Below are 105,452 nucleotides of genomic sequence, written 5' to 3' on the forward strand. Positions count from 1 at the left end.
CGTTCTCCCAGCTGCTCGGGCTTATATGCTCCCAATAGGTCTTACGGTCTGAAATCGTTCAGTATGAACTAGCCCAGCAACACATACTACTGCTCCCAACAGCACTTTTTTTTTTTTTGCAAACACTGGCACGAAGCCGCAACCGTTCCAGTGTACAATACGACTGCCTGGTGCTGTTCGGTATACACAACATTTATACTCCAATGAGTGTTTCGTTGACGCAGCGACCAGTCTGCTTCATGTGCACTTTATTATGTTGTCAATATATGACAGTCAGATGAAATAAACGACATCGTCAACCCACTGCACGATCTTACGCCTCGTTTTTTCTTACAGTAATGCGCAGAAACGGCATCGGAGGTGACCCGCCTGCACTTGAACGGCTAGGCGCGGAAGCGATCTCTGCCATTCCGGCCTTTATTGCCTATAATGCGGTATTTTTTCCTCCGTGTGACTCCGTCTGTCCTGCTCTACAGCCCCAAGATGGTTCAACCGGCTGGCTCGCCAATTCGTGCAAAGGCGCTGAGTCATTTTCAAGTACGGGCAGCTGAATGTGCTCATATAGCCTGCGTACCTTTTGCGAACTTCCAACTGTCGTTCGCAGTATTTAATTCAAGGGAGTGAAAGAGCCAATGAAACTGAGGAGTTATGGTTTACACCGGTTTGCCTTTATTTTTTTCTTTTAACCGGCGGATGTCTTCGGTTCAAACCACGAGTGTCGGAGATCAATTCATTCCACGCTTCCTCCGTCCTGTCTTGTTGAGCGATTTCTTCGATCATTTACTTGTGCCAACAGGCTCAGCTGAGTAGAATGCTGCACTCTGTCTTCGGCGTGGAGGTGCTATGGCTTCGGAAACGCGACTTTAGAAGTACTGACGGAAGAGATCACAGTTGTCAGAGCCGAAGCCAAACACTTCGGTGACGTTGTCGTGCGCCAGACGAAGTGACACTGGTGAGTCAGCCGAGTATTTTGGCCAGGCAGGTACCGCTGGGTACTCGGGAACGCTGCGAGCAAATTTACGAGGCTTCATATATTGTTTGCAGAGTACACACGCACACACACACACACACACACACACACACACACACGCACACGCACACACACACAGCACACGCACCACGCACGCACGCACGCACGCACGCACGCACGCACGCACGCACACACACACACACACACACACACACACACACACACACACACACTAATAGTTCTGAGGAACACGTGAACTAAAATATGTGGTCTTACTTTGGTCAATATTAGGGTAGATTAAACCAGCACCAACTTTTTTCTGAAGATTTTAAGGATATTTAACATGCCTGAGGGAATCCGTTGATATGATATAAAATCAAGCAGTCGTCTACTTACCTGTGACGCCACTCCATTTATGTCCAAAATCAGGTACTTGTTTATCTTGATTAGGAGATAAACAATTAATACTTAATGAATCTCTTCATTTTTTCAATTATAGGGTTTAACGTGCCAAAACCACGATTTCATTATGAGGCACGCCATAGTGGGGGACTTCGGAAAATTTGGACCACCTGGGGTTCTTTAACGTGCACCGAAATCTAAGTACACGGGTGTTTTCGCATTTCGCCCCCATCGAAATGCGGCCGCCGGGGCTGGGATTTGATCCCGCGACCTCGTGCTTAGCAGTCCAACACCATAGCCACTAAGCAACCACGGCGGGTCAGGTTGTAATGATGGTGAATTTGTTGCAACAGCTGTTAGCCGTATTTTAAATGGCTAACGACTGTTACAATGTGTTACTCAATAGGGTTGCTTTGATTGCACCATGGTGCGACTTTGCACCGAAGTGAGATAGATCTCCTACAGCTAGTTCCGAGTTGTCTTCATCATTATAATTAGCCTAATATATGGCCACTGCCAGTGCGAAGCCCTCTCCCAGCAATTTCCAATTACCGCTGTCTGAGCCAATTTCATCGCGCCACCTGCTTCTCTGCCATTATCGACTGCACCTATTCTGCAACTCCAATAGGCCGCCGGTTATTTGCCCTGCGCCATTATATGACCTCCCCAACTCTTCCTCTCCATTTCAACTAGAATATCGGCTACCACCGTTTCCTGCCTAATCCACACCGTTGTCCTCCTTTCTTCTAACGTTACGTCTGTCATTTTTCGTTCCATCGCACCTTGCGCAGTCTTTAGCTTGACAAGCTCCTTGGCTATTCTCCAACTTTCCGATCAATAAATTAGCATCTCTAGAATTAAATTACTGCGTTTTTCAAGTATAACGGTATAACGGCAAGCAGCCAGCGGCACATAGAAAATACTGAAATACATTTAAGAGGGGTATTGATGTTGGGAGCTTGTCCATAAATCTTAAAGGGCCGTCGAGAATTCTATATGTCCAACAAGATCAATCTGAAGGATTTAGCTACGCATTGAACGTCAGTATCTTTTGATTACCACTACACGTACGAGATACCTTTTAAATCCTGCTTGTTGGCGACAAAATAAACAGTCGGAAGTTTTTTAACACACTGTGTCGCCGACGCCTTTTTCATAATCTATGTCGATCTGAAGCTAACATGTACTATCAGCATAAATTGAAGCGTAGACAGGAAAGGTGTAATAAGGACACCTGCTGTAATGCGTGATTCCATTAAATGCTATGGTCAATATCTCCGTGGCCCGTTTCTAATGTTTATGAGGCCCCAGAGGTACGCTTTGCAGCCTGAATCGGGTCACTGTTACAAACATGCGAGCATGGAAACTCAAAACGAATGATAGCTGTCAACTTGTTAGATTTCAACTTATGCTGGCAGTACATGTGGCACAAACTTTCCCAGGAACGCGTACTACTTTTCTGCTTCTTGTTCGCCACTACATGCTATATATACGCGGCTGTTCTGGGTTCTGCAATGTACAGTACAGTGCATGCTAGCGTTACTGTCGAAATTGCTTATGAGAATGCCACGCTCATCTTTCACTGCAAACATGTTCCTTCCATTTCCAAATTTTCCTGCTGTTTCTATGTTTCTCAAGTTTTTGTGTTGCTCAATTGTTACAGTGTTATAATTTCAAGTGCCACTTATTTTCCTCTTGTTGATCTTTCGTCAGTTCAATCAGTTCATCCCTGTCATTCGAGTTGGACACTTCTAACCCTAGAAGGCTAGGTTACCTCTGTCGTTTCTGTATTACGTTCTTTGTTACACGGGACAGCTTGCCTCATTGCTGCATTGATGTCTTACCTTCTAATTCAAATTCGGCCTCTCAAATACTTTTCGTTAAGGTATACGTACACTACCTCTGCGATATCCTAATGCTCCTGTTCTAAAGCGTCATAGTTGTTCGCGAATGCGAGCCCGGATTCCTCTGCCTTTCTCGTGACTGCTGCTGGCTCGGCGTTATCGACTGATTTCTAATTTCTTTCTTCTAATTCAGAGTAATGCTAGACTTTACTAACAGGCGATCTCTTCCCTTTACCCTGCCTAACACTTCTGCATTCTGCACAATGTCGTGGTAATCACGGTGTATGAAATCCATTTCGGTTTTTGCTATTCAATTAATCATAATGAAGTATACTGTCTCAAGGTTCACAAGAAGTGAACCTTGTGACAGTATACTTAATGATTAATGGACGTTGGTGCATAGATTATGGTATATATACCTTTAACATAAATGTCCTTTTTAGCTTCCGTTTCGTTATTGCAGTAGAATTCGTAGAATTTTCCAGCTATGTCGTTATGAATAAGAAATCCTATAGTAGTATTTCCTCTTATCTGGGAGGCCTTTGTAGGAGAGTACGCGCCCATCAGTCAGCACTGTAGATGCCTCACCAGCTCTCTTAACCTCGATAAGGCTGTCTTAGGTAATCTCTCAAAGACACGAAACGAAGTGTCTTATTCCGTCCTCCATTCGTCATTTTATCCCATGGCCTGTGTAGTGCAACTTATTCGGAATCTGCACCAACTCGCTCAAATCAAACCAAAGCTTGACTAAACTTAAGGCGGGTATGCGTCACACAGAGCCTACAATCACGCTTGAGTGGGTGCGACTCGAAGCTTTCGTCAAGCGGCGCGCACTTTCGTATACTGACCCTTTCTCGGCGAAAGTGGCGATCATGGCGATTAAGTTTTCGGACGCCCTCGCGTCCTGGTCGTCGAAGTGCTCCGGGTGAAGGAGTGGCAGGCCGAACGTGTAGAGCAGGTCCATGCCGTGGCCGACGCCAGCCCAGCTGAGCCGCGGACGCGAGCTCGACCACTGGTCGAACACGTACGAGTACACGGAGCCGTTACGGGACGCGTGAGCAGCGGCTGCCGCGTGCATGGGGCACACGAACAGCCGGTCGCCCAGGTAGTCCACCAGCTGGCGTCGCAGCCCGGCACCGTCCGTCGAACGGGCTGCGTACTGCTCCAGGAGCTCGGCCGCATCGTCGCCCATCCACGAAGACACCACCTGCAGGGCACACAGTTTTTTCATTTCTCACTCGTCAAGGCACGTCAGGCACGCTTCAATTGCGCACCAAGCGCAACTGTACGGCACTCGATCTGTCGTTTTACGCACTGAGTCAGTTCGGATAGAATTATTGCGCATCGAACAAGCAAGGATTCTCGACATTACGAAGAAATAAGCAGGTGCCCCTGTGGCTTACCTACGTCAACTCTTTCCCTACCATGGGGAAAATAGGTGTTTTTTGTATGTTACGGCAGATGTTTTTTTTTTTCTGAAGGAACAACAGCACCCAATATTTAATGGAATACATAAACAGAAAGCAAAATGAATGCACTCTTAACGCATGAAAGTTTTATTAACGAGATGTATGTCATAAAAATATATAAATTGTTAAAATCAAGATTGTGCGATAAAATTGAACAAATTTTGTAAAGACACGCTTGTATCTACTAGGAAAAAAAAGTTATGAAAATTATAAGACATACAAAATGTATCGCCGTCTATTAGACACTATCTCCGAAAAAATCAGAATTTGTCATTGAATAGGTATTCCGCTACAATAATTTAACTGCAAGCACTACAGTTGGGCGTGCAGGGCTGCGGCCGCCGATGTTCCGCGCTGGTTTGCGTCGTGACCATCGCTTTCAGACTCAAAGTCCGACGAAAATTCAGCGTCCTCTGACTCGCTGCTATATGATGTATCGATATGATCAGCCGCAGAGGCATCGGAATCGCGATATCTGCGATCTCCCGAAGCGCGCGCGTCGTTTCCGAAGCCGACATTTTTGCGTTCTGCTTTGACGATCGCGAAACTTCGGAGCGCGTTTAATAATCACCGATCGGTAACAAGGCGCGCGGGGGGGGGGGGGGGGGGGGGGCACTTTATTGTGATGAATGCGGCTGCAGATCCAGATTCAGAAAGTGCGTTATCACTGAAAAGTCGAATATAGAGATGACACGCCTCACTATTGAGGCCCGCTGCATCACAAGTTTAAAAGAAATGTGTATTAGCATCGCCACTATCACCTTATCAGTAAGGAGATAGCGTATCTGAATGGCACGACACGTGCGTGTTGATAATTTTTTGTCAGTGTGGTTCCGCCCTTGGTGTCATGCGCAGTATTGCCTGTGGCGAGGTATAAATGAGGTCACATTCTTCTTGCAATAAACTGCTGAGAGTTTTCGTGTGTGTAAACCGTGTTCCTTCTTTTGTCCATGTTTCTTACGCGCAATGCTAAACGTTCATGATGGAAAACCAACAATCTCAAGTGGAAACCCAACCGTAGTTTCCCCTTACCCAATGCCCTATAAGGTATTCATAAATAAATATGTTGTCTTAAAATAAATAAAATAAACGTGCCGTAAGCAGACACGCGGAAGAGAGACTAGTATTATTGCGATAGCAATTATATGGACACTCCAAAGCAGATTTCTGCCGTCGCCGTCGCCGTGAGGTTCCGTATGACGTCAATGGAGATGATGATAAGTGGTTCTTGAGGGAAAGGGAAAGGTTGGCGCTATCTTCTGCAGCCCTTGAGGGAGCACGGCTCATGAAATCGTCGCCGCGCGGAGGATAAGTGGTTCTTGAGGGAAAGGGAAAGGTTGGCGCTATCTTCTGCAGCCCTTGAGGGAGCACGGCTCATGAAATCGTCGCCGCGCGGAGGATAAGTGGTTCTTGAGGGAAAGGGAAAGGTTGGCGCTATCTTCTGCAGCCCTTGAGGGAGCACGGCTCATGAAATCGTCGCCGCGCGGAGGATAAGTGGTTCTTGAGGGAAAGGGAAAGGTTGGCGCTATCTTCTGCAGCCCTTGAGGGAGCACGGCTCATGAAATCGTCGCCGCGCGGAGGATAAGTGGTTCTTGAGGGAAAGGGAAAGGTTGGCGCTATCTTCTGCAGCCCTTGAGGGAGCACGGCTCATGAAATCGTCGCCGCGCGGAGGATAAGTGGTTCTTGAGGGAAAGGGAAAGGTTGGCGCTATCTTCTGCAGCCCTTGAGGGAGCACGGCTCATGAAATCGTCGCCGCGCGGAGGATAAGTGGTTCTTGAGGGAAAGGGAAAGGTTGGCGCTATCTTCTGCAGCCCTTGAGGGAGCACGGCTCATGAAATCGTCGCCGCGCGGAGGATAAGTGGTTCTTGAGGGAAAGGGAAAGGTTGGCGCTATCTTCTGCAGCCCTTGAGGGAGCACGGCTCATGAAATCGTCGCCGCGCGGAGGATAAGTGGTTCTTGAGGGAAAGGGAAAGGTTGGCGCTATCTTCTGCAGCCCTTGAGGGAGCACGGCTCATGAAATCGTCGCCGCGCGGAGGATAAGTGGTTCTTGAGGGAAAGGGAAAGGTTGGCGCTATCTTCTGCAGCCCTTGAGGGAGCACGGCTCATGAAATCGTCGCCGCGCGGAGGATAAGTGGTTCTTGAGGGAAAGGGAAAGGTTGGCGCTATCTTCTGCAGCCCTTGAGGGAGCACGGCTCAGCGCCAGCGCCGCGCGCCGCCGAACGCTGTATGTGCGAGTGAAAGGGCGCGAGGGACACGCGCTTTCACGGGGAGTGAACGCACGGCGGAGAACAAACGCGCGTTCTGTGCCGTGCTCCCTTAAGGGCTGCAGAAGTAGGCGTCTCTTTCCTCCTTTACAATCACCATATATGTAGAGCAAACGCCTCCTATAAAAACTTTATAGGAGGCGTTGGTAGAGCAAACGCGCCTTCTTCTGACGCACGAAAGGCCGTGGGGGGGAGGGGGAGGGATGATGATAAGTGGTTCTTGAGGGAAAGGGAAAGGTTGGCGCTATCTTCTGCAGACCTTGAGGGAGCACGGCTCAGCGCCAAGGAGGGGGAGCGGAAGGGAGGCGACGATTAGCTGCGGCACCAAGTGCCTATTTATATCAGAGGCTCCGGCAACACTCACCAACGCCGCACGCATTTTGTGCGAACGCGGGCAAAACGCCGACGGCGTCGACAACAGTTCTGCGTGCTGCCGGTGCTGTTGCATGTCCAAGTTTATACAGCTGATAAAGCTACTATCATTACTCCGTATAACTCTCTACAAATTTGCTATCGCAATTGATGCTTCGCCTTTCAGGTGAAACTGCGACAACTTTTTTTGTGTTCGGAGTAATTAACATTTCAATAATGTTGTTTATAATTATGATAATGCTTGCTTGGGCAGCAACTGTAATATACTAGTAAACGAGTAAATAAATTGCATAACATCATTTCACGCCTCGGGCACAATTTCTCCCTCCATCCAGCCTTGCAACTGCGGCACTCAGTAGACAATGGCACGCAAACACACGTAGCAGAACGCACGAATTTTCATTAATCCGCAATGAAACCTTTTTTTTTTAAAGCTTGCTGCGCCTTATCTGAAACATTCTTGGTGCGATCGCACCTTGAGTGGTATTTCACTTGGAATAGTTGCCTTGGGACGGGCACCCTTAATCCTGCGAGTTAAGTTTGTTCATTTGATAATAAAGCGAACGCTAGACACGTAGTTCAAAAGGGCGACGAAGGGGGCTAGTTGGTGGCTGTTTATACTTTCTACCAGTCTCATGACGAACTCTTGCAGAGATATACCACTTCTACTTGCCCACGTGAATGCAGTGAGAGTACGTGTGCAGAAAAAATTCGCCGACGATTACGATACTCCCTAATGCGAAATTTCAGTGCAGCTCAATACGTGTTTTCATTTCGCGATATATTGGCTGGCGCGGACAATCTGTCTCGTGCGGCACGTTGCAAATGAAGCGAAGTGCGGCGCGACTGCCTCGCTAATCGGCAGATCCCGAGAGGAAGCGCGTGGGCGCGATTCACAGTAGCCGCGCAGTAGACGGCGCGCGCTACTCTGGCGCCATCTCGTAGCAGTTGTCGCCGCCTTCCCCTCCGTGCGCGGAAATACGCTTTTCTTCTCACGCTTTCGCCATACCCTCCTCCGCTTTCCGCCTCATGGTTTCGCTGCACCCTGACAGCCGCCTCGCGCTCTCGCCGCTTTTTTTTTTCATCCCCGCTGCGCCCAGCGTTCGCCCTCATCTTTCGCTGCGCTCGTTCGCTCGGTTACGAGGTATGACGCCGCAGGAATGGGCGCCTAAGAGCTGCACTCTAAAAAATAAATGAATTTGAGAATAAGTAGCCGCCAGCACGCGCTTTGCCCCTCGCACACCTTCAACCGTCGTTTATTAATCAGTAAGGAATCATATAGCAGCGCAAAATCGTGTTTACCTCGCCCGATCCGAGCCGCAGCAGCACTACCAGAGCGCGCGAAAGCCTCTTCGACGCATGAAAAGCCATCGGGTGCGGCGAAGGAGCTGGCCACGCCGACCATTGACCTTAAGCTCACTTGCCAATTGGACGGGCGGTGCAAGACCTGTCAGGGCGCGCAAATCTTTGCGTAGCTTCCACAGCGTTGCACGGCAAGTATCAAAATGGAATGTAGTAATTCCGACGAAGGGCGTAAGAAATCGCTTATACTGCTGCGCTGCATTTGATGTGTCAGTTGCTCAGATAGAACGAGAAGAAAGGGAACCGAGGGGCCCGATATTTATTAATCATATCATAAGTAGCCAACAAACAATGACACCAAGGACACCATATAGGGGAAATTACTAGTACTTACTAATTCAATTGACATAGATCTGCGAAGGATTATTTTTGTTTTCATTAATGAGCTGGGAATAAGCAATGATACAAAACTGAAAGAGGTTTTCGGTGAAAACAGGTAGCTAAAGAAAAACTTTCCTGGGTGAGAATAGCGCGGATTATTTCACTCCTAGCAGGTTCTTTTCTCCTCACCTGAGTGAGCGAGCTCTTGAGTGTCTCGCGGTCCATGCTGTCGAGCTGATCGGACAGCAGTTCGGGCCAAGGCCGTGGCCAAACGAGTGCCGTGGCGCCCTCGTCAGATGTGACGCCCGTGAGGAGGTCGACGCTGGCATCGAAGAAACCCTTGCGCACGGCCACTGCGGGGACCTTGGGCAGGAACTGGTCGTGGTAAGTGGGCACGAAGGGGAAGAACTTTCCCGGAACCGCCTCGGACGCCGCCACCACGAGCTCGTCGGCAGATCTGTCCGGACACGTCGTGTCAATGAAACCTTGGTAACAGCTTAAGAGCGCAAGGAAATACGCATACATACACACACATACACGCACTCATAAGCACAAACACCCTCACTCTCCCCCCTCTTTTTATTTCGCACAAGCACTCGGAGCGCTCGTGAGAAAGAAAATGAAATGGCGCAGGGGCCGCTTTCTTGGATGTCTGAGTGTGGCGAGAGCGTGTATACAGGTGCGTTTACTTGCGCTCTGAAGACGTTACCAAAGTGGATTATCAAATAGCCAAGCTACAAGTTCATCTATGCCAACAACTTAACGGAAAAGCGTCTTCATGAACCCTTACACTGGCACTGGCCAAATACTAGTACAGAATAACCATTGCTCACTTCCTGGATTAGGCCAGAAGGAAAAAAAATGTCACAGGTTGGCCCTAAGGGCGAAGCAATGAATGCGATAGCAACAAAGCAATGTCATACGAAGTAAGGTGAGCGGCTTTGGTAGCAATATGAATTGTAGTAAACATGAGCTGATTAAGTAAGCAGGTGTGCTGCGGCGTAAGTAGACCGACATGAAGAGAGACTCGATGACCACGAGAAGGCGCGTGTGAAACGGTGGTGTTGATGAGAAGCGCTTCCCGTGGGCAGCGCGTGCGAAGGGACACACCTGTAGCTCTGCACTGCCGATCCGGGCAGCATTGCATGTGTAGCGTGCGTTGGAAAATGTGGCCCGACTATTACTAACTGAATGAACAAGCGTGGTGTGAGCGCGCACAAACAAACGTGAATAGATCACACTGAATGACTGCAGACAACGACTGTCAAACCGCTGGCAGCAAGCGCGTACGCCGCAGCGGCGAAGGTACGTGCGGTCTATCGCTTCAACGGAAACTGGGCGGCGAATGCACGGCGCATAAAGGTCAGAGCCGTGCGGAGATAAGAGGCGAGCGACGAGCGCGGTTGTTGGCAGCGTAGAAATGCGCCCCCCCCCCCCCCCCCCGCGCTCCCTCCGGCGCTGGCTTCCCGCTTCCTTGCTTGCGCGTGGGAGATTGAGTGCGTTCGCTCTCCGTGATAGCGCGCGTCTCCGCACGCTTCCTCTCGGGCATACGGCGCGCGGCGAAGATTTTATCTATAGGGAACCTCACGGCGACGGCGACGGCGACGACCACGACGACGGCGACGGCAGAAATCCGGTTAAGGGTCCATATAATTGCTATCGCAATAAAAAATAATTGGGAGGACGCCTAAGCTTCGCCTTTAAGAGTAGAACGGGATGGCGTTATCGGAACCCATTCGCATCACATCGTTCGCATACGGCAAGTAGGCTTCATTCACTGCAACACTACACGTGGAAAAGCCAGCTTACAAAGCCCGAGCTTGCACCAATCCCCTAAAAGTCGGCTTCACTTTTAAACTGAAATGCATTGCTGGAAAGACGTTTTTCCAGGGGCAATATAAGTGGTCTTATATTAAAATGTGAAGGCCCTAGCACCTTTTTTATAATTTTATTAATTGATTGCTATTGCCCCGACGCGCGCAGGTCTGATAGAAATGCTGGAAAGGGAGTTTGTGTTTGAGTTTCCTCGTAGCAGAATTAGGTTGTCTCGTACATTCAAATTACAATCCGACGGCGAATCCGACGCCGAATGGTAAAGTCGTACTTTACCATTTTTCTGACGGATTTCACTGTGAGAAATTCAGTTTTTGTTCACCAAAACCTTGCACCACGTGGAGGGCCTGCGCGGTCGATGTGGTTGGATGATTTTCTCCGCCACCCGCGTTCACACGCCGGTTGCCGACGCCAGATTTTCTGCGACACGGGTAGAGATGCAAAATTTCCGGAAATTTTGAGCAATCGAAAAAAAACCAGTTTTTTTCACGAAATTTTGGAAAAAATGGAAAAGAACAAATATTCTTGAGCATACGGTCAATAGTTTATTGCCAAATGTCAAAAGCCATAACTTTCATTATGTAAATAACAGAAGTGAAATGCTTTCTGCCTTTTCACAAACGAATGCAGGGTTTAACAAATAGAAGAGACGCCAGAAGCATCACCGCGAACGCGTTCCGTTTAATTCAGTTCTCTGGGGACGGGTGCGGCTTCTTAGAATTGTTACGGCAGTTAGAACAAAAAACACTGAAATGTCTCTTCTGTGGCAATTTCGTCATGGCTTCGACTATAGAAACATGGATCAAGATGTCTCCCCGACCGTGAAGGTCTCCCCGACCGTGAAGTGCATCCACACGTCGGAAATTGGCCGTACCATTGCAGAATCTGCTTCCACACGGCTTCATATGCGGACTTCCGCCACAGGTTGCAGAAGTGCACGAGGGAAAGTCAAAATTGAACAATAACGGGCACCAAAACATGATAAACCGCACCCGAATGACGAAGCCACGCTGACGCTGGAGCTGACATTATGTGATATCGATGGCGAGTGGTCAGCCGTCGTTTGGTGTTTCGGTATCATGTGCGACGTTTCGATTTCGCGTTCTGCGTTTCGCTTTCACGTTCCACGCTGAGTGTGGCCTAAGTTTTATTTCTGTATGTTTTCCCCCGCGGAAATTTTGGCCAATTTTTCCAACTGCGGCGAAAAAAACGAAAAAAAAAACAGTTTTTTTCCGGAATTTTCCGTTTTTTTCCGCACTTCGCATCTCTATAGACACGGGGCCTTAAACGCCATCGCGTTAAAAATGAACATGGGAGCGCCACTACAAAGCGCGTGGTTACACTGATATAACAGCTAGGCGCAATGGTCCGAAAAAGACGATGACATGAATATATATTGTGAGACGACGCCCGGGACGAAGGCAGAGCTCTTCTATTGTCACACAGCACGAGACAGCCCACGAACACCAACCCGACAAAATGATGATGATTATGAGGGTGGGTATATACACATGAAGACGATGATGAACTGCACAGTTAGCGCTCACACTAAATCCCCCCCCCCCCCTCCCCCTCACGAAAGCGGCCGGTAAGGCAGCGAGTCAGAAACGGTCGGAACGCCGAAGATACGGCTTCAGGCGAGAGACGTGAACAATTTCAGTGCTGCGGCAACGGCGGTCAGTAACCGAGGTAACAGGAGCTACGCGATAGTTCACGGCAGATGTTCTTTCAAGCACGGTATATGGGCCGCGATACCTGTGAAGAAATGTTTCACAGAGCCCTGGCACTCGAACAGGTGTCCACAGGAGCACTTCGTCGCCTGGTCGGAACGAAATGACACGACGGGTCGCATCACAACGGACTTTACTCTTGTCCTGAATGGTCGCGGTGTGGGCGCGCGCAATTTCGCGGCAGTGGGCGACGCGGGCGGCGAACACCTCTGGTAGAGATGTGGATGGAACAGAAGGCGTAGAGAGAAAGCTGGCGTCCAAAACAAAAGACGGTGCACGGCCGTACACGAGGAAAAAGGGGCTGTAGTTTGTTGTGCGTTGAACGGCAGTATTATATGCAAACGTGACGAAAGGAAGTATAGTGTCCCAGTTTGTGTGGTCGGGTTTCACATACATGGAGATCATGTCGGACAGAGTTCGATGGAAACGCTCGGTAAGACCGTTGGTCTAGGGATGGTATGCAGAGGTGGTCTTATGAATGGTGTTTGAGGCTTGCAGGACTTCAGCAAGAACATGAGAAAGAAATGTTTTGCCACGGTCACTTAGAAGAACAAGAGGCGCACCGTGGCGCAAGATAATGGCTTGCAGGACAAACTCGGCGACCTCAGAGGCCGCATCAGAAGGAAGAGCTGCCGTCTCAGCGTAGCGAGTTAGATGGTCCACGGCGGTGACAATCCATCGATGACCCGCGGGTGTAAGCGGAAGGGGTCCGTATAAGTCGATGCCCACGAATTCAAAGGGAACGGACGGGCACGGCAATGGTTGTAAAGAGCCGGCGGGAAGAGAGGTCGAACGTTTTCGATGTTGGCATGACGCACACGAACTGACGTACTTGGCAACACTAGTAGACAGGCCAGGCCAGAAACAGCGAGTCTTAATGCGGTCGTAGGTTTTATGAAATCCTAAGTGGCCAGCCGTTGCGTCGTCGTGAAAAGCTTGTAAAATTTGCAGTCGAAGTGAGCGAGGGACGACTGGGACCCATCGGTGACCGGTAGGGTGGTAAACTTGCCGCAATAATGAGCCATCATGAAGTTTAAACCGTGCCAGTTGTCGTCTTAAGCGACTGTTGGGAGGACGGAATAAGCCAGTGAGCCGGTCGATAATTGTGCGGCAGTACGTACGTATCAGCCCGTTGGAGGCAGAGGACCTCTGAGGACATTCTGTCCTCAGAGGTCCTCTGAGGACAGAATGTCGACCGAGGTCACGAACCGTACCGGGGCCATGGTGGTGGTCGGTTGGCTGGGCGGTGCCGAACGGAGGGAAGGTGAGACAGGGGCATTTGGCGACAGCGGGCAACGAGACAAAGCGTCAGCATGTTTATGTTGCCTGCCAGACCTATATGTGACAGTGTAGTCGTATTCCTGCAAACGCAGAACCCAACGGCCGAGTCGTCCGGACAGATTCTTCAGGGAGGACAACCAACACAGAGCATGGTGGTCAGTCACAATTGTGAATTGGCGGCCATATAAATAGGGGCGAAACTTTTGTATGGACCATACGATGGCGAGGCATTCTTGTTCGGTGATAGTATAGTTTCGCTCAGCAGGAGAAAGAGTACGACTCGTGTAGGCCACGACTTGCTCGTCAGACGCGTGGTTCCGCTGCAGCAGGACGGCGCCTATTCCATGCCCACTTGCGTCAGTGTGGAGGATAGTAGAGGCTGTGGGATCAAAGTGACGAAGCACTGGTCCTGATGTGAGGTATTGCTTGAGGGTCTGAAAGGCGGCTTCACATTCATCCGTCCAGGTAAAGGGTATGGTCGTGGTCAGGAGTTTATGAAGAGGAGCTGCGATAGTCGCGAAGCCACGGACAAAGCGGCGGAAGTACGACGCTAATCCGGGAAAGCTGCGACGGTCTTTAGGTGTGGTTGGTGTTGGGAAATGCTGTACAGCAGCGACATTGTCGGGATCTGGCTCAATGTCGGGATCCGGCTCAATGCCGTGCTTGCTGACCACGTGACCTAATACTTTGATAATGCGGCTCGCAAATCGACACTTCTTAGTATTGAGCTGGAGACCGGCCTTGGCTAGACACGTGAGAACGTCGTCTAAACGTTCTAGGTTCTCGGAGAAGCTGGACGAAAAGATGACAATGTCGTCCAGGTAACATAGGCAGGTTTTCCATTTGAGGCCGCGTAGTACGGTGTCGATCATTCGTTCAAATGTGGCTGGCGCATTGCACAGACAAAAAGGCATTACGTTAAATTCGAAAAGGCCATCAGGTGTTGCAAACGCAGTCTTCTCTTTGTCGGGTTCATGCATCGGGATCTGCCAATATCCAGAACGCAAGTCGAGGCTCGAAAAGTATTCGGCACCTTGTAAGGTATCCAAAGCATCGTCAATACGGGGCACAGGATATACGTCCTTACGGGTAATTTTGCTTAGTGCCCTATAATCGACGCAAACGCGTACCGAACCGTCCTTTTTTTTAACTAGGACAACAGGAGACGACCAAGGGCTTGCTGAAGGCCTTATAACGTTCCGTGCGAGCATGTCGTTGACTTGATCTTCTATAACTTTCCGTTCTGCAGACTAGACACGGTAAGGGCGGCGACGAATGACGCGGGATCCGTCGGTTTCGATGTCATGAGCGGCCACGGTTGTTTTACCCAAGCCATCAGAACACACGTCAAAGCAAGGTTGGTGTTTCCTTAAGATGGTCAGCAAGGCATCAGTCTGAGTTGGGCTCAGATCTGAACTCACACTGGCCCGGAGAGCATTGGGTGAACCGTCCGTGGGCGTACACTCGGCGAAGGAGGAAACAGGCGAAGCAGTGACGACACATACTGGGGCTGCGTCGATAAGCATGGCAACAGTGGACCCCTCCGGCAGCAGAAGTGGCTCCGACGTCGTGTTGTAGGCGGTCAGACTGGCGCAGCCGCGTGAGAAACGCACTAGACAAGAAGCGATGGCGATTCCCCGAAAAATGCAGCGCTGAGAAGGGGAAACCACTGCGTCGCCGTTGATATTTTCGCTAGATCTAATGGTGAGAATGCGGGCTTGGCCGGGTGGAAGAACAAAATCTGCCGCTGTGACAAGGTGGGGCGGCCAGGAATCGGCAGCGTCACAGAGCTGGGTGTCCGTAATATGTATAAGTGGTTGTCCGCACGAAAAGACAGCAGATGCAGCTGACAAGAAATCCCAGCCTAAGATGATCGAATGAGCGCACGACGGAAGCACAGTAAACTGTATATGATGGCGAATTCCGTCGATGAGGACACGAGTAGTACACTGTCCGGTAGGGTAAATCGGACTGTCATTGGCGCCACGTAAGACCGGACCAACATACGGAGTTTGCACTTTTCGCAGACGGAAAGCATAGTGCGCGATGAATAACAGAAATGGCGGCGCCAGGGTCAATAAGAGCGTCGACAGAAACACCTTCCACACAAACAGCGAGTAAATTAGTCGGGCGAGCAGGAGGAATTGGGACAGTTCACAAACAAGCAGTTTATCCTCCAAAAACTGCAGCGTCTAGTTTTCCGGATGGTTGTCGAAAGAAGTGGAGGCAGGATGCAGGGGCGATGAAGTACGGCGGAACGGAGACGGGTTGAGCGAGAAGACCGGGACATGTTTTGAGACAGTGGAGGTGAGGGCGAGCGACGTGACGAGGATATATAGGGTCCTGGAACGTAGGCGTCCGATCTGGGCACATAGTCTCTCTCATAGGCGGAATAGCCACGTCCTTCATCATGCTGGCGCCGGCGGCAGAAACAAGAGATGTGACCACGTATGCCATAGTAGAAACATACTGGGCGGGAAGGGCGCCAGTTAGTCGTATGGTTGCACGGAGGCCTTCGCTGCCATCGAGGCCAGGTGGTCGCAGACAACGGTGGCAGGTGCAGATGGAACTGGGACCGCAGGCCGCGAAGCAATCTCGGCGTAAGAAGGTGCAAGAACAGGCGCAGGGGACCGGGCATGTGTGACAGTTGGCATGGATGCCAGTTCTTCTTTGATGATCTCGCGCAAATTGGGAGGAGGAGCGCGCAGAGACGCAATGGCGGTGTTGGCTGGACGGACTTCATGGCCGTGAAGCTCCTCTCGCCCAATGATGCGGATGAGCGCTCGCAACTCGTCGTTGTCGGTAAGGTGAGCGTCGCAGGAGGCGCGTGGAAGACGAAAGGCACAGATCGTGGCAAGGCGTTGGCATGTCGTGACGATGTCAGTAACTGAAGTGGGGCTCTGGACTACAAGAGCGTTAAAGGCAATGGAGTTGATGCCCTTCAGGATATGGCGGATACGTTCCCCTTCGGGCATGTCACTCTGAGCGCGACGGCAGAGAGCCAGAACGTCTTCAATGTAAGAGGTATAGGATTCGTCGGCTCCCTGGATGCGGGTAGCGCGCTTCTGTTTCGCTACTTCGGAGCGCCCAGCAGATGTGCCAAATATCTGTCGCAGCTGCGCAGTAAATGCTGGCCAATCAGGGAAGTCGCGCTCATGGTTGAAAAACCAAGTTTGGGCGACCTGCCTCAGGTAGAAGGCAACGTTGCGGAGCTTGTTTGACTCGTCCCAATGGTTGCAAGCGCTCACCCTGTCGTACTGGTCAAGCCAGTCTTCCACGTCTTCGCCGCGAAGGCCAGAAAAAACCTGAGGGTCGCGTTGCGGTGCGGTGACGGACCAAATAGGCCCAGCTGGCGGAGCTGAGGTGGTAGCAGCAGTGGATGCGGTGGTTTGTGCAGGTGGCACACGCGCACTGGCAAACAAGAACACATCTCACTCGATGAGCGCGGAAAGCCGGTGTCAGAACGCTGGCATGACGAAGAGTGGCTGCAGCGGCGAGTGAGTTCCCATCCATCGTACTGCCTCTCGCTTCAACGTGAACCAGGCACGCGCGAGTTTGTCACGTGCCAGATAGGGATGTCTGTCACGTGCCAGACAGTACACAGCCGCCGCCGGAATAGAACCCGGTGCCTTACGCTCGATGAAAGACGGCGCGCTTCTTCCCCGCCTTCCTCCATTGAGCGCGCGAGATCGAGCCACCATCCTCGGATCACACAGCATACTGCGCGCAGCCACGATGTTGTCTCCCTTGTTTTATACGGAACATCACGGCGACGGCGGAAATGCACCTGGAGTGTCCATATAATTGTTATCGCAATAAAAACAACTAACCGCGGGTGTGAGCAGAACACAAAACCTTCGCATCGCGCGGAAAGTCAATGCATTTTGTTGCACATTTCGGGAACGCATATCTCAAAACATGCCATCCTCAGGATCTGTTCCACAGGAATGTGCCTCGCGATGGAACTCACTGGCTCTAATTCGCTAATTGCAACATGTGCTGTAAAATGATTATCTTAATGTTAATTAGCAAAATCTTGCTAATTATTGTTATTTGTTTGAATTCGTCTAAAGATACCGACCTCTTAGATTAATCCAACCCAAGGAGTAGAACTGCGCCATATATGTCACAGGCGACGTTGAAAAAATTAAAGCTCCAACCCGAGAAGCCGACCAGTGCGGACGTGGAAATTTCGGCTCCCGCTTCTGCACACGTTTTCGGACTGATTTTTGTGATTCCTAGCAGCGAAATGTGCACTGTTCGACGCAGTTTCTTCTAAGGAACACGCCGATGACTGATGTTTGCCGGTCAGTGTACTCTTTTTCAAGTTTCGAGACGTGTTAGTTCGGACTACGCCGCAGCTCGGCTAGCCCTACCCGACTAGGCCTATCGTCGGCGGTGAGGAGCGAGCAGGCCCAGGCCTCGCTCGTACGTGTGCGCGGCAGTATACCCGCTATGGAGACAGTCGTGGAGGGAGAGGACATCTCCCGAGAAGAAGCGAATCGCCCGGGCTGGACGACGGCCATGGGCAGAAACAAGAAGGCCAAACCGGGACCGACCGTTCCGGACCGAGGCAACGAGGAACGAGCAGAGACGAAGGGCGGCCGCCGCACGGCCGGCCCGCAGAGCGCGGTCAAGCGCCTCGTCGCCGCATCGAGACTCCCCCGGCTACCGAGGGATCACATTCGCATCATAGTGAGGCTGAGAGACGGCCTCAACGTGAAAAAAGTGATTCAAATCCGCCTAACGCAAGCGCTAGCAATGGCGGCCTCGCTCACGCCGAACGAGACCGAGGAAGACATCGTTTGCCCGAACGCAACCCAGAACATTCTCGTCGTGTCCACGCCGACCGAGAAGAACGCGAACGCATACGCCGGAGTTCACCAGCTTCACCTAAGAGAAGGCGCATTCAAAGTGGCCGCATACATTGCGGCGCCGGACAACACGTGCAAGGGGGTCGTCAGAGGAGTGGACCCCGAAATCAACGAGGCCCAGCTTCAGGCCATGATCGTGAATCAAAGAAATCCCAAGGTCTTGGAAGCCAAGCGGATCAAAAACACCCCGACGGTGGTAGTGCTCTTCGACGGCATGAAAGTGCCGGACTATGTCATGTGTGGCGTAAGCCTAATACGCTGCACGCTATACAGGCGGCAGAACGACGTGTGCTACGGGTGCGGTGACTTGGGCCACAGAGTCGACGTCTGCCCAAATCCTGACAAGAAGAGGTGCCGCGGCTGCGGAGGCAACGACCCGGCCGAAGACCACCAGTGCTCGCCCAAGTGCGCCCTCTGCGGGGGCCCACACCCGACGGCGGACGGCAAGTGCAAGCAACGATACCAAGTTCCTTACGTCGTGCGGCGCAGGAGGCGCCGACGCAGAAAGGCGAAGAAACGGCAGCTGCAAAGTCAGCCACAACGGCTGGAGAGCAGATCACGCGATTCCAGCGTGGCAAGCGCCCCCAGACGGGGACGTTCGACAACGCCGACACGACGACAGCGCAGCCGATCGAGAGGTCGCTCCCGCTCCAGGGGGCGCTCCCGCTCCCAAGTACGCATTCAAGAGGGTCCGACCTGGGCGGACCGGGTCAAGCTAAAGCCGCAGCCGAAACCACAACCAAAGGTAACGCAGGTAGCATTGCCAAAGCATAACAGGGAAGACCCTAGAATAGCTCAACTTGCGGAAGAAAACGCGGGCCTCAAGGCGGAGATTCAGCAAATGAGGGCGGATTTCGAATCGTTTCGGAAACAAGGTTCCACTCCCCAGCTAGTCGAACAACAGCAGCAGCAGGTGTCGCAAAATACACCGACCCCGCAAGGGGAGCAGTCGGTTCGCTCGGTCAAACGCAGGGCCCCTCCTCTGACGGAGGAGGGAAACCTGGCGGAACCAGAGTCCAGTAGCATCCTATTGGGAATTCAGCAGTCGATTAGCTCTTTGCAGCTAATGGTCCAGCAACTAGCGGAAAGCATGGTAGCGCTCGCGGCAAGAGTGACACGTATCGAAGCACACATGGCACCTGCAGGTGCTAAACAAATCCAAGGTGTCAATCATGGCGAACAACTCAACTAGAGAGCTGGTCGTGTGGCATTGGAATTGCGCTAGCTTCAAAAAGCGCAAGGCTCCGCTGCTGCAGTTCCTTGCCTCACAGGCGGACAAACTGCACGTCATAATCTTACAAGAAACTTTGGGTAGCGAGGTGACCCTGCCCGGATACCGGGTCGGCTCGTCGAAATTCGAACAGGGTAAACGCGGAGTGGCGACCCTCGTCGCGAACAAATGCTCTTTCCAGGAACGAGATTTGAAATTAGGCAACGTGAAAGCGGAGGCAACCGCGATCGAAATCATACCGAACGGTTGGCTGAAAAACAGCGTATTCGTAGTGAACGTCTACAGCTCGCCCTCTGACCACAGACAGTCGTTCGCATCGATAATAACGAAGGCGACCTCAATGGCCAGGGGGGCCCCACTAATAGTGGCTGGAGATTTTAACGCGCCCCACGAAGCCTGGGGTTACGCAAAGCCAATGCCCAAGGGAGAGCGGCTATTGGAGGCAGTCACTAAGTGCTCGCTAGAGCTGGTGACGGACCCCCGCTATCCGACTCGACTAGGCACGTCGGTGGCGCGGGATACGACGCCCGACCTGACCTTCGTCAAAAACGTGCGAGGGGCCGAATGGCGAAACCTGCATGAGAACCTCGGCAGCGACCACTACATTCTGGCGGTGACGATCCCCATCAGGGCGGCACCACCGAGAGAATTTAAGGTCACCGACTGGGACGCCTTCCGCAAAATAAGGAAGGAAGACACAAGCGAATACGCGGACCTAGACAGCCTCTTCCGAAGGCTCAAAGAGGACGTTAGCACCGCGACGAGGGTCGTCCAAACCGAACTGAACGTGGAAAGGGTGGACGCGAGATTGGCACACCTATTAGAGGCAAAGAATTCCATCACGGCCAGGTGGAAAACGCAAAGACTTAATTGCATACTGCGAAAGAAAATAGCTGCACTAAATAGGGAAATCGAAGCGCACTCGATCGAGCTTTCCAAGCAACAGTGGAACGAGGTGTGCGCGTCGGTAGACGGACAAATGCGAGCCGGAGGCAAATGAAACCTCCTAAAGAAACTGTTAGACGACAGGCAATCCAAATGTAATCAGAGATTGGCAATCGATAGGATTTTACACAAGGAAAAGGAGCAGGGCAAAACGGAGAGCGAGCTCCTAAAGGAGCTGGCGGAGACGTATTTGCCACTGAGCCCGTCGGGCGACGGCGACTATCCACAATACCCTGGCGCAGAGGTCGAAGAACTCGACGCACCCTTCACGGAATCAGAAATTTTGGATGCCTTACAAGGCCTCAACGGACGCTCGGCGACGGGCCCGGATGGGGTCTCGAACAAACTGTTGAGAAACCTAGACGGAAAGTCGGTCGAGAAGCTCACTGAAGAAATCAACAGAGCGTGGGAAACGGGACGAGTACCCGAGGTCTGGAAAGAGGCCTCGGTCATACTAATACCGAAACCCGGTAAACCACTTGCGCCGGAGAACATGCGGCCGATATCGCTAACCTTGTGCGTGGGCAAAACAGCGGAACATGCCATACATAACCGAGTATCGCGGTACATAGAGAGAGGGGGCCTCTTTCCACACAACATGGTGGGCTTCAGACCGGGCCTCTCCACACAGGACGTAATGCTACTACTCAAGAAGCATATAATCGACGGCATGACCAGAGACACCAGGGGCATACTGGCCCTGGACCTAACGAAAGCGTTCGACACGGTCAAACACAAATTTCTACTGGAAACGATCTCGGTGATGGGGCTCGGCCGGAAATTCCACTCTTACATAAGCTCCTTCCTCAGAGACAGGAAGGCCACGATCAAAATAGGACAGGCCACGTCCGATTGGTACACGCTGGGTGCGAAGGGCACCCCACAAGGGGCGGTGCTCTCCCCACTATTATTCAATCTAGCAATGAAAGGGCTCTCGGACCGGCTGAGAAGAGTGACCAATGTCAATCACGCCCTGTGCGCAGACGACATTACGGTGTGGTGCACGGGAGGGTCCGACGCAGATGTCGAGCGGGCTCTCCAAGAGGCGCTGGACACAACGGAAGAGTACCTAATGAAAACGGGACTCCGCCTGTCACCCAGCAAATCGGAACTGTTGTTGTACAGGCCCTCGAAACAGGGCATGAGGAATTTGACGCCGATCGATCAAATCCCAATCAAATTACATACGACCGACGGCCAGCCGATCCCCAGAGTGGACACTATAAGAATCCTGGGGCTGCTAATTGAGGCTAAAGGCGGTAACACGCAAACCGTAATGAAACTCACGTCCAAAACGGAGAACATGCTCCGGCTGATCCTCAGGGTGACCAACCGCAGGGGAGGGCTCAGCGAGAGCTGTCTCATCAGACTTTACCACGCCTTCCTCATGAGTCACGTAAATTACGTAGCCTCGGCGTTAAAATGGACCAAGAGAGACGCGGCCAAGATAGAGACACTGATGCGCAAGAGCATCAAAAGGGTGCTAGGTCTCCCGATTACTACAAGCACAGAGCGGCTCGATCGGTTAGGGGTCCACAACTCGCTAGCAGAAATCATCGAAGCACAGACCAAGGCACAGGTCGTGCGGCTGTCGACCACCAGGGCCGGCAGACGCATCCTAGAAGAAGCAGGTATAAATGCAGAGGCAGAGTGCAACGCACGCAAGGTCGCGCTCAGCGCGTCGGTCAGGGGCACTTTCAAGGTTGAACCGCTTCCGAGAAACGTCCACCCGCAATTCAACGAGGGGCGCCGAAAGGCGAGGGCCCGAGCACTACTGAAATCGACCGCCAACTGCCCGGGACTGGCGGCATTTGTAGACGCGGCCCAGTATGGGCGCAGCGACCGGTATGCGGCCGTCTCGATACGCTGGGATGGTACGATCATTAACGCGGCATCGGTCAAGGGGGTAACGTCCGAAATGGCCGAACAGGTGGCAATAGCCATGGCAATGAGGGACCCCGAACGTCCTTACGTGTACACAGATTCGCGATCGGCGGCCAGAGCATTCGCCTCGGGCTCCATATCGCGGGAAGCGGCGGCCGTCCTCGGCAACGAGGAAGCCGCGGGTCATCACATCGTCAAATGGTTTCCGGCCCACATGGGGGCCGACGTGCACCCCGACTTTCCCAACGCCAACGAGCTGGCGCACGACCGCGCGCGAGGACTCACGCACCGCGGCGATCGTGGCGAGCGAAGTGGCGGGGAGGGAGGGGAGCATCGAGACCCGCTGCTCGCCTTCAACGAAATAACAACGCACTATCAGCTGTCGAGGAGGGCCTTCCCGCTCCCCCACGCTAAACTCAATAGACCACATTCATCGATATTCAGAATGCTTCAGACAGGGTCGTTCCCCTCGAGAGGCAGACTGAGCCTTTATTCACCAGAGGCAGAGCCGCAATGTCCGGATTGTGGCGAATCTTACTGCTCGCTAGCGCACATGCTATGGCAATGCTCCGCGTTAAGCGGCACCATGTTCCGTAAAGAAGAAGACTGGGAGGACGCCCTGCGAAGCGACGACCACCAGACCCAGCTCCGGGCTATCCAGAGGGCTCACGAAAGGGCGGAGGCTCACGGGCTTCCCGTCCCAACGTGGGTGCGGCCCGCGACCCCTGCCGACCATTAAACAAAGAGTGGGTGGGGAGGGGTTCCTCAGGACTCATTAAAGTTATTTCCTCCTCCTCCTCCAACCCGAGATATACAGATGCGGCAAAATATCCAGGTAGAAGAGCATGCACAATTAGCGTGACCAACAACCAAGGGAATGAGCTAATCGCTGCCACCATACCGGCCAGAAATCCAGAAACGGTGGAGGAAGTGGCCATCGTCCTCGGCATTGCCACATGCAAGGACACTGCAATCATCCTGACCGACTGGCAAACAGCATGTAGAAACCTACAAAAAGGACGAATATCTGCCGCAGCAGTGAAGATTCTAAAAGAAATAACAAGTCGTCAAGAACTACCAAAAACATATATACGTCGCATGGATCCCCGGCCACGAACACCTGGAAGTAGACGCAGCAGCACATGCTGTGGCCCGAGAGCATACCAGCCCGGATTTCCTGCCGCACGGGCTCCGGAAAACGACGACGGTGGAGGATATTCCCAACAACTACGCCCCAATATTGCAGCATTACCGACTGGAAAGAAGACAATATCCTCTACCAAATCCAAAATTACGCAAGGCAGAAGCCACCGCGCTCCGCAGAATAGAAACGAATTCTCCATGGATGTCCATCCATGGACATGGATGTCCATGGAATTATCATGCACCGGATGCACCCCACCAAACCCTCATATATACCTATGCCGATAGTGTGATATACCAGACACCCGCCAACATATGGTGTTGGTGTGCCCACACCGCGAGAAAAACAATCAAGATGAAACTCCAGAACCGCTACAAGCCATCGAAGAAACGTGGGAGGCAATGGTAACGGCGCAGAGCTGGAAGGATCAGCGAAGTCTGGTGGACAAGGCCCGGGCCGCGGTATTAGCCAACGGCTTTCTGGACAGAGAGCCGCCCACCTAGGGCGAAGAAAGAACACTTTCTCGCTGTTTCGCCAGATAAACGTTCATTCCTCCTCAAAAAAAAGGCACCACATTTCCAGCGAGCTCAGACCCGATCAAGGCAAAGTAGCTTATTCTCTTCTATGCCACCTCATCATCACCATGATCAGCTGCAGCACATTTTATTGCGATAACAAATATATGGACACTGCAGGCGAATTTCTGTCGTCGCCGTGAGTCCAAGCGCGATAAAATCGTCGCCGCGCGCCGTATGCTGTATGTGCGAGTGAAAGCGTGCCGCGTGCGAGGGTGAGCCGGCGATCGCGGCTAAATCTCGCGCACTCAAGAGAGAGAAGCGGGAAGGAAGCGGGAAGGAAGCACGCCGTCTTCAGTCGCGCGCAATGCTCCGAAGGGAAGTTGGGGAGGGGGGTTCTATTCCGGGCGGCACGACCGGCCGCGCGCGCCCGCCTGGGCCGGAAGGCTCCGGGGGGAGGGTAGGGAGGAGGGGGCGTTCTACGCCGCGGTAATGCCCCGCCGCGCGCGCCCACCCGCCGGGCCGTTGTATCTTGAAAGCCATCTGCGGCGGGGGCAGATGGCTTTCGCGGCTTAGTTCGCGTTGATGCGAGCGGCGGCACGAAGGTCAATTCGCTCTCTGCTGGGGCCGCGCTTCCTCACTCCAGCATTTCTACAGCGAGTTTCCGCGGTCATCGAGTGAGTGAGATATGCGTTCGTTTGCTTGTGCGCGCGTGACATCGTGCTTGTTCATTTAGTTAGTATGCCTATGTTTACAAGTTTATACTGCCGATAAAACTACTATCCTTACTCGGTATAAATGTCCACTAATTTGTTATCGCAATCGATGCATCGCCTTCCAGGCGAAACTGCGCCTTTTATTATGTCCACTGCCGGGTCTAAGGCCTCTCCCAGCGATCTTCAATTACCCCTATCTTGATTTCAAGTCATGCCTGTAAAGTGCCTAATTTCATCACATCACCTACTTCTCTGCCGTCCTCGACTGCGCTTGCCTTCCCTTGGCGCCCGTTCTGTAACTCTAATAGACTGCTGGTTATCTGCCTTACGCATAGCCTGGCGCTATAGGCGGTTTCATCCAGCGCCCACCGCGCTCTGGCAACGCTGTGCGCCGGCATCCGGCGCCCTTAGGAAACTTCCAGTAGCGGTTCCTTTTGCTCGCTTGTGCTGATATTTGTTCGCTCGTGCGCTCGTCCTGTGCATATTCCGTGTTATTTTTCGGGTGTATCGATATAAGTGCGACTTGTGGCATTCAGTGTGTTGCGTGACGGCGAGTAGCTCCCTGAAGCATCGACTGTTTTCATTACGTTCACTCCTCAACGGTGTTTTCCTGGTTGTTGCTGTTGCTGGCTTGAAAATGCATTCCGCATCGTACATACCACCTGTGAAACGTTCAAGGATGGGTTCGTGTTGTGTCGTGCCAGGGTGCAGCCTTCGTTCAGGAACCAACTCCCTTCCGAAAGTGCGAACGTTTAGGTTGCCTATCGAGACTGACAGGAGAAACGCCTAGATACCAGCGGTGCGCCGGGACAAGTGGCAGCTTACCAAGAGCTCCCAGATTTGCTCTGCTCACTTCATCCAAGGTACGTTACTACGTGGAGTAGCCGGACTGCTATAATGCTGAGTAATAACAGTGATACTGCACGATTGTTCTGACCGTATGTCGTGTAACTCACGCGAGAGCAGCTCGACTCTCGCCCCGAGTTTGCCCGCTCGTCCAGTTTCTTTCCTCGGCGTGAAACGCCATGCTACGAACATGAGTTAGAATTATTGTTTAGCGGGTGCCATGCTGCCTCGATTTATTTTAATGTTTTTCGTATCTGGGGCACAAGTGCACTTCTGCATCTTTACTACCTAGGTACATGTGCGCATTGGTTTATCATGTTTAAAGTCCCAAAGCGACTCAGCTAGGCTATGACGGACGCCGCAGTGGAGGGCTCCGGATAATTTCGACCACCTGTGGTTCTTTAACGTGCACTGGCATCGCACAGTACGCGGACCTCTAGCATTTCGCCTCGATCGAAATTCGACGACCGAGGCCCAAACGGCGTCTTTCGGGTCAGCAACCGCTGAGCCACCGCGGCGGCATGTGAGCATTCGTATCGGTATCGCAGAGCAGAATCGCAGAAAGGCTAGGGATTTCCGTGCATGCATGTAGGAAGTTTCGGCCGCATTCTAAAAGCATTTACGAATTACCGGAGGCCAATTATGGATTGCAATCTCGCGCCCAAAACTACAGGTTTCATTTTGTTAGAAGTGTGGTAAATTCGTGAGCATTTAAGTTAGTCCCACTTCAGTCGACCTAGGTGTCTTGCACTAAATGACTTTTGAGAATGTACAGTTATTTGTGAATGCATATTGAAAAGCAGAAACAAGGCATATGACGCAGAAAACATGGGCATGCACAGATGCACAGCTTACCACTTCATCCTCCATCTTGCAGCAATAAAAGTGCCATTGCGAAATGCAAAAACGCCCGTGTGCTTGTGTTGTAGTGCACGTTAAAGAACCTCAGGTGGTCAAAATTAATCCGGAACCTTCCCCTACGGCGAGCCTCATAATCAGAACTGGTTTTGGCACGTAAAACCCCAGAAAGAAGAAGAAGAAAGTGCCATTAAAGTTTTTCTAGTTTTTGGCAGTCCCATTACGTGCCTTGAAGACAACAGTCTGCGTTCATTGCATGTCATCACTAATATGCTCCGCTTGTTGCTCCGGTATTAACTGAGGGAAGGTGTTTGGAGCCCGGGGAAAACGAAAATCGCACGACATCATCGTCCAGCGGATCGGGCGCCTCTCTGCCTCTAAACATCATCTTTTGGCGATACCGATCTTTTGCTTCGGTGCTAAGCGCCTTAAAGTAGTCGCTCGTCATCTCGACAATATTCACGATGTAGAATCAGCTGTAGAATCACTGCTTGGTATTACTGCATCACGCGATGTAGAATCACTGCTTGGTAGAATCACAGATTCTACCAAGCAGTGCAAACATCGACACGCCGGCCTCACGTCGCGCATTTCTTCAAACAACATAGCCGGAAGTGCTTCTAGCTCTCCTGCCGGAAGTTCCGATTGGGCAACCAATCAGCGGCAATCGAGGTTTGTTTGTAAACACTAAAACCGTCTATGGCAACATTTTTTCCCCTTAATGTCAACAAGCCTATCGACAACGACCGTTTGCGCTGATCCACACCGCTGTCTTCCTGTCTCTTAACATTACGCCGACATTTTTTCGCTCATAGCTCGTTGCGTGGTTCTGATCTCAGGCTTCTTTGGTAACCTCTAAGTTTCTGCTCAATATGTTCCTACCGCTAGGATGCAATGAACAATTTTAACGCGATAGCGTTATAAGGGCCCCGGTGTCGCCGAAAATCGGGCTTCGGCGTGGGCGCGCCGGCATCGGTGGCTGAAAAAAATCATCCCGAACCACCGCGACCGCGCAGGCCCTTCGCGTGGCGCAAGGCGTTAGTGAACAAAAATTGAACTTCTCAAAGTAAAATCCGTTAGAAAAATCGTAAAGTACGATTTAACCACAACCTACAGAAATGATAGCGTCGGATTGCAATTTGAACGTACGAGAAAACATAATTCTGCTAAGAGAAAACTCAAACACAAACCCTTTTTCCAGCATTTCTACCATAGCAACAACGGCGCGCCCGGGTACGTTACTTGCAAAAACACCATCCAGATTGCGCTCGGCTCCCCGGCAGCGTAGAGAGCGTAAAACGGCAGCGGGGCGCAGATGGAGGTGGAGATAAAAAATGTCACAGTTTCGCCATAAGGGCGAAGCAATGAATGCGATAGCAACACAGCAATGTCATACGAAGTAAGGTGAGCGGCTTTGGTAGCAATATGAATTGTAGTAAACATGAACTGATTAAGTAAGCAGGTGTGCTGCGGCGTAAGTAGACCGGCATGAAGAGAGACTCGATGACCACGAGAAGGCGCGTGTGAAACGGTGGTGTTGATGAGAAGCGCTTCCCGTGGGCAGCGCGTGCGAAGGGACACACCTGTAGCGCTGCACTGCCGATCCGGGCAGCATTGCATGTGTAGCGTGCGTTGGAAAATGTGGCCCGACTATTACTAACTGAATGAACAAGCGTGGTGTGAGCACGCACAAACAAACATGAATAGATCACACTGAATGACTGCAGACAACGACTGTCAAAACGCTGGCAGCAAGCGCATACGCCGCAGCGGCGAAGGTACGTGCGGTCTATCGCTTCAACGGAAACTGAGCGGCGAATGCACGGCGCATAAAGGTCGGAGCCGTGCGGAGATAAGAGACGGTGGAGCGGCCGCGAGTGCGGAAACACGAATAGATCACACTGAATGACTGCAGACAACGACTGTCAAAACGCTGGCAGCAAGCGCAAACGCCGCAGCAGCGGGCGAAGGTACGTGCGGTCTATCGCTTCAACGGAAACTGAGCGGCGAATGCACGGCGCATAAAGGTCAGAGCCGTGTGGAGATAAGCGACGGTGCGAGCGAGCGACGAGTGCGGTTGTTGGCAGAGTAGAAGTGCGCCCCCCTTCAGGGATCTTTGAATGATATCGCGTTCCACTGTTAAAGGCGAAGCTTAAGCGTCCTCCATATTTTTGAATAGTATCGATATCGGTATAAGCTGCCGCTCATGATTTAGCAATGTCTGCCATGTGCGCTCCAACGTTGGTCCCCTGTGATTAGTATGCTTGTATTTCTTGCGTAACTATACTCGCGGACAACTTTCTGTGGCAATGAAGGGAAAGCTACAGAGGCAAAGCGCACACAAGTGAGAGCGCTTCTGAAAAGAGTACCGCGTTTTAATCCACGTTGGTTTAGGCTGTGGAAGAGAAAACAAGCAGCTCATTAGCAACAGTTAACTAAGACAGAACACACCACTAAGTGTAAAAGTTTACTTATTTTGCGGCTTCTGCCTTCCACGTCCCGGGCAAACGCAGAACCGTCGCACGTGGAAGCTGCGTCGATTCAGCGTCTGTTCCGAGCAACCAAAAAATCACTTGTGAAACGCTGTCGGACTACTTGGCGCGGTAACATATGTGCAGCATCCACGCGCCTGTAGCATTCCTTTCATTGTCACAGAAAGTTGTCTGCGAGACTGCCAATATAACGCCACCATCAGTCGACGCTAAACTCATCAGATTGTAAATTGATCACGGTAGCTTTCAGCCGAGCCAGCAGATCTTGAGCCAGTGTGCATGACGTGTATACCTTGTCCGCAAGCAGTCGATGACCGTGTCCGGCTGCGAGTCGAGAGTCATGTCGGCCGAGCGGCAACCGACGATGGCGGCCACGGCGTCCCCCTTGGCGACGCTTCGATGAACCGGATCGGAGAAGTCGGGCATCACCATGACACCGCTCATGGCGATCGCCCGGTGGAACAGGCCGCGGCTCATCGGGGACAGCAGGTGCGCGTGCACGCTCTTGGCACCTGCGCTCTCCCCAAACAGGGTGATGCGCGTAGGGTCGCCGCCGAAGTTCCGGATGTTCTTTTTGATCCACCTGCAACGTCACATCTGTGCTTACGGGACTGACACGTATCTCGAACTCGTCATACACCAGTGCTCATCGAGGTAATGAGTGGCTTAAAACTGCCACTGAGACCAAATCTGAGTGACGTGCAGATAACGCAAAAAAAATAATACAGCGACTGCGAACTATGCTATAAGAGCACCGCTTGTGTAAGCGCGTGCTTGTGTTGATGTGGTGTACTACCATCAACGTCGTTGAGGCGAAATTCATAATGTACGTTAATAACGCGTCACTGCAATTGCAGCCGTTCCATGAGCTCTAAAAATATTATTTACACGTCTACATCTGAAAGTAGGCATACGAGTAGTATTGTCAAGCATGTGAAATAAGCGTGCTTACGGTATAGTAATCGTAAACAGATTTCTGCGATATTCCTGCGATTTCTGCGTTCGTAATAGTCTTCACCGTCATTGGTTATTCTTAAAAGCTGCTTCGCAAAAATAAAGATCATGGCACAAAAAGACAAGGAAAAGACAATGCACATGACAGGCGCTAATCCCTTGCAACGTCCTTGTCTTTTTGTGCTGATTTCTACTTCTTCGTTATGAGCCAACTCGCCCAATAAAATGCTGTGCACCGGAAAACTGGTCATATTTAAGTGACAGACTAATGAAATGTGCTTCGCACTTGAAAGAATGTCACCAAGAAATCGCTCACCGTAGCGTGACTATAGCACACCGATGTAGAACAGGACACATGTTTGAAGTTAGCGCTCTGTGTATTCTGCTCCTATAATGATCGTACTTGACCCAAGGCTGACCTTGTTTGAACTCTGTAGTACAGTCATGCGATAAGAGCGTATGTGCGAAGTGCGCTCACTTGAGAGCAAGGTTCTGATCGAGCAGTCCCACGTTGCCGGGCGCCTCGGGCGTGTCGGCGTTGAGGAAGCCCAGCACCCCGAGACGGTAGTTCATCGAGGCCACCACTAGGCCCGTCTTGGCGGCGATCACGGCGCCGGTGTAGTTGTCGTACGAGGCCGAGCCGTAGTTGAATCCCCCGCCGTGAATCCACACAAGCACTGGCCGCTTCCGGTTCCCCTCCGCCGTCCACACATTCAGGTGGAGGCAGTCCTCGCCGTACTTGATGTCTCCGCTCAGCAGATCGCCGCCTCTCGCGTTCAGCTGCGGACACCCCGTACGATGGCTGCTCGCGTCCAGAGTGCCGTCCCAGGCCTGGAGAAGAATGCGCAAACGATCAGCTGCATTCCCGCTGCAGTAAGCGTTCTGTCTCGGCATCTCGTGATGGCATTCAGCACCGAGGATGTCTGATAGCTTTTGCATGTTATATGCAATGTATGAAGAAAGCGAGCGCCCGTGCAAAGGCTGCGACTTGTCAGGCAACTGGCAAAACAACTCCGTTCGAACCTTTGTTTGTTCTTGCCGTGAATGCCAGCGCCACAAATCTTGACCAAGAATCTCGGCAGGCGACCTCCAACCCCTGCTATGCCCATCCCGACCCTTTGATCGTGTCGGCCTCGATCACTTCCCACAACTCCAGCCAGCAACAGGTGGATTATAGTAGCCGTCGACCAACAATATAGTAGCCGTCGACCACTTAACACGTTATGCTACCCGAGTGAGCCAGGTGTTTTTATGGTAGAAATGCTAGCTAAACAGGTTTGAGTTTCCTCGTAACAGAATTATATTTTCTCGTGCATTGAAATAACAGTCCGACGCCACCATGTCTGTAGGTTGGGCTTAAGCTGTACTTTACCATTTTTCTGACGGATTTCACTGTGAGAAATTCAATTTTTGTTCACTAACACCGATCGCCATGACGAAGGGCCTGCGCGGTCGAAATCAATTTCTCCTGCACTAACACCTTGCGGATGCGGTGGTTGCGGATTTTTTTCCGTCACGGACGCCGACATCCAAGCCGACGCCAGATTTTCTGCGACACGGGGCCCTTAACGCTATCGCGTTAAAAACCAGCTGCTCTCAGAGCTGCACAGGGGGTCGGCACGCGCTCGTGCCATTGCTCCCGCGTTCGTCGTCGTCATCTGATTTCACAGCAGTGTTGCCAGGTTTGGCTATATATAGCCAAATTGGGCTGCAGAAAAAAATATTTGGCGTCGACTTGGACGAGTTGGCTATGTGGCTATATTTGCGCTACTGAAAATCTGCGACTTGGCTTTGTTTGGGCTATACGTGGTGCCCTAATCCACGCTCCAGAGGTGGCTCTGATAGAGTAGAAACAAATCTCGAATGCTATGTTTTAGCTGGCTGAGCCAGCAGCGCGGCTGTACGTGTGTGCGTGCGCGAAATGCCCGCCCGCCCGCCCTCCCCCCTCTTTCTCTCTCTCTCTCTCTCTGCGCCGTTGTCTGAGCCAGTGGCTTTGACCTGTGATGCACTGAAACTTGCACCCCGCTTCATCGTCAGACACCTGATCCCCGGGCATCGGGATGAGCCTGGGAGCAGAGGGTTTTTTTTACAGTACACTGTACTAAAATGGCTATGCTCGGAAAGGGAGAGCACTAAAATAGGGTCGTGCCATCGTGGCGCCGACATGAAAGAAGGGAAGCACGGGTAGAAGACACGCTCCAGTGTGTTCACGGCCATGGCTTCTGGGTGAAGTATCGCGCCGGGCACAGCTTTCGACCGGCACCACGTTGCTCACGCTAAGCTTTACTGCCGTTTTCCTTTTCCTGCGAGATGAATTTTTGTTCGTGCTTACATTCGAGATTCATTTCAATAGGTTGAACTTAAGATCGGATCCCCCTCGGAGAGAAGAATCGAACAATGGGGAAGTGGGCGAAGTATGCAAGAAAGTATAAAAAAGAATGGGAGCAAGACCACGAGCTCATAGGTGGGTCCTGATGCTTTTACTTATAGACGGTTTGCCCGTAACGTCACAGATGCAGATACGCATTGTGCGAATATCGAAACATGTTTGCCACGATGACATCAGTGCACCACGTCACATGAACATCACCCACCGTGTTAGCTAAGCAGGTGAGATGTCGCGCTGCTGGCTCGAGGACGCGGGTTTGATTCCCGGCCACGCGGCCGCATTTCGATCGAGGCACAATGCAGGAACACCCGTAAACTTATATTTAGGTGCGCGTTAAAGAACCCCAAGTGGTCAAAATTAATCCGGAGTCCCCCACTGCGTTATGCCTCCCATAAGTCATGGTTTTGGCACGTAAAACCCCAGCAATTATATTATTATTAGTAGTACATCAACATGGTTTGATTTTTGACAGTAACCGGTTTTCAAAGGATTACCACTGTAATTAATTTGTCGTTTTACCTTTGCTTTTTGTGCGCCGTCGCGGCTTTTACCATTTCCAGCGAGTTACGTTCGGGACGTGCTCGTCGCCGAAAACAACTGCGCGCTTCTTACACTGGGCCGGTATTTTGTAGCGACGCGTTATGCTTTATTCTATACTAGTCTTATCATCCACCGCTCACAGCCAGCTTATCCCGTTGATAACGTGAGCGGACCGTCGCTCACGTTATCGGACCGTCGCTCACGGCCAGGCCCATGGGCCGGGCCGGGCCGGGCAGTTTTTTCACGGGCTCGGGCCAGGCTCGGGCACGGCATGTGCTTTTTGACCCGGGCCCGGGCCGGGCTCGGGTTTTTTGACGCGGGCCCGGGCCGGGCTCGGACTTTCTGGTAGTGTGCATGTAACGTGCAGCGAGTTATCCTCGGGCTTCTCGACTCTGAAAAGCATGTCTTTTTCGGTCTCGGGCCGGGTTTGGGCCGGTTTCGAGCCGGGCTCGGGCCTAAGGCAAACGGGTGGCGGGCCGGGCGGGTAACGCAGATTATTTCCGGGCCGGGCCCGTGTCTCGCCATAACACTTTTGGTCGGGCTCGGGCGGGCAGCCCAACGTAACAACGGGCCCGGGCCAGGCTGAAAAAATCGGCCCGTGCAGTGCTCTAGTGTGAACGCGCGCGCAGGTTATGTCACGTTGGCGAGAACAACAGCGGCTATAGTTCGACCGATGGTTCGACGTACTGGCGCCGCCAGCGTAACCGGACGCGCGGTCAATGCGCTCCGACGCGCCTGGCGTCTGATGACGCTCGCCCGCGTGCCGATAACGCCGGACTATAAACGCGCCTTAATGCTCTCTTGTGGTTTGACCTCTAGCTCTCAAGGTGAAAAGTGTTGAGCTGCCCACGGCTGCTGAGGTAGCATAATGAAGCTTTCGCTTCAAAAAGCAGAGTTCATAGTTTATATTACTGTAAATAACTAAAAATAATAACTTAGCACTACCTGTAAAGCACTGTGATTTCGCCCTCGGCAGCGATTCGCTGGAAATTGAGATCTTCCGGGGCCAACCAAGAAGTGTTCTGTGTGAAAGCATGATGCTGTTGATGTCAAGGGTCTCACGGCGGCACGGACATATTGTTACGACGGGTTGTGCAAAAAAAAAAGATTGCCCTAGTCGAATGCGAAAATACATACACATATAAAACTGCAAATAAAAAGGGCTACATTTGGCAACGAAATTGTTTGCTCTTTTTTTTTTTGTTTTTGGCTACATTAGGCCTACTATTTCTCTAGCTTTGGGCTACGCCGCCTCGTACGACCTGGCAACACTGTAAATTCACAGCTGGCTGCGTCCGCCGCTAATCATTCCAGCGTAGAATTTCACTTCTCCTCTGTCGTCGTAATGGGGAGGCCGCGTTTACGGGGGTATGAGCCATTGCTTGAGGGGGTATGAGCCATTCATTGTCTTACGTAACGGACAGATTAAACTGTGAAGAAATTTAATGAAAATCCATCCAGAATGAACGCGCTCGGGAAAGGGCTCGTCGTCGACGTGCCGATTCTATAGCGTGAGGGCTTCCGAAGCCCAGGATAAACGTTTGCGAAGAACCGCGGACCCCGAGTTGCGGGAACGCGATGTTGAGGCCAAACGTCAGCGTCGTCTAGCCCTCCAGGAACCCGACAACGGTGGTGCACGCCTCGGCAACGCTAGCGCCAACTTGCCCGGTGCGACGGCCAGGTTTCAGCGCGAGTTTCTCAACCGGAACTTCGGATCCAGCTGCAGTGCATGTGTGATCGGTTGTGGTTCGAGCACAACGTGGAACTCGTCAGCGCAATTCGTTCGGATGAACACCGAAGAAACACACGACAAGCTTCGCTTACCCCCATATCCTCGATAGGCGAAGAGCTACTAATTTTTTTAGCTATATCGCGCGAGAGCGCTATAATATGGTCACACGTCGTCCTGAAGGGAATATCGCATAGACGACTCTTGCACATGGCAGTGCTTAGTGCACTTGAGAGTACTTCTGCCAGTCTCGCTGATTATCGCCGCTTAAAGGCGCTAAAATGACGTGTGATGGACGCTCGCGCGATATAGGTAAAAAAAAATCACAGCATATCCACGAAGTGAATGATGATCAGTGGGCGAAGCACCGGGGGATCATTCGGGTAAACCACAGCTATACGGACGAGAGATAAAGAGAGCGCGCGTCGGGAACGAACGCCCTTGTGCAATGCAGCGCCCCTAGCTACGGACGAGAAAGAGAGCGCGCGTCGAACGAGAGAAAGAGAACGCGCGTCGGGAACGAACGCCCTTGTGCACCGCAGCACACCTATAGCTACGGGAGGAACGCTGCGAGCGCTCGGAGTGGATGGTCGCACTCCACGTCGGCTCCTGCGATTTTCGGTGTTTTCGCCGCCCCAACTTCACCTACTTGTATGATTCTTGCACGAGTGGGTGCGGGAAGGTATCAGGACCACGTAGACATCATCCTCTACGCTGGACCTTCGGAGATTCTCCCAGGAGAGTTTTAGTTTCCCCGAACAACGCCGCTCGCCGCCCTAAGCCTAACGGGCTTAGCGCGAGCAAGGCCCCAGGTAGGCCTCGCGCCACAGCAACTGCTCCCTCGACGTGCCCCGGTCGCCCACCGACATGGAGTCCACGGTCGAAGGAGAACTGATCTCAGAGGAAGAATGGTCGGACGACTCCTGGAAGTCACCCGGCTACATCGCTCAAGAACGACGCCGCCGCGAGCTCAAGGCTCAAGGCAAGGAAGTTCCCAGCCTCATTGCGACGGGAGCGAGCTCCTACGGCAACGGACGGAGCACATCGAACCCCAAGCCGCGCCCGCCACCCCAACGCAGACGCGCACCGCTACCTAGAATGCCAGCAGACGCTATCCACATCGTGGGACGCCCGCAGTCACCCATTGACCTCACCAAGGTGCCACCGTGGCAGCTACACGAAGCCCTGCTCAAGGCAGCCTCGTTGCCTGATCAACCACCCGGGATCGCCTACGGACGCATCCCACCAACAACACTTTCACGCTGAGCGTCGTGGACTCTCGGCGTGCCCAAGTCTACCTCTGCATCAAATCCATCAACGTGGGCACCCGCACCGTCGACCTCCACGTGTATGCTCCCCCTCCGGACGACGCAGTGCGAGGCATCATGTTTCACGCGTTCGACGATTTCTCGGACGAAGAGATACTGGCAGACCTCCAAGCCAGCAAACCCGACATGCCTATTGTGAGCGGCAGACGCATGGGCCAGACTAGGCACCTGGTGGTCACACTCACAAGTAAGGACCTCCCGAAATGGATATTCTATCATGGCACCGACATCAGACTCTATCCGTTCTACAACCGGGTGGAGTCATGCTACAACTGCCGCAAGGTTGGCCATCGCACGGACGTCTGTCCCTTGCCACGCAAGCAGCGATGCCGCCGTTGCGGCGGGGAGCACCCCCCACCCAAGGAGGGCGAAGCTTCAACATGCGCGCCACGCTGCATTGTCTGCGGCGGGGCACACAATACCAGCAGTTCAAACTGCAAATACCGCTTCGTCAAGAAGACGCCGCACACCCCACAAACGAAGCAAGCACAAGGACCTGCCCGGGTCACCCGGCACAGTGCGTCTCACAGCGGCAGCTCCAGCAGCCGGTCCCCGTCCCTCCGAGCACGGTCGTCGTCGTTCCCGCCGCTCGACTCCAATGGCCAACCTCAACGTCGAGCCAGCAGGTCCCGGTCCCGCACCCGCCGCTCAAGATCTCGGTCAACCACACGAGCCCCCTCGGCAAGCCGGCTCCAGTCGTCTAGCCAAGGCCACGGAGAGCCACCCAAGATGGTGGCCTGGCAACATGGACCCCCGGCGTCGCTGGCATCCAACTCACAGGTGAGGGAGATGGCCAAGGAGAATTCCGCCTTGAGAACCCAGATTTCGACCCAGCAAGCCCAAATCTCCGCTCAGCAGTCCCAGATAGCTAAATTGACTACCTATATCCAATCCCTTGAAGCTAAGATAGACAGGGTTCTCGCCTCTCACACATCCACACCGACATCAACACCTGCATCGCATACACGGGTATTCTCATCCGCCTCCACTAGCACGGCACCACAGCCCCAAAGCTCAAACAAGCGCAAGGCAGCCACATCCACTGCCTCGCTCCATACCGAAGCGGACAATGCCACTGCCGTAACGGCGGCCATCTCCGCCCTAGAAACTAAGCTCGAGGCACGCTTTAACGTGATCAGTGAACTTATAGCCACACACCTTCAGGAATTTCACGCGTTCCGCATGGACACGATAAACACATACACTACACTCAAGAGCTCTGTGGAGGCTACACAAGCCAAACACAGCACACAGCTCGCCGCACTACAAGAAACGACAGACACCAGCCAAAACTACATATTAGAGGAAATCCGTAAGAAGCCAGCCACACACCAACGCCAGCCCACCAGGCAGGGCCTCACACCGCCACAAACGTAACATGGCCCCACGAACAACCCTGACAGTATGGAAGTGGAACTGCAAGAGCTACCGCACTAAGCGGGGACACTTGCAGCTTCACATCCAACACAACACGCAAGACACACCAGACATCATAGCACTACAAGAGACGAACACTCCCGTAAAACTACCAGGTTACACTCCATACAATCAGCTAGGACCGGCCAACGGGCCTCACCCCAACACGGCCATCCTTGTACACCGCAACCTTACAGCCACACAACACGAAATTGAAGGCACAGACATTCAACACACACTCCTTGAAATACTGCCGAGGAGAAGGGGAGACAGCCCGCTCTTCGTCCTCAGCATTTACAACTCACCACGAGACAAGGGTACTACATCCCACTAGTCCTCCGCAAAGCGTCTCGCTGGCCAAAGGAGCGCAATTACTGATTTTGGGCGACTTCAACGCCAAACATCTAGAGTGGGGTTACCCAAAACCCGACCGCAAGGGCACCCGATTATGGGAGACCGCTCAAGATCTAGGGCTTACTATACTCAACGACCCACAACAACCAACACGGGTTGGTAACAGTGTGTGCAGAGACACCACGCCAGACCTATCCCTTTGCAAGAATATACCGGGCGCCCGGTGGCAGAATACAGGCCACACGGTCGGCAGCGATAATTACATTTTGTCACTGTCTTTTGAAACGGCCGCCAGCAGGGCGAAGACGGCCAAGGCCCGCATTACGAAATGGGATAAATTCCGTCAGCTACGCGAAGAAACAGCACCCGACTCCATATTGGATCTCAACGAATGGATCAGGTCACTGAGCCGCGACGTGACTTCGACGACGTACGATGTGGTAGCGCCTCAAGAGCAGCCATCGACAGATTCCCGCCTCTTGCACATGTGGGAAGCACGTGAAAGCCTCACGCATAGGTGGCAGCGCCAACGTCACTGCGACGGCGCATAGCGAAGCTCGAACGGGAGATCGAAGCTCACACCTCTACACTGGAGCGTCAGCAGTGGGGCCAGATCTGCAACAGCCTCAACGGCCAGCTGAGCTGCAAGAAAACATGGCACCTGCTGCGACACCTGCTGGATCCCGGCAACACCAAGTCGGCGGCACGTAATCAACTGACGAAAATTATACACCAATACCCAGGCACCGACGCGGAGCTGCTTGCGGATCTCGCCAGCCGGTACATTAACACCTCGAGCCAGAGCGATACGCACTTGCCACACTACGTCGGAGCTCCCAACGAACAGCTGGACGCTGACATTTCGGAGGCAGAGGTCTGCGCTGCGCTACACAAGCTGCGCACGACGTCAGCGCCGGGCCCCGACGGGGTTACGAACAAGGCGCTGCGTAACCTCGACCCGAAGTCCGTGAGAGCAATAACCGAATACATGAACGAGTGCTGGCATACCGGCCGTTTACCTCCTGAGTGGAAACACGCACGGGTGGCGTTCATACCAAAACCGGGCAAGAAACTGAACCTAGAGAATCTTCGCCCCATTTCACTTACCTCCTGCATAGGCAAGCTCATGGAGCATGTAATATTCTGCCGCTTACAGAACTTTGCAGAGGAACAGGATCTTCTACCACCCACGATGCTCGGTTTTCGGGCACACTTGTCTACCCAGGACGTCCTCCTTCAATTACACCACGACCTCTTGCATCCAGACAGTGGTTCGAGCACGAAAGCTTTACTGAGTCTGGACGTCCATAAGGCTTTTGACAATGTGCTCCACGCGGCAGTGCTCGAGAGCTTAGCCGACTTGCAACCCGGCGAACGAACCTACAACTATATCAGGTCGTTCCTCACAGGCAGGACGGTCGAGCTCGCGGTGGGGGACCTGCGCTCCGCTCCCATCCGGCTCGGGAACAGAGGCACGCCGCAAGGCGCAGTCCTGTCGCCATTCCTATTCAACCTCGCAATGCGCACCCTCCCTCCGAAACTGAGTGAAGTCCCGGGACTCAGACACACGCTATACGCCGACGACATCACGCTCTGGACGTGTGAAGGGTCGGACGGCACAGTTGAAGAAACGCTCCAACATGCCACCGACATCATCGTGCAACACCTGAAGGCAGCGGGATTAGAGTGCTCCCAGCACAAGTCGGAGCTCCTCCTTATCCGACCACCCGACCGAAGCAAGCACAAGTCACCCCCACCTCACATCACGATACGCGTAAACCGGCAGCCAGTCACCCACGTCGAGAACATACGAGTACTGGGCATGATACTGCAGCAGAACCGGCGGAACGGCATCACCATTGACCGGCTCCAGATGACGGTGAACCAGACCATGAGACTGCTGCACAGAGTGAGCGCGCGTAAGCAGGGCATGAAAGAGAAGGACCTGCTCCAACTCGTCCAAGCCTTTGTCGTCAGCCGTCTCACCTATGCACTACCATACCTACACTTACAGAAGACAGAACGAGCTCGCCTCGACTGCATTATACGACACGCATACAAGGTAGCCATCGGCTTACCAAGACACACCTCCACCGAAAAACTTCTTCAACTGGGAGTTCACAACACCATCGAAGAACTCATTGAAGCACATCGCACATCACAGGTTCACCGTCTTCAAGGTAGCAAGACCGGCCGCTGGATCCTCGCTCGACTAGGCCTCAGAGCGTCCCCGATGGGCAGCGACCCCGCCACCATCCCACCACACATCAGGCGCATGTTCATCATCAAACCCCTGCCCAAAAACACACTCGCCGGCCACCACGACGGCAGAAGAAGAGCGAGGGCCCAGGCACTACACAAGACGTACGGGACCAACTCCGCTGTGGCGTACGTCGACGCAGCCCAGTACTTTGATCGACCCAACACCTACGCCGTTTGCGCCGTTCCAGGCCCAGGACTCAAGGCACAGACAACTTCAAGCTCGCTAAGCGCTGCCACACCCACCGAAGAAGAAGAAGCCGCCATTGCGTTGGCTGTGGCCTCAACTGACGCCTGTATGGTTATGAGCGACTCCAAAACCGCCATAACAAACTTTGCGCGAGGAATAGTGGCACACACTACACTAAAAGCTCCTACAGTCACTACAAAACAGTGGAGAACCACGCTCAGTAGAGTTGATATGGGTCCCGGCTCACGCGGGGAATCCAGGGAACGAAGCGGCCCACCAACATGCTCGAGGATTCGTCAGCCGAGCGGTGGGCCTCCCGTACCCGGAGACCTCAAACGAAGTCCTGCTCTCATATCACGACATAACCCAGTACTACCGTCTTATGCGACACACTAGGCCCGCACCACACAGTAAACTAAACAAGCGTCAGGAGGTCACCTGGCGCAGGTTACAGACATACTCATATCCGAACCCCTACGTATACTCTTACATTTACCCAGATAAAGTCCGTACTGTCACCTGTGCGGCGAGCTAGCTACGCTCAGTCACATCCTCTGGGACTGCGAAGAGGATCCCCCTCCACCCGCTCTCCTGGGCTCTCCCTCACCTTCATCGTGGAAGGAAGTGCTGTACGTCCAGTCCGGACGTACAACTCCGAGCCGTGGAGCGAGCCGAAGAGGTCGCCGTCACGCATCGCCTGGCGGCCATCTGGCCTTCCTGAGGAGCCCATGAACTAGCTTCCCACTCTGACGAATAAAGTTCTCTCTCTCTCTCTCTCTCTCTCTCTCTCTATAGCTACGGACGAGAGAGAAAAACGCCGGAAGCGTTCTCCGGAAGCTGGCTTCCGGAGAACGGAACAACCCCGTACGTTTGTACGGGGTTGTTTTCGTTTGATGTGTACGTCGATCGCCGCGTCGTCGGGAACGTTCCTGGGTAGGCATTGCATGAGTTCCTGCACTTCGATCGGGAACGTTCACGACTTGCCCCAACGCTGACGTTCGTTCTGGACGCTCCCGACCTTGCTCAGGTTGTTGTCGAACCAAAGCCGGTCGCACACGTTGCAGCTGTGCCCGAAGCTCGGAACGCAACAACCCCGGCTTCCCGAGCCTTCCTCTGCTCCGCGGCGGTGGCGCTGCCGCTGCAACTAGCGCCGACGTTGACGTTGTTCATGGCGTTTCGCACATCGTTGCACAGAGAGAGAATGACGGAAGCACAGCGAACGCGCGCTTTATACTGCGCCGCGACACTTGCGCCGCCTACCGGCGTACCCTTAGAGAGAGAGGGAGAGAGTGAGAGAGAGAGAGTTATATGCGATGATTTGCTGTGCCGCACCTGTGGCGGAGAGGGGAGAGGGAGGAGGAGAGCGCGCACCTGCGTAGGAGAGGAGAATGAGGGAGAGCTGCGCATGCGCAGTATGGGTGCGGACGCCGCAGAACGGACACTGCCCCGAGCATTAGCATATGATGCTCTCGCATCTAAAAAATCAGCGTAGCTTGCACTGGAGGCGCAATGCTAAAGAGACAGCGGAGCTGATAGTCACCTAGCTAGTCCTGGCTTTTGGGCTAGGCTAAGCACTACCAAGTCATCCCCAGCATTTCCCTGAATTTATTGATCGATTATCGATTAACTATTGATTGGCTATCGATTGGCTATCGAAAGGTAATGGCCACGTATTTGGACCAGGCTAAGCACTACCATGTCATCCCCAGCATTTCCCGGAATTTATTGATTATTGATCGATTAGCTATTGATTGGCTATCGATTGGATATCGCAACAAGACATGCCGAGCCAGCGACACAAGACGCCACAAACAAGGCCAGTGGGATTGCTGCAGCCAATCGAGCCACCTTGCCGACCATTCCGGCAGATAGAAATGAACTTGTTGGGACCATTTCGGACGTCAACATCCGCTAATAAGTGGATCGTCGTGGCTACGGACTACGTTACCGGCTAAATCGAAACAAAAGCCCTACCCAGACACGACAGCGGTTGCGGACTAACTGGATAAATTTAAGTTCAAGGTGCGGTACGGTATGAACGTTCCTGCTATTTCTCAAAAAAGTCGCAGTTTCGCCCGTAAGGCGAAGCATGGATTGGGGCTAGCAAATTATAGACAGCTATACAAAGTAAGGATAGTCGTTTTATCGGTCGTATAAACTTGCAAACATCGCTACTACGAACTAATTAACAAGCATGGTGTCAGCGCACACCGGTAAACATGAACGCATCACACTCAATGAGCGCGGACACCCGCTGTTAAAACGCTGGGGAGAGGAAGCGCAGCAGCAGCAGCTAGCGAAGAGACCTTTGTGCTGTCAATCCCTTCAACGCAAACAGAGCGGCGGGAACGCAGCACGCACAGAAGTATGAGCCATCGAAGCGCCTAGACTAGAGCACTGCACGGGCCGAATTTTTCAGTCCGAGCCCGGCCCGGGCCCGTTTTTACGTTGAGCTGCCCGCCCGAGCCCGACCAAAAGTTTTATGGCGAGACCCGGGCCCGGCCCGGGCCCGGCCCGGGCCCGGAAATAATCTACGTTACCCGCCCGGCCCGGCCCGCCACCCCTTTACCTTAGGACCGAGCCCGGCCCGAGCCTGGTTCGAAATTGGCCAGAACCCGGCCCGAGACCGAAAAAGACCACCGAGCGGCATTAAAAAAATAAAATAAAGAAGTGAATGAAAGGAATTTATTCTTAAGGTATAAATACATGTCATATGCAATTATGAACACCATTTGAGCGGTCTGAACTCAAATACCAGCGCGCGAAGTAGTACGAATGACCCTGCCGAGCATTATCGCCAGCAGTTTCCAAAGGCGCGACCTTGATGCGGCCCAATCCACTTCTATCGCAGCGCCGCCACAGTTTTTTTTCCACGTCGGGCGCCTCACCGCAAAGCATGCGCCGCCCCAGCCGCTCGTCCCACTCTACCGTATTCTAGTACACTATAACCGAAGCGCAGCCACGACCGGTCATGGATGGAGCGCATGGATGGAGTAATTGGAGAAAGAAAGCTTCTCGTTCCCCCATGGTGCACCGTAATGCACTGCTGCTAGGCGGCCGGTTGAGAACATGCGTGCAATCATGGATGGACGCAGTACCGTATTTCAGCCACGTGACGAATTATCTTATCTTACCAGTCATCATTTTATCAATTCGCCTTTGAAGAATCAGCAAGTCGCGAACGCGCTTACACCGCGCTGAAAGCATTAATTACATTGATTTAGGTAAGGAACACAATGACATCCTTTGTTTTCAGGCGACTTCGGTCTTTCTCGACTTTTACATTCTGTTCAAACAGCGAAAAATACGACGGAAGAAGAACAGGGAAGTACACAGGAGTAGCACTGCTAGCTTCCAGCTGCGCCGGGGCAACAGGTTTTTCAGAGTCGAGATCGACGCGCGAGGATAACTCGCTGCACGTTACATGCACACCACCAGAAAGTCCGAGCCCGGTCCCGCGTCGAAAAGCACATGCCGTGCCCGAGCCCGGCCCGAGCCCGTGAAAAAACTGACCTACCCGGCCCGGCCCGTGGCCCGTCCGGGCCACGGGCCACGGGAAATGACGGCCATGGGAGCGGCCCGACCGCCATGGGAGCCAATGACCGCCATGAGAGCCAATGACAGCCATGGGAGCGGCCATGGGAAATGACCGCCATGGGAGCGGCCCAGACATCACTTTTTTACATGTCAGACAGCCATGTTTTACCTGTCAGACGGCTAGCCGCAGCAGAGGAACTGCATTGGACTATGCAGGGACAGCAACGATAAGGTCAGGATTTCTTGAAATCCTGATACTCAAGGCGCTCGACGAGGCGAGGGCACGAACGTACAACCACCCGAAGGTGGGACCAACACAGAATAATCTGCGGGACCACAGAAGCAACCTGTGAAAAACCTGTGAACCACGTGACAGTATCACGACGTATCGAGGACCACCTTTTCAGGCTAGAGCAGTTCGAAACTATTGAGCTACGAATAACCCCAAGGGCGGGATTTGCGAGGCCTCCCCCAGACGCCTACCCCAGAAAGAAAGCCGGGCGCCAGGCCAGGGTCACGTCTGTACCCGTTTTATAACCGTTTGGGTCTCCGGCGGTGGGTTTCGAACGAACCACCTCCCGCAGCCGAGGTGGACGCCCTAACCACTAGACGTTTTCATGCGGGCGCTTCCGACGGTCTGGCGTGGAGAGTATGTGTCAGGGTTGCCTGTTCGGTCTGGACTGTGGGCTTGCCTTGCGCTTGCATTGCGGAGTGGTAGCTTTCTTTCCATGTTTCCGTTTATTTTTGTCACGAATGACTTACGCTCGTAAATAATGTCATATATACTCATCAAAAGGCTACAGGCCAGCACTGCAGTTTATGGGTGCACAAACAACCAGCGGAAAATAACGATTTTGGGGACTAAGTGTGTCCACAACACAGCACTCCGCGAGACTCCTGCCGATGTGGTATGTTCACGCTTCATCGGTTTCCTGCATCACCTGAGTACTTGGCATTTCAGTCTAATGTGAACCAATGCACACATCAGTAAAATAATGCATTTTGGTAAACCCTTTTCGGCATATTTCCCAATAGGTTGCGAGAATTGTCAGCTCTTCGATGCAATATTTTCTCGTATGTAGTGGCAGAGGCCACATTTGTTATTCTTTCAAACGCGACTTCATTCCAGTGCCTAATACGGGGGTCACACGGCGCACTTTTGATCGAGATCGAGCCCGATCTGGATCGAATTTCCGGGCGCGATTGGCTTCTTTGCTCAGTCTGCGGAAGGGAGCTAAATGTGGTCGAACATTCCGATCCAGATTGGGCTCGATCGCGATCAAAAATGGCCGGGTGACACCGGTATGAGACAAATTGAAGCATTCTGCAAGAGAACTATAGTCGGTAAATACACTTCGCAACGATCTGGAAAAATCGTGCCCTATGGAACATGTATGCAGCCCCTGTGTCCGCGAAAACATTGTCTCTGCGTTCACACGCGCCCTGTGCGGCCCTGCACATAAAGGTAATTTCGAAATCTAGCACCTGGGCTGTATCATGCCTGGGGTGTATCAGTTCGCCGCAGATACCGCGCAGCTCGAGCGCTACGCTTCTGCTTTGACATTTGGTTATAAGCACCCTGCGCTGCACCAGATTCAATAAATTTTGCATGACTCAGCTGTTGAGTTGCGTCGGAAGCGTATGGAGTAACCACCGCATATCTACCAACCGCTGACACGCGTCGGCTGGCCGCCAGCGCTTGGTTCTAAGTATTGCCGGACAGCTACGTACGCGCCTGTTTTCGCTAAATGAGGTAACATTCAACCGCGAAACTTAATGGTGATCAGATTCAATCGACGACTACAGACACATGGGCCCAGCAATAACAATGAAAAAAATATATATTACATTCGAGAGCAGCAAAGAGCGGGGTAAGAAATACAGCTCCACTAACGTGAAACCTGGGAAAGTGCGAAGCAGTGATGCGCCGGTGCTGGAGTAGCGCTACAGCCCGGACGTGATCACGCGCGACGGACGCCCACAGCCCGGGCCCCTAAAGTGCTTCGCACTTAAACGCGCCACGGATGCCAATGTCGACAGCCCGGGCCTCTAAAGTGTTTCGCACTTAAAATACCGCTGATTAGCACGCCAGGTCTCGACGAAGCAGACGCGGATGCGGCCGCTACCGACGACGAAACGCCACATACGTCGTACACTGGCTGGGCTTTCTATTGCCATTGCAGTTCACACTGAGCGCACACGCGAGCACGTGAAGCATGTAACAAGTCAAGTAGCACAAGACAAGCGAAGCGGAAGAAAACAATCGAAATAATTCTCGGCGAAGCTCACACAGCCGAAGTGCGGCCAGCCTGCTCTCGCAAGGCCCACAGTCCAAAATGGCGGCATAGCATGTTCTGACGCTAGACGTCGCCCGTGTCGGGCAATGGCGCTACTCAAACGTCGGTTTGTGAAAAGTTCTATACGAAGTTGCTGCGGGAGTACAACGCCCCCCCCCCCCCCCCCCCTCACAGAACCTACCGCGCGACCGAAGACGGCGCGCTTGCTTCGTGCTTTCTCCATTGCGCCCGCGAGATTGAGCCGCGATCGTCGGCTGCCCTTGCACGCTTTCACTCGCACATGCAGCATATGGCGCGCGGCGACGGTGTTATCGCCCTTGGACTTTACACGGAACATCACGGCCACGGCAAAAATGCGCCTGGAGTGTCTACATAATTACTATCGTAACTAAATATATACAGCGAAAATTTGTCAAGCGGGCAACTGACCCAGGGCGTGCCGACGCAAAACCGCATTAAAGCACCGTAGCGTTTAGGCGACACGAGGGAAGCGGCCGCACCTCAAATCAACACTTCTGTGCCCGCCACAGTAGCATTGCGGTCGGCTATGGCGTTTGCTTGAGGTCGCCGGTTCGACCACTGCAGCCACATTTCGACGGGGGTAAAATACAAAAGCGTTCGTGCACTTAGATTTAGGTGCACGTTAAAGAACACCAGGGTTAGAAATTAGTCCTAAATCCGCCATTATGGCGTGCCTCATTACCCTATTGTGGTTTTGGCACGTACAGCCTCATAATTCAATTAAGGTTTAGCACTTCTGTCACGATGCTGTGTGCCCTGTGAGGCAATGAGAATGCTAAGGTTATCGGATGTTATGAATAATGGCGCACAACAACGCCTCAAGCAAACACGTCACGCTGTGTGTTCTCTGTGTTACGCAAACAGCAACGATGCACGCAAGGTAACGTTTAGCATGAACTGACCACTCTAGTATTGTACTAAACGCTGAAGAAATTAAATGTTCGCCGTCAACATCACCTCTAGTTATCGCTCATTAAAGTCAATCAAAGCAAACAGCACAGAAAGCTTTGCTTACATCGATTCCCAGGGTGCGTATAGGATCGGCATGATTTTTTCGTCTTGTCGTAAACACGTAAACGTAGCCTGCTATATAAGCTTACAACAAAAGGTGCAACTGAATACCGATCTCAAAACTTATCTTTTTAGGAAGTCAAGTTCGCTTTGCAACACAGAATTCATAGCGTGCTGACACATTTGTCTCGATGGCGTATGCCATCATTTCTTTTATCGCAAAGCGAACATGAATTTTTACAAGGATATGTTTGAAATCGGTATATACTTCAGTGGCACCTGTTTTATGCTTAGCAATTCACGTGCAAATGATTATCGGCAAGGTGAAAAAAAGCTGGAAACTATAAGCGTAGAAGTTGGCGCTTATTTTGTGGTGCACATTTTGTGTGTCTTCCCGTCCTCGTCTTTTTGGTGTCGTTGCGTCTCTTACAGATACCATCGCTGCATTTTAACATATTGTGCGTGCGAGCCTCAGAAAAACACAACGTAGCTTACAATAAGCGCATAAACAAAAGCGCGATTACGTTTTCTTATGCGCAAGCAACCTTCTCACGGAGTTTATAAGCATTCTGCTCTACCGCCGTCTTGTTTGGACAGCACAATAGTCTGCATTGTTTTGGCTTCGGTGGTGTCTTCGCGAAGCAGTTTCTTTTCCCGGCTTCAATTGGAACGAGGAACGAGACGTCGGGTATAGGAACGCAGCCTCTGAATACATCCGCATGAACCACCAAAATGCGTTACAACTAATCCTTCGCTGGTGTCTAGGACGACAAGCGATTGTATCACCGTGAGCTCACCTTGGCGGGCACTGGGGGCTTGAAGCGCAGCTCTCCCACGGGTGGCTCCGCGTACGGGATGCCTCGGTACTCCTCGATGGTTGTTCCCAGCACCTCGAGCTTCCGTCCGCCCACGGGACCCAGCTTGGTGGGACGCTCCACGTCGTACGCCATGGAGGAGAAGAGCGTCCTCAGGATGAGGCCGAGCACGACGGGCCCGTTCATGGCTCCTGTTATACGAATGCAGCAGAATACAGGGGACACTACGACTTTCGAGCGACACTAAAGACAAAAATAGCAGCTTCGCCCGAAATTGATTGCGATAGCAAATTATTAGACAGCTATACGAAGTAAGGTTAGTATAGCTTATCGGCCGTATAAATTGCAGTAAAACATTCGCTTACTAAGTAGATTAACAATCATGGGGTCAAAACATGAACGGATCGCACTCGATGAGCCCGGACACTCGCTATCAGAGCTCTGATGATGCGGAGGTGATGAAGAGCGGCAGCAGGGGCGGAGTGAACGCTTTGTGCTGTCTCGAGCTTCAACGCGCCTCCGAAACTGAGTTTAGGCGAGCTCTAACACTATGCGCACGAGAACACAGCTCACACGAAGCCACAAGTCACACTTAGTCTTTGTATTTGCGGCAGATAACTTCCGAGATAGGGCACACGGGAAATATATAACTGTTAGCGAAGCGTCCATACGTTCAAACGGCTGCTCATTGGCGGCGGTTCATGGGGCTTAGCGCTATCTGTGTGACGAGGGAACACTTGCGGTGGAACAAATATTAATGTGACGCCACCAGGGGCGTAGCCAGAAATTCTTTTCGGGGGGGGGGGGGGGGGTTCATCGGCCCGACCGGGGGGGGGGGGGGGGGGGGCAAGCGTCTGCTTTCCTCTACGTGACGTGATCGATAATAAATATCGGTAGTTTAAGCAGACTCTGTAAATGTATATCAAAGACATGGGACACCCCCCCCCCCCTCGCGTGTGTATGTGCTTGTGAAGAAATTAAGCAAAAAGTAATGTAAGCTCAGTAAAATACAGTAAGTACGACAGGTACAGTGGGCGTTTGGAGCAACCGTCTCTCATCGCGCCACTGAATGGACCAGTCTTCGAAAACGCATCATTGAGACGACCCGCCCGATCGGAGAAGACATCATTAATTGTTAATCTCCGTTAAGCGTAGATGGCGTCGTCCTCGTCGGGGCGAAGTGCGTTTCACAGGTCAAGGACGGCTATACATGTGAATATGCACGTGTTACCAGGCTATAGACGTTTTCACGAGGGCGCTTCCGATAGTCTGGCGTGGAGAGTATGTGTCAGTGTTGCCCGTTCGGCCTGGACTGTGAGCTTGCATTGCGGAGTGGTAGCTTTCCTTCGATGTTTCCGTTTATTTTTGTCACGAATGACTTACGCTCGTAAATAATGGCATATATACTCATCAAAAGGCTACAGGCCAGCACTGTGCAGTTTATGGGTGCACAAACAACCAGCGGAAAATAACGATTTTGGGGACTAAGTGTGTCCACAACACAGCACTCCGCGAGACCACTGCCGCGATGTGGTATGTTCACGCTTCGCCGGTTTCCTGCATCACCTGAGGACTTGGCATTTCAGTCTAATGTGAACCAATGCACACATCAGTAAAATAACGCATTTTGGTAAACTCTTTTCGGCACATTTCCCAATAGGTTGCGAGAATTGTCAGCTCTTCGATGCAATATCTTCTCGTATGCAGTGGCAGAGGCTACATTTGTTATTCTTTCAAACACGACTTCATTCCAGTGCCTAATGCGGGGGTCACACGGCGCACTTTTGATCGTGATCGAGCCCGATATGGGCCAAATTTCTTCGTCGCGAGTGGCTTCTTTGCTCAATCTGCGAAAGGGAGCCAATCGCGGTCGAACATTCCGATCCAGATCGCTCTCAATCGCTATCAAAAGTGGCCGTGTGACACCGGTATAAGACAAATTGGAGCACTCTGCGAGAGAACTAGTCGGCAAATACACTTCGCAACGATCTGGAAAAATTGTGTCCTATGGAAGATGTATGCAGACCCTGTGTCCACCAAAACATGGCCTCTGCGTTAACACGCACCCTGCGCGGCCTTACCCATAAAGGTAATTAACTTCAACAGTGTTGTGCTGCATCGAGCTCACCCATCTTTGAGCGTTGTATATGTGCTTGGGCAGCAAGAGTATGCAAAAACGAACGTGTCAACCTCATCAGCGCGGCCTAGCGCCACTGCTAGAGTTCGGGAACCGTAATGCGCTAACTGTGTGTGGCGCAGAAACGCGCTAAATGAGCCCGCGCAAGTAAGAACGTAAAAAACGGTATTCGCATGGGTACGCGGACAATAGCATCATGCTTGCAAGAATAACAGTAACGAAAAAAAAATTATTCGCGCAGTCGATCAAGTGAACTACTTACGTGCGTGCAGTGACCGCTTCGCTGACCACTAAGCGCTTTTCACTCACGGTCAGTAGCGGTTTACAGTCATATGCATATGTATTTATTCGACAATTGTTAAAACTCGACATTACTTTGAACATAGCACAGTGAGACGGTGCAAGGGAAACAAGGGAAAGAGCAGATATGGCCCTAACGCTGCAACATTATTGGCTTATTTCGCTTCAGAGATAGCGCACACGAAGAATTCTTGCCGTACGCGATATCTTCAATACAAACTTCGCGCACGATCTACGTTAAGGTACACCGTGAGCGAAGCTTGTTCCAAATTCAGACATTCGAAAGAAAAGCCATTCCAGCTAGGTAAACAAACGTAAAAATTAGGTAAACAAATATATCTTTATAACAAGTCCTGTTATAATCCCTATTGGGATTGACAGTATGTATAAATAAATAAATACTAAAAATAAAAATCTAGCACCTGGGCTGTATCAGTTGCGCTGGCATCTGTGATCACTGTCGCGCGTCGGTTCGCTGCAGGTACCGCGCTGCTCGATCGCCGAGCTTATGCTTTGACATTTGGTTATAAGCACCCTGCACCGCACCAGATCCAATAAATTTTGCATGATTGAGCTGTTCAGTTGCGTCGGAAGTGTATGGAGTAACCACCGCATATCTACCAACCAGTGACACGCTTCGTCGGGCCGCCGGCGCCTGGTTCTAAGCATTGCCCGACAGCTACGTACGCGCCTGCTTTCGCTAAATGAGGCAACCCTCAACCGCGAAACGTAATGGTGATCAGATTCAATCAACGATACGGTCACATGTGCCCAGCAATAACAATGAAATATACCGCTGATTAGCACGCCAGGTCTCGACGAAGCAGAGGTGGCTGCCGCCGCTACCGACAACGAAACACCACATCCACTGGCTGGGCTTGCTGTTGCCATGGCACACTACACTGAGCGCTCATGCGAACACGTGAAACATGTAACAAGTCAAGCGGCACAAAACAAGCGAAGCGGAAGAAAACAATCGAAATAATGCGCGGCGAAGATCACACAACCGATATGCGGCCGGCCTGCTCTCGCAAGGCGCACAGTCCAAAATGGCGGCATAACATGTTCTGACGGTAGACGTCGCCCGTGTCGGCCAATGGCGCTGCTCCAACGTCGGTTTGTGAAAAGGTCTATACCTACTCCCATAGCAATAACTTGATCGCTGCGTCTTTGCGCTAGAAAACTTAAATACGCGCAAAAACGAGTAATGCTTTTTTTTATGAAGCTTTCGTCGCCTTGCATTTCCTGCGGCAAGTGCATGGGCCGCTGTGTCTTCCGCTGTGTGCGAGCGTGCAGCCGTCATTTGCCTTTACGTCAACAGATTCAGAATTGTACAGAATATTTCACCGCACTGCATAGTTATGGCATGTGTACGCATTTTAAGTAGTGCGTGCGAGTCATTTCTGCTTCACTTAGGCCGGTGCAAACAGGAAGCGGCCTTGTACCTCACAGAATCTCGATTGATTGGTGTACTAGTGATGCAGGAATTAACTCCGGTCTTGTTCAGTGCATAGTTCACATAATCAATTTCTCAGGACGCGTGAACTCCGACGAGAACTGTCAGAGCCTGCAACAAGAGTTTACTTACGCTGCACTGCGCACAGCAGTAATCCATGCTTGTCGGCTGTCTGTTTCGTGCATTCTGCTGCGAGTCGGTGGAATTTCACTGCTGGCATCAACCCTTTCGTGTGTACATTGCTGGTTTGGGATTCCACAACAGAACAGCAACTACCAGCCTTTCGTAATTGCTGGTTTGGGATTCAGCAACACAACAGTAACTACCAGCCTTCCGTAGGGGCGCAATCGCAAACGAGAGACGTTTTGCGCTGCAGACTATGGCTACGTTCACACTTGGGAAGCGGCAAGCGGGTGGAGAGGCCAAAGCGGCCGGAAAGGCCAAAGCGGCTGGAAAATCTTTTCCGCGCATGTCCAAGTTCACATTTGTTTTGCTGCCACCGCGGCCGCCGCTGCCGCTTTCGTCCACATCCATCTAGTCTGCGTACGTTTGTCGGCGTGGTGGCGCTCATTATCGCATTATTTCGAGCGGTATGTTCATTCACTGACCCACCCGTCATCAAAAGTGATCATCTTGCGCAATTTAGTTCGACCTTCGATAAGTTCCTCGTTGGCGTTCCGTAATTCTCCTCACACGGGCGCGGTAGCGCTGTGTCACAGGTTGCTGCCTAGGCGTGATTATATTTCTTTAATAGCTTTTATTTACAAGTTGTAATAACATTTCATCATTTCGTATTATTTTCGGCGCCTCCAGGACACGAAAGCGGCAACGGGAACACCAAAGCTAAAACCCGGGCTGGCCCTTGTGTTGAGGCTCGCCGAAGCCTGCGCGTCCTACGTGAGACCTACGCTCCCAATCTATCGTCGCGACGAGAAAAGCACCCCGCGACTTCTGCAACATACCGCGCACGTGCGAGGAGAATTATGGAGCGCCAACGGGGAATCTGCCTAACTATTGTCTGTCATGGAAGTGGAAGAAGAAATGGCTTTTATACTTCTACCTACTTGTTTTCTAGAAATGGACAATGAATAAACGGAAGACAAGAAAACCTCGGAAACGGCAATGGTGGGTTCGCCTGGCTTTGCTAAAGTGTAAGAAGTTGGGTCACGCCAAGGCTTCGTTGCCGCACCTCCTGTCGCGCGACGTTGAATTCTATCGCGACTATTGCTGACATTACGTTTTAGAACTTCTCTTGTCGTAGAGCAAGGGGTGGTTCTTGATCGCGTCGATCAGCATTGCAGCCTACACTTTTGGTGCCATGTTCAATGTTACGACCGGAAGTTTACATGCTAGTGTAGCTTCCGGTCGAGCAGAACGACTTTCCGCCACGTTTCCGCATGGCGAAAAAATCGGTCTGAGACCAATTTGGCTCGCCGCCTGTTTTTCTGCCTGTTTTGCCGCCTAGGCGGGCGGATTTTTGCGCAAGATTTTGCCGCTTCCGCCAGCTTCGAGACCAAGTTCCTACGCGAACGCGGCCTAACCGGCACCTGAAGGGAAGCGGCGGAAATGTATACCGGAAATTTCGACCACCTGGGGACTTTAACGTGCACCTAAATCTAAGTAAACAGGCCTCGAGCATTTTCGCCTTCATCTAAAATGCGGCTGCCGCATTTGTTGCTTCATTTGTTGCTTCATTTGTTGCTTCATTTGTTACGCATTTGTTGCGCATTTGTTGTTTCAGAATGCGGCCGCCACATTCGCGCCCAAAACCTCACAGAGTGTCAAGGCCTTGACAAACACCGTGACAGTTTTTTTCCATATGCAGACATGATTCGCTGTAAATGACCAACCCAAACGGAAGCGCCCAGGAATGAAAGTGTGAAAGTAGCACCGGTTTCTTGAAATATGTCAGCGCGAAGCGACGAGAGCAAAGGGTGGGTTAGTGGGGGGGGAGGGGGTGCCAAACACTTCGGGGGGGGGGGGGGTAGAACCCCCCCAACCCCCCCCCCCCCCCCTTGGCTACGCCACTGGACGCCACACCCTTTCAACACGTAAGTGACGTCATTTTTGTTCTCAGAGGCGCGAAATTTGTTGTGGTGACCTGCCATTAGAGCTGCAGTTTGGAATGCTACGCAGTTCGAATCGATGGGCGTTTCGAGCATTTAGTGCGGAAAGCAATGCCGCACGAACGTCAGCTGTAAGGGTGCAGAAATTGCACGCATGCACAGAACACGGTTTCTTTGCAGGCCGAAGAAAGTTTTGAATGTTGAGTGCTGGTGAAGGTATATATGTAAACTGGTCGCGTAGCTTCCATAGAAGTCCACATGTCAAGAAAATGGCGGCTCGTTGCAACCGTCGCCATCACCGTATCGGGGGGGGGGGGGGGGGGGGCAATTACTGCCGTCACAAGCGGAAATGACAGTGACGTCAAGATCTTATGCTGCTTGGCGTGAATGTTTGAATTTCTTCAGCGTCCGGCATTTAGACCGCTACGGCCGCAGCTATTTTTCTTTTGAGGCTGAGGAGGCGAGCTTGCGACTTGACTCGCCTCAGCTGAAACGTCAGCGTTTCAAAAAACTATAGGAGTGGCGTATGTCTTAATGTAATCATAATTAGGCTGTTATTGACGGCAATTGCTCCAGTAGGTTCCTTATGAAGGTGAGCAAATAGGATGGAAATAAATGACAGTGCCAAAGAGGTTTCAAAAGCAACTTCACTTTTATTCGTCTAGAATATTGCAACCAATATAATTGACCAAACAAAAACTGTTTCAGTGGACGAAAAGTACTATAGTCAGCACACAGTCATAATGTATAGCAACATATGCGAAACCTTTGCACAGAATCATTCGTGATTCCGTGCGACACCATGTACTCATATCGAACAGTTATCAGACAAGGCAACATTGCGCCACATTATCATTTAGAAAACATTTGACTTACTAATGTTGCTTCCCGTCGGAGCCTGTGTTACGGAGAGTGAGCGAACATTGCGCGACGTTTCTTCGCAGAGCGTTCCGCATTTATCGTCACGACGAGACACAGCGCGTCGGCTGCCGCAGCCCCCGTGATCTTGCACGATAACAAAAAACCTGCACTCACACCTTTCGCCATTGAATGCCGTGCGCTAGGCCGCGCAAAACTTGAAGTGAAGCGCGCGCCACACTGTGAACAAACACGCAAGGAAACTAAAAAAAGAAAAAGACTTCTGAAACCGCCGCATTCAAGTAAGCAATGCCTTCCGCACGACATAATTGCTGGTTTGCACAGTCTTTCAAGTCTTGCGCCGGAATCACTGGTTGCGAAATAGAAACAAAATTGCGAAATAGAAACAAAATTAACAGTTGTTGTTTTAGTACAGCAAAAAAATATTTGAAACGAAATATTTACTCGTATGACAGTATTCTGATTAAAAATTTTCGAACATTTTTTTTTTTCACATAGGTTTCCTAGTTTCAGTTTCCGGCCAAGCTGCGCCCCGGCAAGTGTGGAGGCGCAGCTTGGCAGTGACGTCACCGGGGAAATAAAGCTCGGAGCCGCCGCGACGGCGGCAGAACTGTCGTTGACTCTGTGATAGAGTGTACTAGAATACGGTCGAATGGGACGAGCGGCTGGGGCGGCGCATGCTTTGCAGTGAGGCGCCCGACGTGGAAAAATACTGTGGCGGCGCTGCGGTCGAAGTGGATTGGGCCGCATCAAGGTCGCGCCGTTGGAAACTGCTGGCGATACTGCTCGGCAGGGTAATTACAGTGGCTAGACTAGCCACTGTAGCAGGGTCATTCGTACTACTTCGCGCGCTGGTATTTGCATTCAGACCGCTCAAATGTGGTTCATAATTGCATATGACATGCATTTATGCCTTAAGAATAATTTCCTTTCTTTCTCTTCTATATTTAATTTTATTTTTTAATATCACTCGGTGACTGCGCGTGCATTGCGGCCGCAGTGTCGGCTTTCATTCTATTATGGTATTGTACGGTTCCCTTTGGAGAACAAATATTTGTCTCGTTCTTCAAGCAGCATGTATCTCTCGTGTGTATTGTTACCAGGGGCTGATCCAGGTTTTTTCTAAGGGAGGGGTCAGCTTCTGTCAATGATGATGATGATGATGATAGTAGCCTTCCATATTTACCGAAATTTACCGTTTTTCCTCACGATAAACCCGCGTTTTATACGGCTAAAGCGACACTTGTAGCCCTCCGTGGTGGCTCAGTTAGCTCAGGCGTTGAGCCCGAGATGGCGGGATCAAATCCCGGCCGCGGCGGCCGCATTTCGATGGAGGAGAAATGCAAAAACGCCCGTGTTCTTGCGTTGTAGTGCAGGTTAAAGAACCCCAGGTGGTCAAAATTAATCTGGAGCCTTCCACTACGGCGTGCCTCATAATCAGAACTGGTTTTGGCACGTAAAACCCCAGAAAGAGGAAGAAGACCAGTAGCGAAGCCAGGTATCGGTTTCTCCGAGCTTATAGGAAAAGGACGTTACCCAATACAGCCATGTGCTTGGCGGCTGCGCCTGATAATACAGGGTATTCAAAACTAAGCTTTATGGTTTTCTTAAAGTTAGGCACTGGGAGGCACGCGAAGACCACCTGTGCAAATAAGTTATGTGGCTAGGGGGGCACAAAGTGAGATGATAATTATCGCTGTGAGCAGCCCAATTAACTAAAATTGAACAATTATTTTTTGTTGACTGCAGTAAGTGGGTATGTTTGTATTGAAAACTTAGAGACAGTCGAGTTTCTACACAGTATCAGTCGGAAGAATTATTCTAGCGTGTCCGTGCTCCGAGATATCAGACTCCAAATTTCAATTGTCGTACTGCGCAGAATAATCGAGAATAAAGACGCGACAATTCTCATGAATTCCCGTGAATGATCATGAAGCTCAGTGACCACTTCTGTGGTGGGATGGCGGTGCCATCTTCTCTCTTGAGTCGTGTTGGTGTGTTGACTAGAGGAACGTTGTTGAATACGGGCGTAACGCTCCGCTCCAACGCAGCAACCACTACGCTGGTTGTTTACGATATGTGAATCACCGCGTATCAAGACTCACGACGCCACCTACAAGAATAACGATGTGGCGTAGTAGGCTAGAGCGCGAGCCAGCGTCTTCATGTTTTGTTTCCCACGCGACGTCATCCTTTTAAACAAGGCGCGCATCTGCTCCCGTTTCTCTAACCACGAGACGCCATCCTAGGCCCGCGCGCTGGCGTTGGCCGTTGACGTCACGCTCCCCCACTTCGCAGCCGCGGCTCGAAGCTTCGCCTCGCTCCGCGAGAACGCCCACTCAGATAAACGGATCTGGCGGGCTTGAGCCTCCTATGCTTAATGTACGACAATAAAACTGCGAAGTTACAATGAAAAACTTGTAGCGTACGAACGGTACTGCGCTCGTACTAGATATTGTCAACGTGTAACTGTAATCACAATGAGTGCTACAGTTAAAAAAAGTTGCCTATGCGTAGTTCTTAGTTTAGCTGTTAGTTGTTATTATTGCGATAGCAATTATATGGAGACTTCAACGGGATTTTTGCCGTCGGCGTCGCCGTCGCCGTCGCCGTCAGGTTCCGTATAGATTCCAAGGGCGATAAAATCGTCGCCGCGCGCCGTACGAGTAAAAGCGCGCGGGGGACAGCGCGCTATCACGGAGAGCCAACGCACGGCGGAAAGCAAACGCGATTGTCGCCCAAAAGGCCGTGGGGGTATGGGGGGGGAGCGAGACGGAGCGACGCTGTGCTGCGGCACCAGATGCTTATCTTGCAACCCAGCGCAAGGAGAACTGGCAACGCAATCTCCCACGCGAAAGCAAAAAAAAAAAAAAAGCGGGGAGGCAGCGCGGGAGGGACGGGGGGAGCAGCTTCTACTCTGCCAACAAAAACGCTTGCACTGGCTGTGGTGCCGTCGCCCGCACCGTCTCTTTATCTCCACCACGGCCGGGCTCGCCTGGCGCGCGCACTCGAGCCCAGCCGTGTCTCCACACGGCTCTGACCTTTATCCGCTGTCCATTCGCCGCTCAGTTTCCGTTGAAGCGATAGACCAAACGATTCTTCGCCCGCTGCAGCGGCCGCGCCAGCGTTTTGACAGTCGTTGTCTGCGGTCATTCAGTGTGATCTATTCATGTTTGCTTGTGCGCGATGACACCACGCTTGTCAATTCAGTTAGAAAGCGAATGTGTCCAAGTTTATGCGGCCGATAAAACTACTCTACTATCCCTACTCCGAATAGCTCTCTACCAATTTGCTATCGCAATTGATGCTTCGCCTTTCGGGCGAAACTGCGACATTTTATTTATATATGAACACTTCAGCAAGAGATCTCTTTCATTAAGCAGGTTGGTCGCGGAACCGATGACAGCCAATGAGGCAACCGTTGACACCCCAAGGGGAAACTAAGTTAATCAGGCGCGAGGGCGCTCGAGCGGACCTCGGCGTGTTTGGCAAAAGGGACGTCCCCTCGTTCATTCGACGCCACCGACGGGACAAGTAAGGCACAGCAGGCGCCAGGAGGTCCAAGGTGTTCATGACAAAAAAATGTCACAGTTTCGCCCTAAGGGCGAAGCAATGAATGCGATAGCAACACAGCAATGTCATACGAAGTAAGGTGAGCGGCTTTGGTAGCAACAACACGCAGAACTGTTGTCGACGCCATCGGCGTTTTGCCCGCGTTAGCTCAAAATGCGTGCGGCGTTGGTGACTGTTGCTGGAGCCTCTGATATAAATAGGCACTTGGTGCCACAGCTAAACGTCGCCTCCCTTCCCTCCCCCTCCCCCACGGCCTCTCGCGCGTCTGAAGAAGGCGCGTTTGCTCTACATATATGGTGATTGTAAAGGAGAAAAGAGACGCCTACTTCTGCAGCCCTTAAGCGAGCACGGCGCAGAACGCGCGTTTGTTCTCCGCCGCGCGTTCACTCCCCGTGAAAGACGCGCCCCTCGCGCCCTTTCACTCGCACATACAGCGTTCGGCGCGCGGCGACGATTTCATCTCCAAATGACGTCATACGGAACCTCACGGCGACGGCGACGCCGACGGCAGAAATCTGCTTTTGAGTGTCCATATAATTGCTATCGCAATAAAAGTTGTCGCAGTTTCACCTGAAAGGCGAAGCATCAATTGCGATAGCAAATTTGTAGAGAGCTATACGGAGTAAAGATAGAAGTTTTATCAGCTGTATAAATTTGGACATGCAGCAGCACCAGCAACGCGCAGAACTGTTGTCGACGCCGTCGGCGTTTTGCCCGCGTTCGCTCAACATGCGTGCGGCGTTGGTGACTGTTGCCGGAGCCTCTGATATAAATAGGCACTTGGTGCCGCAGCTAAACGTCACCTGCCTTCCCTCCCCCTCCCCCCCCCCTCCCCCAGGCCTTTCGCGCGTCGGAAGAAGGCTCGTTTGCTCTACATATATGGTGATTGTAAAGGAGGAAAGAGACGCCTACTTCTGCAGCCCTTAAGGGAGCAAGGCGCAGAACGCGCGTTTGTTCTCCGCCGTGGGTTCACTCCCCGTGAAAGCGCGCGTCCCTCGCGCCCTTTCACACGCACATACAGCGTTCGGCGCGGCGACGATTTCATCTCCATTGACGTCATACGGAACCTCACGGCGACGGCGACGACGACGACGGCGACGCCGACGGCAGAAATCTGCTTTGGAGTTTGGAGTGTCCATATAATTGCTATCGCAATAAAAATAACTACGGCAACTTCGCGACGCCACACTCCTACGGAATGCAACTAAGCTTGTGAGCGAGCTAGCTTTACTTTTAAATGGCTGATACCACTGGTACTCGCGAAAAATACTTTTGAAGAATGCTGGTGGCCATATTTTTTTATTGCGATAGCAATTATATGGACACTCAAAAGCATATTTCTGCCGTCGGCGTCGCCGGCGCCGTCGCCGTGAGGTTCCGTATGACGTCAATGGAGATGAAATCATCGCCGCGCGCCGAACGCTGTATGTGCGAGTGAAAGGGCGCGAGGGGCGCGCGCTTTCACAGGGAGTGAACGCACGGCGGAGAACAAACACGCGTTCAGCGCCGTGCTCGCATAAGGGCTGCAGAAGTAGAAGTAAGGGCTGCATATGTAGAGCAAACGCGCCTTCTTCCGACGCGCGAGAGGCCGTGGGGGAGGGGGAGGGGAGGGAAGGGAGGCGACGTTTAGCTGCGGCACGAAGTGCCTATTTATATCAGGGGCTCCGGCAACAGTCACCAACGCCGCACGCATGTTGAGCGAACGCGGGCAAAACGCCGACGGCGTTGACAACAGTTCTGCGTGTTGCCGGTGCTGCTGCATGTCCAAGTTTATACAGCTGATAAACTTAATATCATTACTCCGTATATCTATCTACAAATTCGCTATCGCAATTGATGCTTCGCCTTTCAGGTGAAACTGCGACAACTTTTTTTTTTTTTTTGCGACAGGGCCATCCCCTTGTCAGCGAGGGGGCGATGCAGAAATTTGAGGGGGGGGGGGGGGGGGGTCAGGACATCCAGACATCTCCCCTGGATCCGCGCCTGATTGTTACGCATATAGTTTTCCATCAGTAGGTCTTGCGAAACGCAGACGGAGAAATATATGTAACATTCCTGCTTGCCGCTTCAAAAAAGTATACAGCATATCTGCCCCATCCGGCGCATTTTACTCAGATTTACGGGAAGCATTGTTATAGATAAAGAAAGAGTAAGCTGCAGCGCAACATTCCAATCAAGTTTCCACCTTCCTCGCGTAACAGAATGCGGAGTAATTGGTACGGGGTCATTTATTGCAGTAGGACCTCGAGCGCCGAAAACAGTTTTAGTTAGTGATTCTATATGCTGATCTTTGGCCGTAAAAGCCGTATTTTTTCCCTGTCGATACTTCAAAAAAAAAAAAAGGAAGGAAGGAAGGAAAACTGGCGCGGTAGCATAATTAGTGGCTATATAGTGGATATACGGCGTTGGGCTGCTAAACTGCATGGAACTCGCGGATTCAATCCAGGTCGCGGAATTCGACGGGAGCGAAATAGAAAAACACTTGTGTACTTCTATGTAGGTGCGCGTTAAAGAAGCCCAGGTGGGTGAAAACTAAACCTCATAATCATATCGTTGTTTTGCCACGTAGACCCAAGAATTTATTTAAATTAAAAAAGAGAGAGAAAATCATGTGGCCGCGTTCTTCGGCTTTTTTCTAGGGGTGTAAACAAAATGTTACGCTTATCCTATATTTCATACATAAATGTAATGCCGTTCCCAAATGTATGACCGCTCAACTCTGTAGCGTTCAGTCATCCGGTGCACTATCATAACGACCATAATGAAACAATTAAAGGAACGGCATATCTCACATACACGTAGAGATATGTGCAGATCAGTTGCGTTCGTTGAAGATAAGTGTGGTACCACATGGGGCACCCAGTTTTAATGGGTTGCAAACATGGTGAGACTGTCAGAAAAAGGTTTCCTTGCCTGAATCAAGTTAGCAGATTTACAGGCTGCCCCCAAACGGGTGCGTTTATATTGAATGGCAGCTAGGAACTTGTTAAGCAGGACTTATTAACACCCGTGCGTTAATTCTCTCAGGAACTGCGCCTCTGCGCAACAGCCACGACTCTCCGGCAGCAAAATCATTCGGAATAACAGTCCTCACTTGCATGCAGTCACTCACCTTTGAGATTTCAATAGTGCTGTTATGCGTTACATTCGAACGGGAACGACTATTCGGCGTCCTACAGTATATAAATACCACTTGCGTAAATAAATAAAAGATGGTTTTGCCTGCTATGAATATTATTTCTGTGAATGAGAGTTTTATGTGCAGTATTCACTAATAAGTGTGTTTGTTACTGCAAATACGTGCGCTTATTCCGGTCGGGAGTTCTCACTTTTTCAATTAGTGCATTTAGAATGTTTGTTATTTTTTCCCTTACACATATATATCGTGAATATATACGTCTATGTACCCTTTGATTTATTTTGCTTAAAAATACATTCGCCATTCTTCGCGCCACGCAGTTCATAAACCTGGTTTATTTCACTCTAATATTGTTTTCTTCGATCATTGTCCCTGATCAATATCCACCAACAAGAAGCGCGCGTAAAATGACACGATATCAACAATAAAATGTTCTTACGTAGCTTCATGTTGCAGAGATGCCAGTTACTTTTAGAAGACAGTGGTAAAAACAGCAGTTCACTTGGCTAAAAATACATTTGGTACCGGCCGTCAAGAGTCATGGGCGCACCAAAGCAACTAAAACATTAAAGAAATGTACTGCACAGACGTTCTGCGAGAAAAACTAAGCGTCCGCCAGCTTCCGCGTAGCGAACGCGCGTGCGCTGGCAGACGACGCGCTTGACAACGACAGCAAAATTGAAGACGTCGCGTTGTGTAATCCATGCCTCAAATATATATGTTTGGCGAAATGGTGTGAACATAATTTTGCTGTTGAAATAAAGCACTATTTTAAGAGCGTACTATGCGCAATTGGCCTCGGCGCCCGCAGCGAAAGTACGTTGAATATGATGCGGAGCGTGTCTCCGCCCCAATCCAGTTCGCTCGCAGCGTCCTCGCACAATTTTTCCACACGCGGCGCCTCAGCGGGAGAGCGCCGTTCGGCCCACTCGACCATTGTCTAGTACACACTCTACTCTGTGGCGAGTACATGGGCCCTAGACATGGGACGACCAAAGAAGATATGGACACCCGAAGGAGCCGCTCATCTTGAAGTGTGTGGTGCGGCCAAGCGAGAATCTGCGCGTCGGCGGCGAGCCGATTCGGAATACCGTGCCTAGCAGCACTTAGCATTTCCTAGCAGAACTTAGCCTAGCCTAATAAAACCTGCAAGAAAAGCTAGGTCGATCACGGGCTCCGCTGTTTACTCCAGCCTTGCACCACTAGGGCAAGCTGCCCATGTTTTCTTTCTTTCTTTCTTTCTTTTTTTCGTTTCGTGCGCGTCCGCCGAGGTGGTTCGTTGTGCGAAAATCGCACAGTCAGTGGGATCGGTTTTTGACGTTTTCCAAAAGAGACAAAAAAATATGGGGTTTTACGTGCCAAAACCACGATCTGATTATGAGGTACGCCGTAGTGAGGGACTCCGGAAATTCGGACCACCTGGGGTTCTTTAACGTGCACATAAATCTAAGTACACGGGTGTTTTCGCATTTCGCCCACATCGAAATGCGGCCGCCGCGGCCGGGATTAGATCCCGCGACCTCGTGCTTAGCAGCCCAACACCATGGCCACTAAGCAACCACGGCGGGTTTCCAAAGAGACAAATGTGGGTGCCAGCTGGCAATGCGCCGCGACATATGGCAGCCGTCAGATGCCGACAAAACCTGCGGAGTTCATTAGCGCTTTTCTAGAAAACTCGAGCTGCTGCCGCGGCAATGTCAATTGCTGCTTTCATGCTGGACGATATTAATACAGAGCGCGAACACAGGAGGCAACCGCCGGGACGAGTGCGGTCAAGTTCGCGTTAGTATAATGAAAACAGCACGTGATACGTATATGCAGCCCTCTACTGACACGTTGCATTACATAGCGTGAACTGTGTGAACTGAGGTTGGCTATACTGTATGCTGTTGTCACGCAGTAGTGGCGGTGAACACACATCAAAACTGTGTATGACGAAACTAACTTTATTGGGCGAGCTTGTGTCCACAAAAGCAAGTTACACTCAATGCACAAGGACAGCGGCGAACGCAGGCGATCGTCGAAATTGATCTGCGAGTCAATTGCGTCGGCTTTTATAGATGCGTCATCGAAGGTTCCAGAGTGACTGCTGGTGCCCGCGTGTCTTCCAGAAAGTACTACACAATTTGCGTCGCTCATGCAATCAGATTACACAAGCTTTGGTGACAACGGATAGAACCATCGATAACATTCGCGTAAGTTCCAATCATGCAGGCGCGTCTAGCGCTGAGCGATAATTGTAAGTAGTTAGTGGGTACAATGGCACTCTCCGAGAAAAGGAGAAATAAGTACACGTGTCACTATGATGTGCGTCGGTGCTGTGCGTGTCGACGCTACGTTGTGACGACGGCTCAGAATGGAGCCGCGTGTGCAACAACAAAAAAACACCGCATATCCACGGGGTGAATGATGATGAGTGGGCGAAGCTCCGGAGGGAATCACCGGTAAACCGTGAATCTTCCGTGTAATTCGCCCAGTCTCGCCGCACTAAATCGAACGATTGACTTCCACCAATGACACGCGCCATATGTGACGTCATTCCTATTTTATAACAGCGCCCTTCATTATAATTGCACCATCTCCCGCTTAAGGGGACGCTAGCACAAACGCGTTAGAAACGTGCAGTACTCTCTAGTAAGGGGGAGAGGCCACAGCGTCTTACGCAGCCGTTTACACATGCCGGAACGTGCACCGCGTTAGCCGACGCCATCAGCGTTTATGAATACGGGGGTAAGGCGGAGAGGCCACAGCGTCTTACACCAGCTTCTCACACGGGCCGTAATGCGCTAGCACAAACGCGTTAGAAACGCGCAGTCTTTCTTTAATGTTGGGTATTTATTGCCATCGTGGTGCGTGTGTCCATGTGCGCTTCGTGGCGTAGTGTTCGATGGAGTATTTGAGTAGCGTTAAAAGGAAAAAATTGTACAAAGATGTTTGTGACGTGGTGTTTCCCGTGCCCTTGTACAGGGCCGTATACTCTGGAGGCCCAGGTGGAAATGTTTTAAAGAGAGTTAAAAAAATGCAGGTGTCGCCGGGAACCAAAACCTTTTTTTTTTTTCATGTTACACACTGGAACTTTAACTGTTAAGTCTTTTCTAGAGGAAAGGGGTTTCTCTCTACCTTGGGGTTCCCACTGCCTCATATGCAAGCAGCTTGAGACAATAGACCATGTTTTTCTTCACTGCTGGGAAGAGGTATATTTTTGGGATGTGCTACAAAGAACCATTAAAAAAATGTGGTTGATCCCTCTTATATAGGAATCGGTATAGAACACGAAAGTGAAACGTGTCTTCACAGAAGTAGTGTAATGTTTATTGTACATTGATATATAATGTCTATTGGTGTTTTGTGGCTAAAGCGCCCTTAGGCGTTGATGCACCCACGCTGACGCCTGGTGGCGCGTCTCCTCCATCACGACTACCAACGTCGATGACCATGAGCAACCGTCGTGCATATGGAAGCTGCACTACGCTGCACACGCTAGCACAACGCGAAAGACGAAGCACGTAACTGACACACTAATACAACGCGCAAGACAAAGCACGTAACTGAATCGTCACCGAGTCAAATCAGCGCGTACAGCGCGTCGTAATTGCAGCCTCCGCGATCAACTTCAGAAACATTTTCAGAGCTAATTGCGGAGGCCACGCTCCGCTGTGCTGAGTACGGTGAACGTCACCTAGGTGGCGTTGGTAGTGCTTCTTGATGCCAGCGTCCCTTCGAATGCTGGCATCGAGGCGTCGTAGTGCTGAGACCACCGAAGCGTTCACTGTCGGTGCGCGTTAGTGTCATAATGCAGTACTTCTCTTTTCTGCTCGTAGGCGGCGGCACCGCCCCGAGCAAGAGCGCGGGTACACGGAGGAGTGTTAGATATATAAGGCGCGTCTGTGTAGCTCTCTGCAAATGCGTTTGTGGCGCAATGGGTTAAACGCTCGGCGATCTATCGTCGCGGACCGAGAGGTCGTGGGTTCGATTTCCAAATTTTGCATGTTTGTGGAACTTTTTCTTCTGGTTTCTTTCTTTGTATTATGTTCGTGTATGTTCGTGTGACGTATTTCCGTGACGGAAATACGTCACACGAACATACACGAACGTATGTCCGGGGTCCACCAAGACTTCACTGACGTATTTCCGTGACGGAAATACGTCACACGAACATACACGAACTTCACTGACGTATTTCCGTGACGGAAATACGTCAGTGAAGTCTTGGTGGACCCCGGCATAAAACACTTTCGTGTTAAAAAGAATTACCGCTCGACTCTTACGGGATCAGGTACCTGCCAACAGATAATGAGGATGGTTTTCCGTTTGACCAGATTATGCTGATGAGCCTCCACAGTATATGGCGCTCCAGAATGGCTGGCAATTTTTGTGACCCAGACGCAAGACCAGCACGCATGTACTTCCGCGAAAGTGTGCACAGGTTTCTTGAGATATTGAAAGCACAAACAGATGTTCCTGAGTGGCTGTCGAGGCCTTTGGTAGTGCTCAGGGAATTTTAAAATAACAACACTTGGCCGCAGTGGCATTTTGGCCACTTGAGCGATCTGGCGTACTGTCTATTGTTGTGTGTTCATTTCTTGTACTGTTTCGAAGCCCGGCAATAAAGAAAAAAAAAAGCTTCGTGGCGTAGTGGTTAGCGCCGCGCGTTCGGAAGCGAGGGGTCCCTGGTTCGATTCCGCTACGGACACAACTTCCGGATTTTTTTTTCTCATAAAAGTAGACGTGGCTACCTACTACGACGACGACGACTACTACTACTACATACTACAGAGGAGGGACAGACCCACACCCTAAGGAGCTTCGCCCCTAAACATTGGAGGACGCTTAAGCTCCTCCTTTAAGAGTGGAACGCGAATAGAGTTATCGGACCCGGAACGCGAATAGAGTTATCGGACCCCGTTCGCATCGCTTTTTTGTTTCAGTGGGCTTCACCGCAACACAACGTGGGAAAGCCAGCTCAGGCCTGGCCGGCGTCTCCAATACCTCAGCCAAGCTCCGGCCGGTGAAAGGGCGTCCGGTGTCGAACTTGCACCACCTCCTGTAACCATGCGCATTGTCGCATTATCATGTACACGTGCGCACTTGATGCTCCTAGTGCGCATGTCATGTTTTGTATCGGCCCTTATTTAAGCAGGGCCTTATCTCAGAATAAACACATTTTGTTCCCTGCATCACGCCCGTCTACATGGTGTCAGAAGTGGTAGCACCACTACCCGGGTTAGGCGATGCATTTTGCTAGCCCAATACACCTATGTCGGCCCCAGCAGCCTCAACCGCCACGGCGTCAGTAGAGCGTGCAAAGCAAACAAGTATGGACATCAACGCTTCTTCCCCCGCCAAAGATACTGGACACTACGGGTGACATTTTCTATAACTGGATCACCTGGAAAAGTGAGTTCGCTCTGTTTTCTACGGCGACAGGATTGAAACAGCAGCCTAATGAAGTTCAGGCCGCGACATTTCTTGGGATAATTGGTGAAGAAGCAAGGCGGGCGTTCTATACCTTTACCTTTGACGATGAGGCAGAGAAGCAAGACGTGGAAAAGCTCATGGAAAAGTTCGAGGCTCACTACAAGCCAGCGACGAACTTATATTCAACGAATTTCGTTTTGGCTCCCGAGACCAGCGCGAGGGCGAGTCTTTCAACGAGTGGTTGACCGACCTTAGAATTCTAGCTCACCAGTGCGAATTTGGAGCGCTAGAGAACAGACTATTGCGTAGTCGCTTAATCCTGGGAATCAGAGATGAAGACTTTCAGCAAAGACTTCTGTCGGAAAATCCATCCTATGCCAAAACAGTGGAAATGTGCAGAGCTAGAGAAGAAGGTAAAACCCGTTTTCACGAAATCTAGGAGGCAGCAGTGAGTACAGCATATGAGGCCAGCATACGTGCTGTGAAGATGATGATCTCGGCAGTTGCCGAAACTGTGGTTTCCTAGAACACGGAAAAGCGAAGTGCCCTGCTCAAGGCAAACGCTGTAACAAGTGTGGCTGCCGAAATCACTTCGCGAGGGTGTGTCGCAAACAACTATATAGTGAAACCGAGGGGCCAAGGACGCAACATACAGCAAGCAGGTCGAGATAGCAGAGGACGAGCATTATTTCCTTCAAATGCTGCAAGTCAATGCTATTGATGAGCACGACCCCTGGTCGGCAACTATTCACGTGGCAGGGAACCCCGATTTCGTGCAAGATTGATACCGGCGCCAACTGTTGCGTCATGTCCAAAGCTACGCTCAGAAGCATAACTACAGAGCCAGCACTAAAATCCCTATATAAGAAAAGTACCGCCATCTACTCTTTCCTCCGCCGCCTCCTCTCCTAAAGCGCTTGCTTTTTTTTTTCTTTACTTTTTGCTTGCGAAAGCCAAGTCGACGGTGGCGCACCTAGAAAGTCCACGTTGAAGCTTTCAGGCCGGGCGCGCGCCGCTGCCGCCGCCAGCGACTGCGGCTGCGTAGAGGACTTTCAACATGGCTCTGAGGCGGAAAAAAAGAAAATATAAAGAAGTGAAAAGCGCGCGCTATCATCGTCCAATCGGAGATACGGGAGAGAGAGAAGCGGCGTTTATCAAAGGATGGCGGTACTTTTCTTATATAGGGATTTTAGCGAGCACAAGATTGCTGCTCTACGCTGTGGTCATTTTTTGGACATAAGGAAACAGCACAAAAAAAAAAATAAATTAAGCTTCAGATTCTTAGTTCAGCGAAATCTACGACGGCATTATTCTTTATCGTGAAACAAGCTGTTCCTGTTACAATAAGTGACAAAGTCGCTGAACGCTTAAGCATGATTTGCCGCATAAACACCGTGGACACCTTGAAGGCTGATGAACTAATACAAGGATTTGAAGACGTTTTCCAGGGCCTGGGAGAAATCAAAGACGTCTCTCACCACATGGAACTGAAACCTGAAGCCCGAGGCACGGTCAAACCGGCAAGACGAATTGCCATTCAAGAACGCGTCAGAACCGAGCTAGACAAGATGGAGCGTGACGGAGTCATCGAAAAGGTAACAGAGCCCACCTCCTGGTCTAGCCACATGGTTGTAGTAGTAAAGAAAGAAAAAGTACGCATATATCTAGACCCCTCAGACTTAAACAAGGCGCTTCTCGGAGAGAATTATCATATGCCGACGTTGGAGGATATTCTACCGCGACTGCATGGAGCGAAATTTTTTTCTATCCTTGATGCATCGTCAGGGTTCTGGCAGATAAAGCTAGACGAGCCGAGCTCGCTACTGTGTACTATGAGCACGCCCTATGGTCGATACAGATTTCTGCGCATGCCTTTCGGCGTCGCGTCCGCGCCGGAAGTTTTTCAGCGAGTGATGCCCCAAGTACTAGAGGGCTTGAGAGGCGTTGCTGTAGTAATGGACGACATCCTGGTGTGGGGACAGTCGCGAGAGCAACGCGACAGCAATTTGCTAGCCTTGCTTGCACGATGTAGAGAACACAATTTGAAGCTCAATAAGAAAAAGTGCAATTTTCTGCAGCCTCGAGTCCGCTATATGGGCCACATTCTAACTCCAGAAGGCCTGTCTATGGACACCGGCAGAGTGGAAGCCATCATGCAGGTGAAGCCACCTCAAAACCGTAAGGAACTTCAAGTTTTTTTCGGCATGATCAACTTCGTGGCGCGTTTTGTCCCCAACATGTCCACCTTGTCAGCGCCTCTTCGCGATCTGTTGAAAAAAAATCGCAGCATATCCACGGGGTGAATGATGAGTGGGCGAAGCTCCGGAGGGAATCATCGGATCTCCCGCTTAAGGGGACGCTAGCACAAACGCGTTAGAAACGTGCAGTACTCTCTAGTAAGGGGGAGCGGCCACAGCGTCTTACGCAGCCATTTACACATGCCGGAACGTGCACCGCGTTTGCCGACGCCATCACATGACTGCTGAGAGAGTATACCCCCCGTATTCATAAACGCTCCTCGACTTGAACTTGACTTGCCACCGCTTTGGGCAGCGCGTTCGAAACGCGTTGAAGGTAAGGCGGAGAGACCACAGCGTCTTACACCAGCTTCTTACACGGGCCGTAACGCGCTAGCACAAACCCGTTAGAAACGCGCTAGAAACGCGGCCCTTCGTTAATGTTGGGTATTTATTGCCATCGTGGTGCGTGTGTCCACGTCCGCTTCGTGGCGTAGTGGGCTAACGCCGCGCGCTCGGAAGCGAGGGGTCCCTGGTTCGATTCCGCGCTACGGACACAACTTCGGAATTTTTTTTCTCATTTTTCTCAGACTGGTTACACACTACTGGTTACACACTACTACTACGACGACGGGGACGGAACGGGTGCCGCTATAAGGAGCTTCGCCCATAAAAGCACAACGCCTGGGTCTGGACAGACCGGCAAGATGAAAGCTTTCGTCAGCTTCGGACAACCCCCACACAGGCACCAGTCCTAGCCTATTTTAACCAAGAAAAACCGTCCACCTTGTCAGTAGACGCTAGCCAGCACGGAGTAGGAGCCGTTCTTCTGCAGGAAGGGCAACCGACTCATCGCGTTCGCTAACAGAAGCACAGCAACGCCCAGATCGAAAAAGAAACACTAGCAATTGTTCATGGTTGCACGAAATTTCAAGATTACATCTTTGGGCAGCGTGAGGTTATCGTCGAGTCGGATCACAGACCTCTAGAATCGATATTCAGAAAGCCACTATGTGAATGCCCAATACGCCTGCAACGCATGAGGCTGGTCTTGCAAAGATTTCCTATCAAAGTAGCGTACAAACAAGGCAGATAGCTGTTTTTAGCGGACGCGCTTTCTAGATTTCCAAGTCATACTAAACTAAGCGATGAGACAGAAGAATTTCAAATAAACGTTATTTATTCGCTTCCTGTGTCAAACCAGCAGCTCGAGTAGTATTCGGAACGAAACCAACAAAGACACTGTCATGGCCGAACTACGCACCTACTAGAGCACAGAATGGCCGGAAACAAAGAACGAAGTGTCGCACGCCCTGCGTCCTTATTGGCACTACCGCGACGAGCTACACATCAAGGAAGGACTACTACTCAGGAGCGACAAAATCGTCATCCCTCCAGCCAAGAGGCCAGAGGTTCTCCGCTTGCAACACGCCGCACATCGGGGAGAATAAAAAATGAAGATGCGAGTCAGGGAGGTAATGTTTCGGCCCGGCATTAACGCCGACATCTCAGTTCTAGCTAAGTCATTTGCAGCTTGCGAAAAGTACAAGCACAGAAACAGTAGACTGCCCATGCTGAGCTACGAGATACCAAATCTGCCACGGCAAGTCGTTGGGCTTGATATTTTCTACCACGATGGCCAGTCGTACCTAATCCTCGTGGATTTCTACTCGTTTTTTTTTTCGAGATTCAAAAGCTGCGTCAATTAACAGCGGCATCAGTAAAAAAAATTGCCCGCCAATCTACCCTGTGAAGGTGGTTGGAAAGCGAAGCTTTTTACGCCACCCTCACGGTGACTGTGGCGCACTTGATATTTCACACACTACAACGTAACTTTAACCACGGCCTTTATTATTATTTACTTCACAACAATGTTCACTACTGCTTTATGATCGGTGTGATATACACTCAAATTTTCAGTTTTCACTGTAGTTACATTCTTTGCCAAGGTTAAATCCATGCACGTTCCGCGAATGCACGTTCTGCCGTCTTTACTTTCCGTGGTCTGCCCATAGTGGGGTAGTCTAGAAAATGAACCGAAGCAGTTACTAGGCTGGAAGGGTTTCGAATGACGTCAACCCTCTTTCAAGCAGCTGCATAAGCTTTGCAACAGCTGCAATCTAATCTTACGGACCGCGCCGAGCCTGTTTCCGTTGTTTGCCCGCAGCCCTTATCATCCATCATGTTGGCTCATCACTTTGAAGCTTGTTTTTGTGGTTTTTCTTGCGAAAACGAGTGCTTAGTTGTACGCTGAATGCCTGAATTCAAGTAAGTTATACTGCTATACCTGCAATTGTTAGCGGTTCGTCGGGATCGTTTTTTTGCTTACAACGACGGACACGACAGAACCCTTGGCTGGTAGAGGTACAAACCTTCGCTTTAAAAATGTCACAGTTTCGCCCTAAGGGCGAAGCAATGAATGCGATAGCAACACAGCAATGCCATACGAAGTAAGGTGAGCGGCTTTGGTAGCAATATGAATTGTAGTAAACATGAGCTGATTAAGTAAGCAGGTGTGCTGCGGCGTAAGTAGACCGACATGAAGAGAGACTCGATGACCACGAGAAGGCGCGTGTGAAACGGTGGTGTTGATGAGAAGCGCTTCCCGTGGGCAGCGCGTGCGAAGGGACACACCTGTAGCGCTGCACTGCCGATCCGGGCAGCATTGCATGTGTAGCGTGCGTTGGAAAATGTGGCCCGACTATTACTAACTGAATGAACAAGCGTGGTGTGAGCGCGCACAAACAAACATGAATAGATCACACTGAATGACTGCAGACAACGACTGTCAAAACGCTGGCAGCAAGCGCATACGCCGCAGCGGGCGAAGGTACGTGCGGTCTATCGCTTCAACGGAAACTGAGCGGCGAATGCACAGCGCATAGAAAGGTCAGAGCCGTGTGGAGATAAGAGACGGTGCGGGCGAGCGACGAGCGCGGTTGTTGGCAGAGTAGAAGTGCGCCCCCCCCGCTCCCTCCGGCGCTGGCTTCCCGCTTCCTTGCTTGTGCGTGGGAGATTGAGTGCGTTCGCTCTCCGTGATAGCGCGCGTCCCCGCACGCGTCCGCTCGGGCATACGGCGCGCGGCGAAGATTTTATCTATACGGAACCTCACGGCGACGGCGACGGCAGAAATACGGTTGAAGTGTCCATATAATTGCTATCACAATAAAAAAACGCGTGCATGCCCGTCTACGCGACTCATGGAATTCCTGCAAAGCTGTGCACGGATAATGGCCCACCATTCAACAGTGCATGCTTCCGATCTTTTAATGCACAGCTCGGAACCACCCACGTAACCTCAAGCCCGTACTATCTACGCAGCAACGGCATGGCAGAGCGCGCCGTGCAGGAGGCGCTTTGATGGAGTGGCGAAATATGCCAAGGGACGAACAACTGTAGTCACCCGCTCAGAGGTTGATGGGCCGCCAAACAAGAACGCAACTGCCAGTTCTCTCCAGCCACCTGGAACCTCGGACTGTGTCGCCTCAATCGTTCGTAATCGTCTCAGTGAAATAAGAGATAAGCAACGAATCTTCTACAACAGGACGGCAAAACATCTACCCCAGCTTCACAGTGGTTCTCCAGTATCAGTGTACGACACCATACGCCGACACTGGTCTCCGGCTGTGGTCGTAGGTCCAGCAGGCCAACCACGGCCATACACCTTAATTACAGACAGCGGACAACAGCTGCGACGCACCAGAGAACATCTGAGTTCCAGAGCAGTGCAACCTGCGTCCTCCCCTGGAACGACTGCTTCCGCGGAACCAGCATTACAGCCTCGCCAGGAGATGGAACGGCCACCTCAGGACGTCCTTCGTAGAAGTAACCGCTCGCGCAGAGCGCTACAACGGTATCCCCTGCCAGAGAAACCAGTATGATAGTTCCCTGTCATAGAAATTGTTTTGTGTCTGTTTTCTGTATTTCGAAAAGAAGGAAGATGTAACCATGCGCATTGTCGCATTATCATGTACACGTGCGCACTTGATGCTCCTAGCACGCATGTCATGTTTTGTATCGGCCCTTATTTAAGCAGGGCCTTATCTCAGAATAAACACACTTTGTTCCCTGCATCACGCCCGTCTACACCTCCCACCACTACCACCACTCAGACATGGTCCAATCTGCTCTTCGGTGTGACTGTAGTACATCGTGACCACTTTACTGGTGAACGCTCTTCGTGTACCTTGAACACTACAATGCCACGAAGCCACATAGCTTTGTGACACTGTAGCGAACAAGCGTTCAAATGTCCTGCCGCATCGATCGATGCCCCAGTCACACGGGCGCTTTCGATCGCGGCTGAGCCACATCCGGATTGAGTGCGGCTACACGGGCATTTCTTCTGATCGTGATTTCGCTCCTTCGAATCCATTCAATCGTGATCGAGCTTCTTCACCGCGATTGCAGATGTGAATCGTCTGCATTTTTTTAAATAGCCTATTAGCGGCGAGAAGTTGGAGTGGCGCCCTCTACGAGTGACGTCACGGCCTGGACGGCGCTCGCTCGGCTGCTGCGCGCGCTCGTTCCCTTCGTGCATGCTTGGGGTATTGGTGGCTCGAGCCGTACTTATTGAAGGATATGCGGGCTTCTTTTTACTGTCATGCCTGAACGGCATTTTCTTCTTCAAAACCGCGAGTCGGGAAAATTTGCGGCGTGGATATCGCCAGGTATGTAGCATTGAAGGGGTCTACTGGTTTTGCAATGCGTATATGCGCAGTGTCTGTCCATAAACTTTGCGTAAAAATAATGTCTGCAATTTCAACACATAAGTTGTGTTATGATGCTCCGCAACACACCTAACATTCCCTTAGTACTTCGCTATGAGAGACATTGCATTTTATAAGGAAGAAAAATCTTGGTATTGGTATTTGATGTCAACGTTATAAATGCGTGTTAGAGGGAAACTGCACAGCGAATCTTTTAAGAAGATTCTTATTACTATGGCTACGTTATTAATGCGTAAAAGGAAGAGTTAGGCGCGCATTTTGCATGAAAACGTTTGCTAATACTTTCACCGTTCTCTGAAACAGGCACCCAGAAAACGCATTGCTCATGGCTATTAACACGACGGCGCGTAACGTATAGTATGTATACACTTCACGAATACCATAACAGCAATCATCTGAACGATCAGTTTCGTGGTTAAGATCGCGAGCTTATCAATTGCACGCGAGAAAATATTTCATAGTGACCCTCAGTTGCCTTTATCGACATCATCAGCACAGCCCTTACGCAACTAAATCTACCGACTGTGGTTATGGCGAGGTACGCATTTTTCGCAAACCCATCAGTTCACTAAAACTTCGAATTGAAACCATGAAGCAGTTCTTTAAGCGCCAATTGCAATGCCTAAGGTATGTCTCGAGGCTATACAGCTCAGCTTAGGCTGCGCTGAAGAGGAAAATTCAAACGCCTGCTGCCTCACCATGTCTCGATCGTGCGTTGTCTAACTACACAAACTGAGAACTATTCGCTTCGTGAGTACATAAAAGAGAACCTCACATACCCGTGTCATAGAGAAGACACCACAAATTAAGCCTCAAATGAATTCACTTGATTTTTGACCTCCACAGGGGAATAATAATATCTTCAATAAGCCTCATACTGATAATGAATGAGGCTTCGGCTTCTTTCTAGCTGAAGCCATACAGTCCAAAAGGCATATTTAACTAAAAATGTGGGCCGAGCAGCCTGGGTCAGTTCGCCAGACACATTCGTGAAGTCTGTTTTTCAAGAAACAAGCAGCAGTAAATTCCACAAGTGAGTTGAACGTGTAACACAGAACAGTGAATAAATATTGGTATATTCCTTTGCGTATTCTGCAAATTTTGAGAAGCAGATAAAGGATCAAGTGGTGCTGGTTGAATCTATGAATCTAAACTGTAGTGTCAGGTCCTCGTGTTACTGCCGAGCGTTTCTGTGAAGAAATGAAAAATTAGATATTAGACCATGAGCTACTCGTCATAAGCAAGCACGTTTTAATGGGTTAAAATCAAGGTAAATGTAGCAGTCATATGTAGCAGGCATAGTGACATGCTCGTTATTAGTCATGTGCTGTTTATGCTTTTTTGTTAGTCCCTCAATCTGCGAAGTCTAGATCCACGCATGAAAAACACGCAATGGGCTGGTCTTAGCTCCTTCGGCTGGCACTGCAGCGTTGCCCTTGAGAAATAAATTGTCGTCTAGAAATAAGCTTTTTGAATACGTTTGCGCGAATGAAGACATCGTAAAATGTATTTGAGATGACAATCATAAGTATACAAACACAGCGAACAAACGGAAACACTGCAGAAGGCGCTCGGACTACAGGGACCCAATTAGCTTAGCTCGGACAGCGTCCGAACGGCAGCAGACGACAGGCGCGAGTCCGTGCCCTGACGTCACGCGAGCGGCGCTCGCAGCGCCCCTGTAGGTCGTTCTCGGGGCTAATGGCAGATAGCATAATTCTAGTCATTAAGCTGGGTTATTCAGATAGGCGAACATTACTTGCACTAGAAATATCAATTAACAGAAAGCACTAATTACCTTTTTATTTATTTTATGGCTGATATTTTAATTTATGAATTGCAGCCGGTGAGTTCGCAAGGCGATACCCACTTTGGAACATAAGTTTGAATGACAGAAGTTTCGAAATATTCATCCCAAAATATGCGACGTTAATTCCAGTTACTTTTGTGCTTCAATGCATAAAACGGCGGGTTGTTAAAGAAGTGAGTGGAACAATATCGTATTTTTTCGCAAGTTTCACGTCGCATACCTCAAGAACTGTGCGATCATTAGAAGTCGTTCCAAGTGGATACGCCTTGCAAACTCACCGACAATTCGTAAATTGTCATATGTACCGCAAAGTAATTGCTTGAAAACTTAAATAGTGAATTTTTGTTAATTAGTCGATTATGCATTTCAATTTCACGCGCAAGTAATGTCCACCGCTTCGAGCAATCGAGCTAAAAGACTACAATTACGCTACATACCACGGGGGATTTTCAAGAATTCTGTATGGTTTAACATGCAGTTAGCATAACATTGATAACAGTCAGCATATAAAGCTTATGAAATACAGTTTATTTCGTACCATTTACATCTACGTAGAAGCTTTATTGCGATAGCAATTATATGGACACTCCAAGCGGATTTGTGCCGTCGGCGTCGCCGTCTTCTGCGTAACGATAAATCTTCTGCGTAACGAGGAAGTTCTTGCACGTTGTACAAACCCGCGCCACGGTTTCACCTCACTCAGGCGGCGCCGCTAAACTCAACGTTTCACGCATGGCACTACCTACCCGGCGCGAAGTCTTTCATGTGCTACAGTCTTTCACACACGTCGCACGCATATCCAAACGGGTTGTTTACGAAGTCCGTCTCGAAGGTCCGAGTCGCACTGGCGCTTTCGCTAAGTTTCGCCGTATAGTCAGTCAATCGGCGAGCCTTCACGTCATCGACGGCGTCTTGTTGCTGCTGCTGAGATGGTCGGGCACGTCGCTCAGCCTCCTGGCGACACCGCTTTGCTAGACGTTCCTCCCTTTGCTCCGGTGTCTCCGCAGCACGTTTAGCCTTCTTCTGTTCGTTCTTCCTACTCAACCGCTAATTGCCAGGCAACTACTTCGGGATCAGATGAGTTAAGCTTCTCCGCTCTTCTGCGCTGCTGAGCAGCCATGTCGCTCTCCTTCTGCATGACTATACCACACTGGCAAACGCCCAGCGCAAATTATCAAACGCCAGCCGTGCGCCGTGTGACGTCACTCGCGCATGCGCAACAAGGCTCTCCAGGAGCCACGCGAAACTGCTCAACCTCGGCCAGTGTAGCTCACACTACAAAATGTTGCGAGGCGAGAAGGTGCTAAAGACTTTCGACGCTGCTCGACGAGTGTCCCGTTCAGGGGCGGTATTCTGTAAGAGTCTACCTAGTGGACTGTCCATTTCGGCTGTCGCTGATTGGCTGCTGCTTGATGTGTAGGAAGGTGCCAGCCAGTCTCCTTCCTGCACATCAAGCAGAAGCCAATCAGCGACAGCCGAAATGGACAGTCCGCTAGGTAGACCCTTACAGAATATCGCCCCTGATCTCCGAGCCACCGCCAGAGGCACCGGCAACAGTCAGCAACGCCGCGCGCGTTCGGTGCGAACGCGGGCAAAACGCCGCCGGCGTCAACAACAGTTCTGCGCGTTGCTGGTGCTGCTACATGTCCAAATTTATACAGCTGATAAAACTACTATCCTTACTTCGTACAGCTCCCTACTAATTTGCTATCGCAATTGATGCTCCGCCTTTCGGGTGAAACTGCGACACTTTTCTTTTATTCGTGTTTCATAAAGTCTACTATCATCATTTTTTTTTCACGCGGAAGTCATCCTTGCGCCTTTGCATACCAGGGTAGGATGGGAATAAACTTTATATGTCCAACGGTTATGGCTGTTGGTGCCCGGGGCTAGGCTGCCATTTGCATACCATTCATTACGAGTTGACCACGGTAACAAATTTTAGTGTGGGTCCTGTCGCACAAACACCTTTTAGAACGCAGCTCTTAGGCGCCCACTGATGCCCCTCGTAACCGAGCGAACGAGCACAGCGAAGGATGAAAGAGCGAACGCGGATGAAAGACGGCGATAGCGAAGAGAGCGCGAGGGGAAAGCGGAGGAGGAGGGTGCAGCGGAACCATGACGCGGAAAGCGAAGGGTATGACGAAAGCGTGAGAAGCGTAGTGCCGCGCAAGACGTGCTCCGCGGCGACGGTGACGCCAGAGTAGCGCGCGTCGTCTGTTTACCGATGACGCCACCGATACCATATAGGGAAACAAAGCGCTGCATGAGCGCAGGTCTGTCTGCGGCGGCTGCTGTGAATTGCGCCCGCGCGTCACCACACACGCGCTGCCTCTCGTCTTCCAATGCGAGGCAGTCGCGCCACACTTCGTTCCGTTTGCAACGTGCCGCAAGAGACAGATTGTCCGCACCAGTCAATACATCGCGAAATAAAAAAAATTATATAGCCACGATCAAATGTCGCATTAGGGAGTATCGTAATCGCTGGTGATTTCTAATAGCGAAGCTGTTCTAGCCAAGGAGGTTTAAAAAAAAGTTGTCGCAGTTTCACCTTAAAGGCGAAGCATCAATTGCGATAGCAAATTTGTAGAGAGCTATACGGAGTAATGATATTACCTTTATCAGCTGTATAAACTTGGACATGCAGCAGCGCCGGCAACACGCAGAACTGTTGTCGACGCCGTCGGCGTTTTGCCCGCGTTCGCTCAAAATGCGTGCGGCGTTGGTGACTGTTGCCGGAGCCTCTGATATAAATAGGCACTTGGTGCCGCAGCTAAGCGTCGCCTCCCTTCCCTCCCCCTCCCCCACGGCCTCTCGCGCGTCGGAAGAAGGCGCGTTTGCTCTACATATATGATGATTGTAAAGGAGGAAAGAGACGCCTACTTCTGCAGCCCTTAAGCGAGCACGGAGCAGAACGCGCGTTTGTTCTCCGCCGTGCGTTCACTCCCCATGAAAGCGCGCGCCCCTCGCGCCCTTTCACTCGCACATACAGCGTTCGGCGCGCGGCGACGATTTCATCTCCATTGACATAAAATTTGAAAATAACCTAAGGCTTTCTCCTAAGGCTTTCTTTCACTTCTGAAAGCAGTGACAGAAAGGAAGACGTCATACGATATCCGCACGGATAAATTATCCACCTAAAAACAGCACGAAGTCTGAAGAAAGTGCTTCGTATATTCCCCGCTATTTCCTAACGTTATTGCTTGCCTATGGTAAGATGGCGGCGGTCCGGCTTCACCTTTGAGACGGCAGCTCCACTCCAGAATTGCTATCGCAATAAAAATTGCTGGAATGGCAGCACCCGCAGGTTCGCACCAGCACAGGTGAAGCCACAGTTTGCCTATACTTCTACTCTGTGACAGCTGAAATCTGCTAGCAGCTCACGTCTTTGCGGTCAGTTATTGCAAATGGTAGGCTAATTGAAATTAAAAGCTCGAACCTTTCGCTTAAAATATTACCTTGGGCTGTGTATAAATATGATGTGCCATAAAATTTGAAAATAACCTAAGGCTTTCTTCTGAAAGCAGTGACAGAAAGGAAGACGTCATGCGATATCTGCACGGATAAATTATCCACCTAAAAACAGCACGAAGTCTGAAGAAAGTGCTTCGTATATTCCCCGCTATTTCCTAACGTTATTGCTTGCCTATGGTAAGATGGCGGCGGTCCGGCTTCACCTTTGAGACGGCAGCTCCACTCCAGCATTTTTTTAACCTCCTTGGTTCTAGCTAACCGTAAAAAGTTCCGCCTGCCGCAAAACCTCGCCGAGCGGCGTGTGCGTCGCCTCCTCTCCGTGCCGTTCACATGTTGCCTTAACATAATGAGAGGGAAGGAGAGCATGCGCACGGCGCGGGCAATGCTTGGAAGAGGGAAAGAGAAAATGAGAGCGAGATAGAGAGAGAAAGAAATTGTAGCAGCACCAACGAGGCAACGCGCAGAGCTGCTGCCGACGCCGCCCGCGTTCGCGCCGGGAAAACGCGGGCGGCATCGGCAGCAGCTCGGTAGGTTTCGACCAGCCACGCCCCGGCAAGTGTGGAGGCGCAACTTGGCCGTGATGTCACTGGGGAGATAAAGCTCGGAGACGCCGCGACGGCGGCACAACTCTCGTTGACTCTGCGGCAAGTACATGTAGCCTTGACATGGGACGACCAAACAAGATCCGGACACCCAAAGAAAAAAAAAAGCCGCTCATCGTGAAGCGCGCCGCGCGGCCATGCGAGAATCTGCGCGTCGGCGGCGAGCTGATTCGGAATACCGTGCCTAGCCGCGCTTAGCATTTCCTAGCAAAACTTAACCAAACCTAGCAAAACCTCGAGGAAGCTAGGATCACCAGCTCCGCTGGTGATCCTATAAAGCTCTCCAGCCTTGCACCACTAGTGAAAGCTGCCCACGTTTTTTTAGATGCGAAGCATCTTATGCTCGGGGCTATGTCCCTCCCTGAATCCGCCGTGTGGCGTCCACACCCGCACTGCGCTAGAGTCACTGGAAAAATTTCCAGTGACTCTACACTGCGCATGCTCATCCTCCTCCCCCTCCTCTCCTTGTCTCATCTTCTCTCCTCTCGGCATTCCTCCTCTCCTCTCCGACGCTCCACTCCTCTCCGGATTGCGCGACGAATGGCAACACCTGCGGCTCCGCGCGCGATAATGCGAAGCAGCTTAGGTTAGAGACGCGACGGTAGGCGCCCCAGAGGCACCGGCAACAGTCACCAACGCCGCGCGCGTTCGGTGCGAACGCGGGCAAAACGCCGACGGCGTCGACAACAGTTCTGCGCGTTGCTGGTGCTGCTGCATGTCCAAGTTTATACAGCTGATAAAACTACCTTGAGTCGACCCCATGGCTGCTTCGCATACTACTCAGGGTTCCCCTACGGGAAGATGGTGTATTTTTTTCTTGCATTCTTTCATTCAGCCCACGTCACGGGAATGGAACCACGTACCGGCTGACATTACTTCTATCACGAATTGTCGCTTGTTCCGACAAACTCTGTTCGCATTTTGACATTCTAATGGATGTAGCGCATGACCATGTATTTTTGACGCTCTGCCGCGCGTGTGCAACAGAATGAGTAACTACTTGTATATTCTGTGTGTCCGATACAAATATTCAAGTGTGAGTAAAGTCAGCACTGTCCTACCTGCTTTTTCAGTTTTCTTTGTGTGTGCTGGAGCGCTTCAATATCTATCTAGTATCAACAACAACCACCTAGCCCGGCTCGCTATTTTGTTGAACTAGGCTGATTCCGGAGACAATGTAATCGAGGCTGGCCCGATTACGGATACAACGTAATCACAGGTCGCGACTTGAGTGAGGGGGGGGGGGGGGGGTAGGCGATCCTGATACGAGTGCGCAGTGCGTGTCCTCGGGGGTTTGAAACCCGGGCCGATCATGAAGATAGTGCAACAGGAGCACGTATCGTCCGGTCTGTCGGGACGCTATATATACCTCGAGTTTGGCAATCACTCGTTTTCGCTACAAAGTAAAATCACTCATCTTACAATCACAACGTGCAAAAATTGGTTTCAGCACAAGCTTCCAGTGTTGTGATACGTTGTGTTGCATGTTATGATGTAGCATTGTAAATACATGCCCGCCCGTCGGCACTCTCCCACTCCGCGAATTCAAGTAAACTCGTTCAATTGAGTAGATATGTTTTATAGCTTTATCGAACGTCATATAGGTTCGATAAAGCTATAAATAGGATAGCTTTATCGAACCTTACATTCAATGTGAGGCTCTGTGGCCATAGTCTTGTGATTCGTTGTTTTTTTTTCTTGATCCAGTTGTTTAGTATTTGAAAATAACTGATTCTGACAATATCGGGACATCATGTTTACGAATAAAGGAACCTGTCGTTCAGCGCCAGCTCGCGCTGCAGGCAATACAAGCACTTTACAAATGGTAGAAGCGATAATATTTTCGCTGGCATCTCAGCTCTCGGGTTGAACGACCGCATGACGATATTCAGTCTATTACCGTGACATAAAAAAAAAAAAACGCAACGCGCGAACCGATCCGCCTGCTTGTTTAAAGAAGCTTGGTGAGAAACTCCTCTTTCACCGTTTTGTGTGCAACACCTACTGGAACAGTGACACGATGCAGCAGTGTGAGTTAGAGGTGGCGTCTTTCGATATTCTTTTTTGTTGTGTAACCCTCCTGGCTGTAATGGCCGCAAGGGCGGAGCAGGTGTGAAATAAATAAATAAATGTCTAAGGAAGTAATTAAAGTTGTTCATGGATGTTTACATGGTGGCTTAACGGGTGTTTCGGAAAATTTGCTCGAAACTATCTATATATAGGTCAGATGCAATAATCCAGTAGTTTCCTCAGAAGGTAGTAATTAGACAAATAATTATGAAACTTTCCTCAGAAGGTAGTAATTAGACAAATAATTATGAAACTTGAACTAACATTTCAACCAAGCGAGTCAGATTGATCCCAATGGAAGATTTTCCTTCAAACAAGGAAGAAAAAAAACACCTTTTAGTGAGGAAAACGTTGTAGGAAGGAGGAAGGCGACAGGACAGAGCGCACACTAACAACCAAGTTTATTGCTCACATGGTGGGAATATAAGTACAACATGCCCCGCTTCTTTTTCCAGCCCCCCCCCCCCCCCACGCCCCCTTTGATTGTACTTGGACTAATGTAACGAATCCGGACCAATAATCTGCCTAATGTGTCTCTTGCTGATCTCGACGGCCTGTCCTAGCGCTTCTGGAGGGTGGACGTTATTTACGGGTCTCGCTGGATGGATTTCTCGCACTCCATGGGGATGTGCTGAATGGTCTCCGCAAGTTTGCTGCAGCAGACACATGCCTAATCCTGTTTCAAAGATTTGCTTCGGCACGGTTTTTGTCCTTACGCAACCAGCTCGGGCATCAAATAGCAAGACACTGCCCTCTGTGTTATCGTACAAATTTTCCTTTCTAATTTCTATCTTGCCATTCTTGTAAATCTCCGTGATATCTTTTGTTCCCATCCTTCGATTCAAATTCGTTGTCTCACACTGTTTTTGATGACTCCTGGTTGTCTATTTACAGTTTCGATCTTTAGCGCTGGCAAGTTCCTCGTACCACTCCATGCTTATTGTGTCCCTACTAGATATCCACACGCACTCAGCTCCACTTAACGCAGTAACAATATCGCGCCCTCTCGTGAATAAGGGACCCGTAGCAGCTACGAAAGGTCAATCACGTGCTCGTTTTCTTTGAACCTCAATCGAGTGCTCGTTTAATTGCGACCAAGACGAGTAATGCAATGCCAACTTAACCATCTGAGTAATATCCAACAGTTTACGACTGCAAATGATGCTAAGTCGAACGTAGAATAATTTGAACAGGCACAGGGATCTAAATTAACTCTTGTTCTATTTTTGCTGCATATATCAACGACAGTGTTCCCCTACACGGTACAGAAAATACTGCGGTTTATGTCAATGATACGAGTGTATTTCTGTTTGAACAAGATGACAGGAAGTACAAAACATCGCCAATGCACAGCTATCCTAACTAGCCATATGGCTAAACGCAAATCAGTTGCAAATAAACGGTAATAAAGCAAATTAAGTATGTGGCGTTCGGACGAACGATTAAAAGTAATAGCGCTTTATTTCATTTATCACGCCAGCTACCATGCCCGTAAAGCGACAATAAATGTTTTTTATAGTTTTTTTTTTGTATTTGAAGAGAACAAGCTGCAGCCAGAGCGCAGTCTGTTCTGTAGGCATAACGAATATATTTCGTCATGCTTTACTCTTTGGAGTAAAGCTTCGACTATATTACTCCTTGATTGCGATCATTTTCATTATTGCATACTGGTGTGGGGGACGACTACAGAAGCGATTATAATGAAACTTTCTGTACTCCAAAACAGCTGTTCGTGCTATTCAAAAGCTGTCATCTTGTGAAAGCACAATAACTACCTTTTTAGAACACAGGCTAATTGCGAATGTTCCACAATTACATATCTACGTATCTAAACTACTGAGAAGTAATAAACAAAATATTGAACCAAATTTTTAAATCTTTAAACGCGGGAAAGCCACGTGCGAGCTTTACATACTTTTCTTTTATTAGAAGCTATGGTACACGGAGCAGTTTTACACTCCGATATGTAATACATCATTCTTGGAGGAGGTCTGCCTTCATGAACACGGTAGTTGCGCAACATAGTTCTACCAGGACATACGTGAAGACAACGCGATGACGCGCATCATATTCAGTCAAAGAAGCGTTTATTTATATAACGTATACAAATCGACGGATATGTGTGTATACAGAAGGAGGTTAGATAGCAGAACGCTGTACCGGAGCCTCCTGTTACCGAATACAAAAATTTTGTGCGATAATAATGACCGCAACAATACAGCATAGTATATCAGATAATGATACAATAAAGGGAATACACAGAAAATACCAGTAAACGAAATATCATACATGTAATCAAATAACGAAAGGTATACAGCGACAGTAGTCAGCACAACAAAAGCGTTAGGATATTACTTTTAATTACAAGACATTTAAGGTGTTAGTACATAAGAAAGAAAGCTTTTGTTTAAACAGAGCTCGTGATCATGATTGGTTATTCCCTAATCGGATACTGTTCCTGGGCCCAGTCGCTGCAAATGTAGTGGTATGGTTGCCCACAGTTAATGCGTACTGATGGCAAAATAAAATTATTTTCAGAAGCGAGCCTAGTTGGGTTGGAAATTAGATAAATTAAATCTTGCGAGCGCGATCTTGTTTGCTTCGTCTGTGTCCCGTTAAAACTATGCAGCGAAACGTGGCATCGCCGAGCGAGAACCAACCGTGCCAACACGCAACCGTTTTGATGTTCAACCTCGTCGGAGCGGCTAGGCGTCCCTGCACAGCATAGCGGAACGCCCGCCGAGCGTGCGTGAGAGAAGCCGGCAACAGCGCCACCTGCAGTCGCGGTGGAGCTTCCCCGCTCGAGAAACATTTCGGTTTTTTGCGACAACAAGGTGCGCTTGGCTGCGCATCCTCCTGCTGTCGATGCTCTGACACCCACTTTAGCAACCGGCCCCCTGCGCCAGGCCGGCGTGGCCCCACAGGACCCGAAAGAGGCGTAAACACTCACCTTAGCTGCGCGGGCTCCGTCGTAGACGACCTTCGACGACGTCGAGGTTGAGCCGGCGCGAGTCGAACGAGGAAAAAGAGAAGCCCGGCTGGAGTCACTGGGGCGACCTCCTCCTCCGCCCTTTCCCTTGCAACTAGCGTCATCGCGGTGTTTTCCTCTCTCCGTAGCGGCAGCGCTCTTTGCAGATTACGGCATCGTTCGGACCACGCTGCTCATCGTCAATTCTGAACGAACCAAAGCGAACACGCGGAGGGGAGGGGGGATCGCAAGTGCAATGGTGTTGACACTTTCGTGGTCGTGAAGACCAAGTTTGAAGTTTGCCAAGAACCGCGGTGAATTGCGCAGTTTATCACATGCTCGCCCGTTTCTGGAGAACAACGAATGCGTTCATATTGCAGCCCGGAGAATTTCGCGTCCTCAAAGAAAGAAACGATGTAACGATCGAGCGCTCGTCGTGCAGCCATAAATGTGTGCTTCTCAAAATTGTTCTTAGCCCGAAAGACAGTAAGTTACACCTTCCTAGCAGTGGCGCACCGACGGGGGGGGGATTCGGGGGTTGGAACCCCCCCCCCCCCCTGAGGCCGACTTAACCCCCCCCCCCCCTTCTTTTGTTTAACCCCTTTTCATTCCTCACGCATTTGAGTACTGCAACTAAGTTGTAAGACGCGCAATCGTCTGCACACTCGCAAAAAGCGCATTTTTTTGACAATTTCCCGTGCGGAAATCGAAATTAGTGCTGTTTAGATGGTATTGGCAAACTGTCAACCCCCCCCCCCCCCCCCTGGCAGAGATCCTGGGTGCGCTACTGCTTCCTAGAAATGCAACACAACTTCCACAAAAATCTAGCATTGCGCTTTTCAACACAGTGGGCATTACCAACTCAGGGTACTAACAAATGGATAATGTGAGGTTATAGCGTTCACACATCCTGCCCTCGCCAATACTTGAAGAAAAAAGCTTGCATTCTTTTGATCAGTGCTGAATAATCGAAGCATAGCTGGTAGACACCGCACTGCCTTGCTCCACAAAAGGCAAAATCAAGGCGCTCATGGGAGATAGCATTAACGAATGTGCACTCGATTTGCCCCTCTCACTCACTCATAAGAGCCAAGGGGGTCATGGCCCTGTGCGCACGATGGCTCTTCAGGCCGTGGAGCCCGTAAAGCATGCGTCGTCATTGCACAGGATCTCCATGGCTGTCACGTTGATTTTGGGGTTATCGGTTACAAGGCGGCAACGTCAAAACCGATATATGTTGTCTTCGCTAGCCCGTGGCTAAACTTGCGCAATAAAGTAAAAGTGACAATGGGGCAAGTTGCTGACCGGTGCAAGCCTTCGATGTGTATATATATATATATATATATATATTGAAAGACGGAAGACGACCAGGGCAGGCAGCACTGGCAGACCCGTTTATTCCGCAGGCACGGCCCAGGCTCAAACACGAAGAAAAAGACAAACAGGGATGATGATGATGACTATATACAAGGAAAGCGCAGAAGTGAATCGGCCATAGCACTTCATGTCCCGATTGGGGAGCAAGGTGCTCCAGCTCAGGTCACATGTGCACGTCGTCAACAAAGGCGTCACTAGCCTGTGGCACAGCAGTCTCTGCTGTGTCATCTGGTCCATAACTAGGCCACGCATGTTCGAACTCTGGCTTGTCTAACGTTTTTAGTTCCGCATAGAGGCGGGCGGAAGCCAGCTTCGGAGTACGGTGCAGATATAAAGGCGATCAGCGTTCTTGGGAATTTCTTATTATTTCAAATACTGTCAATCCTATACAGGATTAAAGCAAGGTAGGGGGGGGGGGGGGGGGGGCACATACAAGCACACCGTTTCAAATATTACTTGGAACAGGAACAGAAATTTGGAACAAGAAAAATTTTACAAAGATGTCGAATGGCGATGTTATTCATAAATGAAGAAAATCCAATTCATCCAGGCAGCTGTGGTAAAAGTAATGCAAATAAACATGTCGAACATTCCAACTGTCTCTTCATAATTAGCACTCCGCTAGGAGAGTAATGATCCCTAAGGAGGAAGATAGCACAACGGAGTAGAGGATTGCACTACATTAGGCTACGGATAGCACTACAGAGTAAATAAATAAATAAATAGGTAAATAAATAAATAATGTAACCAGTTATATAAGACACAACAAACATTGACCATTTTTAAGTAAATTATACGCTATTCGTTGTCTACGTAATCCTGTACTGCTGTCGAAAATTGATCCATGCAGGGATGTCAGGTTAGCAAAAGAGCGGTGCAAGCTGTTTCGTTTTCTAGTAGCACGAGGGGAAAATATAACATTCAATGTGAAAAGAGTATTCCGTTGGCATTTGGTTGTGTTTGTGTTTAGGTGATCTTGTTTTAGATTACGAGACATATTTTGACGCGCCAATATTTATCTGGTGGTCTTACTTTGGCACATGACTTAAATTTAAACAAGCGATTTTCACTAGGCGCTCCAGTCGCAAAAATCCTGCAGTATTTAAAAGCCGTGTTGCGGCGTCAGAATATCTGTGTTTATCACAAATTAACCTACGCCTTTCTCTGTATTCTTTGTAGTTTGTTAGTATCTTGCTTAGTATATAGATACAACATTGCCAAATTCCAAACTTGATCTCACATAAGAACTATAAGCTAAGTTTAATGTCAGGAGGGGCAATGCGCAGTTGGCGCCGTATATACATAAGCCACTTGAAAGCACTTGAGGTGACCTGCTCCATGTGAAGGCTCCGTTGAAGGTCACGTGTCATAGTTAATCCGAGGCGCTAACTTATGGCGCTAAACTGAAGGTAGTACTGAAGCGTTTACCCTGTATTGATTGATCTATGTGATATTACTCTGATGAAACTGACTTCTGGATTTTTTTTCTAGTTATTTGAAGGAGCGCGTTTTTACTAAAGTTGAGGTTCAATTGCCACTCAGTGAGCCATTTTCCAACGGCTTCTAAGGCGTCGTTTAGTATGATGTGGTCTGCTTGTGAACAGTGCTGTACGGAACGGCGTTCCTGGCAGTAGTTCCTTTTGGGAGGAACGGAGGAACGCCACCGTTCCATTAAGGGTCGGTGGAACTGTAACGGTAACGGGATAGTTTTACGAAGGGACGGCAGAGGGAACGGCGTTCCTTCTGTAAACATTCCACGGCATCGAACAAACGCACGCACATACGTAGCACATCATGCAGGGCGGATGGGCGATAGCGTGAGGCGCAAAGAACTACCGCTTGCCTGTCACGTGACTTTGGTGCATTTTTTTCGTGAGTTCTTCGTTACATATTTTTATGGCTAGGCTTCAAGATTGTCAGATGGCGCTCCCTCCTGTATTTTCTTTCCTCCATGCCGACATGCCAGCCTGGCACATGATGTCAGGATCGCAGCGCCACTCGGGGGACTTCGCGGTGGATGGAAAATTTCCAGTCCTCACGTGACTCGCATTCGTCATGACCCTACCAACCAATCCTGGTTCTCACTTTGTCCACCTCATCCGCGCCCGAAGATTTCTTTTCGTTCGGGTACGAAACCCTTCCTGCCGAGGATGAGCTGTCGCGGTACCTGCTGGTACCAGTTGACTACCCACTGTCGCAGATGAAGGACTGAACTAACATTTCCTCAAGTACAACACGACAGTATCCTCAAGCGCTTCGGTGGAACGGCTCTTCATCATTGCCAACGAAGTGCTGACGAAAAAAACGGCAAAGCTTGCACTAGGCCGCGCAAAGCTCGAGACACGGCTAGCGAGGCTGGCCGATCGATTGCGTCATAACCTAAGAGATACCTGACATAACCAAGCTCAACTCGGGCATAGCCAAGGTCGAACCTAGCTGCTACCAAGTTCAACCTAGATACAACCAAGTTCAACCTCGACATAGCCAAGTTCAACCTACCCGCCGGGGTGGCTCAGTCAGCTAAGGCGTTGCGCTGCTGAGCACGAGATCGCGGGATCGAATCCCGGCCGTGGCGGCCGCATTTCGATGGAGGCGAAATGCAAAAACGCCCGTATGCTTGCGTTGTAGTGCACGTTAAAGAACCCCAGGTGGTCAAAATTAATCCGGAGCCCTCCACTACGACGTGCCTCATAATCAGCACTGGTTTTGGCACGTAAAACCCCAGAAAGAAGAAGTTCAACCTAGCTACTACCAGGAGACGCAATGATGATGATGATTCGATCGGCCAGCTTCATTGTTGTCTCGAGCTTTGCGCGGCCTAGTGCAAGCTTTGCCTGCCCATTACGACGACAGAAGAGAAGTGAAATTGCACGCTGGAATGATTAGCGGCCACGCGGCCAGCTGTGGAAGAAGACGACGAACGCGGGAGCAGTGGCGCGTGCCGAGCACGAGCGCGCTAACCGAGGGGCGCCAACGAGCCAGCTGCGGAAGAAGACGACGACGCTCGATCGAGCCAATGCTGATGATGATAGCTTCGTGAAACGTGCACTTTTTACGGTTGGCTTAAACAGCTTCGCTGTTAAAAACGGGTTCGTCTGTCGGACACCAACGTCGAGATGCAACTCTTACTGAGTTCAAAGAAGGGGTTTTACTAAGTTGCGAATATGTACTCTGGATATTTTTTTTCGACTCATACTACAATATTGAACCAGCATTCATTAAACGCCTATGTATTGTTCCTTTCAATTTGGTTTCTTGTGCAAGAAATTTAATTATATTGGTGCATCTGAGTAACTTTCTATTTGCACATCTGAAGTGCAGTATCCTAAAAAAGTTATGGGGTTATACGTGCCAAAACCATGATCTGACTACGAGGCACGCCGCAGTGGGGGACTCCGGAAAATTTCGACCACCTGGGGTTCTTTAACGTACACGGTTGTTCTCGCATTTCGCCCCCATCGAAATGCGGCCGCCGTGGCCGGGATTCGATCCCGCGACCTCGTGCTTAGCAGCCCAACACCATAGCCACAAAGCAACCGCGGCGGGTCGCAGTATCTTGACTACTCCTTTGATTACCAAAGTTGAAAGTGCCATACGTATTGCACTTGTAATAGACGAGCACGAAAGTGGCAGTTAGACATCTCTGGAGTATGTCCGGTGCTCCCTGAAAAAATTCGCTTAGGAGCGTTTCTTTGGATTCTTTTTATCTCCAGAAGATCTGCTGCCGGCGATGTTCAAATTCGTATAATATACGTAGTTCGATGTGAGTTTTAAATTGCTCACTTTATTTCGCATCAGTATTATCTGACACTATATTTTAATTTAGAAATCAAATGTAACGTTAATGTAACGACACGTTCCAATGTTCGAAGTGTAACTGGAACGCGTTCCTTTCGTATTAAAGGAACTTGTAACGGGAACTCGTTTCAAGATTGGGAAGGAACGAGGAACGAGCTTTCGTTTCTGTTTTAGAGGAACGTGTAGTGTACAACACTGCTTGTGAATTATTTTCACGGCGTAGAATACATTCGTCTGCGAACAGTCTTACCTTTGTGATATGACGATTTATTAGACAGTGACGTCTCACGTAATCGAGGAAGTCCACGAACGCTGATGGCGCGCACAGAGACAGACGCAAGAGCACTTCTCCTTCCTCTTCTTCACTACAATGGCCCAGGGGAGAGAAGATGAGCCATCCTGGAGACTTACGGCGCAGGTAGCATCAGGGGGTTCATAGTATGGCTTAAGTCGGCTGACATGAACCGTGTCCCGCCCGCGATGTCTAAGGTCGTCTGATGGCGTCACAGGCTCGACAATGTAGTTGACAGCCGAGGTACGGTCGATGACGCGGTAGGGGCCATCATAGCGTGCAAGAAGTTTGGTTGAAAGGCCAGGACTGTGAGGTGGGATCCAAAACCAAACAAGGGAACCAGTCGGAAAATGTAGTGTAGGCGCGTTAGTGTCATGCCGCAGCTTTTGGCGACCTTGGGCGGCGGTCGTAAGGGTACGGGCGCGCTGCCTACTGTCCTTTGCGTATGTGGCGGCTTCAGACACTGGCGTGCATTCAGAAGCGTCGGGTCGGTATGGCAGTAGTGTGTCCATTGTACACGAGGGCTCGCGGCCATATAGCAGAAAGAATGGCGAAAAGCCAGTGGTCGCTTGTGTGGCCGTATTATAGGCATACGTCACGAACGGCAAAACAGTGTCCCAGTTACTGTGGTCCGAGGCAACGTACATAGTCAACACATCACCGAGTGTGCGGTTTAACCTCTCTGTCAAGCAGTTCGTTTGCGGGTGGTAGGCTGGTAGACTTGCAGTGAACGATGCTGCATGCAGCGAGAAGGGCTTGTATTACTTCGGACAGGAACACGCGCCCCCGGTCGCTGAGCAGTTCGCGTGGTGCTCCATGTTGAAGAACGAAGTTCCGCAAGATGAAGGAGGCAACTTCGCGCGCAGAGGCCGCCGGGAGTGCGGCAGTCTTGGCGTAGCGCGTCAAGTGGTCGACGCCTACAATTATCCATCGGTTACCCGAGGAACTGTAGGGAAGTGGCCCGTGTAGGTCTATGCCGACGCGATCAAATGGCCGGGCCGGACAGGGGAGCGGCTGTAACTCGTCAATTGTAACTTGTTGAATTTTACGCCGCTGGCACGCCGTGCAAGCGCGTACGTACTGGCGCACGAAGTGATACATGTCGTGCCAGTAGAAACGCTGCCTCAGCCGTGTGTACGTTTTCAGAATGCCGGCGTGACCATTATGAGGAGCAGCATTAAAATAAGCGCATATGTCACTACACATGTGTCGTGGTATCACAAGCAGCCATTTGCGACCATCAGGCAAATCTCTGCGGTAAAGGACGTTGTCCCGGACAGTAAAGTGAGCGGCTTGGCGACGAAGTGTTCGAGGAGAGGGTGTGACGGATGGATCGTGGAGGAAATTTAGCATAGTTGAAAGCAGGGGATCCTTACGCTGCTCGGCCGGCATATCAGCGACGTTGATGGTCGACATAGATGCGAAGGGCGTTGACACTGAAGCGACATCGGAAGGTATCGGCGATCGGGAAAGCGCATCGGCGTCAGCGTGCTTTCTGCCCGATCGGTAGACAACGCGGATGTCATATTCTTGTAAGCGAAGTGCCCAGCGTCAGAGCGACCGGATGGATCTTTCAACGAGGACAGCCAGCAAAGGGCGTGGTGGTCGGTAACAAAGTCAAAAGGGCGACCATTAGGTATGGACGAAATTTGACGAGAGCCCAAATAATGGCCAAGCACTCCTTTTCTGTCACAGAGTAGTTGGCTTCTGCCTTCTTTATAAAGTGCGGTTCGCATATGCGACGGCGCACCCGCCTTTCCGTTGCGCTAGGACTGCACCAAGTCCGATGCCACTGGCTTCCGTGTGTAGCTCTGTGGGCGCTGTGGGATCGTAGTGTCGTAGAATTGGTGGCGAAGTAAGTAGACGACGTAGTTGCTTGAAGGCTTCATCACACGAAGTTGACCACGCGGAGATGCCGCTGCTAGCGGTAAGCAAATCGGTCAGTGGTGCGATGATGGTGGCAAAATTGCGCACAAAACGCCGAAAGAGCAGAGCCTTATAAAGCTGCGGAGTGCCTTAAGAGTAGTGGGCATCGGACACTCTGCGACCATGCGAAGCTTGGCTGGGTCAGGAAGCCCACCGTCCTTCGAAACAACGTGTCCCAATATTGTTAACTTGCGGGCAGCAAAACGGCACTTTTTGATGTTGAGTTGGAGGCCGGCAGAGGTGAGGCATGTCAGTATCTCACGCAAGCGAACGAGGTGCGTCGGGAAATCGGGTCAAAACACGACAATATCATCAAGGTAGCACACACATGTTTTCCACTTGTAGTTACGAAGGATGGTGTCCATCATACGCTCGAAAGTAGCGGGCGCGTTGCAGAGCCCGAATGGCATTACGGTAAATTCGTACAAGCCGTCGGGCGTGACAAAAGCGGTCTTCTCACAGTCGTCTTGGGCCATCGGCACTTGCCAATAGCCGGAGCGCGAAGATCCAAAGATGAGAAGTACTCCGCGCCTTGTAGGGAGTCCAAGGAGTCATCACATCTTTACGTGTTATCTTATTGAGCCCACGGTAATCCACACAGAAACGTATTGAGCCGTCCTTCTTGCGTACTAATACTACAAAAGACGCCCAAGGACTGTGGGAACGCCGAATTACGCCACGATGCAGCATATCGTCGACTTCCTCGGTAATTATCTGCGCTCGGCTGCCGACACGCGGTATGGTCGCTGGCGTAATAGTGGATGGGAACCAGTGTGGACGCTGTGAGTGACGGTCGCCGTACGTCCCAGGGATGGTTGGACGCAATCAACCGACGAGCGAAAATTCTGAAGCGCGAGGACTTGCTGGCGGTGCGGAGGTGGCAGATCGGCATCCAAGGCAGATTCAAGAGCGTCTGACGACGACGACGGCGACAATGATGATGATGCGCACAGCAAGGGAGAAGTGAGGGCGTCGAAGCTCATAACAGGCCGTGTAGTCGGAAGTATCGAGAATGTGAAGCGGGTCAAGGGGCTGAACACGACCGAGTGATTCTCCGCGCAGTAAGGTCACAGGGGATTGGAACGGGTTACACACAAGCAGAGTGGATCATCCAGATAAAGTGTTGAGGACAGCAAACGGGAGAGGTAGAGCCTTGCGATGTAGAAAAATAGGTGACGGTGTAAAAAGCACCGTAGCGTCTGGCGCGGAGGGGCAAGATACGGGCACAAGAACCGACATTTCGGGTGGTATGTCCGTATCGGAGACAACGGTGAGCTTGGCGGCTTTACTTGCACAAGGGTCAGGCATCGGGGCATCGGAAAGCGGGAAAAGCGCCACTTCGGCCGAGCACAGTCGATGATGGCACGATGGTGAGACAAAAAATCCCAGCCGACAATGATGTCATGTGAACATGAAGGCAGCACGAAAAATTCAACAACCTAAACAAAGCCGGCAATGAGCACCCTTGCGGTACATTGAGCAAGCGGTGCTATGTGCTGCGCACTCGCGGAACGCAGTAGCAAACCAGACAACGGCGTGGTGACCTTGCGGAGCTTACGACAAAGCGTCCATAATAGAAACTGCATCCCCAGTATCAATAAGCGCAATTGTGGCGGTTCCTTCCACTAAAACGTCTAGTAAACTGCGTGGCGACTGTGCAGGCTTTGTAGAAGTCGCGGACCTGGCAGTTCGTGCCTGCAGAACTGCAGCAACTAGTTTCCCTCGCTAGGTGACTGGCGACAACGTAAGGGGGAAAGCGAGCGACGACGGGGTGACGGAGAACGATGGTTGCCGAAAGGGCGTCGAGGAGACGACGAATACGCTGGGTTAATTTGGATGCATGGAATTCCCGGTAGCATCGTGGGGATCGGGGTACCCAGGCGTCGCGACATCAGGGTTAGCAGGTGGCATGCGACGATGGCAGAAGCACGCGAGATGGCCGGCGAAACATCAAGCGAAACATATGGGTCGGTTGTCGCGTGTGCGCCAAGGTTTCTGAACTTGGCTTCGAGGCGGAATAGGAGGCGACGCGGGAGTTGGCACTGGTTGAGGTCGCACTGTCGCAGGAAACGTGAATGTCGGCGGCGCAGGTCGCGCTGCGACTGCGACATAGGTCAGAGGTGCCGCCACGGGAGGACAGGGTTGAGCCAAAGGTAGCGATTCGGCAAGTTCCTCGCGAATGGCTCTCCTAATGGGAACAGCCAGAGATGTGTCAGGATGTAGGGGTCGATCGCTGAGAGGCAGCATAGACAGTTGGCGCGCCACCTCCTCACGAATAAAATCCTTAATCTGAACGGAGAGTGAGGACTATGGCGAAGAGTTGGAGGGAAGCGTCAGGCCCGAGAGAGAGTGGCCGGCTGCAACAGCGCTGCCCGGTAGGACCCTTTGTCGACGCAGATCATCGAAGCTCTGGCAAAGAGTGACGACAGCAGCGACAAATGAAGGGTTTCGCGCGAGAAGCATTTGAAATGCGTCGTCCTCGATGCCCTTGAGGATGTGCTTCACCTTGTCCTTTTCATTCATGGTAGAATCGACGCGGGCGCAATTATCCACGACATCCTCTATCTAGCTGGTGTAAGTCTCGCCGGGCTGTTGAGCGCGCTGGCGTAGACGCTGTTCAGCACGGAGCTTTCGTAAGGCTGGGCGGCCGAAGACTTCCGCGAATGATGTCTTGAAATCGGACCAGGTTTGGAGTTCCCGCTCATGATTGTGGAACCAGAGGTTCGCAACGTAAGCAAGATAGAAGATGACGGAACGTAACTTCATCGGGTCCTCCCACTTGTGATCACTGGCACGCTCATAGGTAGAGAGCCAATCTTCCACGTCAGTCTCACCGGCTCCGCTAAAGACAGGAGGGTCCCGCTACAGGCTTATTGTCGGTAGCATCGATCATGGTAGCGGCTGAAGCAGTCGGCAACGTTCGGCTGCGAATTTCCAGGGTGAGGTCGGGGATTGCAGCAATTTCATGCCAAATCTGATATGACAATTTATTAGACAGTGACGTCTCACGCAATCGAGGCAGTCCACGAACGCTGATGGTGCGCACAGGGACGACGACGACGACGACGACGATGATGATGATGATCCTTTATCATTGCTCGCACCCACTGAGGGCGATAGGCCAAGAATTTACAGCCGACAGATCCAAGAGCGCTTCTCCTTCCTCTTCTTCACTACACCCTTAACATTGATTTTAGTATAGACAAGTCGTTAATGAATATTGGAAATAAGGCGGGAGCCAAAACGCTACATTGGTGTACGCCTGATTCTGAAGTGACCTGAGCTATTAGCCCTGAGAACGACCAAAAGGGACGCTGCGAACGCCGCTCGCATGACGTCTTGACATGGATTCGCGCCTGTCGTCTTGTACAGTTCTGGCAGCGTCCAGGCGCCTTCTGCAGTGTTTCCGTTCGTTCGCTCTCGTTCTCTATGCTGATACACTTATGACAGTCCTCTCAAATGTATTTTTACGATGTCTTCGTTCGTGAAAATTTACTGAAAGAGTTTATTTACTAGACAACAATTTATTTCTCAAAGGCAACGTTACAGTGCCGGCCAACCGAGCTCAGTCCAGAGCGGTGTGGGTTTTTCATGCGCAGTTATATACTTTGCAGCGGTAGCTCACGTGGACAATAAAAACATAAACGAGAAAACATAGGATACAACAATCCACCATACTTGCCGTGGTGCAACAGGCAAGTAACAAACGCTGGATATGTATGACTTTTGCAATATCTATATTGATTTTAACCCGCTAAAACTTGTTTGCTCACGAGGAGCTGTTCATGGCAAAATATCGAATACAGAAACCTTTGGCAGTAGCACGAGGACTAAACAACACTGCAGTATAGATTCTGCCAGTGCCAGTAATGTTAAGTAAAGCTAATTGAGGTTTTAAGCTGTTTGACACACATAAAAAGGCACGGACCAATATTTATTCTCTTTTCAGTGCTACACACTCTACTCAGTTCAAAAATTTACCGCTCCTTGTTGCATAGGGAACCGTTGCGACCGATCTGCTTGGCGAAACTGACACAGCTGCTCGGCACAACTTTTTAGTCGAAATTCGCCTTTTAGACCGTATGGCTGCAGCCAGCAAGAAGCCGAAGCTTCATTCATTAGTGGTATGGGACACATTGAAGATATCAGCATTCACCGAAGGAGGTCAAAAATCAAGTGAATTGATATGACGCTTGCATATAGTGTCTTCTTTATGAGGAGGGTGTACGAGGGGGTCTTTTATGGACTGACGCAGCCAATAGTTCTCAATCCATACAATTAAACACCAGTGTGGTTCGAGGCATTGTGGTTAGACGGTAGTTAGATTTCCCTCTTCCAGGAAGCCTAATCGGCACTCTAGTGCCTCGAGTATACTAGACATTCCAATCGGAGCTGTAAAGAACCACTCCATGCTTTCAAGTTGAAGTTGTAGTGGACGGATGGATCTTGTGAACAATGCGTGCCTAGCCATAACGCCATACCTGCAGTCGGTTGCTTCCATTGCGGGAGGTATCTGCCATAATCCGCGCCTAACTCTTTCTTTTACGCATGACTACACTGCTCACATTTGAGCAAAGCAACTCACCAGAGCAATAAGAAGCTTGATGAAAGATTCGCAGGCACTATGCTATACGCACTAACAGGCACTAACAGGCCAACCTAGATGCAGCAAGGGTAAAATCAGACCAATTCAAGCTGGTGCTCGCAAACAAACATGCAGCTTTAGAACAGGAAGATGAAGACAACATAGAGGTAATGAATGGAACCATAACTAGGCTGATTACAGAAGCAGCAATTGAAGTGCGAGGTAAGGCACCAAGGCAACCAGTAGGTAAGCTCTCACAAGTAACAAAGGAGGTAATAAAGAAACGAGAAAATATGAAAGCGTGAAACTCCAGAGATCAGATAGAATTCGCTGAACTGTCAAAATTGATCAACAAGAAGGGACTAAGGGATATTCGAAATTATAACGTGGAAAAGATTGAGGAAGCAGTAAAATATGGACACAGCATGAAACCAGTGAGAAGCAAACTTGGCATATGACAAGGCAAAATGTATGCACAGAAACATAAAGCAGGGCTGGCATCGAAATTGCTGGCATCAGCAATTTCGATGACATAGTAAAAGCAGCGGAATAATTCTATACTGACCTGTACAGTGCCCAAAACAGCCAAGCTATGCGTGCCTCATAATAAGATCGTGGTGTTGGCACGTAAAACCCCATAATTTAATTTTTTAACAGTCAAGCTACTTTCATTTGAACTAGTGATGAACAGGACACAGAGGCTCCTTCTATAACTAACGATGAAGTTAGAAGGGCCTTGAAAGACATGACCAGGGGAAAAGCTGCCGCAGAAGATCGAATAACAGTCGATTTAATCAAAGACGGAGGAGATATCATGCTTGCAAAGCTTGCGGCCCTTTATACGCAATGCCTCACGACTTCAAGCGTACCAAAGAGCTGGAAGAACGCCAGCATTATACTAATCCATAAGAAGGGAGACGTTAAAGAATTGAAGAATTATAGACCCATTAGCTTGCTTTCAGTATTGTATGAAATATTCACCAAGATAATTTCCAATAGAATCAGGGCAACACTTGACTCCAGCCAACCAAGAGAACAGGCTGGCTTCAGGAAGGTATATTCTACGATAGATCATATCCATGTCATAAATCAGGTAATCGAGAAATCTGCGGAGTGCAATGAACCTCTCCATATGGCTTTCATAGATTATGAAAAAGCATTTGATTCAGTAGAGATACCAGCAGTCATAGAGGCATTACGCAACCAAGGAGTACAGGAGGCATACTTGAATATCTTAGCTAATATCTACAAGGATTCCACAGCTACCTTGGTTCTCCACAAGAAAAGTAGAAAGTTGCCTATCAAGAAAGGTGTAAGAAAAGGAGACACAGTCTCTCCAATGCTATTCACTGCATGCTTAGAAGAAGCATTCAAGCTCTTAGACTGGAAAGGCTTAGGAGTGAGGATAAACGGCGAATATCTCCGCAACCTTCGGTTTGCAGATGACATTGTCCTATTCAGAAACAATGGGAACGAATTGCAGCAAATGATTCAGGACCTTAACCGAAACAGTGTAAGAGTGGGGTTGAAGATTAACACGCTGAAGACAAAGATAATGTTCAATAGCCTGGCAAGGGAACAAGAATTCAGGATCGCCAGTCAGCCTCTAGAGTCTATCTAGGTCAATTACTCACAGGGAACCGTGATCACGGGAAAGAAATTTATAGAAGAATAAAATTAGGCTGGAGTGCCTACGGCAGGCATTACCAAATCCTGACTGGGAGATTACCACTGTCGTTTAAAAGAAAAGTGTACAATCATTGCATTCTACCGGTGCTAACATATGGGGCAGAAACTTGGAGGTTAACAAAGAAGCTCGAGAACAAGTTAAGGACTGCACAAAGAGCGGTGGAACGAAAAATATTAGGCCTAACGTTAAGAGACAGGAAGAGAGCGGTGTGGATCAGAGAACAAACGGGGATAGCCGATATTCTAGTTGACATTAAGCGGAAAAAGTGGAGCTGGGCAGGCCATGTAATGCGTAGGATGGATAACCGGTGGATCATTAGAGTTATAGAATGGATACCAAGAGAAGGGAAGCGCAGTCGAGGACGGTAGAAAACTAGGTGGAGTGATGAAGTTAGGAAATTCGCAGGCGCAAATTAGAATCAGCTAGCGCAAGACAGGGTTAATTGGAGATCGCAGGAAGAACCCTTCGTCCTGCAGTGGACATAAATATAGGCTGATGATGAGGATGATCCTATTCGAACATACTCATTTGCATGTAAAGTTGACACCAAATACCAATACTGCTGTTCCGTGTAAAACGAAATGTCGGCCATAACTAAGTACTAAAAGAATGTCACGTTTGTAGCGAAGCATCGTACAATTAAAATTTTCCATGCTGAATTTGCGGACATTCTTTTCACGCAGAATTTATGGACAGACACGGCACGCCTCTGCTTAGCAAAAGTAGTAACTCAGCTGCAACTCTATATAGCTTCGATAACCAAGCAGGAAATTTTCACGATTCACGCAATTTCGAAAAAAATGTCGCAGTTTCGCCCGTAAGGCGAAGCATCGATTGCGATAGCAAATTAGTAGAGAGCTATTCGGAGTAGGGATAGTAGTTTTATCGGCTGCATAAACTTGGACACATTGGGTTACTAACTGAATTAACAATCGTGGTGTCAGCGCGCACAAGCAAACATGAATAGATCACACTGAATGACCGCAGCCAATGACTGTCAAAACGCTGGCAGCAAGCGCAGATTCGCGCGGTCTATCGCTTCAACGGAAACTGAGCGGCGAATTCACAGCGCATACAAAGGTCAGAGCCGTGTGGAGATAAGAGGCGGTGCGGACGACCGGCATACCCGGGCAAAGCGCAAAGGAGAAGTTGTTGGCAGAGGAGAAGCTGCCCCCCCTCCCCCCCTCTTCCCGCTTTGTTGCTTTCGCGTGGGAGATTGAGTGGCAAGATACGCCTTTGGTGCCGGAGCACAGCGCCGCCCCGCCTCCCTCCCTCCCTCCCTCCCATACCCCCACGGTCTTTCGCGTGACGGTCACGTTTGCTTCTCGCCGAGCGTTCGCTCTCCGTGATAGCACGTAGGGGGGGGGGTTCGCCCTCCGTGATAGCGCACGGCCCCCGCGCGCTTTCGCTCGCGCATGCGGCGCGCGGCGACGATTTTATCGCCCTTGAAATCTATACGGAACCTCACGGCGACGGCGACGGCGACGGGAGAAATCCGGTTGAAGTGTCCATATAATTGTCATCGCAATAAAAGACAACGTACTTTAGGCGTCACAGCAGAAAGCAGCTATATCCTTCAGGAAGCATGGCTGGCGCACCCCATACACCGAGCATGCACGAAGCGAACGAGCGCGCGCGGCAGACGAGCGAGCCGGATCCTGGCCGTGACGTCACTCGCGAGAGGGCGCCACTCCAACTTCTCGCTGCTATAGAAGTTTTAAGAAAGAGAAAAAAAATATTAAGGAGAGGTAGGCAAAATGCTAGAACGATGAGCTTATGTATAGCATGTCAGATTAGCTCATGCAGGCTAGGTGAATGTTTGTCATTGCCACGTTTCAAAGGCGCTGCCAATAAACATCATCATCATCCAGCAGAGATTTTAAATCTGCCAGTAGCGTGTGGCCGCGCCTGTTGCGAAATCACGGGTTTGATTCGATTGAGTCATCAAGCTCCGAAGGTGCTTGATGACTCAATCTAATGACTGAATCATTAGATGACTGAATCATCTAATGACTCCGATGTCGCCGACTACGATAGTTTTGGTACGGCGTGGCAGTGTGGGGCTTTGCTTTGTACCGCATTTGGAGATCTATCATACGAAAGCAACGTTCTAATCCTCCATAGCCACGCTTCAAGAACTTTCACTTTTCGCATTTACAATTCTTTATCAACAAATGCTTGCTCTAAAATGTGCCTGTAGCATCGAGCGGTTTCAAGTTTCAAGTTTCAAGTTCATTTATTTTACCACATACATGGAGTTTCACATAAGTGGTTGGGACGAGGGAAAAAAAGCTGCATTAAAAACAGCTTGACTAGCCCCACGTCCCCGGTTCACTATGGCAGCATGGCAGTAAAATAAAAGTACATTTCAACATCGGTGTCAAATGAGAAACACATGATATCCACACAAAACATATTTACAAAAAGTAAAATTTAGCAATGAACATATTTAACACAGCATGCTTAAAACAGAAGTGTTAGAGAGTGTGCGAACATTTTCATAAGAAATCTTGAATTTATTTAATGTCTTCGGCAAGCAATAACCTAATGTTTGAAAGCCATAGTTTGTGCGCGGCCGTGGCACATACCATTGTTCCGAGTGTCTGTTTTGGCGCGAAGAAGGATTTAGTTGCAAGTTAGCTACACTGTGTATATAATCGCGATTTTTCACAATATCAGATCTAAAGGAAAGTAATAAAGTGTATTCATATAGCACGCTCAATTTAATTACATTATATTTAACGAATAGTTCTGAAGTGTGTGCATTATATGGAAGGTTTGCAACAGAACGTATGGCCTTTTTTTGTAGGATAGCAAGATTATTTATGGATTGCTGTGTTCCGTTACCCCAAATTAAGTTACAATAACGTAGATGAGATGAGAAGAGTGCCTTAAATATCGAAAGCTTTTGAGGAACTGGCAATATACGCTGACATTTTCTCAGTATGCCCAAGACCTTACAAAGTTTGTTTTGTAAAAGTTCCGTATGGTGATCCCATTTCATATATTCGTGAAACATTACACCTAGAGATTTTGCTGTAGAAGAAAATTCAATTTTATTATTATTCAACATGAGATTATAAGAACGAGTGAGCTCATAAAGCGGGGATTTAGAGCGAAAAAGAACAGCTTTAGTTTTTGAGCAGTTAATTTGTAAAGAATTGTTAAGTGTCCAGCCACATATTTTATCTAGTGTCAAGTTAGCTAGATTCACGAGATCATGTATATCTGTTCCTGAAAAGAAAAGACTTGTATCATCAGCATACATTATGTATTGGGCTGAAGGGTCAACATTTACAATATCATTAATAAATATAACAAACAAAAGCGGCCCCAATATGCTGCCTTGGGGAACTCCGTATTTAACAGGTTGCATAGAAGACAGAATTCTGCTTCTCGATACACATTGATGTCTGTTAGCTAAGTAGTTCTGAATTAGATTAAGGGCAACACCACGAACTCCATAACACTGCAGCTTACCTAATAATGTTTCATGAATAATTCTATCAAAGGCCTTGGACATATCTAAAAATATGCCGAGTGTGAATTTTTTAGCTTCAATATTTTTAAGAATCAACTCTTTTGACGCAACTGAACAGAACACCTATCAACTCTGAAATTTCCAGTCAACGTACATGGTTCTTGTTATTTCGTATTTTCAGTCACAAGTTGTGAATTTACCACCCCATGTTATATACAGGGTGTCCCAGCTATCACGCATCAGGATTTAAAAAAAAATAGGAACGGCGTTACGCGAAGCAAACCTAGTGCGTATTGTTTCCAGTACAGTGGAGTAGCCGCCAGTAATTTTTTCGTTACTGAGATTTAATTAGCTAATTGTAATTAATTATCTAACTCGAGAAGTACTGCCCTAATTATCAAAGTGTCAATGAGAAAGTTGTAGAGCAACATGAAAAACTCCCGTACAGCTTTCCGTTGCTCAATACATGCTACATAAATGTATTTTTCCGAGTGTGAAAGAAGCCTGCGAATACACGCAGAATTGCCGCGCGACTGGTCGCTCGAGGCACTTTACGTGTATTCGCGGGCCCCCTTCACGCTCGGAAAAACAGATTTATGTAGCACGTACTGAGCAACAGAAAGCTGTATCGGTAGTTTTTCATGTTGCTCTATAATTTTCTCATTGACACTTTGATAACTAAGGCAGTACTTCTTGAGTTAGATAATTAATTACAATTAGTTAATTAAAGCTCCGCAACGAAAAAATTACTGGCGGCTACTCCACTGAACTGGGAACAATACGCACTAGGTTTGCTTCGTGTAAGGCAGTTCCTCTATTTTTAGATCGTGCTGCGTGATAGCTGGGACACCCTGTATATTTCGAGTGAGTGAGTAAGACAACTTTAATCAATATCCTGCAAATTGATGGCCTGAGTCTAGGCCGCGCCGGGGGCAGCAGAGAGACCTTGTCTCTCAGTAGCTTCCCGGGCTTGCTGGATGGCCCAAAGTTGGTCCTGAAGATCTGAGCTAGCTAGTCAGTGCGGTTCTCCACCGCGCCCTTAGTTCATCCGGGGAGACTGCAATTCTCCTCTGAACTATTTCACAATCCCAGAGTATGTGCTCTAGGGTAGCTCCTCTATCATTACATAACTTACATTTGGCCTCAGGGTATAAATCCGGAAACATGCGGTGAAGATGTACCGGGTTCGTGTAAGTTCTGGTTTGAAGTCGCCTCCAGTCAACCGCCTGAGACCTGTTTAATTTTGGGTTAGGAGGTGGATATAGACACCTCGACTTTCTGTAGAATTGGGTAATGTCACTGAATGAGAAAAGTCTAGCCCTATCCATCCGTTCCATCTCCTCCTCGGCCAGAGCCCCCCCCCCTCAGTCGGGCGCGGTTAGCGAGTCCTTGCGCAACACGATGGGCAGACTCGTTAAGGTTTGGGTTGGCGGTGGATACGCAGGCTGTATGGGCTGGGAACCAGATGATTTTCTTGTCGTAACATTCCTCAGATTATATAAGTTTAGTTTCACTGTTTAGAATTTTTGCAGCTACAACTGATATCCGTCCTCAGGCATAATTTCGTATAGCCGATTGAGAGTCGCTAATAATGTATCTATATTTGGGAGAAGCGATAGCCAGAGCGATGGCAACCTCCTCCGCAACCTCAGAGACACTGGTTTTGATTGAACACGTGCATGCGTACGCTTTCCTGCTTTGTATTAATTGCTACTGCTGTAAATGCTGGGTGATTTGAATATTCCGCGGCGTCCACGAACAGCGCTTCCTCATCATTGCCATAGGCTTTGAGTAGAGTTTTAGCTCTGCTCGTTCTCCTGCCCTGATTGAATTCCGGGTGCATATTTTTGGGTAAATTAGGGATTTTAACCCTGCTCCTGATCTATCTGGTCAACGTAACCTTGGGTCCTTGCTGGTTATGGTAATTTATTCGTAATTTATCCAGTGTACTTCTGCCAGTCCGGCTGCTGGCGTCTTTCCAGCTGAGCTATCTGCTGAGCTTCAATCAATTCTTCTAAGGTGTTACGCATGCCCAGCTGCATTAATCTCTCTGTACTGGTGTTGTCGGGCAAGCCTAGGGTCTGCTTAAAAGCTTTCCTTATGAGCGTATTGATTTTGTCCTTTTCTGCCTTGTACCAGTTAAGGTACGCAGCTACGTAAATGATGTGGCTTATAGCAAAAGATTGAATGATCCTCCTTCATTCCCTGATACTTGCTCGTGATTCTGCTAATCAGCCTAATAGCGTTAGTGACCTTGGTCACGAGCTTTCTAAGGGTTTCGCCGTTAGTTCCTTTCGACTCAATATTGAGTCCCAGGACCCTAATTTGTTCAACGACGGGGATGGCCCCGCCATTCTTCGTACGAATCTGTATGTCTTCGTACTCTCTCTCTTTGATGTACCCCTTGGGCAGCCTGCCATTGAGGGTGGGTCTGTAAAGGAGAAGCTCTGATTTCTCTGGGGAGCATTCAAGCCCCGTGTCTGCAAGGTACTCCTCCACTTTACATACCGCTGCCTGTAACTTCTGTTCTATCTCTCCATCACTGCCTTGCGAGATCCATATGGTAATGTCATCCGCGTACAAGGAGTGATTGATTCCTTCGATGTCCTCGAGCTTTTCCGGCAATCCTATCATAATGAGGTTAAAGAGCATGGGTGATATCACGGAGCCCTGAGGTGTACCCGAACTGCCCATGTCACTCACCTCTGACTTGAGTTCCCCCATCGTGAGGGTAGCCTTCCTATTCGTTAGGAAGTCTCGGATGTAATTGTACGCCCTTTCTCCTAGGTTTAGGTGGCTGACCTGACTGAGTATGGCCGAATGTGCTGCTTTGTCGAATGCTTTCTTGAGATCCAACCCCAATATAGCTCTGGTGGACTTCGTTTTACTGTCTAGTACTTGCTGCTTGATTTGCAGCATAACGTCCTGAGTAGAGAGTCCAGCCCGAAAGCCCAACATAGTATTTGGATATATTTCGTTTTCTTCCAGGTAATTGTTTACTCTGATAAGGAATGCGTGCTCCATAAGCTTTCCTGCGCAAGAGGTGAGAGATATGGGCCGCAGATTTAACCAAATATTAATTGGTTTTCCAGCTTTGGGACTAAGTGTGACCTGGGCTTCCTTCCACTGTTGTGGTATAGAGCCCTTAGTCCAGCATTCGTTTATGTATTTCGTGATATTCTCTATTGCCTGATCATCCAGGTTTTTTTAGCATCTTGTTATTAATCCTGTCTGGCCCCGGGGCAGATTTC

General features: G+C 50.3%; 1 protein-coding gene across 2 annotated transcripts; it reads right to left on the reverse strand.

Annotated features, from left to right (window-relative positions):
• Positions 1–646: 646 nt before the first annotated feature.
• On the reverse strand, positions 647–85,145 carry LOC119465143 (cholinesterase 1-like). 2 transcript variants are annotated; one of them, XM_037725943.2, is made up of 7 exons: positions 85,035–85,145; positions 48,176–48,384; positions 30,786–31,138; positions 29,646–29,936; positions 9,194–9,461; positions 4,065–4,423; positions 647–1,005 (listed from the first exon to the last, which is right to left on the reverse strand). In XM_037725943.2, exons 2-7 carry the CDS (start codon positions 48,377–48,379, stop codon positions 864–866), a joined length of 1,617 nt encoding a protein of 538 aa, XP_037581871.1. In that variant the 5' UTR covers positions 48,380–48,384; positions 85,035–85,145; the 3' UTR covers positions 647–863. The 2 variants fall into 2 exon arrangements, with proteins under 2 accessions (XP_037581871.1, XP_037581872.1); XM_037725944.2 differs by lacking the exon at positions 85,035–85,145 and having other exon boundaries at positions 48,176–48,409.
• Positions 85,146–105,452: the final 20,307 nt, after the last annotated feature.

The sequence above is a fragment of the Dermacentor silvarum genome, chromosome 9 (genome assembly GCF_013339745.2).
Source record: "Dermacentor silvarum isolate Dsil-2018 chromosome 9, BIME_Dsil_1.4, whole genome shotgun sequence".
Taxonomy (NCBI): domain Eukaryota; kingdom Metazoa; phylum Arthropoda; class Arachnida; order Ixodida; family Ixodidae; genus Dermacentor; species Dermacentor silvarum.

Coding starts and splice junctions, on each gene's coding strand:
- LOC119465143 (XM_037725943.2), bottom strand. CDS start 48,379: ATGAACGGGCCCGTCGTGCTCGGCCTCATCCTGAGGACGCTCTTCTCC. Junction 29,937..30,785: donor GATCAGAACCTTGCTCTCAA/GTGAGCGCACTT, acceptor GTGACGTTGCAG/GTGGATCAAAAAGAACATCC. Junction 9,462..29,645: donor ATCGACTGCTTGCGGACAAG/GTATACACGTCA, acceptor GTGTCCGGACAG/ATCTGCCGACGAGCTCGTGG.